General features: G+C 51.8%; 3 protein-coding genes across 10 annotated transcripts; 1 reads left to right on the forward strand and 2 right to left on the reverse strand.

The window, feature by feature from the left end:
- Positions 1-20,872: 20,872 nt before the first annotated feature.
- Positions 20,873-80,347, forward strand: TNRC18 (trinucleotide repeat containing 18). 6 transcript variants are annotated; one of them, XM_075058739.1, is made up of 29 exons: positions 20,873-21,609; positions 22,966-23,360; positions 40,646-40,771; positions 41,225-43,030; positions 46,268-46,370; positions 46,796-47,001; positions 47,214-47,360; positions 47,879-48,063; positions 48,835-49,258; positions 49,768-50,715; positions 51,343-51,518; positions 52,268-52,404; positions 52,861-52,989; positions 54,888-55,062; positions 56,139-56,502; positions 59,168-59,443; positions 66,396-66,635; positions 69,025-69,467; positions 70,292-70,453; positions 71,314-71,455; positions 71,927-72,044; positions 72,330-72,405; positions 72,767-72,875; positions 73,818-73,934; positions 74,214-74,378; positions 74,931-76,225; positions 76,573-76,809; positions 77,283-77,357; positions 77,921-80,347. In XM_075058739.1, exons 2-29 carry the CDS (start codon positions 23,159-23,161, stop codon positions 78,125-78,127), a joined length of 8,790 nt encoding a protein of 2,929 aa, XP_074914840.1. In that variant the 5' UTR covers positions 20,873-21,609; positions 22,966-23,158; the 3' UTR covers positions 78,128-80,347. The 6 variants fall into 6 exon arrangements, with proteins under 6 accessions (XP_074914840.1, XP_074914841.1, XP_074914835.1 ...); XM_075058734.1 differs by having other exon boundaries at positions 20,874-21,609; positions 56,136-56,502; positions 70,289-70,453; XM_075058736.1 differs by having other exon boundaries at positions 20,874-21,609; positions 56,136-56,502.
- On the reverse strand, positions 80,329-86,889 carry SLC29A4 (solute carrier family 29 member 4). Of its 2 annotated transcripts, XM_075058741.1 has the most exons (11): positions 86,867-86,889; positions 85,869-86,038; positions 85,062-85,193; positions 84,835-84,948; positions 84,625-84,753; positions 84,034-84,108; positions 83,363-83,628; positions 83,139-83,274; positions 82,725-82,912; positions 82,234-82,474; positions 80,329-82,159 (listed from the first exon to the last, which is right to left on the reverse strand). In XM_075058741.1, exons 2-11 carry the CDS (start codon positions 86,026-86,028, stop codon positions 82,017-82,019), a joined length of 1,584 nt encoding a protein of 527 aa, XP_074914842.1. In that variant the 5' UTR covers positions 86,029-86,038; positions 86,867-86,889; the 3' UTR covers positions 80,329-82,016. The 2 variants fall into 2 exon arrangements, with proteins under 2 accessions (XP_074914842.1, XP_074914843.1); XM_075058742.1 differs by lacking the exon at positions 86,867-86,889 and having other exon boundaries at positions 84,034-84,103; positions 84,625-84,716; positions 85,869-86,028.
- Positions 86,890-104,254: 17,365 nt separating this feature from the next.
- Positions 104,255-127,925, reverse strand: WIPI2 (WD repeat domain, phosphoinositide interacting 2). Of its 2 annotated transcripts, none has more exons than XM_075058830.1 (12): positions 127,658-127,925; positions 118,462-118,544; positions 113,648-113,817; positions 112,281-112,377; positions 111,576-111,673; positions 111,025-111,117; positions 110,159-110,229; positions 109,122-109,229; positions 108,199-108,363; positions 107,103-107,210; positions 105,802-105,899; positions 104,255-104,957 (listed from the first exon to the last, which is right to left on the reverse strand). In XM_075058830.1, the coding sequence occupies exons 1-12, from the start codon at positions 127,729-127,731 to the stop codon at positions 104,845-104,847; spliced, it is 1,278 nt and encodes a 425-aa protein (XP_074914931.1). In that variant the 5' UTR covers positions 127,732-127,925; the 3' UTR covers positions 104,255-104,844. The 2 variants fall into 2 exon arrangements, with proteins under 2 accessions (XP_074914931.1, XP_074914930.1); XM_075058829.1 differs by having other exon boundaries at positions 105,769-105,899.
- Positions 127,926-129,926: the final 2,001 nt, after the last annotated feature.

A 129,926-nucleotide genomic window follows, 5' to 3' on the forward strand; every position in this document is an offset into this window, starting at 1 on the left:
TGATGGGGTCTTGCACCCTGAGCAGGCAGGACTCCCTCTGAAGCAGCTTGCCTGCAGGATCGGTGTTCCCGTTACACTCCCTGCCTGCAGGCTTTGCCTCGCCTTAGGGAGAAGGTCTGGAAGTTATCAAGTCCTTGGGGAAAAAGGCAGCTCGGCTCCAGAGCGCTGCAGCCCACGGCTGAGCTGGACCCCTCCGGTGGTAGCATCAAGGAGGTGCTCACCTCTGTGTCTGGGGTCACATACGGTGCCACTGAGTGTTTTCGGCACGTGGAGAAGCTCTGAGCAAGCTTCTCTCTTTCGGGGGGCAATTTGGGGGTACCCCAAGGCAGCTCCAGCCACGCTGCTGGGTGCCTGGGTGTCTCCTAAAGCTCCGGGTCACACTTGCATCCTTCAGGGCAGGTACGAGGGTTGTACTCCCAAACCCCCAAACCATCCTCTGGCCGCTGAAATACATCTCTCCACGGCAATCACACGCTGCCTTCCGATGGGAGCCTGAGTGGCTCTAGCTGGGGGAGATGGAAAGGGCTCCCTGGGGGCTCTTCCCACCTATGAGCCCTGGAAAGAGCAGCCGGTGCGGGGATGGAGTCGGGGATGGAGTCAGAACAGGGATGCGGGCTGGAGGTTTCCTGCAGGATGCTCGCTCGCTGAAATGCGGTAACACTGTGAAACAGTCCGTGGTGATTTCTCTCAGCCTGCTCTGGAGCAAGTGCCTCCGGGCCGAATCAGGTGCCTGGGAGCTCTCTCCTGGCCATGGGTGATGGGCTCTGTGGAACAGGACTCACGGGCATCCTGCTCATTCCTTCCTCTGGGAACACAGCTAGAAATTGCCCTCAGAGGTGAGAAGCTGCCCACCTGGGCTCATCAATCTCCATTTGCATCCAAAAGAAGAAAAAAAAAGATTTAGGAGAAAGATCAATATTCAAAGAGCCTTTTTTTTTTTTTTTTTTCTACATGCTCCTCTGGGGTTGGGAAACTGGAGGCAGGTACTAGGAATAAATCCTCCCAGCTACCTTGATGTAAATCAGGGGGAAGATGATGGATTTATGGGAGTCGTGTCTGATTTACGCTCCTGTGTCTGGTCCCTGCAGGTCGGTGCGTGCCCCTGGGGAGGCGAAGAGCAGGATGGGGACCGGAGCTGCCGCCGCTCCTTCCGCCACCGGTCCCCCGCACCAGCATCCTGCTACAGCCGAGGTGGGACTGGGACTGGTGTGGTGTGTCCGGGTGAATTTTCTTTGCTTTTTAAGCCCAGTTCAGGGAATGTAGGTATTTTTGCTTTGCCTCTTTCTGCTGGTCTTCAGCAAAGCACGTCCGCTCGGGCATCAGTCCCAAAGCGTAGCGATGCCCTGCTGGGGGCTGACTTTCTGACTTGGTGGAGAAAAAGGCTTTCCAGTCGCTCCCAGCGATGCTCTCCCTCTCCATCCCTCCTTCTCTCCCATCCCAAGAGCCGGTGAGGACTTATGCCAGCAGAGTTGGTGTCTCCATGGAAGAAGGGGAGACTCTTCCTTGGGAAAGTTCTTCTCCGAGGACTTTGAAAGGCCCCGGGGGGGGTGGCGATGGGGGGACTTTATCCAACTCTGGGGCTCCCCTTACCAAACCATCCCGGGTTCCCGGCCGTGGCGGGGCTGGGGAGCTGTTGTTATTCCTCTCATGTAGCAGGAAGGATTTCTGCGAGTGCCATAAACCTGTCACGTGGGCAGAGCCTGGGTGAGCTCTAATTGCTTCTATTTGCATAATGAGGCGAGGCTCAGCATCCTGCTGATATTTGAAAGAAGAAAATCAAAATCAGCTCTAGATAAACAACTCCCCCCCCATCCCTACCCCCACTCCTAATTTGCACATTTTCTCCCTTAATGCAGGTTTTTCAGCTCTTTGGTCTTCTCGGGAGCACCGGGACCCCCCCGGGACCCCTCCCCAGAGAGCATGGGTGCTGGGTGCTGGGATGTGTGTATGTGGGGTGCTGCCCCTTTCCTCTGGCTGCAGTGGTCTGGGGGCTTTGCCCACGGCTGGCAGTGCGGGACGTGGTATGGAGGTGTCTGAATGGGAGCTGGAGAGGATTTGGGTGCTTTTGGGGCTGGAAATGTGGAGCCCCGGCCAGAGCTGGGAGCCCCCGGGGTCTGTGCGGGAGTGGGGCTTGCTCATGGTGTGGGGCTGTCTTGCGCCGGAGGGTCTGTGGCCATCCCAGGGCTGGAGGGTTTCCCCGAGTGGGAGCCCAGCAGATGTCACTGCATCCCAGTGTCACTGTGTCCCAGTGTCACTGCGTCCTGGCGTCACTGCATCCCGGCATCACTTCATCCCAGTGTCACTCCATCCCAGTGTCACTGCATCCCGGCATCACTCCATCCCAGTATCACTGCATCCCAGTGTCACTGCATCCCGGCATCACTCCATCCCAGTGTCACTGCATCCCGGTGTCACTGCATCCTGGCGTCACTGCATCCCGGCATCACTTCATCCCACTGTCACTGCATCCCGGCATCACTCCATCCCAGTGTCACTCCATCCCAGTGTCACTGCATCCCGGCGTCACAGCATCCCGGTGTCACTGCAGCCCCTGCGGGGACCGTCCCACCTGGGGGACACAGACCAGCTGGGGTGCAGCCCTGCTCACACACCCTGTGCTGGCCCCAAGTGTCCTGCTGGCTTCTGGGGACCTGTCAGGGATGGGATGGGATGGGATGGGATGAGACAGGACCCTTCCTCACCTGCGAGCCCCCCGGGGTGGCAGGAGGGGCTTCGCTTGCACCCCAGGTGTTGCTGGCTGGGGGGATGCTCCTGCCCTGGGGCCCTCGGAGGACCTGGAAGAAGATCCAGAAGGACTTTGAAGAAGGGATGATGACCCCGGCTGGGCTGTGACACCAGTCTGTGTCCCCAGATGTGCTGCCCCTCTGTAAACCCTTTTCCCCACTCACCCACAGCCCAGGGGACCAGGAGCATCCCTGCTCCTCCTGTCCCCAGGGTCTTTCCCAGCAGCCAAACCTGGGTGTCCCCTTGGCGCTGGGGGAACCTCAGGCATCGCCAAGACCTGCTTGGTGCCCACGGCTTCTGGGACCTGGAGGGGCTGTTCTCCTGGTCGGGGTGCCGGGGGGATTTGCACCCTTCGCCCCAGGAGGGACAGCACCTCGCTCGCTTGAGGCCAGGTAGCAGACACTGCACAGGAACACGCCGTGTCCCTTCGCTGGGGGACGGGGTGAATCGGCTCCTTCCTCCTCCTCTTCCTCCCCGGCACATGGGCTGGTATCCTCTGAACCCTTTGCTGCCCTTCAGGGGAGAAGTGCTGACTCCAGATGTTTCCCTAAATGAGAACCTTCTGCAAACAGTGCCGGTTTATTTTCATACCGAAAGAAAATGAAAGGGCTGTTATGATGACGATTATTAATGTTTTTGCAGCCCATGTTTGTAGCGGGGGCTGCTGTGCCGATGGGACAGTGGATGGACAGACAGACAGATATGTCGGGAAGCCGTGTCCCCCCTCCATCCTCAGGTCTCCGGGTGCATCGTTGGGCTGGTTCGCTCTCGCCAACTCCATCTTATCCCAGCTCTCCGGATTGGGGATGGGCAGTGAGCCCCGTGCCTGTGGTCTCCGCTCCCTTCCCCAGCCCTCGTGGTCCAAGGATGAGTTGGGGGGGGGAGGACCAGGACCCCCGGGAGCGGGGACTTCATCTCGGTGGCAGCAGGAGCACGAAGTGCCCATGCTCAGAGATGTCCAAGGGTAAAAGGACAGAGGTCAGAGAAGAAATCTCTGGATATGAGTGTTACCAAGAGTGAGCCCTTATCTGAATGCCCTCCAGGGCTCGGCCACTCGCTCCAGGCGTGACCGAGGATCCCCGAATCACTGCCGTGGCCCAGGACCCTGCCTGGTGTGGAAGGTCGGCACCAGCCCCCTCCTCATCCAGCTGCTGTTTGTGTCTAAGCCCAGTCTCTGGCTGGGATGCTTTTGCTGCTCCCACGGTCCCCTCCAACATGAGCCGTTACCTCCCCCCGACACCCATTTTACTTGGGCTGCTGATAGCCCACGGCTCAGACAAAATCAGCCGGAGCCGATTGAACATTTGCTCTGCTCCTCCAAAGCCACCAGCATCCCACCTGCTGAGCCCAGCCCATGGACCAGCGCCTGCTCTCATCCTTTTTGCTTTCTCGGCCCGTCGGTCTTCGGTGACCTTCAGCCCGCCGCAGGGCTCGAAGGACAGGGGAGATCCGGCTGCCAGCGCTCGCTGCTCCCTCTGCTCTCCTGCCCGTGCCAAACCCACGGCCGGGGCTGCTGCCAGCATCCCCCTCCTGGATCGTGGAGATCCCCCCATTCCCTTGGCCCTCATGGTATGCGAAAGTCCCTCCTCGGGTTGGTGTGCCAAACGGGAAAGGAGCAGCAATGCTTCCCCCTCATCCCCTCTCCCCATCCCCTCCTCATCCTCTGGCCCCTGGTGAAGCCGAGCGGGGCAGGACGGAGAAAAGGAGGAATACCCTCAAAGGTGGAAAGAAATCCTCCCCGGCAGCTCTTAACAGGGGGGAAGAGAGGGAACAAGACGGGAGGAGAGGTTGCAAGCGCGACATAGCCCATGCTTGCAGCAAGCGAGCGTCTGTGTGCGTGTGTGTGTGTGTATGCACGCCGGCTTTCCATCAGGCTGATAAAAGAACTGGGAGCTCTTGAAGCCGAAGCCAAGGTGAGTAACCTGTGGCTGTCCTGGGGGAGATGGGCGGGGGGGAAGGCTTGTTTACTCAGGAGCAGCAGGGATGCTCTGCCAGGAGCCGGGGCCGTCGGTTCTGCGGTGGTAACGGCTTGCTGAGGAGAGGTTGGGTTTCTGCATCCCAGCCCGTGCTGTGAAGAGGGACGCCGGCTGGGCAGCTTGGCTGTCACCCCCCAAATCGGTGGTCCGGGGGGATGCATTGGCTGGAAGCGCAGGATGGATGGGGGTCTGCCTCCTCCCCGGGTCCCCGCGGCTGAGCAGGGGGTGCTGGGGCTGGTCCCCGCCGTGGTGGGGGTCCCCGCGGCTTCGGTGGAGCAAACACAGCCCAGACACCAGCTGGGAAGCGGTGGCTTCATGCTGACCTGGGTGAGGGGTCTCTACCCCAGGTGAGGGGTCTTTGGTCCCTCTTGCCCTACCAGCAAGCGGGTTTTTTCCTCCTCCCGTGCAGACAAGAAGCATCCATTGCCATTGCACAGCTCTTTTTGCCCTGCCTAGGGTCTCGCTTGCACCCTGCCTGCAAATTTCCAAGGGTTTCCTGGGCTCCCTCATCACCCCCATGTTACATTTGGGATTTGTATTTAATTCTTATTTATTTCTTCATAGGTTTGTTCCTGTCATTGCTGCTGTTCCTGGCCCGGCTTTCCAGCAGGTTTGCTCTGCAGAGAGCTGCAGGTTGGCTATGAAATATGACAAAGCGTTCATTTAAATGCACACCATGATGTCGGCGAGTCCATTAGGGGAATTAATTTGAATGGTTGGCATTTAATAAACAGCCTCGTCCCTCCTCTCCGCACCCCCCCCCCCCGTCGCCATCTCAGAAGGGTTAAAAAGAAACCACATGTGGATATTGGAGGAGGGGGGGAGCAGGTATCTGGGTCTGGGGAGGTGGGGAATAATAAAAGAGAGCTGGTGTTATAAGAGGAATTGCAGTTTGTTTTGCTCACGGTAAAAAAAAGCACATGTGGAAGGGGGCCGAGCCGAGCAGTTTGGGTTCATGGGGGGTTTGGTGCGTGGAGAAAATTGGGGGATGAAACAGCGATGGGAGCCGGGGAGGACACGCTCTGGCCGGAGGGTCCCAGTCTGCCTCCAAACAGGCTGGGCTGGGGGAAGGCGAGGGGCTTCGAAGGACGTTTCTCCCCATATGGTGTGTATTACAAGCTCCTTTCTAGTTGTAAAGATTAATTTAAAGCCTTTCTCACCTCCCCCCCATCCCTCTTTCATTGACAAATGAACATCTGGGTTGAATGCTGCCCAGATCCTAATCAAAGCATTTTTTCAGGGCCGTTGTCTGCCTTTATGGCTATCTGCTTTTCGGATTCTTTGCAGTTTCAATGCACTTGGCAATTCAGCCTGTAAATACCCCTCTCCGGGATTTATGATTCGGGCTAATGTGATTTTTCTCTTTGCCTCTTGATTCGTTTGTTTGGTTTAGTTTAACGACATTTTCTTGTCTGTGCATAAGTTAGGGCACGAAGGGATTTTTTTTCCCCCTCCCCTCTTTGCAGTGGGTTATTAACAATTAGCAAAAATGGCTTTTTTTAGGGGGGGCTACGCTGGCTGATGGGGGTACCGGGGGGCCAAAGGCAGCCCTGAATTCCTGACGAGCATCCCCCGGTCATCTCAAACCATCTATTTTTCTTACAGAAAGCTTGTTTTTTGAGGTTTTGCCGAGAAAGCAGCTTTCCGTCAAAGCGAAGCCGAGCCCTTTCCACGATGCTCAAGGGCTTCTCCGGCGGGGAGAGGCAGCGCGAGCCACAGCCCAATATGGAAAAGCCATTCGCTCCCCGAAACGATGCTCGAGATGCCTGAAAAATAGGGAGTGTTGTGGCTGGGATCCCATTCCCATCAAACTTGATTTTTCCCCTGCAAGCTCCAGTTTGGGAGTTAAAGGATTAATATTTAAAACCTAGCTGGGATGTTGAGTAATGTTCGTTGTGTCCCAGGTGCTATAGGAAAGGATAGTGCTTGAGCCAGGGCAAAAAGGCAGAAAATTCCCTTTAAGGCAAATACAGGGACTCGCAGGGGACGTGGCATTGGGTGCCCTGTGTTGGTCCCCGTCCCTGAATGAGAAGAGAGCTGGGAAACAAAAAGACAATGTTTTTTGGGCTATATTCAGAGCATATTCATTCCTGCAGCAAACCTTCCTCCTCGCCCTGGGCTTCCCCTTCCCTGGCAGAATGGCGAGGCCAGTTATTTACCCTGACGGACGCCTTAATTAAGGTGTATGATTTCAGGCCATTTAAACCATCAAGGAGAGATCTTGTTTATACAGCAAGTGCATGGGGTAATGGCAAAATTAATTAAAAATGTTCTCCTAAGTGAGATAAAAAATCACCATGGTGGAAAGCGCTTTGCTGCTCTTCTTTGGCTTTCCAGGACGAGGGGTAACCCAAATCCCGGAGCCTCCTCCGGTGCTGCAGGGATGGGTACCATCCATCACCCTGTCCCTCTCCACCCGAGGATGTCGCTGGGGAAGCCGAGCTTTGGCTGGGAAACTGGAGCGGGTTAGGAATGGTGGTGGTTTACACCGATTTCCAGCTTGAAGCTGGTGTGGCTGTTCCCACGCACGGCCAAAACCGCATCTTGGTTATTGCAGGGAGAGCTGCGGCTGCGGAGAGCATCCTCGCTCAGGGTGAGGAGAGGTTTTGAGCAGATACAGGTAATCCCCCATCACAGGCACTGGGCCTGTTTTTCCCAAGAAACTCTGAATTTCCCACAAATACAACGAGCCAGGATGCAGCAGGCAGGTCCCTGGCAGTGGATTTGGGGGCATGAAGAGCCAGAGCCGCACTCCTGATAGGTATGGGGCTGAGGTGCTGCCCGTGCAGAGCTCCGGAGGTAGGGAAATGCCTTCCTGAGCACCCAGAGGAGGCTCTGGGGTGATTTTTAATTCCTTTGCATTTTTGCTCCTCATTTTTAGAGCGCTCGGCACCTCCTGCCTCTTTTTCATCCCTCTCCTCCTCGACGCTCGCCAAATGAGCAGCAAGCCCGGCCATCGACCGTGGGTCTTCCCAGCAGTGCCATCGCCGCCCCGTCAATCTCAAGGTCAGGGTGAAGCCTGACGTCGGTCCGCAGCTGAGCCAGCACATCCGTGGGGCGAGAGCGGCCACCGGCAGCCCCGGGGCGAAGGTGAGGTGGATTTATGGGGTTTCATATCAGCACTATCGATCGGTGGGGCCGTCTCGGTGGAGGGAGGTGGGATGGAGGGGTTGGATGCTGAGGTGCGTCGTGGCCGAGGAGGCTTTTTGGGGAGGGGGAGGAGGGAGGCGGTGGTGTTTGGGGATGCTGGGGAGCCCTCCTCGATGTCCCCCCCATGGAGGAGGACACGGTACCCGGCAGCCGCGTCTCCAACCTCATCCCTAACCCCGTGCGTCGGGAGGAGCGGGAGAGGGCGGCCGCGGCCCCGCTCTGAGCTGCCGCCGAGCAGAGATTTGCAGCTGAACTCTGCTCGGAAAGTTGCTCTCAGCCTTTTCTCATTTCTTTCTGGATTTAAGGAGGCTTCCAAATTCCTGCACAGCCAAATCCTGGCTGGGGCTTGCCAGGAAACCCGGCCAGCAACAAGTACGTGCCGTTTCTGTACCCACAACACAGCCAGTATTGCTGTTATTCTGCGGGTGACGATGACGGGACGGAGCTCCAGCCCTCCCAAGGATGTGATCCCATCCCCTCCGGGGCTTCGGCCGGCACCCTGCCCTGGGTGCTGCCCTGGGGAGGGCGGTCAGGGCTGCGGCATTGCCTCCCCTTCATCGCCGCCTTTTTATAAACAAACAAACAAAAAAAAACCCCACCCCACCCCAGATTCCCTAAACTTTACCCGCCCACCCTCCCCGTAACCTCCCGCTTTCCCAGCGCATGGAAGCACATCGGCTTTATCCATTCCCGACGGGATTTACGATCCCCGGGACTTCCTGCGCTGCCTTTCAACGCGCTCGCCTCCTTCCCGCCACCGATAAATCAAACCTGTTTGTTTCGGGTTGCTCCTTCCCTGTTTCTTTATTTATTTTTATTTCTTCCCCTACCACCGCCTCCCTCAGTCCCCGAGGGTTTTGGGGGACACCGGCAGAGCAGTGAAGCAGCCCTGAGGCCACGGTGAGGGCACACGTTGGATCTCCAGGTGAAATGTTGGTGGCCGGGAAAAGGGGGATTGGGAAAATCCTGCACCGCTGGTACAGACTAAACATCGCTCCCCATGTCTAAACACCACCAGGATGCGGCCCCATGCCCGGAGGTCCTCAAAGCTTGGGGTTTTCCATTGAATCCATCCCAGCGTGATCCCAAAGCAATTTTACCGGTAGTCTCGGGAAAGCCCCCCAGCAGGATCAGGCATCCCGAGCCGGCGCAGCGAAGGTGCACGGGGCTGCACGCGCAGCATCCCCCCAGCCGAGCATCCTCCCGGCCGTGGCGGGGACGGGGAACCGACTCCGGCCGAGCCCACCCGCGGGATGCCTGATCTGGTCTTTCCACTGGTGACTCACGGAAAAATACTTGTTTTGCAGCGACCGCTCGGCATGATGGGTGTTTCTGCCTTTGTGCCTCGCTCTCCCCTTTTTTTTTTTTTTTTTTTGAAAGATCTTTGGTATGAAAACATCTGGGATCCTGACCTTCCTGCGGAGCTTGCCTCACCTGAAGGCATTTTTTCCCCCCCTGCACGTGTGCAGGGCTGGCTGTGCAAACCACGCTCCGGTGGCTGCCTGGGAAGCAGCCCGGTCGCGCTCCCAGGTTTCAATTTCTGGGGGTTTATTATTTTTGAGCGGCTCTTATACAACAGCGGAGAAAGCTTGGAGGGTTTCCACCGCCCCGCGCCAGTTCCTTGCGTGCTGGTTTCGGCACGCCTGCCAGTGCCGCCGGCTGCACCGGGAACCCCCCCAAGGGTCTCCGCAAGGTTTGAGGCACAACCTGGGGTGATGGGGCTGGGGGCTCAGCCCAGCTCTTTCCGGGTGTCCCCACTGTCCCCAAGGCCAGGCAGGACGGGGTGAAGTGGGACCTCGCTGCGTGGCTCGGCACCTTGCTGCCTTGTAGGGAGCAAGGAGGATCCGCCAGTAGAATTGGGTTAAAACACTCAAAATGGTGAATGATGCTGATTTACGCTTCGGGTTTCCAGCACTGCGCTGCTTCCCAAATACTTGCCTTTCACCTCTTTCCCCCCCCCATCCTTTGGAGGGCAGGGATGGAGCACAGCCCCTTCCCAGTGGGACCAGCCCATCCCAGCCCCGGCCAGTTGCAGAGGGAGCCCGGGGCAGCTCTATATTTAACAGAATTGGCTTTTGTAAATGTTTTTTCTTGGAAACGGGAGTGGAGAGGGATGCTCCTCAGTGCTCGCCGCCGCGAGCTTTCCCGCCTGACTTACCACATCTTCACCCTTTTCTCACAGAGCACCGACCCTGCCGCTGCTCTCTGGAAAGCAGATTAGTATTTTTTTTTTTTTTGGGGGGGGGTAGTTTGGAAACTGGGATGGAAAATTATTTCCAACCCCCAAATTAGAAACAGAATAATAATAAAGCGCCTTGTTTTGGAGGGGACGGTGTGTGTCATCCCGCAGCAATGAGAAGCTCGTGCTGAAGAGGAGCAAAGAGCTGTCATTTATTTTTTTAATGCTACCCAAAGGACTGACTTGGCTCCGGGATGTTGCTCTCGCTCCCTGGTACCCGTCGACGGGGATGGCCGAGCTGCCGTGGGCAGGGGACACCCACAGGTGGGTACCCTTCCAGTGTGGGGGGGACACCTATCACCCCATTTAGTTGTCCTTACACTTGTTTTTGTGGAGAAAAGGGGAATGTGCCGTGCGGTTTTCTGCCCTGCTCTTCCAGAGGGGGTTCAGATGGAGAGCTGATGTGAAGTGATGGGACAGGAGCCAATATTTTGCCGTGCTGGGCTGGAGGGAGGCGTGAGCAGGCGATGGTTTCTCCTTGGGATTTTTTTTTTTCAATGCAGTGGATTAGAACGATTTCACTGTGGGTTGCTCTCTCTATGGTCCCTATTGCCCCAAAACCATCAGGTCCTATGAAAACTGGGTCGGAGTCTTGGAAAAAGAAGTCATGCTGGGACAATGGCTGGTTCTGCCTGGGATGGGCTCATCCCTGTGATCACCAGCCACCACAGCATTGCCAGAAAACCCTTAAAAATAATATATATTTTAAAATTGCAAGGGATTCTCCCCATGTGTGGGAGTGGTGGCTGCTCAGGGGCTCAGAGACCCAGTTTAAAGTCTGAATTCCTGCTGCAGAGGAGCCTTCACCCCACTATATTTCTCTCCCCATCAGGTATAACACGTTGTGCACCCAAAAGCGATGCCCAAGCCGGGGTGCCCCGTCTGCCTTTGGGGTGCCCCCAGAGTGGGTTTGGGGGGGAGCAGTCTGCGTGGAGCCAGTCGCTGCGATTTAATAAGACACTTATTGTATGTTAAATATCAACAGCTGATAGGAAACATGTGTCCTGAGGATTAACAGCCATGTAAAAGATAAAGCAGTGAGTTAAACCTCCAAACAGCATGTTTCGAATAACCGACCACTGGTGCAATGTGCAATAACGGGGGTAATAAGGCTTGGGACGGGGAAGGTAAAACGTGAATCGCAGATCACCATGTCCCGATAACCTTGGGACGGGGCTGAGGCCGGTTTTTCTCCCAGCGAGGTGATGCCCAGGGAAGCCGGATGGCACAGGAGCGACGTCAGCTCCTTCTTCCCCCATTTCTTCCTCCCTTTCCACCTCTCCCCCTTCTTATTATTTTTTTTTTTTCCCAGGCCCCAATTTCTCCCCTGTCGAGGCAAATGCTTTGGCTAATTAGCAAAACGTGTCAAAGAAAATGATTAATGTCCCGCGAGGAGGTTTAGCTGCCTTTGTGCCGGCATTGCCTGACTTCTGCTCTTAAAGGTTTTATTAAAAGATAAGGGAGCTTGTGACGGGCGAGAGAAGCATGTGCTCTCCTGGGTGTTAAAGGGTCGGAGAAGGGGGGGATGCGGGGCGGATTGGGGTCACCCTCGGAGGGAGAGGTGAGGGCTCGTGTTTCTCTGCCTCTGTGAGCGACCGTCACCGTGGTGTCTGGCCTTGGCAGGGGAAAAGACATTTAAAAAAATGACTGAATGCCTCCTTTATTCTTCCAGGGGCAGGTAATTTAATCTCATCAGCCAGGTTATGAACGTTTCTGTGTTACGGGGTTTTGCATGGGTGCGTGCTCCGGGAGCGATGCTTTAGGGGGTCTCGGGAAGGGGATGCTCGGCGTGGGCGCCCCAGGTCGGTGCCGAATTCTGTCGGCTCCTGTCCCGTTTGCCAAGGGCAGCGGTGGCAGCAGGGACAGAGGAGCTCGGGCACGGGTTTGCTGGACGCTGTGGGCACAGGGGTGCCTGTGGTCGGGCTTGAGCCCTGTGGGACATCCCTGATGCTGTTTGCTGCGGGCTGAAACCCTCCATCCCAGCTCCATCCTGAGGGCTCCCAGGGCTGGGTGGGCAGCAGAGGCGCAGGCAGGGAAACTGAGGCACGGTCCCACTAGGCTCCTGCCAGGACGACCGTACGCAGCATCTGACTGTCCTCATCTCTCATGGGTTCGGGCATGTTTTCAGCAACCCCCAAAGCACGACCAATTCAGCAATCCCCGAAACGCATACTCCCTGCAACCCAAACCCCTGCAAAACCCCCAAACCAACAGCCTTTGCCGCGGGGTCTTGCAAAAAGCAAAAGTTACGTGGCAGCTGCCCCTGCGGGAACACACGAACCGGAGCTGGCAGTGCCACGGCATCCCCGTGCCGTGCCGAAATCCCAGCCAGGACATCGGCCCTGGGAGCCCAGAGAGGATGAGGGTGGTGGGAATGCCGTCACCAGCACACTTGTTATTTTTTTAAATAGCGAGCGATTCCAAAACCTGTCAGACACCAATGTCTGCAACTGCAGAGGCCTGAGCCACTCGATGCATGTCAGAGGGGTCGGTGGGGGTTGGGGCTGGCTGGCAGGAGCCTCAGTGGGGGCTGCGGGGGCTGCTCCGCAAGGTTCTCCTCCAGCAAACAGACCTCTGGGCTTAATAAGCTATTTGTAAAACTCACTCTGGATAAACAAGAGGCCGTGTGTCAGGCTGAAGGCGGCCTCGCAGGGCTCCGCCGTGCGGGGTGGGACCTCAGCGCAGAAATATTTTCAAGATAAACAGAGGAAAATGAGTCCTGGAGGAGGCCGGAGCCACTGGCAGCGGCACGCCGCTCCTCTCGGAGATATTTCGGGGCAGGAACTTGGCTTTCTGCGTGCTGCGGCTGAAAGATGCTTTTTTTCTTTTGCCTCCAAAGGGAACCTCGCGTGCTTCTGACTCAAAAATAAACCCGAGGAGCGGTTGGCATTGAAGCCAGTGGTGGGGAGAGGCGCAAAGCCTGGAGCTTGCGGGGGAGTTTTGGGGTGAGGGCGAGGGACGCAGCCGGGATGCGCGGCTGCTGGTGCAGGTCCCCCTCGGGCAGAACTGCCCTCCCTGGGGAACCCCCATGGGGGACCACCCGAGGCCGAGGTGGCAATATCGGTAATATCGGCAATACGAGCAGCAGAGCCGCCTTGCCTGGCTGCTGGTGCCTCCTGCCCTCCGTCGACTCCTCCGTTCCCCCACACAGGTAGAGGCAATGTGGTGGTGCGCAGGGTGGGATACGGGCATCCCCCTGCCCTCTGCCTGGCCTTGGCCAGAGCTCGAGAAATGGGCTGGGGTCCGTCCTTCCACCTCCTCCATCTCTCCATCCCCTCCATCCCCTCCATCCCCTCCATCCCTCCCTGTCCATCCGGAGCCGCAGCAGAGGTGATGCTCTGGCAAGGTGGGACAGGGCGAGCGCCCCGGGAGCCCGATGGGCTCTCGCCGCAGCATCCCTGCATCTCGATGGGGATGGCCGAAACGCAGCATCCGTGCTCGAGGCCGGGGACGGCCCAGCGGCGGCTGGGGCAGCGCGGTCCTGTCTGGATGGTGGCAATCTGGCCCCCTGGGAATGCTAAAGTGGGCAAACTGGGGTGGGGGGGGAAGCTGTCCCTTCTCCTTGTCCTGCAAACCTCCCTTTGGCCACGGGGCTCGGTGACGGTTTCTTTCTTTCCTGTTATGGTCTGGAGACTCTGCAACCGTGGGGCGATGCTCGGCTTGGGGCACCACGGCTGGGACCCGCCGGCAGCCCCGGCAGCTGAGATCTCCCAGCGTGTCTCTCCTTCTCTTCCCCACCCCCAGCAAATTTAATTAAAAGTCATTCAGATTCCTTTGAAAGAAAATGTCATCCGTCGACACAATTACACTTTAACTAACCAAAGCTGTTACAGTTCCTATATATATTGGAATCAGCCTGTCGTTATTAGTTCTAAGTAAGTAATTTATTCCCATTATTGTGTTCAAATTACAGGATATTACCCCCTGGGGAAATAATCCTGTTATTTGAAATGTAAAAAAGAATTCACATGGACAACAATGGATTCCTAAATGAACCCAACAACAGTCCCCAATCCAAGTGCGGCATCACTTGCCTTGGATAGAAAAATATAAAGTTGCTTTTAAAAACGCTCTTTTCTCCTCTCTTTCCTCCTCCTACCCCAATGGAGGTAAATAGGGCTCCTCCTCTTCTTCAAAAGCCTCTTATTTATTGAGGGAATCCTGGATGTGCAGGAATTTGATGGGGAGCATGGGGGGGGGGGCGGACGACAGATGTATTCGTGTGTCCCCCCTTATTGTGGCAGTGGGAGGGGAACCCTGGGATGGTGGGATGCGAGTGCCCGGCACAGCCCGGCGGGTTTCTGCCGGAGCTGGGAACCATCGTTTTTCTCTCGCAAAGAGCTGCTGAGCCTCTTTGGAAACACTGTTCCCTTGATCAAGATCTTCAGCGAAGCCAAATAACAGCTTGTCTCTGCAACACCCAAACATAAGCAACTAATTTGGACCACCGAAAGGAAAAGGGGGAGGGAAAAAAAAAAAAAAGAAAAGAAAGAGAAAGAGGAGGAAGAGGGAGGGGAGGGAAGAAAATCAGATACACTTGTAACCTGATTACAACAGCCAGCTATGTGTGCAAAATCACAATGCAGCTCTATAATTAAATCTCTCTTTCCCCCTCCTGCCGAGCTCTTTCCTCTAACAGGCACGGTACAAAAACAGTCGTTAGGACATCAAATTCCAGCTCCGACAAGAGGGGACTTTTTTTGTCTATAGCTGCTCGGCTCGTCTTTAAGGAAATAGTAATTATAAGCCCAGTGCTGCCGGCTGACGAGCTTTGTGGAGCAGAAAGGGCTCGTCTCGTCCAACCGCTCCTTCCCCCTTGGCTTCACTTGGGGCCGTGCAGAGGACTGGGGTGATGGGAAAAGCGAGGGGATAGCCCCGGGAGCCAGCCATGGACACCCCCCCTCCTTGGGTTGGTGTTTGGGGTGAGAGGAAACACTGGGGTCTAATAAGATGCTCGAGGGCTTGGAACCACAGGTATTTCTTCCCCTCTTGCATCGCTGAATCCATCTCACGTGTTTAGCATCAGCAGTTTGGTACCCGGCGTAGGCTGTGGCAGGGGACTGCCAGGCGGGTGCGATCGTTGATGGATGGATGTATAAAATACCCACGAGGGATGCGAGGAGCCAGCGCCTTCGTGGACACGGGGAAAACTCCTGCAGCACGGTTTTCCCAAGGGTTTCTTCCCTGCCCGGTGCTCGGTTTCTCCATATGGCGATGGCGGATCCCGGGCCATGAGGTGATGGAGGGATGCTGCGGACGGGGCCGGCTTGATGGACCCCAAAGGGAGCAGGGAAAGGAGCCTCCGGCACAGTGGCTGCAGGGAGGGCAGGACTGGCAGCCTTCCCCCCCAGCCCTGCCTGTTAATGACTTTGATTTACTCCACATTCGTCACAGCAGGCTATTCCCATCCCTGTGACACCCAGCACGTGCTTTTGCTGGCAGCTGCAGGCCGGATTCAGCCTTAGGGACCCGTTTCCTCGCGGGCAGGTTCCTGCTTGCTTCTTCGGGGTATTTTTGGGAACAGGTTTTGCATCCCGTCTTTTTTTCTGGTAGCAAGGCCGGGGGGCAGTTGAGCTTCTTGCAATGATGGCACGTCTGGTGCAACGACTTGCAGCATGGTGGGGAGGGCGAAGGAAAAAGCCTGGCGGCAGGGGACCCAAAAATGGGTCCCAGTATGGAAGATAACTACCACCGAGGTAGGATTTAGCGATCGCACCTCGTCGTGGCAGGCTGGCACGTGCAAGAAAGCAAGACCAAGCACACACGCAGGCTCTGCAACGCGCGGCGTGCGACATGGAAATTCAGATGCTGTTCCAATAAAGCTGTGGATGTTTGGTTTTAATGGCAATTAACAGCTGTTAAAAGGCGAAAGATCTATTCTAATAATACCTAGGGCTTCTGGTGCCTTTCATGAAGGGATTTGAAAATACATTTGTGAGTGTTAATTTTAAGCCACTATAACGTACCCCGGGGAGGTGGATGGGTTTACCTTGTTTTCAGGCAGGGAAGCCGAAGCAGGCCAGGGCACGGAGTGGGGACGAGCACTTAATGCCGGCAGCGGTGGTGAAATCCCTGCCTGGCTCTGGAAGAGGGACAGGACCAAGCCAGGGCCCAGCTGGCAACATCGAGGCAGTTTTCAGCGGCATTTCCCTGGTCTTTTATTTTTGGGGGGGAGATTAACTTGGTGCAAAAGCAGAGGCACTTGCGAGTTTAACCTTCAGCAGGACCCTCGTGCTGGGGGGGCACGTAGGAAAACGTCTTTCCCTGGGAGATGCTGCAAATCTGGATTTTCCAGTTCCTGGAGGGCTCTGCTTGTTTAAATTAGAAGCAGATAGGAGAGGTGAATTTTAAGAAGGACAGAGCAAAGGCACACAAGTATGCAGTTAACTTCTAAACTTCTTTCTCTGGATCTCCCGCTGAGTAAATGCTTTAGGAGCTTCAAACCACAGCTTTTAATATCTCCTTAACATGCCCCGCGATTCCTTTCCCCCCTGTCAAAACGGCAAGAGCAGCTGTGAATATTTTCCATTTTAAAATGTTTTGTATGCATACGAAAGTACCTGCAGCTCCTGTGGGCCGGGCTACGGAGAAATGCTGAAGCCAAGGGTATCTATTTTATATCAAACCTCAAAATAGCACATGCTACTGCCTCTCGCTCGCTCGTGTCCTGCATCCAGGAGGGTATTTTTGATTTAGCTGACAGATCAAGGGAAAAATCCCTATTTCACTCTGTTGATGTAGAAGATCTTGTCATTCGGAGCTCAGTATTCCTGTTCACCTGGACGTGGGATTGTTTTAAACTCACAAATGCAGAATCTATAATACTGGGGTGTTATATAGGGATTGCAGATTTGGGGAGGTTTCCCATGCACGTTTCTCTGCTAAACCACATTTTTTCCGCTGAAAGGTGTAACTGCCGTTTCCGCGCCTTACAACCAATTTAGCAGCCGGTCCGTAGCCGAAAAACGCAGGCAGTAATTACAGCTTTGGGATTCGTGCTCCTCTCAAAGCTCTCTATGGGTTGTGCATGTCAGCCCTCCTCCCTGCCTATTTTTTCCTGATCTTGGAAAAAAGCTTATTATTGGGTAAAAGGGAAGAAAAAAAAAAAAAAAAGAAAAGAAACCACCCCGATCTATCAAAGATCCAGTCTAGCTGTGACAAATCCCAGTACTAGGGGCTTCGTGGAGGGTGTGAGAAGCACGGGGCACCCAGCATGGGGCAGATCCTGACATGGGGGGGTCCCAGCTCGGGGTTTGGCGGGGGGGCAAGCGAGCGCACAGGTGGCAGAGCGGGAAAGCAGGGAGGATTTGTGCATACGCACTCGCCGTCCTGTGCCGGGCAGGGAAAAAAACCCAGCAGGCTTTATTTGGACTTGAAAACCAGACTGCGGTTTGGGAGACGTTTGGCTTTCCAAACCCTGGAGCTGCGGGATCGGAACTGCTGTGAATGGGGCGGCGGGGGGGCACCACCCGTGTTCCTGTGTGTCCCCCCCCCAGCTCCTTCTCCCACGCCGGGGGGGCGGTGGGTCAGCGGGGCTGGGATGGTACAAGGATGCTGCAGCCTTCAGCTGGTGCCGGGCATTGGGTACGGCCCCTGGGGGGGACAGGGGGGTGGATTTCTCGGGTACCCCCCTGTCCCATGCAAAGCCCACAGCCAGGCTGAGCGCAGGGTTTATAATCAGCCAGGATTTATGGAGAAAAACGAAATCCCGAGCTGTTCTGGTCATTAATCAGGAATTCTTTGCTGGGTTCCCAAGCTGTTTCCCTGGGGATCTCCTCATGGGGACCCCCCCAACCCGCAGCCCCCTCCCCATGGACGGCAGCTCTTTCCTTGCAGGCAAGGGGGCTGGGGGGGGGGGACGGCGACCCCGGGCTTTTGAATTAACCAACCCCCCCCATTGATGAATAAGTCCCTCAGGATTCATCGAAATAAATCCCAGCAGGGACTCCCTTGCCTTCAAATACCCACCTCTGGTTTTATTTGGGGGGGACGGGACCCCGCTGTCGGTCTCGGTTCTGCTTTTAAGATTGGGAGGGGGGGCAATGAAATCAGGGCAAAGCTTTGCCGACGCGTTGGGATCGTCGCCGTCCGTGTTTTAATGTGATTTATGCCTGGTTTTCTAAATCCAGCCACTGACTGCACGCTTTAAATATAGCTCCAAAACCAGCCTGAAAACGTGTAGTAAGCACGTTAAAAACGGAGATCACCGGGGGGGGGAGTTATTGGGGGGGGATTGGGGGGGGTCCCAGCAGATGGCTGGGGATGGGATGGGGTTCCAGTGGGGCCTGCTCCCAGCCCGCCGGCGCAAAGTCGAGCACTGGGTTTGCAATGAACGGGTGAGTCGTCGTGTCCCCCCCCCCCCAAAAAAAACCTTGGCAGCCCCCCAAACCTTGGCAGCCCCCCAAAATGGGGGAAGATGCATTGGGGGGGGGAGGCATCAGTTTGCTTTGCCTCCCATGTCTCCAGACAGGTCCCCCTCCCCAAATCCAAGCCCACCCCACCCCCCCCACCTTCCAGTCCTACCTGTATCCCTGGGATTGGGGGGGGGGGGGGGTGTGCGTGGGGGGGTGGGCTGTGAGCTCCGGCCCGCTCCAACGCCTGGGACCGGCCCGGAGACAATTTCGTGTTCGACCGGGGGTGCGGGGTGGGGGGGAAAAAAAAAGGGGGAGGGGAAGGGAAAAAAAAGAAAAAAGGGGGAAAAAAGGAAAAATGGGAGAAAAAGGGAGAAAAAAGAAAAAGAAGGGAAAAGAACGTAAGGGGAGAGGTGGAGGGCGAGGACGCGGGCGAGCAGGGGGGGCGGGGGTGCCCCCTCCCCGGGGCGGGGGGCGGCCCGGGGGCGGGCGGCACCGTGGGAACCTGCCGGGAGCCCGGGGCACCGGCGCGGGGGGGGGGGGGGGGGGGGCAACGCGGTGCTGAGCAAGGGGCTGCTGGCGGCCCCCCCCCCCCGAGTAATTTTTTTAATAAAAAATGGGTATTTTTAGAGACAGCGGTGTTTGCGGTAAAGCTTTGCGGGGAAAATGTTGAGAGCGGCCGCCACCCCCCCCCCAATTTCACCGGGATCTTCGCGGCCCCCCCATCGCGGTGTGTGCCCCCCCCCCCGGGGGGGTCCCCTATTCGGGAAAATAACCGGGAGAAAAGAAGGAGAGAGGCGTTAATGTGGAAAATAATGGGAACATGGTGCCCGCCCCCCCCCAGGGCAGAACCACCACCGCGCCTCGGAGGGAAAAATAATGATAATAATATAAATGTGTATATCTAGATTTAAGGGGGGGCAGGGTTTTTTTTTTGGGGGGGGGGGGGGCTCGGTGCTTTGCAGCAGCGTTGCCCCAGCCCGGAGCTGCTGCTACAAGATGGCTCCCGGCCGGGGGAGGGGGAGGAGGAGGAGGAGGAGGAAGGGCCGGAGCCGCGGGGGAAAGGGGGGGGGGACGACACGGCCCCCCCCGCCACGCCCGGGCCGGGGTTTTTATTAGCATTTTCCTGATTTATGGCATGCCAACCCCCCGTCCCGGGGACAGCGGCGGGGAGGTCCGGGCGTGAAGGCATTAAACATTTATAAAATATGCTTTTAAAGCCACATAAAAGCGATCAAGCCATTAATATCTCTCTCCCCCCCCCTCCCCAATTCCCCCCTTTTTGGTTTACTAAAAGAAAAAAATAAAAAAAGCCCTCCCCCTGGCAGCATCGGGGTTTGAGCCCTCGCCTCTGACGCAGCCGGGTTTTGCTCTTGGATATAAATAAAAACATGTATTTTTATTTTTATTTTTTTTTTCTCTCGCCTTAAACACAGCGCCTTTCGGAGCGTGAGAGCTTTTCGAGGAACGCAGCTCCGCTTTTCTTAAAACGATTAAAAATAAGCAGGAAAGTGCCGGGGGGGTGGTGGTGGGTGTCGCGGCGGGGAATGGGGGGGTCCGGGGGGGGGGGGGGGCGCTCCTCTCCCGCCTCCGCTTTTGGGGCCGTTTCTCCCGTTTTCTGGCCACTGCCCCGGCGGGCGCCTCGAAACTCTCCTTCCCCGGGCGTGCGGGGGGGCGGCTTTATTATTATTATTTTTGTTATTATTATTATTAATATATACCGGGATTAAATTAGATTTTCCCCTCCCCCCTTTTTCATTATAAAAGCCGATTTTAAAAAAATTTTAATTAAATAAAGAAGCGGGGCGGTGGATCGGGCTCTATGGGGGGGGGAGCGTTGGCACCGATGGGGTGTCCGCTCCCCCCCCCCGGGGGGGGGGCGCTCGGTGTTGCACAGGGCTGGGCGGAGAAGGGAAAAATAAAAAAAAGAAAAGTAAAAGTTGGGCTGGACGGCGGGGAAGAACCAAAACCCGGGCGGGCAGCGGAGCGGGGGGGGGGGGGGGGGGTGACGACGACGGGGACGGTCCCCGTCCCCCCCCCCGCGGGCAGCGCGGCTTCTCCCGCCCGTTTCTCGCGCTAAACGCAGCTGGAAAAAAACGGAGTTTTGGTGAAATCGGAGCGAGGCGGGGGGGGGGTGTCTCCTCCCCCGGCCTTCCTTTTCACCCTATTTTTAAATTTTGGGGGGGGGGCGGGGCCCGCAGGGAGGGAAGGAGACCCTCTCCCCCCCCCCCCAGCCTCTCCCGCTCTCCCTCAAAGGCCGCTTTGTCCGCGGCGGGGCCGTGGGAGAGGGCCCGGCGGCACTTCCCCCTCAGACCTTACCGGGGGGGGGGCGGCTCTCACGTCCCTCAGCCGACGCTTGGTGGAGGGGGGGGGGACGGAACGATTTATACCCCACAGATAATAAAGGGTAGGGGGGTCGTGGGGCGGGACCCCCACCTCGCCGGCAGCTTCCTCAGAGCTGGGGGGGGGCACAAACGGGGACCCGAGGCCGCTTCCCCCGCCAACCGCCGCCAGCCCCGAGCGGGAGAGTGAGGGGAGGGGGAGCCTGGAAACGGCGGCGGGAGCGCCTCACCGTGAGGGGCGGGGGGGGGGGGGAGCGGGGAGCCTGGAAACTGCCGCCTGTTTACCCGGCGGTGAGTGACAAGCCGGCCGACCAATGCGACGGCGCGAACGGGCGGCGGGCCCGCCCCGGTCGCGCCGAGAACAATGCGTGTTTCATGGGCCCCGGCGCCGCCGTTTTCCACCCCCCCCCCGCCTTTTTTTTTTTTTTTTTTTTTCTTCTCCTCTCTTCTTCTTTCCCCTCCCTCCCGCCCCGCGCTCGCGCTCTCCCTTTTTTAATTTTTTTTTTAAATTTTTTTTAACCTCTTTTTTTTTTTTTTAAGCGCCGCCGAGCCGCGCGCGGGCCCGGTCAGGAGCGGGGGGGGGGGGGGCTGTGTGTGTGTGAGGGGGTGGGTGTGTGTGTGAGGCGATGCTGCAGCTCGGCGGGGCCCCGCCGCTCCATGGCGCGGCCACCGCGTCGCTCCCGCGTTAACCCTGAGGAGCGGAACGGAGCGGAGCCGGGCGGCGGGCAGGGCGGCGAGCCGGCACCCCCCGCCCCAGCCCCGCACCGCCGCCATGCCCCGCGACCAGGCGGCCTGACCGCGCCGAGGTAGGACCCGCTTCCCTCCCCCGGAGCGGAGCGGGGGGCGTCCCCTGTCCCGTCCCCGTCCTCCCCCCCCCCCCCCCATCCCGCCTCGCTTTTTTGCCCCTCTTTAGCCTTTTAAAATTTTTTTTTTCCCCCTTGGTTTTAGTAGTTACAAGCCGGGATCCGGCCGCTCCCGCAGCCCCGGGGTGAGACTCGCCCCGCTCAGCCACGCAGGCAGGATTTAATTTAATTTTTTTAATTTCACCCAAATAAAAAAAAAAAACCCAAAAACAAACCCAACCAACAACCAAAAATCAAGGCGGTGGGATTTTTCTTATTATTTTGCATTTTTTCTCCTTTTTTTTCCTTCTTTTTTTTTTGTTTTTTTTTGGTTTTTTTGTTAATCATTTCTTGGCCCGGCACCCCCCCCTCCCCCGCGCTGGCAGCGGCCGGCGAGGAGCCGGGAAGGGCGGCGGAGCCGGGGCGGAGCGGAGCGGCGGCTCCCGGGGCTCCGGGAGCGCTGGGGAAGGGGGGGGGGGGACGGGGGACAGAGAAAAACCCACTTTATTCCCCGCAGTGTTTATTATTTCTCGCTATCCCGGTGCAAAACCCGACGGGCGGGGGGATCGTTTCATCAGGCTGCAAGTACAAATATATATATTTTTAATAGATATATATTTTTTTTCACTCTGTCGGGAAATAATAAGACGTGTTTTGTTTTCCCGAGCGGGAGCGGCGCTGGGAAAAAACGGGAGGGGGGGAAAAAAAACCACCCAAAACCCACCCAAGCGGCGGTTTGGAGCTTTGGGAATGGGGGAAAAGAAGCGAGAAATGGAGCTGGGGAAGCGATGCTGCCGCCGGAGCCCCTTCCCCGGCGGGAGCTGCCTCCCGCTGCCCGGGGCGGCTTTCGGCGGGGTAACGCAGCCCCACGGAAAAAAAAAACAAACCAAAAACAAAACAAAAAAAAAAAGAATTTTTTTGTTGTTTTGAGATTTGTTTTGGTTTGGGTTTTTTTTTTTTTGGTGTTTGTTTTCTTGCCCTCCGCGGAGAGAAATGCCATGCCGATTCCCCGCCGGGTCGGTCCCGCCGGAGCCGGGCTGCGGGCGCTGCGGCGGGGCGCTCCCCGGCTTTGGGGGTGACAAATTTAACACTTTTTTTGAAAAAAATTAAATGCTTAAGTGTTTTTTTTTTTTCCCGCCCTTTGCCACAAGTTTTCCTTGGATTATTATTCCCTCTCCACTCTCCCACCCCCCCCAACTCCCCCCCCCCCCCCCCGGTCGGGAAGATGAGGGTGGGTTTTTGGGGGGGGTATTTATTGGGGGTGGCTGGGATCGGGGTTTGGGGCAGGTTGGCTCACCGCACCCCCCTTCTCTCTTGCAGGCAGCGCCGAGACCGCCGCGCCGGGGCTGGCTCCCTGCACCGCGCCATGGGACGCTTGGACGCCTTATTTTTGAAAACCATCTGATTTTTTGGGGGAGGAGGAGGAGGAGGAGGGGGGTGGGGGGCGGGGGGGGGGGAAGGCGGTGGCGGGCACCGACAGCGATCCGGGAGACTCCTTGAAGCCGGCGAGTGGATGATGGATGGCCGAGATTTCGGGCCCCCCCGCTCGGTACACGGCCCCCCTCCGCTGCTCTCCGGGCTGGCCATGGAGAGCCACCGCCTGGGAGCCACCGGCCGCCTGGCCCCCGCCGCCGGTCCCATGGCCGCCGGGCTCCCCGCCGCCCTCCAGCCCGGCAAGTTCCTCGCATCGGGCATCAGCCTCCACTCCCACCCGGGTAAGGCTCCGCGGATTCCCCCCCCACCCACCCCACCTTCCACCGGCAGACCCCCCCATCTTCCCATCTCTGCGGGCAGCGGACGGTGCTGCGGACCCCCGGGGCCGGCAGCCGGCGGGGCTTTAAGGGCAGAAAAATATAGTAATACAGAGATGTATGCTTGCAGCTTTTTCGCATGTTTTCCCTTAGGTTTTTTTTTGCTTCGCCTGGCTTTGGTTTGGAAAAAAAATAGGGGAATGGGGGGAAAAAAAAATAGGGGAATGGGGAAAAAAAAAAGGGAATGGGGAAAAAAAATAAGGGAATGGGGACAAAAATCGCTCCTAACCGATAAAAATATTCCCTCCCCCCCCGCCCAGCGCACGGTTTTGTTGGCACCGAGGAAAATCCCCGCCGAGGCGGCTGCGGGTGTTTTGTGGAATAAATCCGAGGAATAAAGCCGATTTTCGGGAAGGCTGGGAGAGAAGCTGATCGGGGTGCGGAGGGGACGAGGCTGCGCTGCCCCGCCGGCTGCTTCACGGTTAGGCAAAAAACCATCCTCGGGCTGGAAAAAGGGGCAAAACGGCGCAGTTTTGGTAATTTCCCTCCGTGCCGACGCTCGGGAAGGGCGGGCGGTGCAGCCCGAGCCTAGCCGCGGTCCCTGCCTCCTCTGGGCAGCGCTGCCGGCAGTGCGGGTTTTGGTGGTTTTTTTGTGTTTTCTTTTTTTTTTTTCCTTGGTAATTATTATTTTTTAAACCTGCAAACAAAACTTCCATCCAGGGGCTGCTCCCTCCTTGTATTTTTTCCCTTCTCGACCCGCTCCATCCCCGGGCAGCCCCGCGACTGCCTCTGCATTAAAAAAAAAAAAAGAAGCAGACGTTGAAATGTACGGGCTTTATTTTTTTTTCCCCAGTCAGCTTGTTATTTATTTGCTTAAATTCCTTTTTTTTTTTTTTGGAGGGATTTTTATTTTTTCCCCCATTGCGAGCTCCCTTTCCCAGCGACTCGCAGGGGGGGATAACGCGGGGTCCGGCAGCCGCCGGGAGGACGCTGCCTGCACCCTCCTGCCCGCACTGCTGCCCGTTGTTTAGCCGAGCTGCCGCCGAGCTTGCCCTGGGAGGACGCGAGGGATTTCTGACCGTTTGATTTCCGTCTCTGGCTCTATTTTTTTTTTTTTTTTTTCCCCTTTCTTTCCCCTGGGCGTGGAGAGGTGACTCGGAGTTTACTTTAGGCGTTGGGAGGGTGACAGGTTTTGCAATAATAAACCTGCTTTTCTCCCAGCCGCCCGGGATGAATGACTTTGAAATTTGCAAACCTGATTGCCAACATCTGCAGAGAAGGAAGCAGCCCGAATCGAGGGAAAAAGATTTATTGGTTTTAGACTAGGTGGCAGTGCCAATTTCCCAGGTGCTAAGAGGAGAGGTGTAAAGCGAAGGCTATGAAGCCAAGCACATGGGCAAACACCTTTTTTCCTTCCCTTTTGTCTGTTTTTTTTTTTCCCTCCCTTTTTTTGTTCTCGGTATTCCCCCCACACCCCCGCCTCCACCTCCTGGTAAAGCAGAATACAATCTCTGCAAAAATTTGTCTGGACAATCTCAAGCCAAACTGAGTGCGGGTTGTTTCTTTTTTTTGTTGTTGTTTGGTGTTTTTTTTATTGGGTGATTTTTTCTTTTTTCTTTTTTCTTTTTTTTTTGTTTTCTTTTATTTCCCCTCCCAAAGTTTCCTTTTCTGGTGCTTCCCTGAAATCCAGGCAGCCCGGGAGGGAGGTGCTGAGGTCCGGCTGAGCCGACAAAGCATTGCTCCCTGCCGCCGTCCACAAGCTTTCCCACTGCGCCGCAAGCCCTTGGGCTGGGAGCGAGCCTTGGATTTGGGGCCCCTCACAGAGGGAATGAGTTTTGTGATCCCTCCAATGTTTTGCTTTTTTTTTTAATGTATTCTTAGTATTTTTATTTTCCTTTCTCTGAATTATTTGAAAATCTCTCCCATTCCCACCTGCACCTCCGTGGTGCCCAGCTCTCCCCCGTGCGCTCCCCGGGATGATTGCTCGCAAAGCTTGCTCTGTGAGATTGGCTTCTCCTCGGCACAGCAATTCACAACCAGGCTAAACTGCTAAAAAGATACGTACAATTAACAGTTGAAACTTCCATTATACCACAGCAGTGGGATAGGCAGGGATTATTTTTTTTTTTTTTACGGCTTTAACAATATCGTTTGAAATGATGATTGCTTCCTGCTACGGAGGGGCCCTTTGTAGGTTTGTGTTTGCAGTGTTGATGTTGGTGTGTGTGTTTTTTTTTGTTGTTGTGGTTTTTTTTTTTTTGGTTTGTTTTGTTTTTAGGAGGGGTTTGGAAGGGCGGAAAGCAAAGGCTTGTGCAAGGGGTTAAGAAAAGTAGGCAGGAGGCAAAGCCTTTAAATAGAGCCAGTTCAAACCGATCTTTAAATACTGCCAGGCTGAAGAAAGAGACTGTTGAATCCGTCCCAGCGTCCTCCTAAAATAAATACGCCCCTGTAAAAATAGCGCGATTGGCCATATTTGAGAATCCAGTTATCGCCGGCACCGACTCCTTATTTTTTCTCGTACCCTCTGCTCGTTACGGCAGTCCGGGCTCTGCCCCAGCGCCAAAATATGGGCGCCTGGACTGTGCGCAGTGACCCCTGGACCCTTGGCTCTTTCCCTAGGGGGTTTCTCTTCCATGGTAGCATTTCGGCCGCTGCCGTGCAGGCAGGGGGGACGGGGACAGAAGCCCCTTTGTTGGAAGCACACGGAGGGAGCAGTGAGCTGGAGGCTGAGGCGGGAGGTGAGCCAGCCTTCGGCTGCGGGGCTGCCGTCCCGTGTTCCCCCTTACGCTCTTGGGCATCGCCATCTCCCCATCCCCGAGGAGGGCAGGGGCAGTTATGGGGGCCGAAGAGCAGCGGGGTGCTCCCGACGGGCCCTGCCGAGGGCTGGGGGAGGAAGGTGACTGTTTGCAATGGAATTTTATCCCTGGCAGCGGCCGAGCTTGTCGGGAAGACCTTGCATAAAAAGAGGCTGCAATCGATGGAGCCAGGCGGCTGAGTCCATTAAAGCAGTAGCTCGCTGTGCTCTGCAGCCCGCGGCTCAAAACGTGGAGGGGTTTATAGGTTTGCTCCTTCCCTACCCCACCATCTTCGGGTCGAAGCGAGGGTCCTGGTCTCAGCTCCATCCCATGGTGGGCGCGTTGTCCTTGGCAGCTTCTGTGTTTTGGGGGAGGTGGAAAAGGCTCCCTTGGACTCGATTGTGAAGGGCTGCTCTGGGACTGCGTCCCTGCCGAGCAGCAGGTCTGTGTGCGAGCAAATATCATGCACATGCAAAAAAGACTCTCTGAGTTTAAAATAATAAAAATCTGCTTTTTGCCATGTACTCGGGTATCCTTTCTTGGGTGGGATGCGTATGTGGGGGGCTACCGGAGCAGATCTGTGTTTGTATAAAAGGATGCCCAGCCTCTTCCATTAAAATATGCTTCAGAAACACTTTCCAGTGCCTGGGAAAAGGGACACACCTGTATGAGCAGAGCTGACTTTGTGCTAAATCCAGCTCGAAAGCAATGGCTGAAAGGAAGGTGGTCAGGTGAGGGGAGAGATTTTGGTTTGCTTGCTTTCCTACTTCCACATTAGCATATGCATTCAAATGCAGGGATTTAAGGTGGATTGGAGACCATCCCTGCTTCCAGGCCTGTTGTGCCCAGGGAGAAGTTTTCCAGACAGCTGGGCCAGGTTGGACCATGGGGGAAAAAAAAAAATACCCTCCCCCCCCAGGATAGCTTTGCTGTGCCAGCAAAATCCCACTGTAGCCATCCTTATAATGGCAAAATTGTGCTTCTGCTGAGCCCGCAGATTTTGCAGAGGAGGCCTTGCCGTCGGCGGTGCCAGCAGAAGCACAATTTGCTCATCTAAACTGCATCCATGCTAAAATCGCTTCACTGATAGGAGACACTGGGATAGCACTGATGCGGTGCTGGACCGAGCTGTGCCCACCTCCTCCCTGTAGCTGGGCTGGGAAGGAGCGGGCTCCCGGACCAGCGGTGGAATTTTTTTGGTTTTGATGCTCCAAGGAAAATACTATCGGTGTTTAATGGCCCTTGAAATCGCGGTTCCCCCTCCCTGCCCGCCCAGGGGGTGGTGCGAGGGGCTGACCGTGGGGGGCTCCTTGGGACAGGGCCTTGTGGTGTAACACTGGGAGGAATGTGGACTGGCTGGAGACCTGCCTGGGGAGATGTTTCTCCTCCCTTGGGGCCCCGGTGAAATTAGATGCTTTGTGATATGTGTTTTCAGGCAGAGCAGTGAGCTTGTCCCAGTAGGGTTCGGGGAGGTGATGCTGGCCTGCGCGGGGCAGAGATGTTGTGCTCAGACCCGTCGCACTTTCCCATTTACACCTGGCATCCCCGGGGGCGGAGGAAGGGCTCGGCCATTAAATGATGCCCCTGCAGCTCCCTTGGGCCCGCGGCCAACTCGTAGGCTGTGAGCAAGGCAGGAGCGGTCTCCGGTTTTGCAGTGGGGATGAAATGGGAGGAAAAAAGGGGACTTCTGCATTTTTGCAGTCTCCCACCATGCGTTCCTGGGGTGCTGGGGGTGCGTTTCTCTGATGTCCCCGTGGTTTCCCCGAGGTCCTGGTGGTTGGGTGCGTTGTGGGGTGGCATCTCCGTCCTTCAGGAAGGGTGGGAAGGACTGTCCACCCTGTCCTCCAGCCCCAGCTGAAGTTCCCATCCCAAGTGGCAGTAGCTGGTGGTAGGGACGTTGGGCTTGGACCACGGACGAAAGCCCAAGAGCCAATGTGGTGACGTAAACTTGCTCAGAGCGAGGTCCTGCGGGATCCTCCGCTGTGTTAGGGTTTCTAATACCTTCCCCAGCTGAATGGGCAGGAGCCTGGCCCTGTCTCTGATACAGGGTGCTGGTGAAGATGTGCTTTATTAGTGTGGTTTCTAGCAGCCCTTCTCCCACACCCAGCGAGCCTTGCCCCCCACCCAGCACCGAGTCTCCTTGGCGGGTTTGGACAACCACTGGTCCCAGCCCCAGCTGTTGGTGTGCCAGTGAAAATGTGATCCGGAGGATGTGCCGGTGTTAGAAATCCTAGCTGGGGATGGCATGGGGCACCAGGCAGGTCCCTGGCATTGGGGACAGGCTCCTGCTCTTTCCCAGCACAGCAGCTGTTGGAGAAATGGAAATCACCGGGAATTAATTTCGCTGCAGACATGGTTAGCAGAGCAGGGCTTTCGTAAGGGAAATTTTAGATCTCTTTCCTAGGATAACCCAGGGTAAAGCTGAAATTAGTTTATAATTATATAGTAAATAACCCCCCATCTTGTCATTTCACCATCTTCTGATGAATATGGAAATGAACATTGTTAAGGGGAATTAACATCGTTACGGCAGCCTTCCAGGTGAGCGCCTTGCGGCTCAGCCGCGGCTGCGACCGGCGGGAGGCTGTCGGATCACCTCCTTTAGCTGGGGTTAGTGCCCGACGAGTTGAAACAAGGCCCCGTGTGTTTTCGGCGTGTACTAAACTGGTCCAGTTAAAGTTTCGGGCAGGAGGTGGTGCAGGGAATCGGGGCCAGCCTGGCATGTGCCGACACGAAAGCTGCCTTGCCGGGACGGGGAGATGTTGGTCTGGGTTAGGTAATGTGATCCAGCATCGCCTGCTTGAGGTGCTGAGGACAAGGGAGTGCTTTGTTCTGCCTCGCTGCTGAAAACGGAGAGCACGGTGGGGCCTGAACCGACCCAAAAATGCAGGCGGGGTTGGGGAAGGCGGGGGGAGCCGAGGGCAGCCCCGAGCTCCCTGCCTGCAGGGCCGGGGCGAGGGAGCAGCACCGCATCCAGCTGCGGCAGCCCCTCGCTGGCTTTTCCAGCTGGGGATGCTCTTTAAAAAGGAAAGTTTGGGAGGGGAGCACTCTGGCCCGGCTGCCCTGCAGGGTGCTGCCTCTCCTTGGCCATGAGGATTTGGGGTTTTTCTTCTCCCCGCGTTTCTGGCTGGCTTCACTCTGGGATGGCAAAACTGGATGTCTGCAGGCATCGCGACGCACCCACCGGCTGGGGAAAACCACCATCTCTCTCTGCTATTTTTTTGCGTTGCTTATCATTCGCTTCTCTCCAGCTTTTTAACACCAAGGGGATGGCAACCGCACAAACTCTTTATACCCATCCCCGTCCACGCTGGCTGGGGAGGACGGTGTGGCAGGAGCCCTGCCGTACGGCAGCGCTGCGGCAGTGACAGTTGGGCTCTCTCCCCACGCCGTGAGGATCAGCTGTTGGGTGCACAATATGCTCCGGTTTTCCTCTCCAGCTGTTCTCGCTGACGGTTATGGGAAGCGAAAGGTAGTTGAGAGTTTGGTATCTCTAAATCAGGGAGGTGATGGGCAGAAAGGAGGGGGTGAGGGAGGGCTCGGTATATCTGAGGCTGTTTTTTGTTTAAATCCAGCGAGACTTGAAATAGTGGCAAAAGGATTGAAGTGACCTTGGGAATAAATTTTATTGCCAGCGTAGCAGTGGCCAAAGAGCCATTTTGAAGGAGCTGGATGCAGGCAGGCAAGCTGAACATGGTGGGCTCGGAGCAACGGAAGGAGTGATGCGGTATGTTTGGGAGAGAACATGCCTTTTTAGGGGAATAACGGAGATTCCAAGGCACTCGGCCCTGTCTCTCTGGATCTGTATCCCCAGCAACTTCTGCAAAGGTTGCTCTTGCTTCTGCTATCATCCATCTTACTGTGCCGCGTTACTGCGAGCAAAGATCCCTTTTTATGTTTGGTGGTTAGATACATTGCCCGTGCTTCCCTTTCTGCCCTTGATCCCTTCTCAGCAGAATTCCCTGTGGCTTGAACATGCCTTTAATACATTTGGTTTAATTGCTTTTAATTAAAAAAAAATAAAAATAATAATTGAAATGGCCAGCGTGTTTGGGAGTAAGGGTTTTGAAGGGATTTGGCTCTTTGCTGCTTGCAGGCAGTGCCCATAGCAGCGTGTGAATGAAATAGCCCCCGTATTACCACCACGCAGAGTGTGTAAGTCTGGTGTTCTGTGTCATCATCTGCCAGGTGGGGAGGCATCCTACATGCCACGTCGCATGCAAGCCAAGCAGGTAATACTCCGGCAAGTAAAGATCCAGGCAGGCGAGTAAAGGTGGGTGCAGGCAGCTTTCCGGGGTGCCGGTGAAAGCCCAGCACGCCTTTGCCCTGGCTGTGGTTTGCCGGGCAGGCACACCGCGCCGGGCTCCAGGCGTGCGCAGCGTGCCGGGGTTTCCCTTTGCAATCCCAGCGCTACAGCGGGGCTTTCTCCCTAATGAGATTAGCGACACAAAGCGGCGATTCTTCTGCTGCTTTTAATGGGTGTTCGGGGTTTGTGTGGGATCGGAAATTCCTACTTTCATCAGATGAGCCCTCTCTGTGACTATTTTGTGGACAGTTCTTCCTTTCCTTGGCTTCAGGGCTGACATTCACATTGGCGCAAGCTTTTTAGGCTTTCCCGTCCTGCCCGCCTCTGCCTCCCCTCCTTCCCAGCCCCAGCCACGGTGAATTTTATCTTCTTTCCTGCTTTGAATCTCACCGTCAACCCAAGCCGCTTCCATCTTGTGGAGGACACGAAAGCTCGGTGGCCTTTCCTGGCCAGGCTAAACGCAGCTGGAAGAAAGGAGAAATGCAAAAGTCACTCTTGAATCGTTCTTGCAGGTGCTCCTTGGTCTCCCTGGTTGAGATGTGCAAACACATATGCGCGAGTATATATAGATATATAGGACATCCATCTAGTGCTTCACCTGACGGAGGGCTGGCTGTCCCTGCCTTGTGACATCAGGGCCAGTTTGGCAATTTGTCAAGAGCCCAAGGGCTGTGCTTCAATTTGAATATGGATTTGCATAATTCATCGGGAATTAAACCGCACCACCATAATATTTGCCTCTGCGTTTATCTCCCATTATCAGTGACGGGGAGGTGTGCGGTGTTGGGCATTTGCCGGCCGCAAAGACCCCTTTGCTTCACGGTTCAGCGCTTTTTCAGTGCAGAAAAGGTGGTGTGGGCTGATGTTCAGGAGGATGTGGGGGAGGGCAGGAGCCTCTGGAAGGAAAAAGGGCTGAATGTGGGGCCAGGAGGAGAGGCTGGGAGACGCTGGAGAGCCTGAGCTTTTGAGCCTGGTTTCCTAAGGAAAAGAGGCTTATGGGATTGTGCTCCATCTGTGGATCTTCTTCTACCCCCAGATGTCTGCAGCCCGTTGCTGAATTTCTCCCGGGGTGGTTTTGGTCCCTGCAGATGCCGTGGAGGTCAGTGCTGGGCTCTGGGAGAGGGATGAGTTCACCCCCGTGGCACACGGAGCAGTACATGCGGGCGTCTCTGGCTTCACCTTGCGCTTATCCCGTCCTGGCCATGCCGTATCCAAGCAGGAGTCATGAAGCCGGAGCTGACTGAACACGGCTGGCTCATTGGCGATGTCCTTGTTCCAGCCCTGGGATGTTTCTTGGAGCCGGTCCCCTCTTGCTGCTGGGACCCCCATGTCATGCGGTGGTTGCTGGCTGTTTGCTGAGCGCTCCCACGTTGGTGTTGCGGTGTTCAGGTCTGGTCGGGCTGCTGTGCCGCTCTGTGCCTCAGTTTACCCTTGCAGTGCCACCCCCCTTTGCCAGGCACTGAGCCACGGCAGCCGCTTTGCAAACAAAAAGGTTTAAAATAAGCAGCGACGGAGGCTGCATCTCCCAGGGCTTTGAGTCATCCCGGCTCGTGCTGACTGCGCCTGGCAGGGGCCTGGGAGGCAAAACAAACCCACATCCAGCTGCTGCCTCCCCGCCAGATGTTAGCGGCGGGGTGGCTGGTTGGGTTTTGGTGGTGGTCCTCCCGGCAAAGTGGATTGAGCTGCCGTGAGGAGATGCCACCTCTCTGGTGGCCCTGGTGAAACCTTGGTGAAACCAGTGGCTTGGGGCAGTCCCCAGCTTGGGGACTTGTGGTCAGGCCACCTGATTCCTGGAGGAAAGGGTGAGATGAGCAGCCCCGGTCTTGGCACCGTGCGGGCTTAGGTTTGCAGAATGGGGGGTGCTGAGGCTCCTTCCAGCACGTCTGGGCTTGGGCATGGTGGGGACCATCCTGGCCGTGAGCCCTCACCGTGCTGGACAGGAGGACAGGCAGGGACGAACCCAGGGGTGGTCCCACTGTGGCCCCCTACCCACCAGCCCCACACAGGGAAGGCAGCCAGAGCAGCGGGTGGCCACGGCCGGCAATGGGAAGCCAAGGGGTGGAGAGGGCAGGTGGCATTTACCTTTCGGTGGGCACCCCGGCGTGCGTCCACAGGGCTGGCTGCTGCCCATCACGCAGCAGTGTTTAATTTCTCAATGGGAGAGCAGGGAGATAATGCTGCACAGTCCCATTTAACCTGCTGGTGACCTGGTCTTAAGTCATTGTGGCTGAAAATAGACCATGTTCCCTCCAGGGCACAGCTAATGGTGCTGGGAAAGCTGGGATCTCTCTTTGAAGGCTGATTTAATTGCTGCTGGCAGGCACTCGGTGCAGGTGATGCGGGGACCGGCACCCGTGCCATCCCACAATAACCTCCCCCCACCGAGCTTCTGTAGCTCTCCCGGCTCTGGCAGTGAAGGGTAACGAGCTCTTTTCTAACGAAGGCACGGGACAGCGGCTCAGCCAGCACATGGGTGTTGCTGGGTTAATTGCGCAGGCAGGGCTTGGCTTACCGGGAGCGGGGGGCTCACTTGTTTGCATCGCATCTTCTGCACTGAGTTTGGGTGATATAAAAAAAAAATTAAAAAAATGGAGTGGGTTAAATTTCTGTGCTTAGGAAGGAAGGGGAGTACCTGCAACGAAGGTGTGCGCCCGGTGCTGGGAGCAGAATCAGCCCTAGGGCCCCTGTGCCACCCACCAGTGTCTGGAGGGTCTTCACCGTGATGAGGGATGGACTAGAGCAAAGACATTTTGATGCTGTTCTAGAAAATCAGGAGAGGAAGACGAGACTACAATCTAGCAGCCAGGTTCTGCATTCCTGGGGATTCTGCTAATCAGTTTGAGCGTTAAAATTACTATTTTTTAATTTCCATACAGCATCTTAGTAAGTGCGGAGCTGAAGACCCCACTGAGTCGCTGCTTCCTATTTGAGGAAAGCTGTGTGGTTGCATACTGAGAACCTGGAGGTTTTGGTCACCCCCGTTGGGGTGTCAGGTTTAATTATGCCAGCGGAAAAGGAGACACATGCAACGTGGTGGGGGATTTCAGGCTGGGGGCGCAGAGAAGAAGCTTCTGCTGTAGCAGCCAGCAGTGACCCAGGAGTGTTGACACTGGTTCGAGTGTTTGTGTGTCAGGACTAATGTGGGACCAGGTCAGTGCTCCCCACACCACGTGTTTCAGGCTCTGCAGACCGGCTGCATGTCATGTCAAGGGTCCCAGGGGGTGGTTTCCGTCCTGGCCCCTCCAGCAGGAGGAAAAGCCACCTTCCCCTGCCAGAGGGATTTGGGTCCCCACCAGGGTGGCTTCTTGCTGCCCCCCATGAAGACGCTGTCAGCAGGGAGCTGGTGGGTGACCTTGTGGGAGATCTTCAGGGCATCTCGTCGGTGTCCTTCTCTTGCGGCCCCAAGCCCTGAAGCGCCCGGTATACCTCGGATTGCATTTGCTTTGTTGCACGGTGGAAACTGAGTCTGCAGGATGCCGGGGGCAGACCTGGGGTGTGAGCACCGAGCCTTTGAGCCCTTGCAGCCACTTCTTCCCATATTCTCCTCCTCCGCCGTCTCCGAGGCGTTGGGGCTGTTCCAGCTCCTGGGTGAGGAGGAGGTGAGCAGTAGGGCTCAGCCTGATGATATTTATTTCCACGGAGGCAGGGAACCCCCTCCATGCCCTGTGCACGCACCCTGCCCTTTGGTGTGCCTTGGCTGCGGGAGGCCCGGCAGTGCGGTGATTCACCATGAGGGTAGCACGGCACTAAAATCGTGGCATGGCATCGGCACGGGGTAATGGCTGCAGGAGGGCTCCTCGGAAACCCGGCAGGAGTGCGTGGTGTTCCTGTGCTGACGCAGCTGCAAGCAATAGTAAATATTGAGCAAGAGCCACTTAAAAATAAAGCAGCCTGGACACAGATTACCATGTGGAATAAAATAAAATTAAAAGAAACAATAGAGAGTTGTGCTGAGCTGGGGGGAAACTCGCCTTGGCTTTTAAGGTAGTGATTTTTGCAGCTGAAGGAAAGTGGCGCAGCGGTGTTCAAGCCGGCAAAGGCCAGGAGCACGGACCCCCCACCGGAGGATGCTGTCTCTGAGCTTGCCAGGGCCCTTAGAAGATTAAACGGGGAGTTAAATTGATCTGGCTGTTCTGGATCCGGGGGATGAGATCGAAGGCGTTCAGGGGATGCAAAGAATTGAGGCTGTAAATTAAGGCTTTGAAGCAGCTGCCAGCCCTGTGGCATGGGGTGTAAATATGGCAGGGTCGGGTTTTGGGGCAGAGGGTGGTGGGTTGTGATGGCGGCTGCGGGGACGGGGACCGGCTGCCGCTGCAGTCCATGTGCATCTGATCTGGGGGCTTCGGTTTCAGCCCGGTGTGTTCGGGCGCTTGTATCGCCGGTGTCTCGTGCGTGGCACAGAGTCAAGGCGGCTCCGGTGCCTCGGGTGTCACTGGAGCTGCCCTGGCAGACAGGGGAGGAGGCGGCAAAGATTTACACTGTCAGCACTCCCGGCTCTCAGCTGTTTGCAGCCATAAATGTGTGCATGAGAAATAGCTGCGGCCGTGCCTCGCCGCGCTGTGTGCCGCTGTGTCGTGGAGCAGAGATGGGGAAGTGTGTGCTGGAGGGGGGGGTCCTTAAGAAAGTCACCCCCGTGAAGCTGCTGCTTCTGCAGGGAGAGGATCGAGGATGCACTGATGATGGTGAGCGCGGGCAGCTGGTGCTGGTACGGCAGCCGTCCTGCTGGCGGTGGGAAGGGGCCCCGTGTGGTCTGGCAGCCAGCGGGTACTCGCTGTGCTTGGACTTCTCCTGGTTCCCCTCCCTCCCTGCGGGGGAAAGGGGATTCATGAGGACGTAAGTGTTTATCCAGCTGTTTGTGGCGTGGACTGGTGTCCCAGTTGGCTGCTTGTGAGGCGCCGCGAGCCGGACTGGGGAAGAGGTGACCGTGCTCCCGGCCAAGGGCGGCTGTGGCTTCTGCTCCGTGCCAGAGCCCAGCAGCCAGCTGAGACCCCGGCTGCAAATCTCCCTCGGGTGCCCAGAGTTGAAAACATCCCATGGTAATAAACCCAAAGCCTTGCTGCTGTGTTTCCCAGCCCCTCTGGGCTTGGACCAGAGGGACCGCGGGACCAGGCTTTTCGGCTTGGGCTCCTCTGTGGTCACAGCCCCTTGCGCAGCGCTGTGTGGTGCCAGCCTGCTTCCTGGCAGTGTGTCTGTCCATCATGGCCCAGGAGGATGGGGCAAGATGCCGGCGGTTGGAAATATTTCATAAGTGGCAGACACCCGTAACGGGCAGATGGGGCCGATGGGAGAGAGTTACTTCACTTCTCCCGGGGTACTGGAGGCCACTGGCTTTCCGGTGACAGGGCTGTGGCTTTTTGGGTAAAGATGGCTTGTGCCTGGCTCTTGGCTTTGGGGTACGCTTTGCAACCTGCATCACGTGTGGCTGCCTGCTTGCCTGTCCAGGCCACCGGGGCTGTCACACAGTTGCGTCCTGTTGCGTGATTCCCTTTGAGGCGACAGGAGGGTCGGGAGAGCCGTTCCTGGGCACTAGCAGAGGCGTCGCAGATGCTACTTCTCCCTGGTGCATCGGTGCTGCCAGCTGGTTTGGAAAACTGGACCAGGGGAGTGAATTCCCCATTGAGTGGTGTTTCTGTGTCACTCCTGTTTGCTCTCCGTGACCCTTCGTGGGTGCCTGAGTGAGCCGTCACCTCTGTGCTGGGTCAGCAGCCAGCGTGGAGGGCAGCGCGGGGATGCTGTGGAGGTGCTGTCCGGTTGCTTGTAGCCAGACTGGGATGGAGCAGCTTTCCCAGCACTGGTGCACACATGTCACATCAGGCATATAGCCTGGCTCGTCGGCCGGAGCTGTGTCCATGGGGGAGATGCGTTCAGCTCCAGTGTGTCCCCACCAGCATATCCCCATCCTGCCTGGCTCTTTCACAACCCAGGCTTGGCCAGCTAGGGATGAATTTCAGGCCTGGGGACTGGCGGGGCCAAGGTGGAGAGAGCCTGCAGGTTAAAAACTCCGGGCGACCCGTGGCATGCGGCAGCCCGCTCTGCTGCGGGCACGTCCACCTGCCTGCCTGCATTCGCCACCGCTGCCAGATGATGTTTTCTGGCGGCTCTCTCCTCCCGGGGAGCTTTGGGCAAACCCCAAGCAGGCTGAGCACGTGGGGCCCATTTCCCTCCCGCTTCCCCCGGCACGACCTCCGGCCTCCAGACGTTTGGTGTGCGGTTTGTGCGGTTGCTGGTATCTCATCTCTCCATCAGTCACATCCCCTCTTGGTGGTGAGTCACCCGGCCATGCCTCTTCCCCCTGCTCCCCATGCCGTTTTGGAGAGCTGAGCAAAGATGAAGAAGATGAACTGGGCTGACACATCTGCACCCGCCAAGTTCCTCTACTAACAGCCCTTAGTGATTTATGTCTCAGTCATGCAAAGCAGGTATGTTTTATCATCTTGGAGCTGGGAAGGAGGGGCAAGGGTGTGCATCCCCCCTCCATGCCCATCCACTACACCCACTGGAGCATGACAGGGGGAGCTCAGCAGGGACGTGCATTTTGGCTGCTGGCTGTCGCCTTCCTGCAGGGTTAAGGTGGCTTGAGGACAATCTCTGTGCCCCTTAAACCCTTTTACCCTCTGAGCCAGGCTGCTTTGGATCGTGCATGCCCACACTGGCAAAGCACCCGTGTGGGATTCTTGTTGGTGGTGCCTTTCCCAGGCGGCCAGAGGCTGTGCTGATGGGCATGCACGTTTGGCTTGGCATGGCGTGGCAGGGGAAGGGAAGGGGGGCACAGCCAGTCTGGTGCTGGCAGCGCTGCCGACTCTCACCTCCCTGCCTGTGCTGTGGTGCCAGCCCGCCTCTGGGCGAGCAGTTGGCTGGAGGAGCGTGGCTTAGCCTGCTGAGACCTGTCGGCGTGTCCCTGGGCGAAGCGGATCTTGCGCTGGTTCAGCAAACGCTCTGGCCGCAGGCAGATGGAGATGGTTGTGGTTTCCCCCTTTCCCCTCCCTTTCTCCTGGCAGAAGCCCATGGTTGGGGTGAGCTGTGCGTTGCTCACTGCGGTAGAGTTTCTCCCCTTGGCATCACTTTCTGGCGCGGAGATCCAAGGAGGGAGCGACTTGCCCGCGGCCGCCTCCTGCAAATGCAGCTACTTAGCACATGGAGGAGCAGCTTCACCTCCAGGTCCTGCCCGGGGGAGTGGGGCAGCAAGTTTCGGGCTGTGTGCGAGTCTTACGCCAGCCCGTCAGCATTGCTGCTGGCGGGCTGTACGGAGGAAGGGATGCTCTGGCAGTGCCTTGAGGTTGGATTTGCATTGGGTTCATCCCCAGGAAGGCTGTGGCTCGGATCCCTCTTCCCTGCCCTGGCTGTTGGCAGGGAACAGGCCAGGTAAATACAGCCTGGGCAGCTTCTCCTCTGGGCGCTTAGCAAGGGAAAACAGTGTTGCTGGTAAACCCGAGGCTGGGGTTCAGGTGGCTCTCTGGTTTTGCTACGTGTCAGCTGGGTGATGCAGGCAAGTCTTTGCACCTACCCGTGCCTCAGTTTCTGCACCTGCAAAGCTTTGGGATGTGCTTTGAGCCCCTGTGCTGGGCTTACACGTCTCCTAGGAGCAGCGCTGCTCCCATGGTTTGCAGGAGGTGCTGGGAAGGGCTGCCCAGTACAAGGTGGCTTTGGGGCTTGGCTGGTGGCATCAGCTCAGTTCTGCTGCTGCTTCCCAAGCTGGGGTGGTGAGACTGCCTTGCAGGGTCCCCAGCCTGTCCACCTGAACCAGTCCCCAGCTCGGACTGCACGTGAAGCCACTTGTTACCACTCGTGCTCCCTGCTTCAGCACAGTGGCTAGAGAACCTCTGTGACAGCTCATCTTATGCTGGGCAGGTGGAAGGGATTTCATCTGTCCTTCAGCCACTGCCATCCCAGTTTCTCATCCCCTCATTCTTTCAGCTGACCTTTCCACTACTGCTCCTCCTCCTGCAACCCCGGGCCGAGGCTGGGTCCCTGTGGTGTGATGTGATAATGCTGGTTGTGGAGGAAGCCCCAGAGCATCTAGGGCTGGGGCTGACCCTTATCCCTGGGTAGGATAAGATGCCGCAGGCAGGGAGCTGCCCCAGTAGGACCAGGAATGTAACTGGTACCAAAATGCCTCTTTGGGTACCAGTATCTTAAGCTGTGTGCAAGTGTCCCTGTGCTGGATGGCAGGGATGGATCATATCCACTTCCTGGAGCTCTGCAGGTGGCTTCATGTCCTTGCACTATGTGCAAGTGGGGCTGTGCCATAGGCATCTGTGCATGGCGGTGTCTGCAGCATAGGATGCGTCTCACCACAATCTCTGTGCCGGTGCTCTTGGTTGCTGGAGTGGCTGCAGCCGGGATCGAGGTCTGGCTGCAAGAAGGGGCTCATGTGGGGATGTCTGGGGCCGGGGCTGCTGGGCTGGTGTGGCATGGGGTGCTCCAGGGGGTTTGCTGTGCTGCAGCCATGTGCTCTGCCAGATGGGACTCGCGTTCCCTCGGAAATGTGTTGCTCCTGCTCCAGACGCTGGCTTGTCGCCAGCCCAGCCGTGCCGGAGCGGTGCGGTGGAGGTGGCGCGGCGGAGGCAAACATGCTGCGGAGTGGAGCTGCTCACAGCTAAGCTGGGGTAGGCGCTCCTGGGTGCTACCCAGTGATCTCCAGCCCTGGAATAAGAAAAGGTGTTTGGAAATGCTCCAATGCGAAGGTTTTAGGGTTACCAAGGAGAGGCGTGAATGTGTGTGCATGCTCAGTGCCTTTACAGCACCCAGCACAAGATTAAACAGCAAGTTTTACCTGCTGGGAATGGGCTCTGTGTTGAACTTTGTGGGCACAGCAGGTCCCCTGGTCCTGCCACTGGAGGGTTGGCATGTGCGGGTGATGCCGCTGGGAGCTGTCGGGCGATGGATCTGGGCCAGGAGCTGTGCGGAGCACCGTGTCGGTGAAGCACATATGCCGGGATGCAAACATGTATGCGAAAGAGATCCTGGCTGTCTAAATAATGTGAAATATTGACTAGCTCTCGCAGATGGTGCTCCACGTGCAGCTTCGGGGACTGAACTTCTCTGTCTCCTCTTGGGTTTCAGTGTGATGTTGTTTTGATCCAGTTGGATGCTGGACTCTTGACAAACTTGTTGCCTTGTTGCTTTCAGTAAGATCGTTGAATTTTGGGGAAGTTGGTTGCTAATGGGGTCTGAGGGGAAGGGAGGAGGCTTGCAGAGGGCTTGACTGGCTCCTTCAGACTCTCCTGATGGCTTTTTTTTGTTTTTTAAATGATTGCACCAACTGCCATGCTGGTTTTAGCAGAGCGTTGGGGTTTGTAGTATTGCGCAGATGCCATTTGGTGGCAGTGTTGTAGAGGAATTGCTGCCTGTAGCCAAGAGCTTGTGTTATTACCACTGTTATGGTGATTGTATTCATTGATGAAATGCTGATGATGATTATTTGCGTGAGGATGTTGCTGGGGGGCCCACTCTTGGAGGAGGCCCCAGTGTCCAGGACATAATCCAGACTGCTGGCAGCAGGGCCTTGGGGACATGCTGCTTTCATATCAGCTCGTGGATGTGTGGCAGCTTTTCTGCTCTGTTTTGTCTTCCTCTGGGATAAGATGCTGGTTTTGGATACATGAAACTATGCTTTGTGTGAGCTGCTGTGGAGGATGCTCTTGCGTTTTCCCAAAGCCTGTACTTGGTGCTGGGCAGCTGCAGTGGGGATGGGCTGTGTTGGCAAAGCTGCGCTGGCAAGAGGGTCTTATCGCTGCTCAGGAAGCGTGTTGTGGAGTGCCCTCACCCACAGGTCGCAGTACTTGTGATAAAACAGCTTATTGGCCAGGCAGCTTGGTCGTTCAGCCTGCAGATTTAAGGCTCTGCTCAGAAAGCAGCACGCTCCATTTGCAGCTCACCGGTGGCAAAGTTAGAGCCTTGCAGAGGTGCAAGGGGTGAGCTGGGGGACCCGCAATGGGGGGTTGGTACCTGAAATGGGGGCCCCGAGCAGCGCTCCCCACCATGGGCTGTGCGCGGTGTGCGTTGCCGCATGTGTCCTCGCAGCCGCCGCTCCTGGCGCGCGAGGGACCGACAGCCACAACAGTCTGTGCTCCTGCGGGGCTCGTTCCAAGGCAGCGTGCCGCTTGGGCTGAAACATGTTTCCCTCTTCTGTTTCCCATTTTCTGCAGGCTTTTCCCATCTGCCTAACGGGCTCTACCCGTCGTACATTCCCCTGAGCCACCTCGAGCCCCCCAGCGCCGGCAGTCCTCTCCTGGCCCAGCTGGGTCAGCACAGCCTCTTCGAGTCGCAGAAAGGTGAGTCTGGGTCCCCGTGTGCCATTCCCCTCGGTCACCGCTGGGTGCTCACCCTGTCCTTTGGGCTGTCTTGGCTGCTGGAGCTGCTGGTGCTGGGGTGTTAAAGGTGAAGAGCAGGAGTCCCCCGGGGTTATCATCCAGGGGTGTTTCCTGGTCTTAGCAGTAGCAAGGTCTTGGATGTGGCTGTGTTGTAGGGAACCCAGCCAGGTCCCTCCGTGAAGCCCCCACCTGCTGCTGCATCGCAAGGCTCAGCATGCATCGGAGACAGGGCTGCTCTGCATCCCATCTGGGCCACGTGGAGGTACCTGCCTGGTCTCTGCTCTGGTCCTTCCTGGCCATGTCTGAAACATCCTTGAAACCCATTCCCTCCTGGTTTGCCACCTCTCGCCTGTCTCTGAGTAGGACTGAAGGGGCTGGAGGCCCGTGGTAATTTTGTTTGCTTCTTCTCTGCAGATGGGTTCTACCTGTCCAGCCATGCGGGCCAGTCTGCTTTGCACCCACAGCCTCCCCTCTCGAGGACCGCAGGCAACCACACGTCGAGCACTTTGCTCCGGGAGAAGGACCTTGGGCAGCTGCACAAGAGCTCGAAAGAAGGCCTTAAAGACCCTGGTGGGAAGGAGCGGGCATGCCGGAGCGATCTGTCCCTGCCGTTTGCCAAGAAGGAGGGTAAGCCGAAGGAGGAACCCCGGCCCCGCAGCGTGGTAGACCTTACGCAGGACACCAAGCCCGACAGCGACCGGAAAGTGAGCGTGGTGGAGAAGGTAGTGAAGGTCGGTGAGCGTCTTTCGCCGTTCCTGGCTGAGCACATGCCAAATCGGGGTGCCGGCGGCGGGGAACCCAAGTCCAAGAACCCGCTGCAGAGCTCTTCCCTCAGCAACTGCAACGGCGGTGGGGACCCCATGCTGAAGGTCCTGGGTGCTGAGCAGGACCGCTGTGCCAAGGATCCCGCTCGGCACGATGAGAACATGAGGCCTTCTGCGCACGCCCACGCTGAGCGGCTGAAGCGGGGGGAGCCCCTCCTGCCCTCCGTGGGCGCTTTGCACGTCTCCTGCAGCTGCCCGTCCCCACACCCCTCGCAGCCGGGGAAGATGACGCCAGCCACGACATTCCCTCCGCAGCCCGTCCATTCCAGCATGTACACCATCTTCCCGCCGGCCAAGGAGCTGGGGAGGGAGCACAAAGTCATCGCCCCCACCTTCGTGCCTTCGGTCGAAGCCTACGATGAGAGGAGCGGGCCCATCCAAATCGCCTCGCAGGCCCGTGACAACAAGGCGAAGGACAAGGACCTCGGGAAGGTGGGGGTGTTGCAGTCGCCCACGGAGCGGTGCCTCGCGGACGCCTCCCGCACGCTCTTGTCCCAGGACTTCTCTTGCCACGGTGATGCCAAAAGGATGGAGGCTCTGAGGGAGAAGGGCTCGGTGATCAGGGCAAACTCCATGGCGCTGAAGAGACAGGTCACTTCTGAGCCCTTCCTCAACCGGCCAGGGCTGGGCTCTCCGGAGAGCAGGGAGTTCCTGACCTCCAAGGACTTGCTGAAGCCGAGTCCGGAGGCAGAGCATCGCCCCTGCGACCGGGATCGCTTCCAGAGATCCAGCTCCAAAGAAGCGGCAAAGGTCTACGGCACTTTGGACTCCTCCCGGCAGCACCTGGACCATGGTCAGCTGAAACCGCCTGAGCAGAAGTGGAAACCCTTTGAGATGGGCAACTTTGCCACCACGCAGATGGCAGTGCTGGCCGCGCAGCACAACCACGTCACCCGGGCGGAGGAGGAAGCCAAGAAGGTCTACCTTGACCCCAGCGGCTTGCCACGGTCCTCAGTGGTGGGCTCACGGGGTGCTGCGGACGTCCTCCACCCCGCCTCGCATGGCGAAGGGTCGGCCATGCAGAGCCTCATCAAGTACAGCGGCAGCTTTGCCAAGGAGACCGCGTCCCGGCAGAGCTGCGGCAAGAAGAGCCCCTTTGGCGGCTTGGGCAATGTGAAGTTGGACTCTTCGCAGCTGGGCGCCTCCAAAGTGCAGCAGCTGCTGCTGCAGCAGCCAGCGAAGCAGCTGAAGAGGGACCCCGAGAGACCCGAGAGTGCCAAATCCTTTGGTCGTGAGAGCATCGGCTCCCAGGGTGAGGTGGAGGTGAGGCACTTGCCTGTTGGCATCGCCGTGGCTGTGGCCCGGCAGAAGGACAACAGCAGCAGCAGCAGCAGCAGCAAACTGGGACCCAGCTTGGCAGACCGGGATCGCTCGCTGTCTCTCAGCAGCATCAAAGGTAGGTTGCCCAGACCTGTCTCAGGATTTCCTTGTAGGATCTGTTCCCTGGGGAGAGCAGCCACCCAGTGCAGGCTGTGTGGCATAAGCTGAGTTTGGCATCCTCAGCTCCCTTTGCCTCCCCTTCCCAGCCACGAGCATGTTGTAAACCACAGCAGGGAGGGAGTCCCCTTTCCCCCCTTCCATCCCCTCAGCCCATATCCAAGGACAACCCCTCTCCATGTGTTTGATCCCTGTTAGCAAAGGGAGTGACAGAGAAACCCCTTAACGCACTTTTGTGCTGGTGTTTTAATCTCATGGTTTTGATTTAAGCCATGGTGCTGGCAGGAGGGTGATGGCTCCAGCAAGCTTTTTGGTGCTCTGTTTGGCTTGTGTAGCAAGATAACGCCTGGGGGCTGCCCAGCATGGGGAGAGCTTGATTCTGGCGTGCCAAGGAGCGATGCCAAAGCAAGTGGCCGGCGAGCAATGGTTGGCTTTCCATTTTTAGCCTTCGCCTTTCCCAGTTTTCTGCCTTTGCGCCCCTCTCCTGAACCTCAGTGGTGAGAGGCAGTTTCTCCCAGTCAGCAGCCCCTCTCCCCATTCCCATCGCCTCCTGTCACCCTCCCCATGGCCAGGCGGGAGCCGACCGAGGACCTCGTGGGCAGCACAGGGAGCTGTTTGTTCAGCCGTTCAATCGTCGCAGACCCTCCCAGCTTGCGTTAAATGTAATTTACTGAGCCGAACTAAAAGGCTGCAAACAAGGGTTGAATTCTGGCAGGCCTCCGGGCTCGTTGCTAAGTGATGCAGTTGGCTTTCAGACAGAAAACAAGACTGCTTTTCTCCTCCTCTCGCCCCCCAAATGCTGCCCCCCCTTTGTGTGCCAGGAGATATTCGTCTAATAACATTAGCTTGCTTGCACTGAGTGGACGGTGCTTGAATGTTTAGACCTTTTAAGAAGGAGAAAGCAGGCTTTAGTTGGCTAATCTGTAGTATTTGGCAAGTAAAATGCAAGTATTTAGTGCTGGGCATGGGTTGTCAAGGAAACGGACCTAAGCCTTTCCTCCATGCATAACTGATTGAATTTTTCTATGCGGTCTGTGCGTCATGTTCATATATATAGACAAAATGATCATTCACTGTCCGGACAATCATCGGTCTGTACAGAAAAGGGACCGTCCTGTTGGCAGGGTGGGGGCTAGGAGGGAATTAGAGGAATAAGAAAGTGTGTGTGTTTGGATGGAGGATGAGAAAAAGATGATAAACCCGTCTATAAATAACAGAGTGCAAGTAATGTGGATGGGAGAGGGAGGAGCAGAGATAAAATAACAAAATAATGTGTTTCTAATAAAAGGCTGGGGGCGGGTGTCAGCTCACCTTGTGCCAAGGAATGGAGGGAGGCTGCGAGTTAACCAAGGGCTTGCTCCATATTGCTGACACTGAACAGGCAGTTGGGCATCGATTGGGGAAAATAAATAGGAAAAGGGGCTTCTAGGGGGGAAAACCTGGGCTAGGAGGTGGAAGGGGATTTGTGTGCAAGTGGGGATGCTGGCAGAGAGACAGGGAGGGATGCTGGGACTCCAGAGGGATTCACGAGCCCCTGTGCCTCATGCCGTGGAGGCTGGGTAGTAAAACTGAGCAACAGAGACTGCATGGGGCATCGTTCAGTGAGTCGAGGAGGGGCTGGTTGGGGACAGCCACTGCACGCAGCGTCCTGGCAGGCTGCAAGGGCAATGTGGTGGCCTTGGAAAGTCCTTTGGGAGGGAGAGGTGTGTGCCTGGTTTTAAAGCATCTTTGCTTTCTGCCTGAAGCCCATGGAAGGAGCCATGGGGAGAGGAGCTGGGAGAGATGTTGTCTTGTTCCTGGATTCCTTCTGACAGTAAAAGCTGAGGGAATTGGAGACTTGACAGCAAAAAAACCATGGGCTGTCCAGGTTTGTGGAAATACACAGCGGAGCCCTCCTTGAAAAGACTGCCTGTCAGCAGAATAGACTTGATGTTCAGAAATGTTTTCCCGTGTGCCAAACCTTATCCAGACAGGAGAGCGAGGACCCTGGAAAGGGCTGCCGGGGAGCCAGGGTGCAGCCGTGCAAGGCTGTGCTGCACCGCTGAGCCCTGCGGGGTGCAGAGCATCGCTCGGGCGGAGGATGTTTTGGCAGGGAGCACTGGGAGCTGGGGGGAAGCAAACACCTTCCTCCTGGCCCTGTTAGACTGGCTGGCTGCTCACTGAAAGCAAGGCTGGGATTTAGGAGTGTATGGTATCACCAAAGCATAATACAGAGAGGGGCAACAGGGAATTGTGGAAAAAATGCATGTGCAAGAAAGAAGCTAGGGAAAAAAAAATGGGGAAAAGCAAGCCTAAGATCAGGCGGCTGGGGTGAAGACCTTGGGTAACGTGAGAGAAGGGTGGTCCCAATACCTGGTCCTGGCAAGGCCAAGCGAGGCACTGCTTTTTGCTCCTGTGAAGGTGCTTCCTAACTTCTTGCAGATGCAGCTGCTACCATGCCAGGCTGTATTTGCAAGAGCTGTTCTGATTCTGGACAAGCTATTTCTCCAGCCAAACAGCCAGCCCCCCTTTTTGGACTCTTACCCTCATCTGCCATATGTGTCCCTGCCTTGCCAGACCCTTTCTTGTTGCATGGCTTGGGGAGGATGCAGATTCCTGTTAATGGGTTGAATTGCAGAGCAGAACACACTGGTTTTGTGAGGGTCCATAGTGTTGGTTCTGCCTGTTGCAGAAGGACACGGATTCGGAGCATACTCTGTGCTCCCAGGCTGGTTTACAGGAGCAGAAGATGCTTCAGAAGGTGCAGAGATAAAATCCCCTCCCCCCCGCAAGATGTGCTGAGCAGGACTGTGTCGTTTGATGCAGGGATTTATCTGGGCCTCATCTCCTTCTGAGATGGGAAATCTGCCACTGTCCTTCAGCGAAAACGGTCCCGTTGGTCCTGTTGCTCTCAGGCTGGTGGCTGTCCTGTCCTGGGAGACTGGCCTGGCCTGGTGAGTGCGTCCCTTGATGGCTTGGAGACGCAAACCTCAAACCACATGCACCTCGCTGCTCTCAGGAGCCACCTTAGTGAGAATATCCTGATCACATAGATAGCCTTGCCCAGTCCTTTAGGACTTGAACCTGATGTAGTCTTGGGGACAGTGGCATTTGGGTGTGCTGGCTCCCAGGGTACTGCCTCTCCGTGTCCAGAGGAGCGGGGACAGCTTTCCCCAGACTGTTTCTTGTGTCTGATGGTGCCGGGTTGTCTCTTAAGGGCATGGACGCTCAGAAGATGACTGTGGGGATGAGAGGAGCCGCCACCGGGACAGCCACCTCCTGGCGGGGCGCTTGGAGCGGGATCAGGAGAAGCTGCTCAGGTGAGGGTTGAAGGGAGATGGGGTCTCTTGCTGCAGTGCCACATGCCATGCTTGGGGACAGCCTGTCCGGAGAGGGGACAGGGTGCATCCATTCTGGTGAGGCCGCTGGCACTAGCCTTGCTGGTGCTGAGAGTAGTGCTGAGTGAGGTACCATGGGGTTATAGGCAGATCCTAAATACGCAGCAGAGCAATCCTAATAGACTGCTGCAAATCCATGCCTGCTCCAAAGGGATGGAGACATGGGATGTTTTATTCTGGATGTGATGTTAACCACCTCCATCACAGCTCTCCTTGGGTGTCTGTCCCTGGTTTGCAAACACACTTGTTCTGCAGACTGGTCCATACCCCTGGGCTCCTCCAGCCAGACAGTAACCTGCAGCACTTGGGCACTCTCTCACTCTCTCTCTTGCCTCCTCCAACACCAGAGAGAGCAAGGAGCTGGCAGATTTTGCCCGGATACACCCCTCCGGCTGTGCCACGAACGGTTTGAACTCCAACCTCATGGTGACGGGAGGCCCAGCCTTGACGGGCTCCGGGCGCTGGTCTGCAGACCCGGCTTCGCACTTGGCAGCCCACCCCTGGCTCCCCAGGACAGGGAGCCCCTCCATGTGGCTGGCCGGCCATCCCTACGGTGAGTGCTCTGGGAGGGAGCAACGTGTCCATGGGGTGTTCACACCGATGCAGTTCAGAGAGAGGTGTTGCTAAGTGCCCGGTGAAGCTGCTGTCTGATCACAGGGGAAAGGGAAGAAGGTGTTTTTGAGCAATCAAATGGTAAATGACTTCTCGCATGGGTAGGAGCTGCCTGCATCCCCTGAGTTGTGACTGTGGTGTTTCGTCTTCCAGGACTCGGTCACCCTTCCCTGCACCAGGGCATGACTCCAGGCTTCCCCCCTGCCATGGGGGGAGCTCTCCCTTCTGCCTACCAGTTTGCCAGAGACCCACAGTCGGGACAGCTTGTTGTGATCCCCAGCGAGCACTTGCCACACTTTGGTAAGGATGTGAGCGCGTCGCTGAGGACCATGCTGTGACAGCTGTGGAGGAAACGGGCTTTGGAGAGGGCTAGATAGGACCATGGGGACCAGCAGCCACAGCTCTAGGTTGGGCATGAGCTGGCCTCTTCTTAGGTGTGTTTTGGAGATGGAAATCTGTAATCTTCAGCAGTGGCTCCTCATCATCTGCAGGACCCCACAGAGTTTGAATCCTTGGTTAGGAGAATGTACTCATGGGCTCAGCCAGGGAACGTCAAAGCAAGGGTGCCTGGAGACCAAAGCAAGTCAGATGGCGCCAGGACCCATGGGGTGGTGGGAGTGGGACTGCCATGGGGAAGTCAGCAAGCTTTCCCTTCTGCATTTCTGGTTGTGTTTCTGCATAGCCCAATGTTTGGCAGCCCAATGTTTGGCATCCCTCACACCCTGGGATTGCGGTAGAAATTTGTCCTGAGCTATCCTGAACCCTCTAGTCATCCCCATCCTCCTGCCTCCCTGACTGCATCTCTGCTTATTCCCCAGCGGAGCTGATGGACCGGGCACCTCCACTGTGGCCCGCCATGTACCCCCCGACCAGGAGCTCCCTCCAGCATGCTCACCAGCTCCAGCTCCTCTCTCATCAGCAGCTGCTGCGGCAGCACGAGCTGTACATCCTGCAGCAGCAAGCGGCCCACGCCATGGAGCTACAGAGGAGTGCCCAGCTCGTGGTATGTTTTCAAGAGCTTCTTGCTTGAGCGTGAAACAAGCCTGAAGTTGGAGTGTCTGAGGGGAAAAAGCCGCTGTGCCTGTGTTGCAAGTGTGTCTCAAGGGTATGGATGCATTGAGTGATCCTGCCCTGGTCCCTGGGATATGAGGCATTCAGTGCATCCTGCACAGTTAGGGTGGGTTTTGGAGGGGTTTGGTGTAGAGCCATTGAGCAGTGCTGTCAGGAGGGCTGCCCAGCAGCAGGGCGGCCTTGACTCCTTCCCTAGGGATGTCTCTGTTTAGTTGAGTGGTTTCATCCCTGGTCACCTCCAAACAAACCTCCTGAGCGGCTCCGAGAAGCAGCTGCAATACTGACAGCAATCACACTGGGTCCTGGAGCCAGCTCCCATTCACCAAATGATTTTGGAAGTCATGAGCTTTCATTTGGGTGTTTTATACCCATTTAATTTTTGTAGCAGTCATCTGGTTTTCAGCCTTCATTTTACATGTGTGCTTGCTAGGCTGGAGGCTTAGAAGTGGTTTGCTTTGGTTGCAAGTGAAAACTAAGACACCCTTCATACGGCTCCCAGAGCTGGGAAATTGTAAAGCTGTCCCAGATCAGTGTCACCCTCCATCAGGTTGGTCTTAAAATGGTGCTGCACTGGGGAACGTGTGTTTTATTCCAGTGCATGTTTGATAAGACCATGTTTTGGTCTGGCTTGGTGGTAGGTCTGTGCCGCTTTCCAGAAGCAGGTAGAGATGTCTTGCTGAGTTCTGCTCTGTTCTTGTCGCAGGAGAGGTTGAAGGCGAATGAGCAGCGTGCGGATATGGAAGAGAAGGTGACGAAGCGGAGCCTGGACAGTGCCAAATCAGGCCTTTCCTCCTCTGCCCCGGGACTGGTGCACCGAAAACCACCCGTGCTGTCTCCCAGCGCCTCCACGTCCTACAGCAAGGCTGTGAGTCCACCTCCCCTCTCTCCCAGGGCCTCACCTGTGTCTGTGCTCAAAGCTGAGGTGATCCAAAAGATGGAGGAGCCACCTTCGCAGCCAGCCTACTCCTACCCCGCCACCCCCAGCTCCCATCCTTCCAGCCCGCCCCCCGCCTCTCCACCCCCTGCCCCTGCCATCCCTCCAAAGGAAGAGGCGCCCGAGACCGTGGAGAAGAAAGACCTGGAGCTGGAAAAAGAGGCTGCTGGTCCATATCAGGCCTTGTTCCCAGGTAAGAGAGCCCTGCTTTGGCAGAGTCCCATTGTGTTTGTGCCTGCTTCCCTTTTTCTCCTTGGCTCTTTCCTGCTTCCATCCCTTCCCCTAGAGAAAACCATGTAGCTCCTCTACAAGGCAGGGGAGAGGCAAGGACCAGGGGTGGTGTGATGGACTGAGATCAATGCCTGGGTCGTAAGGGCACCTGGGGCTGTAGGCTGTCTTCTTCCCTTGGGTTGAGCCTGGGTTGATTTCCCCAGGGATGAAGTCTCAGTGGGAGAAGGATGCAAGAGGCAGATCTCTCTCCAGTTGCAGGAGAGTGCTGGGAAGGTGCAGAAGGGACCTTTGGGGTGCTGCTGCCTGTGGCACCTTGGCCAGGAGAGAGGTGCCCAAAGCAGCTACTGCTTGAGAACAGCAGGAGACAAGAGATGATGAAAGCAAAGGGAACCCATCTCTATGCCTTAGTGAGAGAGAAGGTGCTTTGGAGACCCAGCCATTACACAGCCTGTTGCTTCTGATATCTTGCAGAGATCCCCCCAGGATATCCATTCCAGTCCCTGCCTCCCTCCTTTGGAAGACACTATCCCTACCTCCTCCAGCCCACCGCAGCATCTGATGCAGATGGCCTGGCTCCTGATGTCCCGCTGCCTGCTGAAGGCTCTGAGCACATGGAGCTTTCCCCAGAGGTCAAGCCCATCCACCTGTCTCCGTCCAAAATGCTAGAGCCCATCCAAGCAGCAGCAGAAGAGGAGTCCTTGGAAGAGAGGGTGAAATCAGAGGTGCAGATGGAGGAAAGCCAAGAAAGCATCTGTGAGCAGGACATGGGGACTCTGAACATCACCACCTCTGCAGCTGTCCCAGTGCAGAATGTGGACAATTGCAATCTCTTGCTGCATCAAGGTGAAGCCCTGGGTGCTATGGAGCAGGACCAGGAAGACCTCCAGAGCTGCCCACCTCCTTACCAGGTTGTGGCCTGCCCTGCAGAAGCAGAGGCTCAGGCAGAGACCGGGAGCGGAGCAGAAACCTGCTCCATGCACATGGACTATGACGGTTCGCTCGTGCACGCGGAGAACGAGCCACCTGAGATGGACTTGACACCCCAGCGGGAGGAGGCCTCCGTAGCCATGGAACTGCAGAGTGCCGATGTGCCCCGGGGGAGAGAGTTTCCCAACCTGCCCCCTGAGGAGGGGGAGCAGGGGCCAGAGATCCCTTCCTACACGGAAGAGGCAATCTCTTGTCAAATCCCAGCTCTGGACATCAAGCCAGGCGACCCGCTGGCTGGGATGAACGCTTTGGTAGCTGCCACAGAAATGCCTCAGGCTTGTTCCTTGTTGACTACCACCAGTGTCACTCCATCCCAGATGAAGGTGGAGGTGTTACCTGACCAGGCCTTGGAGCACTCCTTCCTGCAAGGGATCACTTTGCTGAGTGAAATTGCAGAGATGGAGCTGGAGAAACGGAAGCAAGAAATGCAGAGTAAGTCATGAGTGTGGAGTCTGGCCAGCCTTGGGCTAGGTTGGGTTTCTCTGCATATGGTCTTCGTGCTCTCTATGCGAGCAGAAGAGCAGAGGCACAGGTGGGATCTCTTGCAACCTCAGCCAGGCAGCAAGCGGCTGGTACTTTGGATGGGGTTGGAGCAGGGTTTTGTTGCAGTAGGCTGAGCTACGTGTGTGTGGCTTTTGTACTGCTCTCCCCTTCCAAAGGCCCTCGCCATGTCTAGACAGTTTGTGGTATGTGTAGCAGAAACAGAGCCCCACTTGCCGAGAGCTGCCAGGGTAACACCCTTCTGGCAGGCACTGAGTCTACAGTCTGTCGGGGTTTGGCACAAGAGGCCCCAGTAGCTCCAGATGATGCTTTCCAAGAGTTTGGCAGGTCCTGAAAAGATCTCACCTTCCAGTAACTTCCTGAGGTGAGACGTGATGGGAACTGCCAGTTGTGCCATGGCTGGGTACGACAGGAGATCTCAAGTGGGGGCCAAGGGTGGCTGGGAGGCTCCTTGGGAGCTGCCATGGTCCAGGAAAGGACATAAGCCTCTCCTTGTGCCTGGTGGAGGAGCAATCTTGGAATGTGAACCTCTATAGCTTTTTTTTCTGTCCTTCCTAGCAGGTCCAGAGAGTTTCCCTGTCCGGCCAACACTGGAGAGTTTGCTGGCTGCCAGCACCCACATGCTCATGGAAGTACTTTCCACCCCCTTTATGGAAAGTCTGAAAACCATCCGGCTGCCTCGAGAACTGAATCCCAACAAAAAGTACAGCTGGATGCAGAAGAAAGATGAACCCGTAAGTAGCTCTTAGTGTGGCTGAGCCTGAAAAGCCACAGTGCATCCACTCACTGCAGCTTGCTCTTCCAGCCACAGTTTGCCACCTGGCTTGTGCTGCCCTTCTGCATTGAAAAAGCGACTCGGCGCTTCCCTCGCATCACGTTTGTAGCTGCACAGGAGTCGATGTGGTGCGATTTAGCTTCCTCCCTTGTTTGTGAATCAACACCATTGAATTCAGCAGGACCCTCGGCAGCCCTGGAAAGGGTGTTTGTAATACAAAGCCAGCAGGAACTTGTATGTTACTGCTTTGGCAGGAGGGGATAAAAATAGTGTCAGGAGGGTTCTTTCTTGTTTTTTTCTTTGCTGACTCTTCCCCATGGGAGAGACTGACAAATTATTTTGTACCCAGCAAGTAAATGTTCCAAGACAGGGAATATTTTGATCGGTCTTTTTAAATAAGGGAAAAGAGACTCCATTTGTGTATTTTATCCTGCAGGTTCTTTTCCAGGGATGCTCTCCCTCAAAGCTGATACCATCCCATGCACAAGCCATAGAACATCTTCGTTCGGCTGGTTTTGCTTGGGTACTGCTCTAGGGCTGTGCTTGTTGTGGGCAAGGGTGCTTCGCTCCACTGTAAGCATGGAGGGCTTCCCTGCCAGGCTGCGGATCTCGGCCATTGCAAGGGCACCCCAGCGTGCACCACCCCAGTCTGGGTGAGGGCCTGGAAGTGTCCTGACCTTTTCGCCCCCTCTTGCCTCCCCACCCTAGATGTACTCCATCAAATCAGCCATCGAGAACATGGACGCGATGGAGCTGGACTACAGGATGAGGCTGGCGGAGCTGCAGCGGCGGTACAAGGAGAAGCAGCGGGAGCTGGTGAAGCTGCAGCGCCGCAGGGACTCTGAGTAAGTTGCAGGCTGCTCACTCGGTCTTTTTTTTTCCAGCTGGGCACTTTCACTGCCTCTCGGTCCGGGAGAGAAAACAGCCCTCCGTCCCTCCCTGTCTTCTCTCCTCTCCTCCTGGTATGGCCCGCCAGAGCTTTGCACAACACACTCCTAGGTTATGTGACACGACAACCTGATCACTGGTGAATGCAGCTGGGAGACCGTATTAGAGACAACCTTGGCTTCAGCAGCTCAGTTTAGCAGTTTGGTGGCAGGCGAAGGTTCTGGGTTGGCTCCCATTCTTGCTTGCTTTCTTTTAATTTTTTTCCCTTTTTCTTCTTTTTGGATTTATTTGCTTTGGTTTTTTTTCCCTGTTTGTTTTGCTTTTTGGTTGCAAAATTTGATTTTGCTTTTTTTTTCTTTGCTTTTTTTTTTTTGTTGCCTTGGTTAACAGTGAAGCGTATGGTTTTTTTAAAGGGAAAAGCATGACGAGAAAAGTAGAAGCTTGGCGAGAAGAGGCCCTGGAAGGCCCAGGAAGAGGAAACTTGGATCAAGCGCTCTGTCACCCATTAAGGAGAGAGGGAAGAGTGACAGCAAGAGTGGAAAGTAAGGCTGGAATTCGGGGAAGACGGGAAAATGACAGGGTCGCTGCACCAGGGTCTTACTTGGGGAGAGCATCTCGGATGCAGCGGGGGCTTGCTGTGGCGTTGTGTTGGCAGGCTGGTCTCTGGCAGCAGTGGTGTTGTGGAAGCGTGTGCATTTAATGTGAGTGTGTCCTTACAGTGGGAATACGGTGCCAGCGTCCTCCCTCCCCGCTGGTAGAGCACGTGTCTGTGGTGCTGGCTGCAAGTAGGGCAGGCTGAGTTGAGCAGCAGTGAGGTGATATGGAGCAGCTGGCTGGGCAGGGACCTGGAGGTGAGCTCTTGGTGTTGGGGAGCGTGTCCTCGTGTGTTTTCAGGAGAGCGGACGGTGCAAGCGGGTGCCATAGAGCTAAGTACAGGGATGTCAATGTGAAAAACTGCAAGGACAGGGCTCTTACAGGTTATCTACTTTGTAGGGCCTTTCTGCTGTGTTTCTGCTGTCTTCATCTCTGTTCGCTTTATCAGTGGGAGTTGGTTTTACCTGACCTCTCTCTTTCAAGTGTCTGGATCATTCTCTCTTCTGCTTTTTCCTCTTTTGCAAGTCCAGCTGCTCTTGTTTGGATGCCTGGATCTCGCCACCGTTGGCCATCTAGCCATCCATAGATGGCCACGTCTCTGCAATGGGAAGGCACTTCCAAGCTGCCTTCCTGCATGCTACGTATTTTTGCAAATGTCCTTTCAAGACTACAAATTAGATTCAGGTCCCCAGCTCCCACTGATCATGCACTTCTGAAAATCTGTCCTCTTGGTGGCTCTGTGTTTTGCTTTTCGTGTTTGGGTGGCTGGACAGGCTGGAGGCATCCAGAGGTGTCTGGAGTTGTGCATGTGTGCGTGTGTGATCGTGCTGCGTATGCATGTCCCCGCATCGCAGGAATGCTTGAGCAGCCTGGCGTGGGAGACGGAGATGCACCCTCAGCCAATGTCCAGGGCCTGAGGTGTTGGTTTAGCTGTCTGCGGAGGTCAGCAGAGAGGACGGAGGGGAGGGGAAATGCCTGGAAGCTGAGGAGGCTGCCCTGTGTCAGTGGCTTTGTGGTGATGGTATGACCTGGGCCAGCAGGCTTAGCGTGAAGGAGGTGGCGTATGAGAGCTTTTAGTGGAGGCTTGGTACAGGTCTTGAGGTGTTGACTGATCATCCATCAGGTAGTTACTGGAGACAGCTGGGGAGCAGTGAAAGTTGTGCTTATAGTCTCACCTACTTTATTTTTTGGTTTTTTTAATGATTTATTTACCCTCTCCTTTCCCCCCAAATCCCAAAGCAAGACCAAAGACGTAGATCACAAATGCCTCTTGTAGAGGGGCCAGGCTTGTAAAGCAGATTGCCTGTCCTTTGAGCAAGCCAGTCCCTGCGGTGCCCTTGTCCCTCCATGTCACCTTGTGTGGCATATCCTTACCACCTCCTTGCTCATAGCCAAGCAACCAGAGCAAGTGTCTGGGCAGTGAGGCACTTCCCTGGGCCTTGGGAATCTCTCTCTGCACCTACAGAGTCCATGAAAGTAGAGGTGGGAAGAGACTGACAGGGCCAGCTCAGCTGCCTATCCTTCCCTCTGCTACTCTGTACAAAATCAGGCACTTTTCGGTGGCTGTTACTCAAGACACCAAATGCTTCATTTCAGAGACCACCTTGCAGGTCTCTGATTTCAGGCACTCTCATCTGTGCTGGTGGCCAAGAGTGTGCAAGAAGGGCTCCTTGGCTCTCCTGTTTGGTGGAAAACCTTGTCCAAACTGCTGTCACTTCACAGTGGACTTGGCTCCCGCTGAGGATCCCCACTGTCCTAGGAGGCATTTAACCTCACTTTTGAGCTTGGTGAGGATCACAGGGAGGAAAGCCCCCCGACCTTGACCCATCCTGTGCTTGGCTTGCAGACTGAGCAAGTCCTTGCTGCTCTCCGAAGACTCTGAGACTGGCGAGGGCATGAAGAAGAGGCACAAAGGGGCCCTCCCGGAGGAGGACGAGGATGTGGAGAGCGGCAGTGGCAAGATGAAAGGGAGGAACCAGAGCTGGGAAGAGCATGATGTGGCTCCCAGCTTCTCAAATGAGGTCAGTGCCCTCATGGGGAATATAGAGCCACCGGCCAAAAGCAGATCTCTTTCCTGCTTTGCTAGTGTTGGCTTGCAGTGGATAACTCCTCCTGATCTTAGAACGTCTGTTCTCAGTTCACGTGGGTCTAGAAGCTCTCCATGAGAGGACTGTGCAGTGGAGGGGTGTTAGCAAAGGCTAACATTGGCTTGTGGAGTTTGGACCTCTTTGGTAGGCAGCAGAGAGGCAAGCGCCTTCAAGCCAGCCAGAGCATCGCAGTGTTGCACTAGCCCTGAATCCAGAGCAGTGCTTGTCTCACCCCTTTGCCTGTCGAGATAGTGGAGGGGAATGGACTTCCTGAAACGAGGGAGCAAAGGGAGCACAACCTTGCTATTTTAAATGCAGGGTTTTCTTCTGCTCCTGTTGAGGCAGTGAGATGTTTACTGGAGCTTTAAGCTGCTGATGAAATCCAAAATGCATACAGGCGAAGTACTGAGTTACAGCTGCTGTTATCTAGCTGTAGCACATGTAAAGTATATTTACTTTTTTCAAGAAGCAAGAAAATACTGAAGAGGATGTGACAGCACTGGCTGTAATGCAGTGGTGCTGATGCTCTTGCTCAGAGGTATTTGGGTCTTTTTGGCATCCCAGCCTCTGGAGCTGGTTGATTATGTGGAAATCCATATTTATTTGGCTGGGGTTTTGGGTAAAGAAGATTTTTAATCCTCGTGATACGGAGAAAAGCTTGTAAAACCAACCCAAACATATCCTAAAAACCAGGAGGTGTTGAGAAAAAAGAACTCCAAAACATGTTGTTCTGTCAACATACTTCTTTTGGAAGAAAATTCAATTTCTCTAAGTTAATCTTGCAATTTTGTAGTGCTTGATAACGGTAAAGCTTTGCTGTTTGCTGACATCTTCCTCTTCTTCCTCCTTAGCACCATGGTGGGTTTTGGCAACTGGGGCTTAAGACCATCATTTTGAGGCCTTATTAACTAGCGTGCATGAGAGACTGTTATGAGGGCTAGTAAAATCCCTCAGGCCTGTCATGATATCTGTTCTGTATTCACCTGTGTCTCTTCCTTTCACCTCAGCAGTTAAAGCTCAAAAAGAAGAAGGTGCCATCGGATCAGGAGCAGCTGGCCAGCAAGCTTGACAAGGCCCTGTCGCTCACCAAACAAGACAAGCTCAAATCCCCCTTCAAGTTTGCTGACAGCTCTGGGGGAAAGCCGAAAACTAGTGGAGGTGGCAGCAGGTACCTCCCACCCCACGAGGCTCTGCCAAGCAAGGAGGAGAAGAAGAGCCTGGCCAAGAACCTGGGCCTGTCACTGAAAACCACCAAGGAAGGTAAAAACAAAGTGGCTGCCAAAATGAAGAAGATGGAGGTGGGGTTAAAAGTCAAAAATCAGCTCAAGGTTTCCCATTCACCAGCAATATCTGAAGTTAGCAGCTACTCCTATAGTAAGTAACCCCTCATTTATCTCTTCTTACAGTGTAATCTTTTGTGGGGGCTTGCGGTGGGCGTTTCTGGCCTCTTGGAAGGGGTCTTGGAGGTGGGTCTGGTTTTGCTCACGATTGAAAGGTGACCTCCTCCTTGGCTAATCAATGCTGCTGCATCTTTGGGGTCAGCATGCATTGTCCGCCCAACTTGCTGTCCAAGAGGTAGCCAATATCAGTGTGTCTCTTCCTGGCCTGTGTTGTACTGATGGTCAATAGGGAAAAATGCTTTAAAAAAGAAGTTGACCTACATTCTTCCTTTCGGTGGGAGTAGACACTCTCCTTCTACCTGTCAGATGAGTACTCATACCCTCTGCTCCAGGAGGTGGTTAACGGTTGACTTCTGAAGTCTTGTTGAGTTGGGTGGGATTGGCTTTAGGATTATGCCATGGAGTCAGTTGGAGAAGGCAAAGTTTGCCAGGGGGCTCTGATGTTCGTGAGCATCCTCCTGCCCTTCAATGTCGTGGCTTGGTTCCTGGCTGACTGTGCTCAGCCTTCCCATCTGTCTCATCAGTGTTCGTCTCCACCCCAGCATCCTGTGTGCAGATTGCTATTTCTGAACCCAAAGTGCACCTGAGGCAAAGGTTCCTGCAACTGAGCAGAGCTAGGGACCCCAGTTACAGAAGGAAAAATCTGAATTGCAGATAGTGTTGGGAAGACAGTAGAACCAGAGGTAGACGAGTCTTTAATGGTTCAGGCAGACAATGGGGCAGAGAGCATGTGAGGGACTTGGAGTTTATGGTCTGAGGCCTGGTTGTGTAATTGTCTTAGCTCACTTGCGTACACATCTTTTCCTTTGCTTGCAGCTATTTAAGTCCCATGTTAAAACCCTTATGGGGTGTTTGTATGCATAACAAATATATCTCTCAGTGCAACACCAGTTTAGAAATTTCACTAATGGGGAAGATGATGAGCTAGTGATTCTCCAACGGAACAAATGTTTGGCATGAAATTAGCCATTTACATGGCAAAATACGAGCCATTGTGTCCAGTGGACTTGAACGCAGCCTTTGGCTGATTGTGCTGTACACACCACCCAATAGTTCTGTTCTTGAATGTGCTTCACTCCCAAGGACAGACACATGGTTCCTAAGCTGGGAGCTCTGGAGCTAATGGGGAGAGGAGACATGGGCTGTTGCTGGAGCTAAAAGCCTTGGCTTGTGGCAGAGCGAGCTTTTGCTGTGCCTTCGCACTTGGTACTGCGGTTTCATGAACAAAAACTCTCTCCCGGACCTAAGGGAGCTTCTGTCTAACCCCTCCCCTCTCCAGCAAGTCTGCTGGTGTAGGAGTGTGCCCCTTCGCTACACAAATCTCAGCTCAGGAGGATTTTTGTCACTGAGGAACCGACTCTGAAATGGCTCAGCTTTGTTGTGTGGTTTTTCATCTGTGTGCAGGTTCAAGGAAAGGGCTTTAGCCTGTCATTTGGTCACTCAAGCGTGATGGATTTGGGGAGGCAGGTCGAGCATATGGCAGCACCTCCCATGACTGGTGGGCTGCTCTTGTGGAGGAGGAGAAGTGGGACTGGCGCCAAGTCCTTCTGCCTCCTAACCTCATGATTTTCTAGCTGGAGTCCTGAAAACCTTGGGCATAGATCCAAAGGGCGAGCTGAGCATCCAATTCCCACAGATTTTAACAGAAGTCAGATGCCCAAAATCATTTGCATATTTGGGCTTTGGGCCTCCTAAACTTGCTATCCCTCGTTTCTTCCTCTCCACAACCAATGCAGTGGAGGTGGGGAGCGATGCCTGACCTGGGCTGATGCTGGAGAGCATCTGCTGCTGCTCACAGGCTGGAACGGTCCTCGCCGCAATGTCTGTAACGTTGTGGAGCCGATGGTGCGTTCACAAGCGGGGAGGTGACAATTTATACCCACTTTTATTGCATCCAGGGGTACCGTATGCTTTTTGTTCCACTCATCAGATGCCAGAGGGGACTGCTGGATAACTTCTCACCGCCCACGGGGCTTGGCAGCTTTGTAAAGCTGTGGTTCATGGACCGAGGAGCGGCTTGGTCCCTGCTCTGTTTCGGCTTACTTAATATTGCACGCCGCAGAGCGTCTGCGGTGGCGTGTTCAGAGTTAGACATTTGGAGTTAGACGTGTTGCCCATTTGGCAGCTGGGCTTCTCCGGCTGCCCATGTCGAAAACCCTCTGGGAGAGTTGGTTCATGTAGAAAAGTAGATTTAGGTCAGAGTGTTGAACATAACCATGGTTAAGACTAATTCAGATCGATGGCCCGGTTGTTGGCGTTGCTGTGCGGTGGACATCTTCATAGCGGAAATTTCTACCTCAGTTTTCTGCTCCTGAGCTAAAAATACTCCTTGGATCTTGTCTTAAGGGAGGACAGGAGTCATTTGGCCTAGGTGGAGAGTGTCTATTTCTGACCGAAAGAAGGAAATATGTATTTCTGTGTTATTCAGCTCCCGCTTGCTGAGCCTGAGACTTAGGATGGAGGGACCTGGCAGGGGTGGAAAATGGTGGCACACGGCCCCTCCTGCAGCCACTTTCCCCTCCTGGTCTACAGCCTCTTCACAAAGAAACGCACCAAAGCACCCCCCAAAAAACCCCACCCCAAAACCCTCAAACCCCCATTCTCTGATGTAACGCTCTTCCCACCCGCTTTGACCACAGATACGGACTCGGAGGAGGAGGGATCCCTGAGGGACGAGTGGCCGGCGCAGCCCCCATCTGCCCCCAAGCCGCGGCCGCCCGGTCTCTACAGCGCGGCGGCCAGGAAGGGTGGCCGGGCGGCCGGTGGCCCCAAGGTGGCCCCCCGCAGCGCGGCGGCCGGGCGGCCGCTGAAGCCAAAGGCAGTGGCGGGCCGGAAGCAGCCATTCTGCCTGCTGCTGCGGGAGGCCGAGGCGGGATCTTCCTTCAGCGACTCCTCGGAGGACTCGTTCGATCAAGGTTACTAGCTTATAGCAAACACAACCCCAAACGCACCCCTCTGCCATGTCTGTGTGGGAGCGGGCGGGGCGGGGGGCGAGGGCGAGCGAGGGGCCTGGCGGGCCGGGGTCAGCCATTTTGATGGTCGGAGCCAGGGCGGCCATCTTTGTTCTTGGCAGCGTAGCCTGCTTTATCAGCCCGACGTTTATTTTTTATCCTTTTTGTACCTGTATCATTGTGATATTATTACTGGCTGGCTCTTTTAGAGCTTTTATATCAACTGGGTTTTAGTGTCCACCTCTCCCTGCTTTCCTGTTCCCTTCCTCCCTTCAGTTTTTCCCTCACTTTCTTCCTTGCTGCCACCACCACCATTATATTATTATTATTATTATTATTACTATTATTATTATTTTATTTCTTATTATTTTATTTTGGCATGAGCCTTGTGGAGGTTTGGAAGGAGCTTTCTTTTTTTTTTTTAAATTACTTTCCTTTTTGTTTTTTCCTTTTTTCTTTTTCCTTTTTTTTTTTTTAATACCGGGATACTGTTGTGTGGCCGTGTGACTTGATGTTTGTACTGCAATTTGGTATACCAAGCTTTATTAAACATATCGAGTTCATTTTTAACTAAACCTGTGTACCTTGTCTCTCTTGCTGTGTCTCTTATCAGGCGATTAGGTTGCCGCTTCACTTCATCCTGCTCTGCATCCCCCTCCTGCTCCCACTCCCCATGAGTAGAACTGGAATTAACCTAGTCTGGGGTACTCTCTATTATTCAAATATCCCTGCTGCCTTTGTCCAGATAAAGCCTAGGCCTTTACCCCCCCCAACCCCTTTAATTTAATTTTTATTTTGTTCACTGAGTTTTGTTTTTTTCTTTTTCAGTTTGTTTCCTCTGTTGATAGACTCTCTCGAGGCAGGCAGTTAAAATGTGGAGGAGCTTGGTCCTTGTTGCTGCTGCAGGAGGGTGCTGGGTGTAAGGTCCCCATTATTTAACAGCCAGAAATTTATCTTTTTCACTTTTTAAAATGTATACGGCAAGTTTTTGCCTCTCTTTTTGGGTGGTAATTTTTTTCAGATGCCCAGACGTAACCCACGGTGTTCAAGGATATGGCAATTACTGCATTAAATTTGACTCTGCAGTTTCCCTCCCTCACCCTCACCCCAATTTTTTTCTTGCAGCTTTTTTTTGTCAGCCTGTCATTAGTACTTCAGTGGGAAAAGAGATTACTTGAGGCTTTTCCTCCAGAGACACAAGGGGTTTCTGTTTTAGAGCGCACTCATTAAATAATAATCATGGGGAAAGGTCATTTTAATGAGCCCTCAGCTCCCAAAAGAAAATAGCTCGTCTGGGCTGAATGCTAAGCAAGAGCATCCCCAGTTGTTATCATCTAAGTTACATGGCAGATCTGGATGTAGTGCAGCAAAAACCTTTTAGTATTTCACACTGCTCAGACGGCTGTTAATTGAAAACGGTGCTAGATAGTTTTGCTTTTGTTTTGTTTTTTCTTAGTTTTTTGATGTTAATTTCCTCCATGCACCTGTTTGTTTTTTCTTCCCTCCAAACCCAACCTCCAAAGAAAGATAATTTAAGCTAAAAAAAATTATCAAACACAGCAGAAAGATACAGAACGCTGATTTGGTTTGATGTGGCGCTGGGCTGGACCCACCAATGCGTTTCAAAGAAAACCCAAAAAGAGAAATACATGTTTCAGAAAAAAAATAATATTCTTTAGAGAACCCCAAGAGTTCTGGGGATAGTGGATTTTATGTAAGGGTGAGATTGCCACATTTCCATGAAGCGTCTGCGTTAACTTCCATTCCTCCCTTCCCTGTTCCTTCCTGCATCTTTTCTTTGTTTATTTTGCTGCTGTTGGAAATTTTGAGGATATCAATCCCTTTTAGGTGCCAAGTTCTTGAGGGTTTTTTGGGTTTGCTTTTTGGTTTTGCTCCAGGTAAGCAGATAGGTAACTTGTCCCTAATTGGCTTTGTCTATTTTTCAAGTAACCTGTCTGCTTTAAAAGAAAAAAAAAAAAATTAAAAAAAATCCCAGTTTTATGGGATAAAATCCGGGGAGGGGAGGGGATATGGGAGGAGGTTGGGGAATCTGGAACAAATGGGGAAAGGCATTGTAAATCCCTCTGGGGTGTCATTTAATGGTGGGGAAACCAAAGATGCAAAACCTCCTGGGGTGGGAGGTGGGCATGGACGGGGAGGTGGGGAGGGATTATTGGTTACAGTTTTGTTTCTTTCTGCAAATGATTTTTTTTTGGTTGTTCTTTCTCAGAAGCATTACTTGAAGGGATATTTGGGTAATAGGGTTTCTAATGGCTTTCCCTGATACTAAACCGATTAATAACCTCAGCTTTTCTAGAAGTGCTCGCTTTCTCCTTGCAGCTGCTTGACCAACCCTTTCACCCCTGCCCCTATCCATGATGCTTTGAATGTCTGTGTCGGTCTCTTGCATTTGCTCTCACGCTGCACTAAAGAAGCAAAGTGGTTGGCTGGTTGTAGGGCAGACACTTCTCAGCGAGGGTCACTAGCCATGAACCCGAACCTTGACCATTGTTATGTAGGTAGGCAAAATAACTTTTCTTTATGTCATCTGTCAGCCTCAGATGTTTCGATGTTGCCTCCATGAATAATGACACTAGCTCTTTGCATTCTCTTGGTTATTTTAATTTTTAAGATGATTGCTGTCCACTTTTGACTTTCCTCTGTCCACGAAGAGTCTTGCATGGAAGGTTTGCTTATGTGTATGTGTTTGAGGACTCCAGAAATGCTTTACTGTTTGCAGGCCTTCTTTTGGAGAAGCCCTTAACCCAGCAAAGGGAAGGATTTGCAGATGGGTCCTAGATGAGAAGCCATGGCTGCTGCCTGCAAAGGCTCTACCACTGTCCTTAAAGGTTTCTGGGCCACGATGCAGACTGTTCTAGTATCAGGGTAATTGCCTGGCCATGGCCCTGCCAACATCTATGTCAGAGGTAGGAGTGGCTGCAGGAAGACCTGTTTGCGTCTGGTTTGAGGTAGAAGAGGTAGGGACACACTGCTTTCTTACAGACCAACCACCACGTTGCCATTCTGATAACAGGCAAAGCTTGTGGTTTTTCACCCAGTGACCTTGGAGAGGAAACTGCTAATGTGGGCTAAAGCCACGTGGGACTTTTGAAAACCATCAGGATAGGTAATACTTGAGCTTTCTGAGACCAAAGACCCGTACTTGCTCCTCCTCCATACTCTGTTTTCCTTAAGAAATTAGTACCTTCCCTGCTCTCCTTTCCCTGACTGGGAGGAAGATTTTATGCCTGATGAAAAAAAAAACCCAGTGAGAGATAACCGGTTCCCTCTACAGTCATTCCCATGTGATAGTTGTAATATTTTTAATTTTTTATAAGTACTTCTGGAGTCAGCAGCACAGCACATGGGGGGGGAAATATCTTCCAATTATGAGAATTGGCTTGTTTGGAAAAAAAAAAAAAAGGTACAGTCTTAAATTGGACGTTCCAAAATAACTAACTTCCAGAATTTGGACAGATCACACAAATCAGATGTCAATGACCCAGTAGCTGTCTAAAGTCTGCCTGTACTTAGCCTGCTTTGTATGCTGTAGGCCTGCTTGGTGTTATGAGAAAATCATGCTATTTTTTTTACAATGTGAAATGACTCTTTTAAGTGTGTGTTTTTACTCCCCCCTTCCCAAGCCTTTCCTCTCCACACCCCCTTCAATCTGTCTTGTTACATCAGTCTTTAAAAACCAAATTGCTTAACCAATTTCTGTTCATCATTAACAAATCTTCGTTTATTGCTCTCCAACAGTAAAATACCACAGCAGCTTAGCCGTTAAAAGCAATGAGAAAATGTAGTATTTTTAATTGGGTTTGGTTTTTAATTTAATGCAGGTAAAAATTTTAGAAAAAAATAATCTTCTGCAGCTTCAGTTTATCTGGCATCAGTAGCATTTAAATATGAATTTATTGTTTGTTTTGACTGTGGAGTTGTATGTACACGTGTGGTTGCGTGTGTGGGTATATACACACATATACATGCTCTTAAAAATGTCAGTTAGAAAAGATATTTTTAGCTTGGAATATTTTTTCCCTTGCCCTTGCCCAGTGTTAACAGAATTACCGTTGAGGGAAAAAATGATTTTTTCAATGTCTTTTTCCCCATTGTTAACTAAAAATCACCTTTTCAGGAGAAAAAATTGAGGTTTCGATTGTGTAAAGGCATCTGTGCATGCTTCATTTTAAGCCCACACATAGTTTGGGTACAGTAGGAGTAAAACTCCTGCTTCACATTAAATACAGGCACCATGAGTCTCTCCAAGAAGCCATGCAGATGGCCATAGAGCACCAGCAGCTTATTTTCACCGTGACCATAAATTTGGGGACTTAGTTTAGAAGCATGTGGGTTTGGAGCAGAGCCCCAAATGTGTTCTTTTTATTTCATTTGTTAGGTTTTGTACCTTGGAAAATCAGGAGGAAGAGGGGCAGGGATTGTGCTGTGCGTGTAGAGTGGAGTTAGCAAGATCTGCCCTCGCCATGAGAAGTGGAGGAGGATAGATCTGTGCTGTGAATGTGTTAAAATGTGTTTATTTTCAGGCTGAAAATTGTATCTCATGCAGATAAAAATATAAGTGTTATGGTAAAAATGCTGACAAGAGACTATCTTCAGTTGTCTTTCCATAGTGTGACACTCTATATTTGAAAGAGGTTAGAATAACTGCCAGGTACGCTATTGTATCGTATGTTTTCTGTAGCGTGAGTAATAGCCACTTTCATCCTGGCTTTTAAATCTGTTTTACCTAGGTGCATTTGAAATACTGTAGCTGCTGGGCACCCTTATGCCCTCGCACGTGCAGAGTCTTTAAGTGCTGAAGAGGTGGTGCTGCCTGTGCTCGGCACAGCTCCTGGGCAGTCGGTGCAGCAGAGCCAAGGGTGCTGCAGGGGATTCCCGTGGGACAGGTCATGGAGGGATTTTCCTGCAAACTTTCCCCTTTTTTTGCCTGTTTTCCTCCCCACTGTCGGCTCAGCTGACTGTCTGACAGGCGGGGCTGTACAGGTTGATTTGTTTCAATTTTTTTCTGGTTTTGCTGAGAACTGCTGAATTGCGGAGCCAAATGGGATGTGTGGAGGGGGTCTCAATACCCCATCGTGTGTCACTGAACTCGGGCATGGTTTTGCTGCTTTTCAGGCAGGTGGTTTCCACGTCTCAGAATAGCCGAGTTCATCTGGATTTGTTTTCTTTTTGGCAAAACGTGCTAGAAAAACAGCAGTTGTGCCCCCTTTTCTGGTAGGGGAAGGAATCTGATCCTAATTTGCTGTGGACTTGTTTTTTTGCATGTGGTTTTTATGCAAGGAGTGAGCAGGGCTGTGGATTTCTCGGTATTTACTGCAGAACTGTAGGTATATCACAAGGAACCAGCCAAAGCAACTGAAATGGGGAAGGGATTTTTATGCAGTTAAAAATTAGTATTCTGTGACCATCTGATGTATGTTATGGAAATAAGCTCTCCTTGTTAAAAAAAAAATAAAAAATAGCTGGCCATTACTTCAGTTGATAAAAGGCAAGGATGAGAATACTGTTTTCTGACACTCCTGTTGCATGGAAGAATAATCCAAAGTGGAAAAATAACACTTGTGTTACTGTATTTTTTTTTTTTTGAACAACCAAGTGTTGAGGACGTTTTTATCTATCCCAGAGGGCGTACGTGAAAAGAAAAGGATTTTCATGTTCATTCCAGCTCATTTTGAAGGGATCTGGTTTCTCATTTGGCTGGCTTTCAGATGCAGGGATAGTGGCTGGCGGGGAGCTGGTGAGTGGGCTCAGGCAGGGAGAGCAGGGCTCCTGCTAGTGGTGGAAATTTTCCAGCAACCTTGATGATCCTACTTAAGCCCTCAATTTCAAGAGAAATGAAATCACTTTTCCAGACCCACTTTTTGCAGTTAAATATATATATTTATAGGTATATCTGCTCATATATGTGTGTGTATATGTATGTGTGTGGTATACGTGCATTTATGTAGTGACTTTTGCTCACCAGCACTAAATGGATGAGATGCTGTTAAAATTAATTGCCTTTGAGCTGATGACAGACTCTTGGGAAGTGCTGTGGGAAGGGAGAGGTGCCACTCTCAGAGCATCTGCCCCCAAAATACCTGCTGTATATACACCGTAAAGGAAAACCCCAGCCCACTGCTCTCTGCGGGTGTCAGCCGAGGCAGGCAGCAAGGCTGATTTCTTTGCCAGAATTAGATTTTGGCTGTGGGCAGCTCTTCCTGCCTGTGCTGAGCTGGGCTTCCCTAGCCTGAGCTGTAGAGAGGGAAATGAAAGGCATGGAGAGTTTTGAGGCAGAGTGTTTAGACACTCCTCCTTGTCTCCAACACTACCTACACTTTTCCCCCTTATGCATTCCAAATCCATTGCTTTCAAATTATTATTTCCCTCCCTCCCTTTGCATTTTTGCCTCCTGCCCCTTCTCCTCTCTGTGTCCTCCTTGCCTCCTGCCGTGGTGCAGGCTGATCTCTGGTATTCCCCTTCCCTGCTGATATCTGATTCTGATTACGCTAATGGATTTCGTTATGGAGGAAGAGGTGGTGGGTGGGAGGGGAATACCACAGCTCCGAGGTTGGGATTTTCAAAGGAATTAAGCTTTTAATTCCTCCTGAAAGCTGCAGGGAAGGGGTGCATGGCATCCTTTTCAAATCTCTTCCAACACCCTGAATAGGTCCTCTTTGCCGTACCCTGTATTGCTGTGTCCTTCAAGGGTGGTGGTAGGCAGGGTGATACCGGCTGTATGGCTGCAAAGACACGTGTGTGTCTGTGGCCAACGTCTTCTGGCTCAGCTCATGGGTGGCTCAGTGCTACTTAGGTGAGCACAGAGCAGCATGAGAGTTATCGGTTCGGGGTGGAAATGTGGCTGATGCACAACTCCATGAGATTTGTAATGGACTCCCTCTTTTCTGCGTGCTAGATTCTAGCTCAGAGGAGGAGGAAGAGGAGGACGAAGAGGAAGAGGAGGAAGCAGAGGACTATGGGACAGATGGCACCGACAGGCTTTCATCGCCTGCCCTTGACGAGAGCGGCCTGGGCCTTCTAGCGAGGTTTGCCGCCAGTGCAATGCCCAGCCCCATTGTTCCCCCTCCACTTTCCATCATCCAGCTGGAGGCCAAGCAGAAGGCGAAGAAGAAGGAGGAGCGGCAGAGCCTGATGGGTGAGTTGCATGGTTAGGGTTGGTGCCATGGGGGCAAGGTGGAAGGTTCAGGAGGTCCCAGCTGTGCTGCAAGAGAGCAGGTTGTTACCCAGACACTGTCTTGCCCTTTCTTTGCTTTTGGCTGCTTGGTGCTGATGCTGAAGGCAGGGGGAATCGCCTGGCAAGAACACAAGAACCAGTCATGGGTATGGCAGGTTTAGCAGCTGCAGCCATGGCTTCTGTAGGGGCAGTTGCCTGTGGCTTTCTCAAAGTTTTCTCTTTTCCTACCTGGCAAATCCTTAACAGTCATGCTGCAAAGGCAAGCGATGGGATACTGTGTCCCCTTGGACAGAGTGCTGGAGGCAGTGAAGTGCTGTTACATTTTAGGGAAGGAAGCATGTGCTAAATGCAGCTGATGTTAGATACGCAAGAGAAGCGGAGACACCCAAGCAGAAGAAAAACCTCTTCAGTCAGCCCATCCCATCAGCTTCCTCATAGAAACTGGCCAGTGAGACTTGAAACAAGCATTTCTTCCTCTGCTCATGTGTTTGCATTGCCAGACCCCATGTTTCTGTCCCTGTCTCTGTCTCAGTTTCAGTGTGTTACACATAATTGGGAGTTTAATTTCTTCCCCTCCCCATGCCCTGCTGCACAAGTGCCCATTGGTGACATCGTTCCCAGTCAGACAGATCTACATGGGCTCCATTTATAAATTCTCTATTAATATTTATTAAGTGATAATGGAATTTATAGCATGCTTCAGAATGGAAAATGATGTCTTCCTTGGGAGCCTGGCTTGTTTTAGCACTGTTTCCATGCTATATTAGGCTTTTGCCAACTTGTTCCAACAGCCTCTGTTAAGAATTCATTGTCTTGTAACCTGTCCTCCTTGAAGCTGGAAGCATCTAGAAATTGCCTCATTCGGCAGTGAGAGAGGAGAAGGAGTGTTGTAATTTCCAATGGGTTTTTCATTTTGAGCCTTGCCAGCTTTAATTTTGACAGACTTGCTCTTTTCCTGTTCATGCTGGGGCTGTCTCAGGGGATGAGGTTTGGATAGAAGATGAGAGCAGGTTCCTGCAGACTGAATTTGCCCAGGAAACTAAGCATATTTGAGAGAGAAGGACTGAGAGAAGATGCTCTGCATGCCTGAGCCTCGTACGTTTTCATTTTCCCACATGAATGTTGTTCAGTCCCTTGTGTCCTTTCTCAAGGGTCTCCTGCATGCAGTGGTTATCACAGCAGGGGATGTTCGCTGTTGGGCTTGAGAACAGTTTCTGCCAACCTCCCTGGCATGAAGCGAGGCCTGATTTCAGACCTCCCTGGTGTGAAGGCGAAGTCATGCAGATTTGTGTGCAGAGAGGGGAGACCCACAGCAGGTTGGAGGAGGATACAAGAGAGACCTTTGGCTGATGCTCTTTTTTTGGAGAGGGAGAACAGGTTCTGCTGATGTTTGTACACATCTTCCACATCTTCAGAGGTGCTGTGCCAACCCATGAGGTCCAGTGTCCTGGGAAATAAATGGATTTGGAAAATCTGGGCTCAGTCTCTTGTTCTAACATAGACTTACGGCATGATCTTGGGCAAGTTTCTTCCTGGCTGTTTATATCCCTCTGACGGTACAGTGCCTGTGCAGCCACAGTGCTTTGCCTACCTCCTGCTCATGTTGCTGGGTGTGTAGGTGCTGCCTCAGTTTCCCTTCTGCCCCTGGAAACATAGGATCTTGCTCTCCTTTATGAAGTTCTGGGGAACACACTGAGGTGGTGAACATCTTGGCATTACTACAGTATTTCAGGCATCTGGGTACTGCTGTGCCCGTGATGCTGAACAGAGGCCAATGTGAGGGGATTTCCATTTGCCACAGACAAAAGATCATTTACCTCTCTTGACTTTAAGGCGATAACCTGAGCCAATAGAAAGATCTGTGGTGTCTGTTGGCCAATGGCAAAAAATAAGCTTGAAATATGGGTTTATTCAATTTGTTAAAGAGATTGTTCTCCTGAAATGAAGGTGAGACTGGAGAGGACTCCCACCGGGTGGGGAGAAAGGCTCAGCTTGTGGCGTTCGTGCTTGGCTTCAGCTGAGCAACTCATTTTTGTAGAGGGGCAAATGTTAGAGTATCTTTTCTCTTATGAACTTCCTGCAGGGTTTTGGCTGTGGGAGAAGGGAGAAAATGGAGGCAAGGAACATACTGAACCACACTGCCTGAATGGGTGGGCTCTGGTTTGGGGCAGGGGAGACTTATTTTCAGGGAAATCAGTGTTTTATGGGGCAGAAATGCAGATCTGAGGGATGTGGGTTGGAAAGGGGAACAAGCACGTCATCTCTCATGGAGCCCAAAAGCTTCAAGCGGGATGTGGCCCCTCTTGGCTCAGCTGGGGCTTTGACTGATGGTTAAATCCTTTGCATCTAGGGACAGAGTTTGAATACACCGACTCGGAGAGTGAGATCAAGATCAGGAAGAAGTCGCCTTCAGGGCTGCTGCGGGGAAAAAAGGGGCCACTGGAGGCAAGCAGCATCCCGCCCAGCCAGGCCCCCAGCAGCCTTGACTCTGGATCTGGGAGTGCTGACAAGGCCAAGCTTGGGTCTGAGAAAGGCCGCAAGCTGAAGAAATTCAAGTCCCCCAAGGACTTGAGCTTTGAATTTGGACTGGAGGCCAGTGACGATGACCTGTGGAACCGGCGCCGGAGTGAGCGGATCTTCCTCCACGACGCCACTATGTCCTCGGCCATGCTGACCCCCGCGGCGCCTGCCAGCTCCACTCCTGTCTCCAAGCCTGGGCGCTGTGGCAAAGGGGCACCCCTGAGCCCCAAAAAGGAGGGCAGCAAGGGGAAGGAGAGGAAGGAGCTAAGCAAGGTGAGGAGTGCGCTGGCAGAATTGGTGTGGCACCCTTGGGAGCTGAGGGCGAGGGGAGAGCAATTAACTCCACTGGGGCAGAGGAGAGTTGAATCCTGTCGCAGCAGTTGCCCCAGTGCTGTTTGGCTGCCCCTTGTCACCTCTGCCAGCCCCACATACGCCCGGAGGAGCTGTCAGGCTTGGATCTGACTCGCAGGGAGTAAAAAGCCTGTTGTGTTTAAACAGGGCAGGTTACTTGTGTCACCCTCCCTGTCCCAAATCCATCCTGCTTGGATTGGCCAGAGTGGACAATCCTGCATTAAAACATTTGTGAAATCTCTCTCCCACTCTCTGCACGATCTTAACTCGCTTGCTGAGCTGTGGCCCCCATGCTGGCCTTTAAGGCTCTTCAGCTTTTATACAGTATCTTCTGAGGGCTGTCCCTGGCTGGTGGTGGCAGCGATCTCTGGGTTGCTGGCTCTTCATCTTGGCTGAAAGCTCGGGTCTCTCTGGCTCCAGTTCAGTTCACAGCAGTGTTATGGAGGAGCACTGATTGTGAGGACAGTTAAAGTTAGTTGTGACATGAGGCCAGTTAGGATCTTCTTGGAGCTCTTTGGTGGGCAGGACTTGCTCTCCAGGGTGATGAAAAGCTCTTCCCAAAATGTGTGAAGCCTGAAAGCTGAGCTGGGAGATGTAGGACATGGTGCAGTCAGTGAACTAGCTGCTGGCTGAACGTCATCCTACTTGTGCACAGCCTGCTTTGCCTTACCTTTCCACTCTCCCTGGGCCCAGATCTTTACCAATCCTCTCTTTACTGATGGGAGTGTCTTCTTTATTTCTAGCAGCGGAAGAAGGGTAAAGAAACACCCTGCTGCTCCTCTTCCTCGTCCATGTCTCCTCCTGGGATCCCTAGCTCCCCATCTGATGTTCGTGTCACCCTGGCGAATGCCCTGAGCTCCACCAAGAAGAGCAAAGCCAAGGTGAAAGCCAAGGAGGTGAAAAAAGAGGTGAGGGGCTGGTTCTAGTCTGGGTGAACTGGAGGGTGGCTGGCAGAGCCTTGCTCTTTTCCTGGACTGTTGCAGTGTGAAGGAGGGAAAACAGACATGCAGGTTTTGCTGGGTGTGTTACAGGCAAAATGCTGGTTTGAGAAGCCTAAAATCCAAGAAAGACTATCAGGTAGAACCTGCTGCTACCATCTGGCGTTCATTTGCCTTCACCCCCCCAAATTAGTGAGCAGGCAGGATTTTCTCTAAGGCCACCACAGGGTGGAGGGAGAGCCTTCATGAGTAGTGAGGACCAAGGAGATGGTGATGGAGTTGCCTTGCTCAGCACTGGGTGAGCCGGGTCACAACTGGTTTGTTCTCCATTGTTGTAGCCTGTCTTCTCTCATTACGCACATTACTGCATCTTCTCATGTGATTTCTGAGTGTAATGCTTATGGTCTGTGTGTAACGGATCGTGGGGCTTTGAGAAGAAATAGGAACAGTGCCTGCTGCCTGCTTAGTGAAGACAGGGTCTCAGGAGCGCTGTGCAGAGAGAGATATGGTGAATGGAGAACAAAGCTACAGCTGTCTTTTCCACAGCATCTCTCCTAACCTTCAGGAGTGAGATGTGGCTAGGATGTGTGAAATAGCTTTTGGTCAACTGTCAATGATGCTTGGGGATAAACCCAGAAAAGCAAAGGTCTTTGTTCAACCAAAAAGCAAGTTGGGGTACATCCACTTAACTCTCTGTGCGATTAACATTTCTGAGGATGGAGACAAGTTGGTCCCAGTATCTTGAGGTTATTTGTTGCTGGAGAAAGGTGAGATGGGATCAGACCATTGCCTGTTGTCATCCAGCTGATGTGCTGCTTGCTCTCGTGCAGAACCGAGGGAAAGGAGGAGCTGTCAGCAAGCTCATGGAGAGCATGGCAGCAGAGGAGGATTTTGAACCCAACCAAGACAGCAGCTTCTCAGAGGATGAGAACATCCCACTAAGCATGCTGGTTGAGCGACCTCCCACACCAGGTGAGGGCAGGAGGGGCTGGGGACCTAATTGTACAGGTAGAGGAGCTGGGCGAGTTTCCTAGGGCTGCTCAGAAGAGGACTGTGCTGCTTTCACATGTTCCTCATCCGAAGCCATGAGTCCTTGGGGTGGAGATACCACTTTTCCAGTCCGTTTGGCTTGCCAAAGCCAAGCATTATCAGAGTGGCCCACTGTGACATCTCAATGAAGCCCACTCTCTGAGCTTCCCTATTTTCATTTACTGGTATATTATTATTATTATTACCAAGAGGGAGGACTTTTTTATTATTGCCAACAGGGCAAAATGTTTCTGTGCCAGGAGCTAGCCAGAGAGAGAGCCCTTTCTGCAAAGGGCTTACTGGCCTTTTCCTAGGGGAGGGTGATGCTGGGAGTATGAGCTTTCCTTCTCCCCTTGCTGTTGCTTTTTCATTTATGGTGCTCTCTAATCCCCACCTTGCTCCAACACCTCACAGCTCCCCGCTCCTGCATAATTGACAAGGATGAGCTGAAAGATGGTCTGCGTGTCCTCATCCCCATGGATGACAAGCTGCTCTATGCCGGGCATGTCAAGACAGTGCATTCACCAGACATGTGAGTTGAGAGGCTACTGTATCCACCTAGGCTCTGGTGGTGAATGGGGATGTAGCTGATGCAGGGGTCAATTTGGGGGTTGTGTAGAGCTGGCTGGAGAGAGACTGACAGAGTCTGGCAGGGAGGGAAGGAGAGTTCACTCTGGTTTATCAGTGCTGAGGAAAATCCAATTACCTCTCATTAAATGCTCTCAAATATACTGGTGGTACGACTCAGAGGGAGGTGTTAACCTGGTTGGGGTGATGTCTTCCATGTGCCGTGTCTGACCTGGCCTTTGTGTTTCAGATACCGTGTAGTGGTGGAAGGCGAGAGGGGAAACCGTCCCCACATTTACTGCCTGGAGCAGCTCTTGCAGGAAGCGGTATGTGAGGCCAAAGGGTGCCTGTTCTTGGTGCCTGAGCCCTGTTTTGGAGTGGAGGACACTTCCAGCTAGCCTCCTCCTCCCCCAGCTGGGGCTGCAGGGATGCCCTGGTCTCTCCTCTGTGGCCAGCCTGGGCAGAGCTCCTCTTGGTGTGGGTCGCTGCCCCATGGCTGAGCTCCGCCACTGGCAGTGGGCACTAGACCTGTATGCCAGCAGGGATAGTCCTTCATGCTGCCCTGTGAGCAGCAAAGAAGCTGTCCCTTGCCTTCTCCAGAGCTGCTTTGCTACACACCAAGTGTGGTGGGATGGTCTGTGCTGGTTCCAGGAACATCAGTAATTGCCTTCCTCTTGCCCCGAGCAGATCATCGATGTGAAACCACCTTCAGTGCGATTCCTGCCCGAGGGCACGAGGATTGCAGCCTACTGGAGCCAGCAGTACCGCTGCCTCTACCCAGGGACAGTTGTCCGAGGTAAGGACACCCTGGCTGCTCTGTGCTGTGAACAAGGGATGTCTCAGTCCTACGTGTCCTGAGGGATGTCAGGCTTGTCTGGGGAAGCACCTGAAGGGTGCTGTGAGTATCCTGGAGGTCAGAGCCTGGCCCATTCCTCTTCTCCAGGTCATGCCCAACTCAGTCATGATGCTGGTTTAGTAACATCCTGTTAGTCCAGGAGGTGTGCTCTCATAGGAAGAGGTCTGAGCAATTTAGGAGCTTAAAATATCAGAGAAATTTAACACGCATCAAAAAGTCACAATTAACTCCAGGCACCAAAGATATCTGAGGTTGTGGAGGTTTCTAAATCACCTGCACTCTCATAGCTTTGCTTCTGATCACCTCTCCCATCTGGTCCCGTTAAAAAGCCAGTGAAGAGCCCTGGACAATTCTACCATGACTGGTCTTGCTTTTGGGCTCTTGGTCACACTACATGTGTATAAGGGAAGAATTACTTACGAGTTATAGACCAGTGATGCTGATGCAAGAAGAGAGGGTGGGAACACGGCTTACTTCTCTTGGAGAGAAGGTGAAAAGCACCAGCTTGTGATTGCTAAGAGTAGTTACAAAATGCAGGTCAAAAAAAAAAACATATTGCAGTGAAAACAGAGAGATTAATTTCTGCAAGAATAGAGGAAAATAGGGGAAAGAGGTGGGAAGTCAAACTGGAATGGTTGTTATGTTCTGGAGCAGTGCTGCGGACTGGGAAATTTTACACTGGGTGGGCTGGTTTAGTATTATCAGGGACTTTCTGTTGCAGACTGAGTCTTCTGTGCTCTCCCTGCACAGCCTAGGAAAGGTGAGGACGGGATACTTTGGAGCTGGTGCAGGATCCCTGTCTTCCCCCACGTCCCCACTTCCTTGACAAGGGGGTTGTACTCTGATGTTTGTCCCTAATCCCATCTTCTGCTCCCCCAATAGGAGCCCTGGATCTGGAGGAAGATGGTGATCTCATCACAGTAGAGTTTGATGATGGGGACACAGGACGTATCCCGCTGTCTCACATTCGGCTTCTCCCACCTGACTACAAGATCCAGTGTGAGTCTTGCTGTTCAGTTTTTTTGCATGACACTTCCCACTGTGAAAAGTAGGGAGTTTTGGTCCACCTGCCTCTGAGATTTTGGGATGAGTTCACAGACTTGCAATCACAAAGATTGCACCATCAATTATGGGCATGCAGAGCTGGTGTGGGATATAACCCACAGGGAAAAAAGGCCCGGTCCTTATTGCAGAATTGGTAGAGATATGTTCCCTGTATTGCATCTCTGTTTCATGTGTTATCTGACTGCATTTGACTGTGTCTTTGACCTATTCCAGGTGCTGAGCCTTCCCCAGCCCTTTTGGTACCCAGCACCAAGCGCCGTAGCCGTAAATCCAGCAAAGACACTGGAGAAGGAAAAGAGGGAGCTACACTGGGGTCAGAGGAGCCTGTCTCAAAGGGCAAAGGGCGAGGAAGAAAACCAAGTGTCAAGGCGAAAGCTGGTAGGTTATCACCCCTGCCAGACCTGGAGTTGAGAGAGTCCTTGCACAGTTTCCCACTGCTCTCCCCACATTAGAGCTGTTGTTTGGCACAAGATTTGGAGGGGAATGGATGCACTGCTTGAGTGCAGAGCCTCCATGCATCAGCTCGCTCTGCTGTGGCTAGTTTGCAGGAGGCTGGCTCAGAAGCTGGCTTGTGCTGTGAGAGCTTCCTCCTGTCAGTCAAGGCTGCAGAGCAGGGTCCCTTTTTTAGCTGAGCATCTCAGCAGCCATCAGTAGGGCCAGAGATGTGGGAGGTCTGCAGTTTGATTCCCCTGCAGTTGAAGCAGCATCGCTGGGCATTGCTCATCAGCTACTCACAGGTGATGGCATCAGGCCAGGCTGCTTAGTAAGGCTGTTCAGTGAGGACCTGTGCCTCTTTGGGGATACTTAAGCAGTCAGGAACAAGCCACCCTTGGCCAGAGACTGGTCAGCACTGGTGTCTGGTTGTGTCTGAGTTAGTAAAGCCTATCTGGATGGATACCATCATGCCTTTGTGTTTCCTCCCCTATGCAGAAGAGGCTGCCTTGCCAGAAGAGAAGGATCAGGTTGAGTCTTCACCTGTTACCTCTTCAGTCCCAGAGAAGCCAGCTTGCTTGGGCAAGCCAAGCATGAAGGGGTCACGAAAATCACAACCGCTGCCAACTGGAGGCTCTCCTGCCCCCACAGAGGAAAAGAGGTCTAAAGCCAGCAAAATGAAGATCTCCACTAAGCTGCATAGTCCCCCGCAACCCACTTACCAGCCCGCTGTGTTCGGCAGCATCCTTGGCACGGAACCCTACAGCGACCTCCCAGGGACACTGGCGGCCTTCGGCTCTAGCGATGCTTCGGCGTCAAAAACCAAGGCCAAGAAAGGGCGGCCCACAGAAGAGACACAGGAGTTTGGTACCATGGTCAAGGCTCAGAGGAAGCATGACAACGAAATCCTGATCAAGCTGGACCATGAGGGCGTGATGTCTCCAAAGACAAAGAAGATGAAGGAGGCGATGAGGATGCTGGAGGACTCGAACCTGGCCAGTCGCAGAGACAGCAAGAGTCTCTTGGGGCTGGGCTATCCCCCTGCAGTGGGTGCGGAGGGCAAGCAGAAATCTTCCCGAGCCAAAGCAGCTGAGGGAGACCCTTCCCCTACCAGCTTCGGAGGAAAGTTTGATGGCTCAGCGGAGAGCCTCACTGCTTCGAAGGACCAGGAAGAAAAGGCAGCAGCTCCAGCAGCCGTGGAGGAGTCTGAGAGCAACAGCAGCGACAGCAGCTCGGAGTCAGAGGGAGAAGAGGAGGCTGAGAAGAACCGAGGGGAGGCCCAGGACAGCAGCTCAGCCAGCTCGAGAGCATCCACCCCTCTGTCTTCCTCCAATTCCTCCTCCTCTTCCTCTTCTAGCAGCAGCTCGTCTTCATCCTCCTCTTCCTCTTCTTCCTCGGCCTCATCGACTTCTTCTTCATCGAGCTCCAGCTCTTCTTCCTCCTCCACTACGGATGAAGACTCCTCCTGTAGCTCTGATGACGAAGTAGCTGAGGCCCAGCCAAGTTCCTCAGTGCAGCAAACCCTCCCACCCAAGCAAACCAAACAGGCAGGGAAATCCCGCGCATCCTCCCACCCCCAGAGCCAGAAACAGCCGGCGCAGCAGCCGGTGCAACAGCCGGCACCGCAGCAGAGCGGCAACAAGAGCAGGCCCAAAAAGCGCGAGGGCATCCACCTGCCCACCACCAAGGAGCTGGCCAAGCGCCAGCGGCTGCCGTCAGTGGAGAACAGGCCCAAGATTGCTGCTTTCCTCCCTGCACGACAGCTGTGGAAGTGGTTTGGGAAACCCACACAGGTAAACAGAGCCTCTCCCACCACTCCGTAGTGCTTGGCACTGGCATTTGCCTCGTGGTGCCTTTTACCCATGCCCTTTGCCTTCTCCTGGGGTGGTGAAACTCTGGTGGCATGGTGTGTCCCCAGCCAAGGTCTCCAGTTTGCAAGGAGATTGGGGTTGGCATTTGCTGTGTCTGGGGGAGCCATCCTGCATGGCGTGTCACTCTGCCCTGTTTTCTGTGGGAATGCCTGTGGATGCTGTGGCTCTGCCGACAGCGAAGGGTGGGATGTGGGACAAGGTAAGCAGTGGTGGGTGGGGAAAACCTGGGTGATCCCTGGCTGCTCACCTGCGCGATCCTCTCTTGGCAGAGACGAGGAATGAAAGGGAAGGCCAGGAAGCTCTTCTACAAGGCCATCGTCCGGGGCAAGGAGATAATCCGCATCGGAGACTGTGCAGTCTTCCTCTCAGCTGGCCGCCCCAACCTGCCCTACATTGGCCGGATCCAGAGCATGTGGGAGTCATGGGGGAACAACATGGTGGTCCGAGTCAAATGGTTTTATCACCCAGAAGAAACCAACCCTGGGAAGAAACTCAACGAAGGCAAGGTAGGCTGGTCTCCTTTGCCAAGAGGGCTGCAAAGCTTCTTGTTTCCTTTTGTTTCCCAGGATGAGGAAAACACCCATGGCCCAGTTTGTTACTGGTACCGTAATGGGGGTGGCCTCATCGTTTCACGTTTTGGGGTCTGCCTGTGGTGTGGAGAAGCCTGGTGTTTAACCCTTGAGCAGGGGAAGGGTGGGTTTTATCGTAGTAGGAAATAAAAGACTTTTGTGTCAGTCCAAAGAGTGTCAAGAGCCAGATCAAGTTTTACGTGTAAGAATGACTGGCCTGGTGCTCAGAAACACTGAATTCTGCACATGTGTGCAGTGTGGTTTACAGTAGGCTCTTAGTATTTATTACCAGTGGCTGTGGACAGGGGTTGAGGTTGTAAAGGCACGTGTGGTGGGCAGGAGGTGATAGCATGGAAAAACAACTAATTCACGTGCTTTTCCTTTCTGTTTTTTCTTCCTCTTGGGCACAGCGCTGGGATCAGAAATCGGGCAGGAGTCTGTCCACAGCTTTGCAGGCATCCAACCAGAGGAAGGACTTTATGGAGGTTGGTGAGGCTGGGGGAGGGCTGGAAGGGGATGTGGGGGACTCTGTAACAAATGCTGCTGGGGAAATGCCCCATGAGCTTCTCTGGCTCTTGCTTTTTGCCTCAGCTGCTGAGTCCGCAGCACCCAGGACTTTGGATGGGTGTTTCTGGGAGGGTGGGAGTAGCTGCTGGTGTTGGGAGGAAAAGAGGGCTGGTATCCAGCACCCGTCTTTGCATTTGCATCTTTGAAGTGAGGATGACAACCTCCTGGCCTCCGTATTCGCCTGTCTGTGCACTTGACAGTCACAGCATTCCCATCAGTGGGAGCTGAGTGAAAGTGAGGGCTCGGGTTTAGTGCACTGGATGGATTGTGTCCGCGCTGCCCAGGGGCCTGTGCAGATTCCCAGTGTCCGTCCCCTGAGCTGACAGTGGAGATGAGTGGGGTGTTCTGCTCGAGTGTGAGCACAAGCCCTGGCCAGTTGTGGTGGACGTTTTTCCTGCCTATTGAAGATGATGCTGTAAATGCTGTGAGATCTAATTGCTCCTTTTCTTTCTGTCTCCCTCCTTCTGTTCCTGTAATGCAGCGAGCCCTCTACCAGTCCTCTCACGTGGATGAAAACGATGTCCAGACCATCTCACACAAGTGTCTTGTTGTTGGTCTGGATCAATATGAGCAGATGCTAAAGACGAAGAAATATCAAGACAGTGAGGACCTCTACTACCTTGCAGGGACCTACGAGCCCACTACGGGCATGATCTTCAACACCGACGGGGTCCCTGTCATCTGCTGACCGCCCAGGGGACACGTGCCACCCCCTGGGAAGGGACGGGACAAACCTGAGGACGTGCCTGTTCAGACGACATGATTGTTTCTTTCAATGCTCATGACTTCTGTGTCACACTACAGACAGGAGAGCGCGAGAGACACGAGGAGGAAGGAGAGGGCTGAAGAAAGGGGTTGGGGAAACAGTTACAGGACTTGAGGAAGATGCCATTGGGGGGTGGTGGTGGTGGTGCTTGAACCCCAAGGCTCTTCTGGAAGTGGCTTTAAGTAAGGTGACACTGACCAACTTCTCCCTTCCTCCTTTTGGTCCAGGAAAGCACATGGGTCTCGTGATCATTTCACCAGCGGGACCCCCCGGCAGGAGGGATCCCTTTTGTGTCATTTGCCCCCATCAGTAACTCGGCAGCCGCACGTACGTGGAAGGACAGCCGCTAGCCTTCTGCGTACGCTCCTCTCCGTCCTTATATTCCCTTTCCTGCTTAGTTTCGCATGACCCTTTAGGAAGGACAGGGTGAAAGAGAAAGGAGATGAGTCTCTCTCAGCGTCTCGTCTCGATCCTCTCAGCGCCTTTTTGCGGTTCCCTTTCCCTGGAGGCCCCTGGCCAGCAGCGTGGAGCACAAAGGGGCAGAGCTGGCCCCAGCACGGAGATGGCAGCAGAAGTCCTCTGGGCTGGGAGGAGTCGTGTGGAAGACGAGCCAACATCCAGTCTGGGATGCTGCCTTCCCACTGCCTCGAACAAACAGTCTGAACCCACTTTCCCTGTTGCTCTGTGTCCCTTCTGCCCAGGAAAGGTGCCGGGGGGAGCAAGCGCAGGGTGAGGGGGTGACACTTGGCGAACAAAGAACTCGTCTTGGAGTGTGCAGTGAAAGGGGGCAGGAGATGACTGGGAAAAGCTGCTGCTCGGTGCTTGGAGCAGAGGAGACCACAGGCCGTTGGATTTTGGCATCCCTCGCCCGGTTTTACCCCCCATGCCTTGCCTGAGCAGAGACGTGGAGCTGCTGGAAAGCCCTTGCCCATCATTTGAAGGGAATGGGGATAGAGTGTGAAGCCCGGCCATGCCCGCCTGCGGCATTTCCACAGCCAGAGCCCCACTGCCACCTTGGGCTCAGGGAGGGGACCGTTCATCTTGCTCCATCCAGCCGGCCAAACTCCCCACGGCTCCCAGAGAGCCGCCACCATTGCCTCCTCACTCCCTCTGCGGAGCTGACCCACTGTCTCGTGGGCACACGCCGGAGCCGTGGCATCACCGCTGCCGCACCAGGGATGCACCTGGCCAGAGGGGACGCCGGAGGAGAACCACGCAACGATGCAACATCCTTGCACTTAAAAAAAAAAAACCTCCAAGAGACGCACTGATCTTTGCAACTACCGACTCGCACTACAGATTGCTAGGACACGGAGCGGGGCCCGGCTCGGCCGGGAGTGACGGCCCAGGCTCCGGTGGGGAGACGCTTAAGACAAGGACAGATTGGAAACTATCCGCCCTGGTACCGGCTGCGTACCAGAGACTGGAGGCCGGGGCTCAGGGGAGAGGGACGCCCCTGCAAAGTTACCCCTCGTCCTTTAATGAACCACATGGTGCTGAGCTCGTACCATCTCCAACCCAGGCCACCAGTGCCTCGGCGCAGCGGATAGTGACGGTTCTAGCCTGTACAGTTTTAATGTACCAAAAGACTCTTTAGCCCTCCTGTATTATAAGTCTTTAAATGGATTCAACTTTTTAATTATAAATATAAATATAAATATATATATATAAATATAAACTTTTTAAAACTGTGAAAAAAATTATGAAATTATAAAAAAAAGAAAAAAAACAACGACAGAAATGAACACAGTCTGACGTTTAGAATATTATTTTTTATTTCCTGTTGGATTGTGATTGTAAATGATCTGGGAACAGGCACACCCCCCACGCTCAAAGTGTACTGTACTTCTAGAAGCAAATTGTGTGAGCATATTTTAAAGAGCGAGAGAGAGAGAGCGCGCGAGAGAGATTTTATGCTAATGTTAAATAGAAAGCACTTAAAACCCACTGCCTTCTATGGAACACAAGGATATTTCAGACAATCGAGAGGAAAGGAGAGCCAGGTTTTTGTCTTTTTTTTTGTTTTGTTTTGTTTATGTTTTGTTTAAAAATTTTTTTGGCATTCTGTTTGTTGGAGAACTCCGTGTGATCTTTTTTCATAAAAAAAAAAAAAAATTAATTGAAAAAAAGCAACCCAACGAAGCATCTTTCTTTGTCTCGCTTGTCCTGACTGCGGGGTTTCTCTCCACCTTGGTGGCAATGATGGCTTTTTGGCTCAGCCCCTGCCTTGTGGTTGGGGAAAGACCCAACCCAGGCGTCGCGTGGCTTTTCAGGGAGACCCCGTCCGTCTTACAGTTCCCCTGTGGGGTGGCACCGATGGACAGGATCGGACCCCAGAGCAGTCGTCTCTGCTCACAGGGACCTGTGGGGCAGGAGGTGCGAGTCCTTCCCCTGCGACCACGCTCACGGCAGCTCCCGTACCCCCGAGCCCTGCAGGGACGATGTGTTGAGGATGAAACGCTGGATTTGCTCGTTTTGGTGTGAGCTGCACTTCCACCAGCCGAGGACTTGGCATGGCGAGACCCTCTGGTGCTGGTGGGGCTGGGTTGAGGGTCCCAAGCCTGGTGCTCTCTTCCTCCTGCTCCTGCTGCTTCCAGCCCTTGGGCTTTGCTTCCTTGGGAGGTGCCACCCCCTGACTCCTGGCACAGCGAGGTGCCTCTGGTCCCAAAAAGCGGTAGCCTCTGCTGTTTGCTCCTTCTCTAGATGGTTTCTGCTCCGCTCAGCCCATTCTCTCTCCCTCTTGCTGCCCGTAAAGGTGTTGCACTTCAGCAGCAGGTTGCAGGCTGGCACGGGTTCGATGGGACCCGGTGACAGGTCCAGCCACCCCAGGCGACAGAGGGGACCCTGGAGATGGGGAGCAGCACGAGGGGCACCCCGAGACCCCACAGGACAGGCAGCAGGCATCACCCTGTGTGTGTTTGCCAGCCCAGCCCGTCACCAGCAGCCAAGTGCCTGCAGTGCCAGGGCCGTGCCAGTGCCAGTGGCACGGCTAACGACCAGGTATCGGTGCAAAGACATTTAATTTGGCGTCGGCTTCATTTATGTCCCTTGCACTAAATCTTGAAGCTCAGCGGTGGCAGTGCTGGGGCCTCGAGAGACACCCCCCCCTTTCTGCCCCATTGTGACGGGGCAGCATGGGGTAGGGGGAGGCAAGACCCTGCGTCTCGCAATTAGGGGGACAAAACCAAGACACAACCAAAAAAAAAAAAATTTTTTTTTTTCCAACCAGCAGAAGTGAATTTGGTCTTTTACACAGCGATTGGTGTATGAGGGGAGGGATCATGATTTCAAGCCATTCTTGGTGGAAACCTGCAGCACCCTCAATAAAAGCCAAGACCCACCTTCCCAAAGCCACCAGGGACTGAAGGAGCATTCCTTCCTCTCTTGTTCCTCCTCTTCCTCACCAGCCCTCCATCACCCTCCTCCCCAGTGCTGGTCCTATTCCCTTTGGGATTTGGCAGTATTTTCTTCCTCCTGGCAAGGGCTTGGCTCAAACAGAAGACACCCTCCCCACACCTCCACCGGAGAGCTGCACATCGCTGGTGGGGAGCCCCCCAAGAGCAATGGGACCGTCCCCCAGGCTGGGGGGAATGTCACCCCAAGAAGTGGCCCTGCGTGGCGCCTGGCTGGGCAGCACGGGCCGTTTCGGGATGCCACAACCCCATGCCAACGGGATGCCGGTCCCTGTCCGCCCTGGGGCAGCTTTCTGGCTCCAGGCTCCCTCCCCGAGGAGGGACACGGACCAAGCGGGGCGGTGGGGACCACTGTGGGAAGCAGGTCCCATCTTGTCCCCATCGCCCCACCCCGGGGCTCAGTACCCCGACGTAAAGGAGCCGTTGGAGGTTTCGGTGTAGAAACAGGTACTGTGGGACGTACTGGTGAGGCTGTAGGCAAAATACGCCACAGCCGAGCCCAGCGTCAAGCCTGTCATGTAGGACACGGTCATGGTGTTCCCTGTGGAAAGGGACACAGGGTGTCAAGGCGCTCTGGCCACCCTGCATGGGATTCCCAGGAGGGTTCGGTCTTACCTGCCAGCTCCCGCTGCTCGGGGCTCACTTTGCCGGCAGCCAGGATCATGGGGACGCTGCCGAAGTAGCCGTTGGTGATGCCCATGAGGAGGGAGAAGATGCAGGGCCAGGCGGGGTGGCTGAAGGTGGGCTTCCCGTTGGGGTAGACGCACATGATGAAGAGGGGGATGAAGACCACACGGAGGCAGGAGTAGACGAGGAGGTGGGTCCCTCTCCAGTCGTAGGGCAGGGCAGCCAGGATCTGCAGCGAGGGGCAGAGATCGTGCTGGGGGGGGCAACACGGTGCCCAAAATGGGGCATCGAGGAGGAGACGAGATGGTGGAAAGACCAACTGCTGCAGGAGCTCAACCTCGGCCATGCCAGTGAGCTACCTCGCGCTGGTTAGCTACCCATGGGGTGGAGATGACCCTTGGTGGAGCCAAGCGGCTTTGAAAGAGGACACAAAAAGGAGGCAGGCCCCCCCACCGCGCTGGTGTTGGCCTCTCTCCTACCTTGCCGACGAAGTCGGAGAGGTTGAAGATGGCCATGATGAGGATGGGGAGCCATTCCCCCAGCGTGCAGTTGTGGATCTCCGACTCCAGCCCGGGAAAGAGGCACAGCGTGATGAAGTAGGTCATGGCAATGGAGAGCATGTAGGCCCAGATGAGCCGGGACACGACGTAGCGGTGGAGCAGCATGTCTGGCAAGGACAGGCAGCACAGCTCAGCCAAAACTCGCAGCCCTCCCCTTGCAGAGCCTGGAAGTCTTGCCTGCACCCCAAGGGTAGCTTCCAAAGATGAGATTGCCCCGTGGTTTTGGGCACACTGAGAAAGGGGTGACCCATCCCCAAAGCCCCGGGCCACCGGTCGCTCGTTCTGCCCCACAAAATGCTGCGAAACCACCCGGTTGGCTTGTCCACCACCCACCTCTGAAGCTGGGCCAGCTCCTCTTGATTTTGGGCCGAGGGACATCAAAGCGCATGTAGGTGCCGCTGCCAGCCAGCTCAGCTTCGGGGCCAGGGCTGCCCCGGGGGGAGCTCGACTGCCCCCGCTGCCGGTTCTCCTGGGTGGGGGGAAGAGGGGACGCCAGTCCTGAGCGCCGGCGGCGAGAGGGACCCAGGGGCCAGCGGGGAAACCCACCCTTGGCTTACAAATCGGACATCCTCAGCGGTGACGTCGTGGTGGACGCGGTAGCCTGTCCCGCGGTCGCCGGCCCCCCGCGTCTCGGGGAGACCCTTGTGGGAGCAGGCTGTGTAGTAGCGGACGAAGCGGGTGCGCTTCACCAGGAGGTGGAGGATGAAGCACGTCAGCTCCATGCCAATGGAGATGAAGAAGAAGATGACCGTGTTCTCCTTCTCATCTGACAGCAGCAGCTTGGTGAAGATGCGGCTGAGCGAGATGATGACCCCAGCGGTGCCTGGTGGCATGGGAGAGCTATCGGCACCGGGTCCCACTGAACCTCGCGGCTCAGGGACCCCCGTCAGCCCCCCCACCGTGTGGATGTGATGCCTCCAGGTGTGGAGGAGCTACCAGCGGTGATTTTGGGGTGATGAAGCCAGCTCCTGGCAGACATCCCCAACCCCAGCTTGGCATGGCACTGCAGTGGGTCTTGCAAGTGACTTTTAGAAACCATTAAACGTCCCGGTTTGCTGGGGAGCACCCTGGGGCGTCCGTGATCTGCTGGCAACCCGGCTGGGCTGCGCTGGGGAGAGTGGGGCCCCGGGTGTGACTCACTGGGACCCCAGGAGAAGGCGCAGGAGGGTCCCCCCGAGCAAGCCCATGCGGCCGGAGGTGGACGCGGGGCAGCAGAGCGGGTACTTACTCTCGCCCGTCATCACTCCCTGCGTGTAGCGCTTGGGCAGGAGCCCCGTGTAGCCGTAGAAGCTGGATTGCTGCACTTCAGGAGAGATGCGCCGAGGGGAGAAGGAGGGATTATTGCTGCAGCCGAAATGCCGGGTAGGGGAAAGAAACCCAGGTGGGAGCCCATCTGCTGTGCCATCCGGGAGCCGCATCCTTCCTGAATAGCCGCCGCAGTGCCCGAAGCCTCCTTGCCCCAAAAGCGGGGCGGGGGGGGGGGGGGGTTTACCCTCCCTGGATGCCCCACCATGGCTGTTCCCACCAAGAGTGGCCACGGGTGCAGGGGCTTGGGAAGCCACCGTGGGGGCTCAGAGAGCAAAACCGTGACAGTAGCCCACATTGGTGGTGTCGGGGACCAATGCACGACTTGGTGCTGGTGCCCCTGGCCAGTTCTGCGGTGCCTGAACAGAGGTGGAGGGGATGGAGCAGGGACACGAGGGTCAGCTTATAGCAATCGGAGCGAGAGGTTTGTCCCAGGAGACCACGGCTCTTGGGGATGGGGCCGTTTTCCCACCCCATCTGAAGGGCTGTGCTTGCCAGCCGCTGGCCCGCATACCTGTGCAGCCGAAGGCCACCACCCCGACAGCGACCAGGTTGATGGCGTAGGCTTGCCTGCGGGTGAAGAGCTCCAGCCAGACGTCGCAGATGCTGACAAAGAGCAGGGGCCCCAGGGCGAAGAGATAGCCTGCGGGTGGGAGACGGAGGCGGGTGGGGGGGGGACAGCACAGGGCCGGCACCGCCGAGGGGCGCGGGGACCCCCACTCACCCACAGAGATCCGGGTGTGCAAGCTCAGCAGCTCCACCAGCGCGTTGTTGAGGATGACGGCCACCAAGGCCACCAGGATGTAGGTGAGGCTCATGTCGAAGACGATGGAGGTCCCTGCAGAGAGGCGGGGGATGGGGGATGGCAGCGGTCCAGCTCCCCTGGAAGCGGGGCCAAGCTCTCCCCACGTTTGGGGGAGCCAGGAATTGCTGCAGCTGCTGGAGACCTACCTGGGTATTTATGGTGCAGGTAGTCCACATCGGTGATAAAGCTGTTGTACGGCAGGAGAAATCCCACCCCGGCCAGCAGCATGGCAAAGTAAATCCCGTGGTATCGATCCTGGGGCTCGGGATCCTCAGAAGCTGCCCCAGAAGGGGAAAGAAAGAGAAAAAGACATGACGGTGGCACTGCTGCACCCATGGGACCTGCAGCAGACCCCTGCACAGAGGCAACGAACGGCGCTTTCACATCCTTTATGGCAAATGAGGGGATGTCCCACCCACAGCAAGCAACCCAGCGCCCCACAAATCTTACAAACAAACAGCCCCAGCCCTGAGAAACTCCTTCCTAAACAGAGGCATTTCAACGAGAGACCCAGGAGGCAGGAAAACACCCGGGCTTTGGGGGCTGATGAGTTTTAATTGCAGTCTAATAACGTGAGAGCCAGGCAGTGGAGGTAACAGCCAAAATCAAGGTGCAGGAGGGGTTGAGGGGGGGTGTGGAGGCGGATGTGGAGCAGGGCTGGGGTAAATCCCGGGAGCATCCCTGAGCCCTACACTGGGAAGGGTGAAGCTGCAGGCTGAGGGAGAGCCAGGGTGTGAACCCTCAACTCCCTGCCAACCTGCAGAGCCCACTGCCACGGCGTGCTGTGGTGGCTCACGTGGGTACAAACGGGTCCGAAAAAAGGCGTTAGGCAATTTTACGGCATTTCAGGCCGTTTGTGGCTATTAAACCTGTCCCGGGAAGTTCGGAAATGGGTGGGAATCCAGCAGAGAACCCTGCTCCTGGCTGCGGGTCGGGGCCGTGCCTGCCCTCACCCGGCTCCATGAAGGTGAGGATGCCCTTGGCCTGGCTGCCCCGCTGCAGCTCGTCCTCCTCCAGCTGGTAACTGTCGAAGCTGAAGCTCATCACCACGTTGCCCTCCGGCGTTCCCGCCGGGCTCAGCTCCTTGAAGCGCTCGGCTCCCACCGAGCCCATCGTGGCCGACCTGGGGAGGGGTAGAGAGCAGTGACACCCCCGGGTTAGGTTGTGGCTCCTGTGTGTCCCCATGGGATCATCGTCCGGGTGATGCCAGGGGTCTGTAAGGGATGGATGGCATGTGGGTGGCCCTGAGCCTTCCCTGCCCACTGTATTGCTGTGGATCCTATGTTTTTTCCACCTGGAAAGATGTTTTCCTGGAGGAGAGCGGGGTCCCTCGACCCACTGGGCAGGACTTTAGATTTGGGATGGTGAGCGGTAATCGGGGGCGATCCACATGAGCCACCCCCGAGGCACAGCGCTCGCCCCAGCACCTCACTGGGATGCTACCAATGCCAAACACTGCTGTGATTTCCAAAAGCAATTAGAGAAATTAATGAGTGAAAACCACTCATGGAGGGTGGCAGCCAGGGAAGATCCTGGCTGCCTCGGGAAGCCCTTGCTCTCTGCAGGCAGCACACGCTTACTCTGCTTTAAGCTCTTTTTCACCATCTCTGCTGCCCGGGGCTGGGGCAGAGCCACCGACCTGGGCAGACACACTCCTGCAGCCTTTTCAGGGAGAGGATAGGATGCGACCCGGCTTTTAAGGCCAGCATTTCGGATCTGCTTCTCCGAGGGACCATGGCAGAGCAGGGAGACGCTCAGAAAGCTGCCGGCGAGCCCCCAGCAGCATGTCCGAGACGGTCTGCACCAAATGCATCCCCAAACGAGCTCCCAAAACCCCTGGGCATCCTCCAGCGACCCTACCAGAGCCATCCAAAATATGGTTCATCCTTCTGGGGCCAGCCCAGGCCTTGGGGAGCAGCCCAGGGCAGCGAGGGGGGCTGCTCTGTATTACCGACGCCAGTCGCTAGATGCCAGCCTGCCTCCGCGCCCGCCGCCCGCAGACCACCCAGCTGGCTTGGGGGGGGGGTGGGAAAAAAAAATAATAATCTCCTCCAAGACAGCAGGTTGAGGCAGGCAAGGGAGGAAAAAAAAAAAAAAAAATCAATGAGTGATTTCTCTGGTCTCCCTGGCAGATGTGGCGTTTGCAGGAGCAGAGAGGATTTCCAGCGTCTCCCGGCTGCCAGGATGGGTCAGGTGCTGGGGGGGGGGCCCTGGGGTGGGTGGCAAATGTGGTACCCACAGACCCCGTGAGCGCAATCCTAGAGCCTCCAGCGCATCTGCTCGCCGCAGGGACTGGTGGCACAGAGCAGCGCTGCCACGGCCCCGAGGCCGTGCGGAGGCCTGGATGGGGCCAGGCTGGGGTCCCCACACCCTGCACCACACCAGGGTGGGCCCAAGACCCCCCCATCCAGGAGCCCCGCGGGCAGGACAACCCAGCGGGGCACGTTTCGGCTGGGGACACGGCTCTGTCCCATTGCTCACCCAGGAGCTGGCTGTGATCCCCTTCACTGAGCATCCTCCTACGCCTGCTGCTACTCCAGGCAATAAAGCCCAGTGGGAAGCATCTCCCGGGATGCCGGGAAAGCCTGTTGCAGGTTTTTTCCATAGCAGAGCTCCCAGCTGGAGAACACGTTGACTGGAAACGCCCCGTACCTACTGTGGCCCAAACTTCTTGGAGCTGGGAGCGGAGTGGGATGCGCTGCACAGCCACGGTGCTGGACCGGCCCTCCAGCACCCGTCCGCCTCGCTTCCTCTGAGCATCCCTGCGCCGCGATAAATGGGATTTTCCCCTCCCTTTGGATTTCCACCCGTGTCCACGGGAGGGGACTTGGGCCCTGCCGTCCCTCTGGACCCAAGGTGGGAGGGCAGGGGGTCCTCCATCACCACCCAGGGGTGCGTGTGGGGGGTCTCACCGGGGGACAGGGCACCCATAGGACCAGGCTGAGCAGGGGACCCCTACCGCACTACACCCCAGTGCTGGGTGACCCCCCCAGCTACCACAGCCCCCCCCTTGTCCCATCAGGGCAGAGAAACGATTTTTTACTCTGGCAAAAGGGTCCCCCCCCAGCGAAAGCATCCCCCCCCCCCCAGTGACATCTTGCAAGCAGCAAAGTTGGAATAAACAGAGGGAATTCAATAACCGCCCCCCCACACACACTGGTCCTCGGGCTGAAGGAGATGCTCCTTGCTGGAGAGAGGAGGAGGAGGAGGAGGAGGAGAAGGAGGAGGAAGAGGAGGAGGAGAAGGAAGAGAAGAAGGAGAAGGAAGAGAAGAAGGAGAAGGAAGAGAAGAAGGAGAAGGAAGAGAAGGGAGAGAAGGAAGAGAAGGGAGAGAAGGGAGAGAAGGGAGAGAAGGAAGAGAAGGAAGAGAAGGAGGGGAAGGAGAAGGAGGAGGAGGAGGAGAAGGAGAAGGAAGAGAAGAAGGAGAAGGAAGAGAAGGAGGAGAAGGAAGAGAAGGAGGAGAAGGAAGAGAAGAAGGAGAAGAGAAGAAAGAGAAGGAAGAGAAGAAGGAGAAGGAGGAGGAGGAGAAGGAAGAGAAGAAGGGGAAGGAAAAGAAGAAGGAGAAGGGAGAGAAGGAGGAGCAGGAGAAGGAGAAGGGAGAGAAGGAAGGGAAGGAGGGGAAGGAGAAGGAGGAGGAGGAGGAAGAGAAAAAGGAGAAGGAAGAGAAGAAGGAGAAGAGAGAGAAGGAGAAGAAGGAGAAGGAAGAGAAGGAAGAGAAGGAAGGGGAGGAGGAGGAGGAGGAGGAGGAGGAAGAATCCCGTCCCCGGCCGCGCCCGGGGGAAGGATGCTCGGGAGCCGGGGAGGGCAGGGGGGTTCGGGGGCAGGCGGGGGGGGTCAGGGGAGACCCGTGCCCGTCCCTCAGCCCCTCTCTCCTCCCGCAGGCGGTCCCGGCCGTCCCCAACAGGTCGGCGGCGGCTCTTACCTCCCTCCTCCGCGGCGGCTCTGCGGCATCCGCGCCGCTCCCGCCCCGCTCAGCACCGGCGGCCGCCGGGCCCCGGCCCCGCCATACCGGAGCCTCCTCGGGGGGGGGGAGCGTGTGTGTGTGGATGGGGGGGGGTCACCAGGACGAATGCGGTGGCTGCGAGCGAAAAGCAGAGGCGGCCCAGGCCCTGCCTCCCGCCTCCCTTCACTCCTCCTCCGCTCCCCCCCCCCCCGGTTTTTCCCCCCCACCCTCCCCCGGGGTGCGCACCGGGAGCTGGGGGTGCCCCCCAGTATCGACACCCCCCCCCCCCCCCCCGCTGGGATAGCCCCTAGGGGCCACAGGAAAGGTTTGGTTTTTTTTTTTAACCCCGTAGATATCGCCTATAGGTGCTTTAAAGGGGGATTTTGGAGGTAATTGGGAAGAGAGGTTAATTAAGAAGAAAGGCGTGGTGGTTTCGTTTAGGACCTGAGCTTTGCAGGGGCAGGGTTCTTCCTCACCCTGCGAATGGTTTTGGCATGAGAGGGGCCGAGAGAGTCAGCGTGAGCTGTCCCATGGATGATAGGATGGACGGATGGACGGACAGACAGAAGAGTAGATGGATGGACAGAAGGACAGACAGATGGATGGATAGATGGACGGAAGGACAGATGGGTGGATAGATGGACAGAAGGACAGACAAAAGAGTAGATGGACAGACAGAAGAGTAGATGGACAGACAGAAGGACAGACAGATAGATGGACAGACAGAAGAGTAGATGGATGGACAGGAGGACAGACAGATGGATGGATAGATGGACAGAAGGACAGACGGATGGATAGATGGACAGACAAAAGAGTAGATGGACAGACAAAAGGACAGACAGAAGAGTAGATGGATGGACAGGAGGACAGACGGATGGATGGATAGATGCACAGACAGAAGAGTAGATGGATGGACAGAAGGACAGACAGATGGATGGATGGATTGCAGCTCTGACTAGCAGAACAGAGCAATCCCCCAGCTTTTTGGGGAAGCAAGTAGGGAGGGTCTCTTCTCCCCAGCATAACCAGTGGGTGGAAGCAGAGAAGGAAGGGAACCAACCGCGTGGGGTGGTGGGGACATCTGTCCGGGGAGAAGACACGTGTCCCCAAGGAGGGTGCTCCAGGCAGGGACGCGGCGATGTCCCCACCCCTCCTGAGCTGGGTGAGCCGGCCAAGGCTGCAGGCACCATCACGGGGATTTGATGCTATCGGGTTTTCTCGCAGGAGCAGCAAGGCACGGGGTGGGGGACACAGCAGGTGCCCCCTCCCACCGAGCTGGGTGAGAGCCCTGGGGGACCGGCCCTCGCCGCGTTCTCCCCACCCGGAGCGTGGGAGGATGGCGGCAGCGGGAAGGAGAAGTACCACCATCCCTGCTCACGCGCCATGGCTGCAACGCGCCGGGCTGTGAATTACAATCTTCTCACAGTCAATAAATGCTGCGTTGTATAAATCAGCGTGCGGGGCCGGCGGGATGCGCTGCTGCCACTCACGCCGGTGGAAATTAGAGGCAAAAGCGGCTGTGCCTCCTCAGCCGCCCTTCGGCCGGGAGCAGGGCTGAGCAAAGGGGCTCCTGCAAATTCATCACATGGAGGAAAACAGGCCAGGTGGAAATTTCCATCTTTTCTCCTTGGCTGAAATAGCCGGAGTTTGGCTCATACCAAACCAGACTGCTGCGCCACGCTCTGCCTGGAGCCAGGGGCTCAGCTTTCCCTGCTCTCACCTTGGCTGAGCACCCGCACAGCTCAGTCCACGAGTGCAAGGGGGGGATTTTTCAGGCTGCTTGTTCCGGATGGGTTTGTTCAGCTCTGATTTGATAGAGCCATTGTAAAACACCAAAGAACCTCACTCCTCTTGGGGTTTGTCCCCTTGCCCTACACCAGACCCCATCACTCCCTGCCAGGTACCCTGGAAATTTAAGAAAAGGGGGGGACTGGGGCGGTGGGGGGCCCCTGGCCACGCCTGCCACTGGTTGGCACCCAGATGGTGTGAGTACTCTACAAAAAGAGCAGGATGAGCTGAAGCATATGTGCGCTCGCCTTTTCACGGCACTCGCCAAGCAGAATTACTCACCGCCTTCCGCAGGGATTCTCTCCACGAGCTGGTTTTCCCCATCCCGAAGCCCCAGGTATGGGGCTGGGGAGGGGGGGTCCTATAAAAGCCACCGAGCTCAGGGGAGCATCTCAGCTCCCCAAACCGCTTGGTGTTCTCTGAGCCGTGGGGAGATGCTGCGACCAAACACCTCATGGCAAATAACAAGCCCCTGACTTTTACTGTCCTGTCTAAAATCACGCGACCTCTTGATCCCCATTTTGGGGGACAAAGGGGTTCCCTTTCTGCTTTTTCTACTATGGGCGCAATGGGGCCGTGCTGGAGTACGCAAAGCTACAGCTTGGAGGGTTATGGGGAACCCCAGGGAGATGAATCCATCAGGGTGAACTTCTCCGAGTGCTTTCTCTCTGCTCTTCCCACCCTCAAGGGCAGCGTTAGACCCAAACAACACTGTCCACCCTCCCAAAATGCCCAAGCTGCCCCTGAGCATGGGCAGGCTGAGCCACCTCTGCCCGCCGGGGGCATGGAGGGGGGTTGAGCCTGTGAGCTGGGCTCTCCCTGAGTTTTACTGGGCTCTTCAATTTTTTAAGCTGGCCCTGAATAATTCAGCTTTGATGTAGTTGGCTTGAGGTTGGTGAGCTCGGATGCTCCTTGGGTTTCTGCTTGACCCACTTTAACAGCCAGGAAAACCTGCCAGGTTCTGAGTACGATGGGGCAAAGCTGGCGCAGACACCCCAATCCCCGTGGCAGGAGGGACATTCCCCACCTCCAGCCCCATCCTGGATTCTCCCCTGCACCCCCACATCCAACAACATGAGCCACGGAGCATTCCTCACCCGCACCACAGCTTTTTAGAGGAATTTTTGCCTTGTCCCCTTTTCCTGCCTCTCCCCGCTGTCCCACAGCTCCCGGCACGAGCGGGTGCATCTCGGTGGCGTTTGCTGGATTACGAGGAGGGATTTGCTCGGCTCCGTGAACCAGCTAACACCCTGCAGCCACCTCGCCACAGGTCCGTGCTATTCAGAGCCTCACCTCGCTTTCCTGGAGCCTGGTCGAACACCGATTAATCCCGCCGGGTGGAATAAGACGCTGCTGATTCATTTGGCTTGGAGAGGTCGGATTAGGATGGTCTCCAGAAATCCCCTATATTGCAGGTTTTTTCTTGCCCTTCCAGCGGAGTCAGAATTTTAATCATTGCTGTTGCGGAGGTGAGAGCAAGGAGAGACCTTTCAGGTGTCTGCATCCCACCGCACTGCCAAAAACACGAAGCCACAGCTTTAAACCCTTGGGAAGCGCGGGAAGTGGCTGTCCCTCCTGTCCCCATCCCCGTGGGCGCAGCCACGAGCCGTCCTTTGGTTAAGGAGCAGCAAAAACCTGACCCCTAAAACAAACCGTGCTCACCCTGCCAGGGTGCCCTGGGCGTTCTGTGCCCAGCGCCGTGTCCCCTCTGCACCCGCCGGGGTGGGTGACACCGTATCTGTGATTGCTGAGAGGGGGGAAACCAGGCAAAGGGATGAAACATCTGAGCCCCCCACCCTGCTCCAACACCCCCACGCTCAGTGCTCCCTGGAGCACTGCACATCTATTCCACTTCACGGGAAGGGGAGGCCGTTCCCAAGCCCGCAATCCCTTCTTGGAAAAAACTCCTTTAAATAGCATCGCAGCCTTCACATCCTTCCCTGGGGTCTGCTCCCAACGCCAGCCGAGCGTGCCGCGCCGGCACTGGGAACATCCTTGGCAGCGCCGGCTTTGCACGGAGACGGTGGAGATTAATCAGGGATGTTGTCTCTTGGCCAGAGTCACACTTGGGGGATTATCGGGGCCTGCGAGAAGCGGGGAGTAGCCAGGGAATTTGTTCAATGCAAGTGGAGGGGTTTGTTGCAATCCGATTGTAGGCGAATAGAAATCCCCGGTGCTGGCGGGAGCTCGGCACTGGAGGCTGCGGGGATTAACTGGGTTTTCTCCAAGCTTTGCAACAGGACTGGGGTGGGAGGAGGACTTGCTCTAAGCCCAAAGGACTAGGTTTAAACGCTCCAGGGAGATGCAGGGGCTGACCTGAGCATCAGCTTTTGGGCACCCAGCCCTCCTCCCAAGGCCAAGGACCAACTTCTTCCACGCGGATGCTCCAATTCTCCTGCAAGGCGTTAGTTACTCTGTGCATCCCTCCCGGCCCCAAGTCAGCTACACCAGCCTGGGAGAGCTGGAGAAACCCGGAGAGGATACCCACAGCTTTTGCATTCCCACCCCCCCTTCTTTGTTGAAAGAGATTTGCATCCATCACTAATTAATCCAAGATGAGCTGCTAATTCAGCTCCTTGATTGCAACTTTGCATAATTGCAGCACGCACAGGCAGAGCAGCAGGACGGGATAAAAAAGGAGACAATCAGTGGTGGGTGCAGAGGAAAGAAGGGCCGAGAAGGGCCGGTTCAGCTCGCTCCCACTCACCGGGCTATTTAAAGACTCAGGTTGAGAGAAGAGATTTTTTCTCTGGAAGGAGAAAATGGTGACAGCCATCCTTGGATGGATTTTTTTTCCCCCGTGCCAGGCTCACAAAGAGCCTCGCCAGCAGCCACAAAGCCTGAGCCCCTCTGGCGATGGGGAAACCACGAGTTACAGGCAGTACAGTCCCTTTGGCTATTCCTATCGTGCTAGCACATGCTGCCCTCCTCCCCATGCTTCCCTTTTTCCAGTGTCCAAGCGGTTGTCCGTAGGTTTCAGAGTGAACGTTCCACCAAGGTGAGCAGGGCAAATGGATCCCCCGGAGCCAGTGCTCCAGGCTTCTCCCCCCACACTGGGTACCTTAGACCCCTGTGGCCACGAGGGCTGTTAAACCCCCTCCCAAAACAAGACCCAGACGAGAGCGAGCTGGGGCTGCCAGCAAGGTGCCACCTCCTCAGAAAGCAAACCAGCGGCACAAGAGAGGCCGGGCAGCACTGCCCAGCACCACGGCAATGGGCACAGCCACCAGCTGAGCCGACCTAAGCCCTCGGCAGCACAATTAGCAGCAAAAAAATCTGCTTTTCCTGCCAGTGATACGCAAAGCTGTTCCCACAGGGCTCCGGGGCACGGGTGGGCACCCAAGGGGGATGCACCCTGTGCGCCCGCTGCCGTGCGGGCAGGCGATATGCAAGCAAACCGATGCTGATATTGGCTCGTGGGTTATTTTGCCACCCGCCTCTTCCTCCTGCGCTCACGTCTCACCCGCAGACATTTCCCCCCCACCACCAGTTTAACACCTCCACGCACCCCTTCAGCACCCCGAAAGCTGAGCGACAGGGCAGCAAACAGCGGCAGACAGGTCAGCCCCACGCTCCCTATTCACGTTTCGCCCTGCAAAAGAAAAGAGCTACTTTCAGCTCCAGCCTTTTCTCTAGAAAAATGCAGCTCCCAGCCCAGGGGCCCCTTCCCTGGCCCCATGGCGAAGGCTGAAAGGGGGCTTGGGCAGCCAGGCTGGCCCCACCGCCCCTCTTAATCAGCCAGGGCATGCATGAAGCCTAATGCCGTCGCGAAGATTTCGGCACTATTGACACACACGGCGCGTTAAACGCCTTACGGGGGATTTGCATAAGCTTGGGGAGGGAGGAAGAGCGCGGAGAAAAGTGTCGACAATGGGAAAGTAAATGCATTAAAGTGCTTAGGAAAAAAAAAATCTGATAAAGGAATAAACCAGTTAAGGGAATATATTACTCGTAGCCCGGTTATTCAAATCCTGCCTTATAGGAAATCCTCTTAAAGCGATCACCTGATTGTGTGTTAAATTCCTAATTGAATAATAAAAGAATTATGTATTTCTTCCATAAAGGCACAAAGATGGGAGCCCACGTGGATGTTCGCTTTGCGGGGGGAGCTGGTGGTAGAGGAGATGAGGGGAGAGGGGTCCTGGGGGCAGCAGCACCATCCAGGAGGGATGTGGTGGGAGAGCTGGGGACGAGGAAGGATACGGGGTAGGGAGGAATGCCTGGGGAAGGGGAAGGCTGCAGCACCGAGCGCCTTTGAGGGCAGCAGAGGAAAGCTTTACTAGGATGGGTTGAGGAGTGATGGTGCCCAGGGGGAGGAGAAGGACCCGATGGATCTCCAGGGCTGCAGCAGCGTGGGGCTCCCAAAAAGATGAAAACGCACCAAATGTGCTCCCTGCGACTCCGGGGCAGGAGTCACAGCAACCGCAACCACCCAGGATCCAGGCGAAGGGAACTTTGCGGGGGTTACAGCAGCCCCTGAAGCTGCTAAGGAGCAAATGGGGGGCTATGGCCAGCTCTGGGGTAACCCCACTGGTGACACAGGTCCTGCAGCAGAGACACGGTCCCCGCCGCCCACAGTTTTCCCAACCAGGGCTGAGGGCGATGCCTGCACGGCCTCTCCTGCTTCTCTTCCCCCTGCCTCCACACTATAAATAAGATGCAATAAAAAAAAAAAAACCAACCAAACACAAACCCAAAAAAGGCATCACCTGACACTCAAGAGGTGAGGGAGAACAGCGGGACTAACATGCACCAAACCCACGGCCTGCATGGGGTGGGGAGGGGGCGGGGGGGTGAGAAAAAGAAACAAAAGGGCTAAAAATAGCCCTGGGAGCTGCTTTCTTCCCGGAGATCATTTTTCTACCCGCTGTTTCATTTCATAAACAGAATTATTTATTTATTTCCCCCTCTCTTTACTCCACTTTTTTTTTTTTAAATTCAATACCACCACTTTACCCATCCCCACATCTCTTTTAAAAGCAAGTTAAAAAAAACCCCCAACACCCAAAACCAAGAAAAAAAAAAAACCACCCAACCCTCTTGATCACTCCAGCAAAGGCTTGCGTTGCTACAGCTCTTTATAGGTAATTGAATATCCCAGAGTGCATCTGCTAATGCAAACTCCAATATAAATAAGTGGCAGCGGTGAGCTCGGGGAGGGCAGAGGCAGCAGCTGAGAAAACAAAGCGAGCAGCGCCCAGAAAACCCCAGCCAAGCTCGGTGCTGCCAGAGGCTTTTTATTAGGCAGAATTGAATTGCCAGGGCCAGGCTGAGGTCCCACTCCTGGGTGAGCGCAGGAGCTGGCAGCAAGCGGGGAGGCAGGGTTTGCAGAGAAATGGTTATTGAGTTATCCTCGCCGCAGCGCCCTTTCTAGAGCCAAGCTTGTGCACGGCTCCGGGGTGCAAAGCCCCCCGATTCCCAGGGGAGACCCCCCCTGTCCCCCTTAGCCCAGCAGGTCCCCCCCAGCATGAGCAGCTCCAGCTCATGGTTTTGCACCATTTGCATCTCCGGCAGTGCCTGTACCTCCTCGATTCAGCATCCTCCAGCAGCACAGGGAAATCAGGGATGACAGGAGCAGTTAATTTGAGCCTGCAGAGGCCATCTTTCTGTGCGTGCGTTGTTTTGTTTCCAAATAGACTTTTCATAACTAATTTCAGATGGTAAAAAGCAATAGCTACGTCTTGACCTCTTGAAATGCAAATTGCCTTTTGCCCTAGAAGAGATGAAAGGCTGTTTCCTATCTGAAATGGTAAAAAGGAGTGAGATAACGTCTCTTAGCTCTGCCTCCCTGCTTTCATTTTCAAAATTGTTTTCGGGTGAGGAGAGAGGAGATATTCTCTGCGATTGCCCTGTGCTTGTTGCCCATGCAGAGCAAGCACGGGGTCCTGAAGGGCCGGGGGGCACCTGGAGCAGAGCCCCCTGTACCCCAACGGTGCGTAGGGAAGGGTCGCGGCGCAGGGTTTGTATTTCCCTACAAACCAGACCTACTCCAGACTTCAGACAACAGCCACGGTTGTGGGACAAGGTGAAGCCCAGAGCTTTGCCCCCTCCTGCCAGGGCTCAATTTTTTGGGATCCCATTTCAACAGCCGCAATACAATTCGTTCAGGGAAACACGGCAGAGTAGTAGTACAGTCACTGGCTTAAAGACACAGCTAAACCCACCACCGCTCTGCTATAGCCTGGCCCCACCACAGTCCTCCCAGCCCAGCCCAGGCACAAATAAGCTCCTTTTCCATCCTCCCAGCAGTTTTCCCACGCAGGACGCTTGTGGCACACGCAGCAGCCAAGAGCTCTCTGCCTCCTGGAGCAGCTTAAGCTTAATGGGTGAGGGCAGACACAGACCTTTAGGGTTTGATTTTTTTTTTTTTTTCTGTCTTGTTCTGCTCCGAGTCATGGAGCACCAGTGCAGAGAAGGTGCCCTGAGCACGCACTGAAGGTTGTCTGCTCTGAGAAGGAACAAGGGAAGGAGCAGGGATGCAGCAGGGAGTAAAGGCTGGGATGCTGCTGGGGGAAGGAGCAGGGATCTGCCAGGCAGAGAAGGCTAGGATGCTCCCAGGGAAGGGAGAAAAGAGCAGGGATGCTCCGGAGGGTGGAAAAGGCTGGGATGGTACCAGGGAAGGAGCAGGGATGCTCCTGGCCGGGGTGGGGGGGGAGGAAAGGCTGGGATGCTGCCGGGGAAGGAGCAGGGATGCCCCGGAGGCAGAAAGCCGGGACGTTCCCAGGGAAGGGAGGAAAGGACATGGATGTTCTCGGGGAATAAGGCTGGGATGCTGCCGGGGAAGGAGCAGGGATGCTCCTAGGGGTGTGGGGGGGAAGTTTGGGATGCTGCCAGGGAAGGAGCAGGGATGCTCCTGGGGGGGAAAAGGCTGCGGTGCTGCCGGGGAAAGAGCAGGGAAGCCCCGGGGGGGGCAGAAGGCTGGGATGTTCCCAGGGAAGGGAGAAAAAGCCATGGATGTTCCCGGGGAAGAAGGCTGGGATGCTGCCGGGGAAGGAGCAGGGACGCCCCGCACCACCATCTAGCGGCTGCGCAGCGGCAGAGCGCGGCCCCCCCCGCCCCAGCCCCGTCGCCTTCACAATCAGAAGGCCCAGGCTTCCGACTGCCCTCCCCAGATAAAATATCAGTCCTGAGCCGGAGCTGCCGAGAAACCAGCTGGTGAAGTGCCAAGAAGGGTTTTGGAAGCACAGCTTGCCTGCCTGGGGGGGGGGGGGGGTAGGAGGGGAAGGCAGCAACAAGGGGGCTGCCCGCAGGTGGGGCACCCAGGAGGAGACCCTACGCAGGTACGTGCCGTGCTGGCACCCAAAGGTGACAGTCCGTACCCACCGTGTGGACAAGGTGGGTCCGTTGCCCTGCGTCACTCGATGCTCCCCGGCATAGCCCCCCACCCGGACCCCTGCAAACACAAGCCTCCCTCTCCCAGGGCCTTCCTCATCCCTGCAAAAGGGTTTCCAGAATATCAAAATACTGTCAAAAGCCTCTAGCCTATTTTAGAGACTTACCTGGACTTAGAGATCTCCGAATCCTTTATTGCAACCTGTAAGTTATAGAACTCGCTGCTAAAAAACCAAAACATAACAAGGTGCTTGGAACAGCAGGCATCAGATTTCCTCAACTGCAGCAGGTTGGGCAGAAAGGCCTCATTAGCTCACATTGCACCATTAATTAGCTGAAGAAGTCTCTGCCAAGGGCCTGGCCGAGTCTTGTCTGGGGTTAGGTTAGACGCGGTACGCCAAAGGTGCGTGCTCGGGGACGGGCGAGCGCGCAGCCAGGAGCGGGTGCCGCGGAGGGACAAGCTGCTCGCAGACACGGGCAGGATCAGAGCAGCGCTGGTGCTCGCCTCTGCCTGCCGCTCCCCCAGCACCACCCCAGCATCTGCTTTCTACCCGCTTGCTCTAAAACACAGCGACGCTGCATCAAATGTTTACTGCAAACCAGCACGGCTGAGGTCGGTGTGAGCCTGCCAGGGCCATTCTGCCTGGTACCTCTGCTCCCAGCAGCACGCTCAGCACAGCCACAGCCCATGAAGTTAGGCTGTTTATACCGAAATTGTGCTCTTGCTCAGAGTTCTTTCATCTTGGAGTCGAGTCCTCTGTAGCAAAGGGTCTCAGTGCCTCATCACGCGGTAGACCACAGCAGCACAGCTAAACCCAAAAGCCTACTCGCTACCAAGAGAAAGCGTGCTGGGAAGGAACACAGGCACGAGTCCATGTCTACCCTTGTAATAAGATAAATAATTGGAGATGAGATTTCTTAGTCCCTTCCCTGGGAATTCATGCTTAATGGGCCAGACTCAGTAACAGCAGACAGACAAGAGACTGCCAATCTGAACGCAACCACGGCTGCCTAGTTCAGGGCTGGGTTTTGACCCATTATTTATGGTTTTTCCCATGCTTACTGGAGAATATTCTGCTTTGCTCTCCTACGGTAGGAGCAGAGGGGCAGTCAGACCTCCCAAAACATCAGTGGGTCTGGATGACCACATCCATGCGGGGCGTGGGGGACAGAGGAGCTGTGGGTATCACCACTGTGGCTGGAAGTTGCTGCCTCTTACTGAATCCACCAGCAGCTTCTCTCAGATCTTCAGTTTGCTCCAGGCAGAAGACGGGAAACGTCACCAACAGCCGAATGAACAGTTTAGAAACACTCATCTAAGCTAACATAGCCTATTTTGCCCGAAGCAAAAGGAGGCACACAAACAGCACTGACAGGACAGCATTGCCCTCCAGAGCTAGATCAGGAGAGGAGACATCTGCAGCTTCACAGCTGAGGCCTCGCTATGAAACAGTCATGCAGGAGAACAAGGAGAATCTCATCATTGCATGCTCCACCATTGCTAGGGAGAGCAGAAAGGCTTTTTCTCCTTTTGTCGACCCTGATCAAAGCGTTTGTTGTGGCTCTGCAAAAGGAAGGATACATACAGAAGCAGGAGATGCCTCCTCACCCATCTGCACGGGCTCGCTCCAGATCTTCCTCCTGGGCTTGAAGGCGAGAAGCAACAAACTTGGAGTGACAGCACAGTGAGCAGGGTGCATATTTGAAAGCACTGCTTCAGATGCAACCCATAAAAGAAAGAATAAAGGAAGTTATCTAAACTCACCTGAGGAACGTGAGAAAAACACAAGTGCAAGTCCCAAGAAGAGCAGCTTTAAGGAGGAATAAGAGGGAAAATTACATTTGCAAGCAAAATGTGCCAGGAGAAACTCAGATTGCCCTTTCCCAGTCACTGCAAAACCCGAGCTGACGGTGTCTTTCGAGAGCAGCTACAAAGCACAGCTAGGTCTGAGGGCTTATTACTGCTGGTGTTTTGGTTTGGGCCACAGAGTACAGAACACACGTAGCGTCACCCTGTTCTTATCTGGCCCCATCTCCAAGCAGCAAACAAAAGGAAGAAGACACAGAATACTTATCACAACACAGATTTAATTTCTTAGGCAGTTATAAAATTACAAAGAGCGATGGGCTAGCAGTGAGAGCCAGACACTTGGTGAGGCGGAATGTTAGACAGATTTTTCCACTTATCGACACAGATACTGAACAGATTAAGTGAGCACTGCAGGATGCAGGGTTTTTTCCAGGTGAGGAAGCAAACGCAAGAGCAAATAGATCCAAGTAGACGAAGGGTTGAGTCAACACCCCATAGAAACCCAGAGCTACAGGTTCAGGAATAACTCCCCACTCCTGAGAAATGAGTCAGACACATGCAAAGGCAGCGCAAGGGGAGTCAGCGTACAGATCGCTGCAGCTGCATGGTCAAGCCACAGCACTGGGACATCTGTAACGAGCACAACTGCAGCTATTTGCAAGCCAGAATAAAAACTTCTTGTCTGTTATTTTCAAGGCAGTGTAAGATGAGATTTGCCAATTTGAAGAGTGTTAAAATGAAGGCATGTCACAGTTAGAAAAATAGGAATTTGCTGAATTCCTTTGGTTGTGCAACTGGAATCTGAAAGGATTTATTTACAGTCAGAGCCATGCTTCCTTCATTGCAAGCCTTTCACAGTGCAGCACAGATTCCAGAAAAAGAAAGGCCTGCTCTGCACATGTGGAAAAGGCACTCTGCCTTGCTCTCAGATGTTAACAGATTAAATCAAGGTGACTGTTAGCCAGGACAGCTGGAGCACAGAATAAAACTCTCCAAACCTCTGCAGTGATCAATCCCCACCAATGCTTCGGACAAAGACTCCTGTCACTCTGCAAACAGCAGCAGAGCATCTGCACACGCAAGTGGTATACCGAATAGCTCGGCAACCTACAAAGAAAGAAATTCTACCCTCTTGCTGCATGTTGCTTTGGTGCTAATGCCATTATTAGAGCCAGGAAAGCACAGCATGGGATGTAACAAAGATTGCTCTGCTGATCGGCTTCTCAGGGCTCTAAGCTAACCTACTCACCGAGCTGGTGGCTGTTCAGTTCACTCCTCCATTTTCACTATTACGCATAGGTCAGATGCGAGTTTCCTCTGTGGAGACACCTGTTACTGTATTAAGAGTCTTCTCAGATATTTATTTGCGTTCAGGCAGACTTGAAAAGCCACCACCTCTACCCCCACCCTCTGTAGAAAGAGGCCCAAGAAACTCACTTGCGTAGGACCTGAAGCAGCAAGGTACACGCACACATCTGATACCAGAGGGAGCACTCGCACAAACGTCTTGCTGAACAGGGCCGCAGAAGAAACAGCTTTTACTAAGCTCTTTATGCTTTTTACTTCCTCCTCCTCTGCCAGGCCCAGCCTTTCAACTGCTAGATTTGTATCTATCACTTGTATTTTGGAAACAGTGACGTAAGAAGAGACCAGAGCAGATAAAAGCTTTCTGCCTCAGAACTTGAAATACTAAGTAGGGTAAACAGACAGATGTCGAGGCAGCAGCAGAGTATGTACACTCGCTACCTATTTGCACATCAAGAGAAACAGCTCCTTCCCTATGGTACTCACTGGGAACAGATCCCACTGCAATCTAAGACCTGAGTTTAGGATTCCAAGTTTGTAAGTGTTCCCCCCTCCCCAGCTTTGGTTGTTTCAGTTGTCTCTCTCTGCCCCCAATCCTCTACTGACTTAAAAAGCTATCAGGAAGTGCAGTCTGTATCTAGAGAGTGACACAGAACACACACCTTCCAAGGAAGGTCAGTCTAAAACGAGAGGGGCTGTACAGGTGTTCCCATATGGCATGGCTAGAAGCCCATGGCCACAGCACAGGGGTAGAGCCTCCTTGGCTTACCCTGGGGGACCCAGGGCTGTTAGACCATCAGAACAGAAATGTTTAGACACCACCTGATCCACAGAGCGTAACGTGCAATCATATGCTCCATACTCAGGTGAGGATGCAGCTGCAAACAGCATTTCTAGTATGTTTAAGAAAAAAAGCCCCATACATCTTTGTGTCATTGGGATAAAACCCCAACCTGAAAGGCTTCTAACTTTGGTAGCATACCACAACAGGGTGGTTACTGACGGCCAAAGGCCATCAGAGGGAAATGATATTAGTCATATTTTATCTGAGAAAAAGTTTATATCCTTATAAAATAAAGACAAACTACTGTCACCACTCAAATACACTGTCAGTGGGGACCAGAAATCACCTACTCCACCCTACTAGCTCCATGCTGGCTGATCACTAACCCCAGAATATTAATACTTTTGCTCTCTAAAAAGATTTTCCCAGTTACAACAACAACAAAAAAGACAGCTACTTTAACTGGCTTCCAGCTTCTACTTAAGAATGAACCAAGCAGGGCATAGCGATTCAACAGTCAGTGTGTGGCTCAGGAGCAGGAGCATACTACAGCATATGGAAGACACAAATACAGTGAATACGGGATCTCCAACTCACCTGCGGAAGATAAGGTGTGAAAGTTAAGAAGAGGGTAAAATTAGTACAATAAATGTTCTCATTTTTTAGCAGTAAAAGTTAGTAAATACATTAAGGGGTATCTTACTATGTAACATGGCCTTTGTTACACTCAAGAGTTGTAAAACTTGTGTGCTTAGGAGACCTGTGTTGCTTATGCCTGTTTACTGCTAACTCTAGTTGTGGAGTCTACGCCACGCCTCCAAGTATGTTATCAGGAATGTTACCAGCTTTAGTCTGGAACGAGAAGACATCTGACAGTTCCTGGGCGGTTCAGTTTGCCAGCAAATCTCACTGAGCTTATTTATATTTACTCCAAGACTTGTATTTTACTCTGCAGTTATGAGCTCCACAGCAAAACTGATAGCACTTGCAGGAAAAAAAAAAAAAGAAAAAAAAATCCAGACCATGGAATTTAGTTGCCAGCCAAAGCTTAAAGTCAAAAGAATAAGTGAGATTTCAGCATGGCTCAGTGGTTTGCTTTGAACATGCTGGGTTCTGGAGAGGACACCACAAGCCACGCCAGCCAACTACTTAGGACAGTCAAGGGTTTTCAGTGACTAAACAAGCCTGATCCCTTCTCTCCCACACGTGCTCATATAAGAACATCTTCCACTCACACAGACTAACAGTAGCCTCACTGATACAGGCAGCTCTCTTGGTAGGGGCTACCATCATCTTATGCACTTTTAGAGGAAGGGAAAGCCCACCTGCCCACACAGGGCTTTGGGGACAAAGACCACTGCCTGCTATTGCTTGAGAGAAGACTTGTTAACAGTACCAAATCCTAAAAGCACACCACTATCTAGTTGTGGTAGGGAGTTCACCCATAGCTGGAGTACTCAGCTTCTCTCCTTCCGTCAAGATCTGCAACTTCCCTGTCTTATTTCTTTGCAAGCAGGTAGAGGAAAAGGAAGCAACCCACACTGCTACACAAAAGGCAAAGCAGGCTCATTTTGGCAAAGGAAAGTAACACTCACCAAGTACTTTGCTAATCACTTGCTCACTAACTGTTATCCAAGACTTAAGAGAAGGCACATTACAACCCTAAAAATAGTCTGCAGCACTGCTCAGCCTTGGAAAGCCCTAGCCAGGGTCAGGGCAGTTAAGGATTTATTCCAAAACTGCCAAAGAGACAACCAGTCCTTGGAGTGTATCACAAAAGGTACTCTGATGAAAGGGGGGGGAAGGGAAAAAAAAAAAAAAAAAAAAAAGAGAGCAGCACTGTTATCTAGCAGAAGAAAATAAATCTTTCAAAATCATTTATATTTACATTAGTATCTGGAAAAAAATCATGAACCTTCAACTATTGGAGCCGTACACTCAGCCCCAGACTGAAGAGAAGCAAGAATTGAGAGCTATGCCTTCCAGCTGAAAACCTTAAGGCTGTTTAAAGAGCAGGGCTGCCATGCTCTGCAGGGACTTCCCTCCAGCCTGACAGATTCCTTGCTTTGGATAATTTAAAAAAAGTATAAAAAAAGGTTATTGCTACTCTGCCAAGGAAATAAGACAATCTACAGGAGAGAAAGAAAGTGCATTCCAAGACTTCTCTAAAAAAATCCACAAGCTTATCAGCCACTACGGGCTGTAGACACCCCAGTACTAAAGGTGTACAAACAAGAGTCTCTAGCAATTCCTGCATTCTAGCTTTCTTCCTGCAGCAATTCCTTTTCTTCCCTGTAAAGGCACTTTCTATATTCTATATCCTTACGCAGGGAAACACTTCCAGTTTTCCAGCCCAACAAACAGAACAGTCCCACAAATACACAACATTCAGAAGGAATTTTAATTAACAAAATGGTCCAGGAAAGGGGAGGGAGAACCCAAAAAACCAGGCCATTGCATTTGAAAGGTTGCATGTCAGTCACTAGGTATGCCTGCAAGCCCATGCACAGGAAACCATTTGGACCTTTGTCAGTGCAGAACTAGTCTCAGCTTCCAGAACCACTTCTCTACTCCTTCCTTATATAAGCTAAATATTATATACATATATAAAAAAAATACAAACTTGAGTTTGTTATAAAGTGGCTTCTCTCTCTCCCCCTCCTATGCTTGCTTGGCACATGAACGCATGCAAAGCTAGTAGGCTCTGAGGGCTGCACAAACAGCAGGTTTTGGCAACAAAAAAATAAACACAGCTAAAATAGATAAGCAAGATTAAAAGCCACTGAATTGAAAACCATATATTTTTCCAATTGTATAGAATTAGAACTACAGCTACGACTTAAAACTGTAAGAGTCTGTCATCCTCTCTCCCAACTCATGTCAAAGTTCATAGCAGCATAACACGAGATTCCTCAAGAAACATCAAGCCAGTGTTCTCTGCTTCAGGAGTGAGTTCACAGGTCAAAGTTTAGTCCGTCCGAAGGATCATGGGAGGATGCTCACTGTCTTCATCCAATCTAAGTGAGTTGGTTTCATCTTCCAGGCAAACTCCACCCACAGCACCCAGGTCATCCGTATAGGCTGGAGAGAAAGGAACAAATAGTTGGGGGATCAGCAGCACAAACTAAGGCTTGGATCTAAAGTGAATTACTGGAGCTGAAATACCAGACATTACTTGCAACAGTTTCACTGCTACCCTATGTTTGCTTTCATCATGATCGTGTTCCTCCAAGCCAAGAGCAGTTTATAATAAAAATTAAATTACTCTGCGTGTGTGCAACACATACTTGTGCTTTGGGCAGGCTAATGTTCTTAATCTCCGCCCATGCATTACAGCTGCAACTGCAGTCTTGAGGCTACACATGCAGACAGTCCTTCCTCTGCAGCTGAAGCACTGACCTGAGTGCCATACAAAGATGGTAGAAGCTCCACTTGAGCTGCAGCATTAAGCAAATTCTCATTCTCTCAATATAACAGAGCAGCAAATCAGGCTAAAAGGTCACTGTTCCCATAAAGGAACGGTAAGTACTCCTATCAACCTTGTTAACAAAAAAAAGGGGGGGGCTATAGTTCAGATACTTTGCATGAGGTCTGGATGCAGGACTCCTGTACGAAATAGTTATATTAGGGCATTTCTAGAACCATTTGGCAAGTGCTGCAACTATCACTAATCATTCACAATTCAAGACAAAGTTCTACTCAAAGTAGCAAAGATGACTGATCCATCTATAGGAGGCTACTGTACAAGTGCTCTTTTCCTACTGCTCACCAATGCTCCACATCACACCCACAGTTATGAAAAGCTCAGTGTCGAAGTAGACGAGCTCACAGCCATCTAGAGAGAAGCAATACGCAGAGGGGCTCTCTGCTCCATTTCCAGCCTTCTCCTTACCATGCCTTGTGGGTGAGGAAGGCACATATGTACCTTTAGTCACAGCAGCACTGTACGTCTGCGCTACCAACGGCCGGTCATGGGATGCAGACTCTAGAATTTCGTTGGCTGGCTCCATACTGCCATCGAGCCTACCAAGCAGAGAGAGATTAGCTGGAGAGGTGATCTACCTGGGCATAATACAGCTTTAGTTGACAGCTACAGAAGAATATCTCATTAGATATGCAAGAACAATACATATACATATGTAACAGGAAGAAATTGGTCCCTCCATTCCAGAGGACTGTCAAGATGGCATTTGACAACATTTCATATTTAACACTGAAGACGCATCAATGACACGCTTGCCTCTGACATGGCATCAGAATCTAAATCCTAGTAGTTGATGCTGTGAAAAAAGACTCAAAACAAGAGCGCATGATTTAAAAAAAAAAAAAAAACCAAAACAAAAACATTCTAATCAGCAATATTACAGATTGTCTTTTGAGCTCTGTCCACAACATAAGCGGTTGCTTCATACACATATACTAGAAAACCCTATAGTGAAGGTATTAAAGTATTTCAGAGATTAAGAACGTGATAAAAACTTCCCTCTCAGACATCATTTCATCTACAAGTGAAACCAGAGGTCATACCTTAAAATGATCAGATAAAGGTATGATTTTTGACCAGTATTATAGATTGGCCAAAGCTGCAAACCTGAATTATCTTCGTGAGTTATCGGCGGCTTTAATCCTATGGTTGATCATGTAACTAATCCAACTATATTACCCTAGCTTTTCATGCCAAACATTATTAAAAAGTAACAATGCTGGGTCGTATTTTCCTTAAGTGTTCTACAGTACCGCTGCCGAACATTAGTTGGCTGGCCTACATGCAAGGAAGTCTAATAAGGACACTGGTAAAGAGAGAATAAAGAAAAATTCATAGGCCAGATTCCCCTCTGTGAAGTCAGAGCAACATCTCTTTCTCATCTCTGTAACCGCTTCATTTATTGACGAAAAGGATTCTGTCAGACGTTTCAAGTTCTTGTTTAAGTAACTCAAACTGCCAAGAGGAAACAGGATCATACAGCTAACAGCGATTGATCCTTCACTGCGATCGGACAGTGTTAAGTTTCTGCTGGTAAAGCGGTGCTTAATGTAGTAGATACTAGGAAGGAAGGTGCAGGGGGATTCTGAAGTTACTCATTCATGTCAGAGGTCTGGAAAAAGATTAGTTTAAAGAAATGAGCTGTTTCAAGTTAGACTTTTGTACAACAGAACTAAGTTTAAGAACAAACTGGATTTTGTGAACAAATAAAATACAACAGTCCTCAGCTAATGTGGACTTACTTGTGCTGCTTCATTAGTGTGCACTCTCCTCCTTCTTGAGGGTCTAGGTTGTACATGTAGAGATACCCATCAGCAGCTCCCACCAATAAACGAGGGATCTTCTGGATTCTAGAAAGGTTTAGGGGAGAGCAACAAATTAATAAGAACTTAAGAAAGCACACTCTCCTCCCCTCCCATGATTTTATGCCATTACTTCCCACACTCTTACTCGTAGACAGAGAACACTAAGTTAGACAGAGCACCTAGGAAAAAACTGTGCGTAAAAAAAGGTAAGGCATAACCACACTTCGGGGCTAATGGGATGCCACAGAAATTGAGCAACTCCTATATAACCCAGTAAAACAGATTCAGAAGTTACCACCCTGTTACCAAGCTTTGTGCAACTCCAGAGACAAATATTCTAACGGGAAGTATTTAGTTATTTCAGAAATGTTACAAGGCTTAACTATTCCTTAAAGGGTGCTTTGAGATCAGAGGAGTGGGAGTACAGATGTGAAGTCAATTTAGCATAAAGACTATAAAACCCCCACAAAATAAGCTTACTACCGCTCAGCTTATTGCTTTGGTAGCTGTGCCAAATGGCACCTGCCTTTGGTGAAGACAGATTAAAGATTCTATTTACTCCTCAAAATTAACTTTAATGAATGCTATGCTGTTTCAGAGACAAGAACAACATGAACTTGCTTTCAAAGACATCTTTAATGGTTAGTCTGGACTGCCTAATTTTGCAATTCACTAACACAACACACAGTATCACTCCCCCTAGCACTAACGGAAGCAAATGGCATAAGCCCATGGGTCTGTTCTCAACACTCTTCCTTCAAAATTAAAAGACATCTTTAAACAACACTTAGAAATAGTCTATTCTCATCCAAATATTATGCCTTTTCCTCCTCCTCTCATAGGACTGTGAAGTGTTAGCTCTAACACATTGCTCTTGAACGGGAAGAGGATTTGAAATGATTACAGGCGATCCATTGCTGTGTGTACTACCCGCCCTGCTGGAGAGGAGGTTATGACCTACAGTGTCAGCCTCTCCATAGCCCAACGTGGCAATCCAGTGGGTGATGAATGCAGGCTCAATTTCTTTACTCACGTGGCAAGTGCACAGATGTTTTTGTGCCCACAGAACGGCAGGCGGACTGTAGCAAAGGCTCTACCCTGGTTGAACATTTCTGTTACTTGAGAGGGCAGATAGCTTGTTGAGGCCATCAGCACTTTTCCAAAGTAACCTGTCCAGGTTGTAGGCTCTTCCTGAGGTCTACAAATCAGAAGAGAAAAGTGACTGACTTCACTTTCACATTAGAAAGAAAGGTGTGTAAACACTTTGAAACATTTTTCTAAGATGTTAAGCAGCTATTTGCTTCTCTTCAGAAATAACTAACACCCTTGAGAACTCTAATGCACTCCATTTATGCTACAGGGCACAATATATCCTACAGTACCCTCAACCTGTTATTTAAGCATGTTTGACTGTAACCTGATACTTCTGCTTATAAAACTGCATTTCATAAGGTTCATTATACAAAAGCAAGATCTACCAAAAAGTGCTACACCTCAAGATTTTATTCAACTGTCTATCACTAAGCAAATCATTGTTTCCAACAACTTCCGCAGAAATGCAAGTTAAGACTGTCCACTAAAATCACAAATAGGAACATTTTACAAGCTGATGCTTTTTAAAGCCCTATAGGCAGTTACAAGGCATTGCTGAGATAGCTCTTCCCATATGGATGTGAGAAGAGGTGAAATGCAAATGTAACTGAAAATATTACAGCTGCTCCACATTCCTCTGCCAAAGATGGCCAATTTCTCTTCGGCAGAAATACCTTTTCTGTTCACCAGGAGAACAGCACAGAGCTCAGCCACAGTTCCTGATTCGTAACTGACTTCTTAAGCCCTTTACTTAACAGAAGTGTTCAAAAGAAGTCTGTCCACACTTTGGAGAACTCATCCTGTTGAGTATAGTTTATTTTAAGGCCTTTTCCTTGAAAAATCTAAGGCAACTCTGAAACATACTTTTCTTTCACAGTCTCAAGTTTGAAGATATGCACTGTCTCTGTGTTACTGGATGCAGACAGAAACATGCCATCCATGCTGAAAGCCAACGAACAGATGCTCACACACCTAGGGGGCAAAAAAAAAGAAAAAACAATGAAGCATTATTTTTGACATTCAGTACTGTACCAAATGGTGTAAGAAGCAAGCTAGTGTTAACTCATGGGAATTGACTTAAATGAGAATATTACTTCTGCATTTTGGTAGGTAGGAGTCTTTCTGCACATTCACCACTAAGGAGCTCCATAATGTTCACACAAGCTGTACTGCGAGAGCTTGGAGGAACTGTGGCTGCATGGTAGACTCACCTGCTCTTCCTCTCCTGTCAGAGATTGCAGGTGACTCGCAATTAAGCTGAAGTATTTGGCTTAATTAATAATTAAGCAGATTTCTCAAGTCACCACTGCTTTGCAAATAAGAAAAAAAAGAACATTTCCATAGTAAGTATTCTGAACGCTCTGATACCTTCTTAAAGCCCTTCAAGAGCAAGATCCCCATTAATGATGTTCAACTCTGATGTACACCAGATATGGGGCGTTAATTAGTAACAATCTGAACTCAGTCTTACCTCTGTATAAAGTACAGTAGAACTAGAGTTGCTAGTTACCACAAATCATAGTACCATTTCACAATGGCTATCAATGATCACAGCACTAGCAGGATTTAGAAGAGAGAGAGAATATTAGATGTACTGCCTCCAATCGCCATTAAGAATACAATTTATCTTACAAAAGGTGACCCACTTTAAACAAGTTCCCTCACCAATAAATTTTTAAAAGGCAAGAGGGAGTACAGTTCTGACAGGATTGATTTATGGATAGCCAAGTCCAAAGGAGTGAAACTGGAAGACATTCAAGCTGAAACTGTTGTAAGTGTACATGCAGGGATGAATAAGAGATGAAAATACGCAAAAATCAGGATGCCAGCTCAATTGCAGAACATACTGGAGATCTACCATACGGAATGAGCTTCAGATAATTAGCCCAGTTGAACTTTACCTCTTCACTCCCCTTCGGAATTCAAAGAGTTTCTGTCCCTCTGGAATGGAAAACACTCTTATTACCGTCCCCTGTAAAGAAAAAAAAATTTATTTGTTTCACGTTCGTTCATTGTGTATTAGCTCTAGTGAGCAGAGTACAACCACAAGCAGCAAACCATTTTGCTGTTAACTTATTGCCGTTGATGCGCACCACATACTAGCATGAAATATTTATGGAGCTTGTTCGTAGGATGTGTTTGAAGAGCAGAGAAACAACAAGAGGTGGGAGCTACTAATGTAGAGAACAAGCTATGCATCAAGAACAGCCCTTCTTATCATATTTGATCATGAAAATGACCACACTAGATGAGTACCACAAGCACAGTCACCTGGATGTCTTTGTGTCTTTATCAGATGCAATCAGTTACACTTTTATATTCTAAGCTTATTACCCAAAAAGCAGAGGCTTCAGACTTTCTAATTTATACAATTTAGATGGACAATTTGTCATTGTGTGCCGAAGACTGGCAAGATACTTCTCTCTGTTCTGACTTTAGCTGTCTTGTTTTCATTAGGAAGACAGCATCAAGACAACTAATTTCTAGTAAGTATCCTGCACTAAAGGGAGAAACACTTAGAGGATTGCCCTGATTATAGCCAGATTAAAATGTATTTATTTAAATAACCTTATTATCCAACATTTCACAGCATGGAAATTGTGTCAAATATCATTAACAGTTCTTAACTTAGATTTGCCATTATAACTGTAAGCCTTCTTTTTTTGGCACTCGCGCATGGAATTCTGCATGCTTAAACTTATTTAAAATGCTTAGAAACAAATTTCATTTTTATCACAGTTGGCAAGTCAATAAAAAGTCACATTACCTTTTCTGATGCAGTGGCAAGTTTAGTACCACTTGCGTCAAATGCCAAAGCAGCCAAGGGACTATCATGAGCTGGGATCATATTAGCAGCTCTCTGCAGAAGTGAATCAATAAAGTATAACCTTAGTACAGTACAGGTTAAAAGCTACATGTTTGCAGCTTAAGACTGCATATTTAAGAGCATTCAAGGCAAATATGGGTCTTAAATATTGAAGCTGTTGTCCATAAAGTGTTTCAGTAATTGCTAAGTAAAAGTACATAAAATTATCACTGAAGCATGTGCATAGAGAGTACAAGCAGTAGGATACTTAAAAGACAACTAAAACAGAAATTACTTCACTTCGCTCCGCCCATTTGCCCAACTCTACTCAAATCTAATATTAGCGTCTGTGTTTTCTTTGCTGACGTTCTGCGAAGCCTAGCTATGAGAGATACTTCAAACTGATGTAGGGGAACCTAACTGAGTGTCTAGCAATTCCTCTCTGAGTGAGTTAAATCGTTTCCCAAAACTGCATCTTTAGAAGTGGAAACAGCATTCACAAAGATCCTTACCAGATTGATGGTGTCAAAGACTTGTACTTCTCCAATAGTTGCACTTCCTGGATAGGCCAGGTAGCAGTTATCATTATTTATTGATAAAGCACACAACCCTAAAAGGGATGCAGAAACAGAATTAGAAAGAGGCAAATTCCAAGACTTATGTAGCAAAACTTTCTGATTCTGCATTTGAATATTACAAAGATAAATCAACTTATCCTCACAAGGTATCAACAGAAACAGAACAAGGATGAGTAATCTCAGAGTCAGCCTGCAACATACTTAACTATTTAACGTAAGTTAAAATTTAATATAAAGTAGAAAAGGAAGAATACCAACAGAGCTACAGTAACTGATTAAGCAGTAGAATTTTCCACGTCTGCCATGACACCTAAAGGATTAACCTGATAAAGCCTTTAACCATACCAAGTGCTGGCAAAATCCAGTTTGCATCTCTACTACTTCTTTCTAACATTTCAACACATCCACTCTAGGAGACTAAAATACTGGGAAGATGCAGTTTAAGGCAGAGTCTGCTATTTGTTCTCAAAAAGCTCACCTGGATTAAACGTGTAGGCTTTAAGACAACACTCATGTATTTAATTTGTTACTTTTATTTGGAAGTGGAATTAACAATGCTACAGTTCCCTCTAGGAAACGTCGTACGTTGACACAGAATGCACCTTTCAGAGTTATGCTATCTTCTAACAACATACTTACCGGCAGGATTGGGAGGTGTCTCCCTGATTGTATGTAATACCTTCATGTCTCGTATGTTGTGTATATAAAGAGACTCTTCCAGACATACTATCAGCCTCTAGACAGGGGAAAGATGAAATGCTGATATCAAACTAGAGTTTACATTAATTTATCAATCCTAAAAAATTGTATCCAAAAAAGCAGTAGGTACCTTTCAACAGAGAAAAGGTTGTACCCACCTGATGGGAAGAAATAAGAGTCTGATAGAAGATACACAAGTTACACCTCTTGACAAGGCTTCAACAGCTCAATACTACACTCGGACACTTGAACTGACCAGTGCACTTGACTTTCCTCAACCACGCTAGTGCAAATTGATTTAAATTAAAATTATTTACATTACTAGTTTAAGTCAGCAAGCCAGAAACCTTCATTTAAAGCTATTTTAATTCTTATTCTGTACGTGCCCTTATGTATTCCGCCCCCTCAAGAGGCCAATTCACATGTGGAAATAATTTTCTGCTTTGGCTAAACAGAAAAAACAGAGAAGACTTTTTTTAACCATTTATAGAGCCTATTACTTATAACCATTTGTGAGGGGCTTTTTTTTTTTAAACTTTGATTAAATTCTTCAACATCTCATTTACACTTTCATAGACTACATCTGGATGACTAACAAGATGTTACTCATTTAACACTACCTCACTACACCAAAAAATCAAATTAACCAGTGTTTCCCCTTACGGTTTTAAACAGGAATCCCATCCTCCCACACCTGATCTTTGGGGGCAGGAACGGACACTAAGAAAACTTTCTCCTTCCAATGCCATTCTCTCTAGTTTGAATGAACTGGTCGAAGACGGAGAAGTCTGTCTTTGCAGAAGAGCCTACTAATGATTTAGCAATACAGCAAACTATGGTTCCAGGTACTTAAGTCAAAAACTTCACCAGTTCAGTTGGTTGGGTTTTTTTTTTATTTTTTAAAAGAATGCAGCAAACTATATTTAAAAACATAAAAAGTGAATAGATAACAATTTTAAGTTTAGGCCTGAACAGAAATTGTCAGTTTCACATACTTCCACATTTAGGATCACAAGATGATTCACACTGGGAGGGATCTCAGGAGGTCTCTAGTCCAACCTCCTACTCAAAGCACACCCAGCTTACTCAGGGCATTTTCCTAAGCAAATACATAAACATAGAACCAAAAATACTTAACGAAATATGAGTACTGAGATGCCATACAGAAGCTACAGTTGGAAAAGTGCAAGTTAATTTCAAATAGCAGTTCTGTCACCAAAGGAAGAGACGTCAAGCAGCAGAGGAAGTGCCAGAATAAGATCCACAACCCCTTCCCATATTTTCACCTAGTCAAAATTACTACTCACCTGTCTATTGAGTTTGACAGCCAAGATGGTGTTGGAGTAACTGTAGTTGCAAATCTCTGTCCCCTTCTTAAAGTGACAAACTTTCAGCTTGCGTGGAGCTTTAAGGCTAACTATGGCCACCAGACTACTGGAGAACAGCCTCTCCACAATGCACACATCTTCTGTGTCAGCTAAGGAATCGCAATAATGAGGGAAAAATACAGAGGGAGATTTCAGGGAAGAATGATGCACATCAACAGGAAATACCGTCTAAGAAAATACTGTTTAACACCACAAACATTCTGCCACAACAGCTCAGAGTCAAGATGGGATGCAGGACAGGCTTTTAAAGAAGAAAATCTACATGGTGAATGCCGATTTACACAGATTTCCTCCCTGCTCCCCACCCTGAGGTGTCATACAAGTTTATGTTTCAGAGCAGAGTATCTACTCCCCCCCGCCCAAAAATGCGAAATACAAAAAATGGCAAATTGTCAAATTCTGGAATTCTACAATCTTCTCTTATCTCTGTAGAAACCTAGGCAAGCAAAGGTTTTTGTTCGGGTTTTTTTGGTGTGCTTTTTGTTTTGTTTTCAGAGCTGTATTATGCATGGAAGGGTTTTTGAGGACCAAAAACATGGGAGTTTCTGCACACCTCTCCATGAGGAAAGAAAGGTTATTGTACTCAAAGAAACTAGTAAACTCATTTGTTATAAGACTGCTTCAGCCTCTGATTAGTATTTTTACCTATACCATCTTTTACGTGACAGTCCCTAAAAACAATTGGTACAGGAATCACCAAAGCCCAGCATGTATGCATAGCCATAAAACAGCATTACTTATGTCAAGCGTTCTACTATGGAAGCACTGGAGGCAAAGGAGGAACACAAGCCACCAATCAAAATATGGGGAAGTCAGCAGAAGGGAAGAGAGTCCAGGATCTCCGGCAAAGAAGCCCTTTCAGAGCATTCGGTTATAGTACAGTATTGGACCAAGCTGGTTAGGAGTACAAGTCCCACCACCGGTTACCCTGGCATGTGTGCTTCCCCCTCCCATCCCCTGAAGCTCCCCTCCAAAAGCCCCAGAGACACAGCAGACATAGTTTTCACAGCAAGAGAAAACTGGAGAGAGTTTTACCACTCTGCAGCTCTCCCACAGCTACCAGCCGCTACTGGCTACACCTGCCCTTCCAGTGCAGAACTGAATCAAGACAAGCAACTTGAGCCTTTAGCCTTGATTCATCAAAACAACCAAATTTTTCAGAAGTCAGTATCTGGATTAGCTCAATGTTTAACACATTCCAAACTGTAAAACTGCCAGTAGAAAAAAAATAAAATCAAAAAACAAAAAAGCTTTTTTTCTGTAGGCGTCTGTTTTGGCCAAGAGACACATTAAATAATTAATTGGCACTGTTCTCACCACCAATGACAGAAATTCCCTGAAAAACGTTCCGTCCAACATTCTCAGCATATGACAATGTCATCACTGTGTGACATGTCTGCTTTGAAAGTGCTTTTTCTGGGCAGTTATTTCAAGAAAAAGAACAGAAAATATTTAATGCTCTACATTCTTTCGAAGGACAGAGAGAAGTAGCCTCCTTATGGAAAAGGAGCAGGTTTATGCTAAGCATTTTCAGTATTCTTTGCAACATAATTGACTTTTATCTAAATCTCATATTTAATATGGTACTTTTCCAGAGAAGAGAAAACAGCTCACAGAGGCTTTGAAAATTCAATTTCCTCAAGCAACAGGGGATAATGCACTTTAGCAACGACTTTGTTTTCAAGGAATTGTTGCCCATTTTCCTGATGCCACACACAACACATGAAAAAGATATACAAAAATCTGCTTCAATAAATTTACACATAGACTTTCAAATGCAGAGGTCCATGTTCCTTGAATCAGACTAGTAACAGAAAAGATTCTCAAATATTTTACAGCATAGGTTTTCAGGTTTCTATCTAAGCCTGGAGTCCTTCATGATGATGGCATCCTTTTACAAGAGTCAGAAGACCAGCACCCAGGTGACCCAAACCCCACAATCTGACTGCTCCCTGCTCCTGGGCAAGCACAGCTTCTTTCCCCATTCAGGGGCAACTGTGTTAAGACACAGCTTCTGGGATTTATTACTCTCCCAGGCAGGCAGAACTGGTATTTCAGAGGAGGAACAGCAGCACAGATTCAGATGGAAAAAGTGCTGTCCTATGCTGCACTGGTGGGAAGTGTAGGCAGCAGGGAAGGCACACAGGGAAGAGCACGATCAAGAACTAAGCAGTCACAGACAGAATAAAAAACTTTCAACAAGGAAAACGCTTCAAAGGTATAGACAATCCATCAGTCTCACCGTAAAAAGATTTGCTATAATACAGATAGTTACCTTTAGAGAAAAGCTTTGTGATGGGCTTTTAATTAAATTCACTTTAAAAATACAGGATGCACCTCTGTTCCTTTGTCTTCTCCTAACAGGAAGAAGTGATAAAATCTCTTCACAGCTGCCAAGTCATGTATGCTTCCTAACGAGCAACCACTCAAGTAGAGTACCAGGCTATACTGCGCATCCTACATTCAGCTGACCTGAATTAATCATATGTTTAGAAGCACTAGTTAAGTCCTATAGCAATGCTGTTAATGACAGGGTTTTTTTATTTTTTTATACACTACACAAGTGAGCATTGCCAGGAACTCAGATTCAAAATACAGTACGAACATAAAGAACTGCAAGATGGTTTAAGTATCAGCAGTGAGGGGAGAACAAGCAAATACATAACAAGAGCAAATACATAACAAGATTACAGTTTCATAAACACAAGCATGTAGCATCACAGACAAGAGCTGGTTAGAACCAGCTAGATTATGATCAGCTGTGCTTTTATTCCATTTTTAATCCAAGAACATGAAGCATGTTATAAGCATTCATTAAGCCTTAAAGCACCCTTCAATCTAATACTTATTTTTACAGGGGGTCAACTGAGCAGGGAGTTAGGCGATTTGTACAGAATCACAGTAGAAGTCAGTGATGGGAGCAGACAAAGAAACCTCCCATTCCTTTCAGTTGTTCTCTCAAACACAAGACAGCTGGGGCACATTCTGTAGTTTACTTTAGACACCTACACAAGAACTGGCAGATCAAATATTACAGAAGAAAGGGAGGGGTCCTTCAAAGTGCTCACTCAAAACAACACAATTGGGAGGCAGGAGGCACATGTCTGGGAGGCCTCAAGCTACCTTTCCCTGCAGAAAGGAGGCACCCAATACACCAGAAGCCCTCCACCCAGTTATCAAGTTTTAAACAGGCATGGTTTGTAAGCCCAAGACTGAAAATTAATTAACTGCATACAAAAAATTAAGATCTCAAATATTTCAATCTGCTGCAGACATTGCATGCCCTACAAGCAAAGGTCAGGACAGGCTGGCTTACACAGCTCAAACCTTCACATTTTCTACTAAATGTTACCTCACACTCTGTGCTCTGTATTTACAGACTTAACACTCATGGAAGAAAACTTACAATATCAAAGAGGTTAAGCCAATGCAGGCATCCCAGAACAGTCTGAAGACAAGACTGGAATCAGCAGGTTTAAATTCCAATCCCAGCTTCCTTATCAGTTTATTGCAATACTGTGAGCAAGGCACTTTATCCAATTTGTAATTTTTCTTTCAAGGACTACCTTGAAGAAGCAGTCCTGCAAAGTTCAGCTCAGTCTCTCTCAGTGTGTTTATTCAGTGTCTCGTGTAACAGGAGTCATCTTCACTGAGTCTCCTGGGTTGATATCAGTCCAGATACTGTAAGTGCCTAACATACTATTGAGGTCAGGTATGTAAACTCAACAGTATAAAATGGAATTCAAGCCACCGATTAACCAGTACAACCAGACCATGACTCAAACAGGCAGGTGTAGCTCCAACACAGTTTAACCTGACCACAGGTGCCTAATTTGAACCTCACAATTACTTCTCTCCATTGACTGTATACAGAATCAGGCTGTCACCACAGATAATAGGTGATCTGAATCACACACCATTTTCAAACTTAAGATGCCACAGGGTCAGTTCACTTAGGGTATGGAGTCTGAAGACAAGTCTGTTGTGTAGCATGGTACATCAGGATCCTAGTATAAATGCTGACATCATAGTCACTGGTACCATCTGTTCACATGGAATTTACAAGAAAGCAAGGATACTCATGCATAGCATTCATATTTTACTTATTAGCACCTCAAAAAGGGAAGTCTATGAACTGCTGGTAAAACAGGGGTTACCGCTTCTCTCCCACGCCTCCCTCCATTTCGTCTCATATCCTACTCAACTGTGACCAGTATTGAGAAGTTATGGGAATCTGGATTATTCACCCTTTTGGACGAGTAAACCCACAGCTATCACGTTAAAAATTATTTTTCCAACAGCAAATATTAGGATTAAAGAAAAAGATAATCAAGGCTTTGTTTTCTTATTTGATAAAGGTATATTAGTGGTTGCCTGCCTCAATAGCCAGCATAAAGACCCAAAAGACACTCTCCCACACCAGTAAATTCTCTTTTTTTTAATGCCCAGCTGCTACACAACCTGGCTATTGGACATAAAATTAGAAAAGCAAAGAGTTCTCCTCATAGCTATTACCAAGTTTCACAAAATACCAGCTAAATTTAAATACAGAACACTGATATATGGTTTTACCCTGCCAGCAATCAATTGTTTTGTATTTGTGTGATATTTCATCAGATACTTAAGGTTCCTCTTATGTCAATTTCAAACAACCTGTGAAAAAATGAAACATGTCTTATTCTTCCTAAATTCAGCCGAGGGGATAAAAAAAGAGAAAAAAAGAAGATACTCACTGCATTCATAGATCTGCTCTAATTTGTCCACAGAAGAAAGAGAGAAGAATTTGTAGCCTGATTTACTGCCAACTGCAAGGGATCTGAAAAAGAAACAAGCCAGTTAGGAACATAAACTAAATCAGCTGTGATTACCCTTGGACAGATTCTTACCCTATTCTAAAACTCCAGTTGGGTTAGCTCAGTACAAAGAGCAATAAAAAGCTTGACTGAAAAAGCCACGATAGACACAGATGCTTCCTCAACTCTGAAAAGGCCAGATAGCTTCAGAATTACCCCAGGTGTGGAATTCTGCTTCACATTTTATGGAATGAGAGTTCACAGCTTAATGTAAGCCTACTGTCCAATTCATATTGGTGATTTCTCCACACAAACTAAAAGCTTTAGTGTGGAAGAAAGATGATGACTTGAATAATGTAATGCAAACCAATTACATCATTGCCTCATCATTAGAGGTGACCTCCAAGACGTTTTAAACTGAGCTGTCTGGGGATTTTTTGCTTTTGATACTGTTACCTTCCCCAACCACCCCAAAAGAGCTTTCATATTAAAAAAAAAATAAAAAGGAATTAAAGACTGCCAACTCTAATTTTCTCTGGTTTTATTTGATGACATTCTAGCACCTCCAAAGAACATTGTTAGGTCTCAGTCTTACAAATACTCATGCCGAATCTTTGATCAGAGGAGCCCTCTTAAAAATGCTAGTCACTGATGTTAAACAGATTTTAACAATAGAAGAACATTAAAAAACTGACTACAAACCCTTCTTTCCTCCATTAGTCAATTTTCACACTTAGCTCACAGACCATTTAATTGCTTTTCCAGTCAGAGTCAAGGACAGGTCTTAAATTTTAAGCTAGAAAAACCTTTAGGCTTGTCTTGCAGGTGTTTACACATCAGGGCAGCAGACAATGGCACATTCTTATTTTCCCCTCCCCATGCAGAGGATGATTTTATGCCACAGAATAAGAAAATTAACAGTCAATATAGTTGTGCAGAAATGTATTAGTATGCTTATAGTTCATATATTTCTTACTGCCAGGACACATGGAGAAAGACTAATTAAATTCCAATAAAATGTATTTTGATATGCCAAACTGTGGCAAGTCATTCAATACAAGGCTCAAACCCCAACGCTGCCAGTCAGCCTGTCAAAATGCCCTTCTGAACTCAGCAAGAGGATTCTCTGTAATTCAGATGCACTAACAATTAGCTCTGCATCTAGGAATCTGTATTGTATTCTTGCTCTTTCCACATTTTCCTCTCATGGCTCCAAAGTGAGCACTTTTTAAATTTCAAGGTATTCAGAAGATTAAAAATTGTTCCTCAAATGGTTTGCCCTCTGAAATTAAGATCCCAAGCTATAAAATCAACTTCTGTATGATGGTATGACCTTCTGTTCGAGAAAAAAGTACAACTGGCACAGTCTGGCTAAGAAATTATATTTGAGAAGGTTTAAACCTTCAAATTAAAATATGCACCATCCAGGTAAGAGAAGTAAGCCTCCTCAGATTCAATAACCAAGATATGAAAAAAGCATATTAGGCTTAGAGACAAAGAAGCAACCATAAAACAAAATTTTGTTGCTGCTCCTCTAAGTCACCTTAGAAATAGTGAATTTAATTTTACTTCAGACAAAATCGGTATGTTCAGCAGACTATATCTGATAAGTTGCCAAAGACGCTTCAGTGTTTTTCCTCAACTACTTTTGTACAACTCAATGAAAATCCAAATTCTGTGAAAAAAATATAAAACTGTAATTTGGGGGGGAAAAAAAAGTAATGAGTTAGCTTTTCTTAGATCATCTACTGCTTCCCTCAAAAGAAAGTTTAACAAAAGAATGATATTAAAACTGTCACTTCACAAAGGTAAACAAGCACTCAGTTGAGTTAAAAATAAATGGAGTCACAAGATTCCTTGCAATATAATCGATCTACAAAAGACATAGGATGATTTCCTTACAAAGAATTCCACAAAGCAGCTATTTGTGAGTGTATTACTAGGCAGAATTGATTCCTGTATTGTACTTGCAGCTTTAAATACAGAATATTGCTGTATATATGTCTTACTGACAGTATCACTGAAACCAGTAAGGAAGCCCATTTTTCTTGTCCTACCAACTACCTATACCTCATTTAAATAAGCTTTAGACAATAGCGAAAGCAAGCTGCATACACAATTAAAATCATTAGACTGAGTAGAAGCCAAAATGAAGATGCACAGAACGGACCTTGCCATCCATGGCAACTGCTTTTTGTTATTTCTTTCGGGATCAAGGTGATGAAGTCACAAATCATTTGTTTACACAGAACAGTTCGAGTCAGTATAATTAAACCTGTTTCAGTATACAAGTGTAACTGCAAAACAACCCATTTTTCTTCTAGAACGGCATTCTTGGTTTTGGAGGGATTGAGTTTGTTTTGGTTTTCTTTTTTTTTTTTTTTAATGTACTCTCAAATTACTTCTTATGAAACTATTGGAAAAAGGCTTTTTATATGTAATAAGAGAACTCACTAGGCCGTTATACCAGCATAATCATAATGATTTAAATCCCCCATCTTCCCCCGCACTGATATTACACTTAAGCCCTTAAGACACCTGATAGCTATCTAAATGACCAAATCCACAAAACAAGTATCAAGCCAAAATTACCTCGCCTCCAAAAAAACGCGCAACCATATGGGGAAGAAATATGATCAATAAGCCATTCAGCTATTGCTCAAATAGACAGTGGCCAACAAGAAGCTACTGTAGTTTATCAGAAGCTCTTTTTACAACATGGGTGTTATGCTTTATTATCACCAATTTTCAGAAGCTGATGAGACTGAAATTGAAAATAAAATCAATAAAAAAAAATTGCCTTTTTTCTTCTAACATTATGCTACACACAGGTGGTTTTTTAGCTTTATTATGTGTAGCCTCTATTACACACCTTAGACTGTAGACTTTGAGCTATTCTATCATCAAGGTTGTCTACTCAGTACAAAATTACCAATATAGCCATGATTTATGAAACTGTGTTTATCCACTTTTTTCAAAGATAATACTGTAGTCTGATTCAAGACTACATAAATCTTGAGAGTATTTTCAAGAGCGGCTGTCATAAATAATTAAAACTAACCTCATCAAGCAAACAGTGTTATGAGATCTTTCACACACTCATTTCAAGATGCTGACATTCTCTCTAAGTGCACTCACCTAGAGTGGGAAATCAGCTGGTTCAATCTCTCTGGCTCTTTAGAAACAAGTTTTTCAGATGGGTTAGAATCACATAGGTTTTCTCTTACTTCTTTAATATACATGCAGAAGGAAGAAAACCAGTTTTTCCCTTTCCGTATCATAGAGGACCTTAACTATTAATCAGAAATATTCTACGTTAATCAGAAAGATCCTACTAAGGGCAGCTCTCTCAAAGATTAAAATCAATTGCAGCTGCAGTATAAACACGACTCCATAAGTCATTACTATTTTAAAAAACTGGTTAATTAAACCTACTTTCATTATGATACAGTCACATTATATTAATGCTCCACCTCATTTCAAAACCAATGTAAATTTCCAAAGACAAAACATTTTGTGAACAAAGGCTTATGATGAAAAGGGGGAAAATAATAATAATAACAACAACAATAATAAAACAAAAATCAGTGAAACGACATAAGAAAAGAATTACTAAAGAAACTTACTTTGCTTTATTTCCCCCTCCCAAATGTCTGCTGAAACCAAAGTCGTAACATCTCACAAACATGTCTTAATAGAAGGGTCAAGAATGTCATTATTTTGGACAAGAGCTAGATATAGAAACTCATACGTTCAACAGATTTGTCAGCAACATTCTGACAACCCACAGGAGATTTTCCCATTGTTCTTCCATTAAAAGAAAACCAACACAAACTTAAATCTGCTACAGCAAAAGGAGACCAGACTTGCTCATCATTTAACATGCAGCAATAGGCTGGGACAGCAGAAAGTTCATAATCCAAGTAAACATCACGACTCTCAGGCCAGATTCCCATCCAGATTGTCACACACTGAGGAACAGTTCGTCTGGCAAGCCCACCTCAGCTGCTATCTCCACTGCAACAACAGCAAGTAACACAACATACGATTGCTTCTCTCAGCTATCTTCCCTGAGCATGAGAGCTACGTGACTGCTCTTTCCTTCCTTTTTTAATTTACTTTAAAGCATCCTTGGAATAAAGAGCTCTCCTGTCCTCAAGGATCATGGGTGAATGACACTGGAACCTAGGAGAAACAAAGGCAGAGGAGTGAATGCTCACAGCACCTAACCCTTGTTCCTCTCACCACAAGCAGTTTACTACAGAGATCCAAACATCACATAGTAAGGGAACTAGAATACAACTTCTGCAACAAGAGGCATGCTATACAATTTTAGAGCTACAAGCATTTGCTCAGAACATAGAATGAAACTGATTTATTTGGGAAAAAAAGGGCAGAATTAAATCAGAAAGAACAGATATATGGACTGATACCTGTCACATGCTCCAAACATAAATGAAAGCAGAGACTAAGGAAGACCTTGCAAATAAGGCATACACCAGTGTTTTCATTAGAAGTTCAAACGAAAGGCTTCCTTTTGTCCTTTCATCAGGAGTCTATTTTCAAAACTACAGCAACTATTTTGTTTCCAAGTGCTGCCACGTGACTACTTATTTTTAAAAAAGGCAACTAAAACTTCTCTACAGTCTGTTGACTTACATTATTTCACAAGCAGGTTCTTTGTTTTTTTCCTTCTTTGGTGTTTTGTTGTTTGGGTTTGTTTTTGTTTTTTTTTTTTTTTTTTGTAAATTGAGTCTGAACACCATATAAGTTAATTTTTAAGCTCTTCCAAAGGCATTTCTCTGGGAATATTTGTGTTACAACTTAAAGACTGAAACTTTTACCTATTTTATAGATACATATAAGCTTTGAGATCTTGAAGTTACACTTTGCTTAAAAAGTTATGAACTTCTATTACATTACCCATTTCCCTTGTGAGTTTTAAAGCTTGTATGAGTTTGTGAGGCGAGTTTAATTTTTCATAAATGCATCCATGCTCAGTTTTAGTTGTTATCCCAGAAGCAATACAAACAGCAGTCGGGTTTAAATGGTACTTCTTACCAAATATATATCATTAAAGATCTCCAGCTGCTAAAACATACCTAGCACTGAGATCACCCACGAGCTTCTACTGCATGGTTTTGCTAGGATACCTGAATTCTGATCGGTTACTTCACTTTCATCTGCAAGCTGGAGCTTCTACCTCTCAGAGAATGCCAGTCATGCTGAGTTGTGCAATGATTGATTCACTGGGGAAAAGGGCTAGGTCCAAAACAAGCACACTAACATCTTCTGAAAATGACCTTCAGCATGTTTTTACTTAATGAAAACATATTATATCAAAGAGAAGCCACAAAACCAACTGCTTCTGCTGCATTACAGGTGGAGTGTTTTCAGGCAGAGTTCCAGTCCCAGCCAATAATTCAAAACTCTCATGTAAGTAAAGCTTAGGGCAATATGGAATAAAGAGCCAAGACAACACTTGCAATAACATAGATACTATTCCAAGAGACAATGTTACTACATACAGGACCCATGAATGAACGCTAAAAAAAGTTAAGTGTGGGAAAAATAAACAACTAAAAGCAAGACAGAGGATACCTGCTTCAGTCACCACGGGCTACAAGAAGTGGGAAAAGCAACAGCAACTTTTATGTTGACAACATTCTTCTAACTACCAGCAATCCAATTTCCCACGACTAAAAGCCACCATGAAGCTCATCTCCTTCCTACAGGAGACAACAATTAGTTACCAACCCTTCATAAAGCCTAGGAGAAGTTAGCCTGACACCTATTTTTACCAGCAACAAGTACCATCTCTTTCCTAATACAAGGCAATTGACTCTGCTGTCTAGGTAAGCAAGACATATTTGAGCATGAGTGGAACTGACACCTTGTTCAGTTGAAGGTAAAAGCTTTAATTCTAATAACAACAATGCACCCATGTCATTTATTTTCCAGCTTTGTCTGTCAGCGATTTTTCTAATTACTGAAGCACACCTTAAAACATGATGCGAGCTCTACTGACTGCAAAGATGTAAACAAAGCTTGTCTTTCATATACTGGCTGAAAGAATATGCATTTGTTTACCTTGCTCGTCTGGAGAAGGACTCCAGTTACTTGTAATATAAGTTGAAAATAAGTAAGCTTTGCAAGGCCCAGCATGAAAAAGTGTAATTCATTCCTACTAAGTTTTTTTCAGCTCTTCTCACCTGGTAAGTGGTGATCTTCCACATATATAGAATAGCATACTAAGAAACCCAGAGAATTGACTTCTTGTTTCTCTATTCAAACAAGAAACTAAGAGAAATCACAAGTAGAGAACAAACAAACAAAAAACAACCAAAAAAACCTCCAAACACTTCAGTTTAAAGAACTTATACAACCACTAAATTCTACTCAGTTTAAGAACTAGAATGTAACTTGGTTATTTGGGTCACTTACCACATCATACAAGTGTTTTACTAAGAAGCTGCGCGGCTCGCAAAGACATCTGCAAGACTTGTTTTATACTTACTACTTTTCTTAGAGAGATGTCTTTGAGACATTATTAGAAAGAAGGGATACTTACTCAACATCATCCAGCCATCTCATTTGTCTCAAAGTAAGTGGCCTTTTAAATTATTCTCATGATTTTGAGACAAGAATATGAAACAGGAGCCTTTTTATATTTATGTCATTTCTATAGTAGCCATGGCACTTCGGGACATGGTTGAGTGGTGGACTTGGCAGTGTTAGGTTTACGCTGGACTCGATCTTAAGAGTCTTTTCCAACCTAAACAATTCTGTGATTGTATAATGGATATCTGAAAATGCAAAAATATTCAAAAATGACGCAAAAGACCTAGTAATCCAATACTTTGAATTGCAAAGATATATGGGCCAGGTCTGGATCACATAAAAAGATACATCACCAAAATTCTCATCAGCTAATCTCTAGGTGCTTTACACATATTAATAATATTTTAAAAAAATTAATCTACCTGCACAATGGACATTAGAGTGCTGAATACCAAAAAAAAATCAGCTACAGCACAGAAATTGAAGAATACTTTTTGGATATTTAGAAAAACAAAATGGGAAAAGTAGTGCAGTAGCATACACAGTTGAGGAAAGAAATCATTAGACAGTTGTCATGTGTCTGTCCCCCCCAAACTCAAAGTTAAAAAGGAATCACACTTTACTCTTCCTTGAAGAAAGATTCCAAGGTGTACAAGCCAAAGAAGACCTAGATAAGCTTATATTACGTTTGCTTTCTTTTTACTTCTGTCTTGGGTTTGTTCTCAAGTCAAGCCTGCAGCTCTCTTGTTCAAAAGAAGTTTTTTGACACAACTCAGTGATCTTTAAATATATACAGCTCTCCACAAAGCTAAGCTGCAACTGAAAACAGGCAGTTGCTTTAAGGAAGGACAAATACTAATGCTTTTAGATCACCAACGTTGGACAGCACAGTTTAACTTTAAAAACTTACATAATGATCTTTATAAACTGTGAAAGAAAGAGGTGACAGATTTCCTAGTTATTATGACTTGTTTTATCCAGTAATAGGTTAAAAATGGATGGTATCAGAGCAAAACATGGGCATGTTTTATATGCACAATGACAGAGCGAGCTCTGTATGGTACTTGATGAAAAAACGTGAAAAGTAAGAGCAGAAGTCTTTGGCTTGAATCAATATACAGATAATGATTTACTTACTAATACATAGAAGACTACTGCTCCCCCCCCCCCTTCATTTATCATAAGTTATTTACTGTTAAAGTCTCTTGTCTCAAGTCTATCCAACTCCACTTGTTCACCTCTTCACTCCCAACAAAACCTACAAAAGCAAACAGGGTATTTCCTTCTGTCATGTGACCTTTCTCCTCAATCTTGGCAGTCACCATTAAAAAAAAAAAAAAAATCTTCTCGCCTTCACAATTCCCATATGCTACAGTACATGCTGAAGACAGTCAGAGATCTCTCATGTAAGGACCAGATATCATTGCTTGTAAAACAAACAAATAAACTGTTAAAAGAAAAAAACACCACTGCACACGTGGATTATGCTCTGTGATGCCAACCTGAGATCATTTCCTCTTACTCACTTCCTAAAACAAAACTCCTCCTTTCTCAAGCACAAGTTCTTTCGGTTATTGCTTCCCAGGTTCATCTCTTAGGTATTTCAGACAGTCGAATCCTTCTTTAAAGGATCTTTAGTGCTCCAATTCCAACTACTAGGGATTTCTTAAATTGAAAAATACTGCTTTTTAATACCCCATATAAAAATTATTAGGCATTAATCCAAATATGCTGCAGCAGTTAAATAATTTGCAAGATGTGCAGCATGAACCACCTGACCGTTTCTAGAATTGAAACACGAATAAGTACAACTTCAAGGACTACATGAGAAAGGCCTCTTCTCCAAAATCAAAACCAAAAGAAGCATGGGCTCATAAAAATACTTTTAAGCCTAAGGCATACTGCTTCAACACAGACAGCAAGTGAAAGTAAAAAAGCTGTATGAAAAGATAGCTATAACAAGCTTTCGGATAAAGTCTTTGCACCTCCTGGAAGACTTGGGTCTTCACGTTATCTCAGGCCCTCCTGAAAGCTGGACATCAGGAAGCAGAAGCAGCCCTCCCTCCCTTTCCCAATGCAACAGCGAGCAATGCCTCACAAGTACCAGAAAGAAAACCTCCCCAAGGCATCAACCTGGGGGAGGGAGAAGGCAATATGCTGCAACCACAGCTCAAGCAGCCCATTAGCCCTCCACTGCTTGTCCCTACGAGGGCAGCCTCACACCCTGCAGCTCCACGCACAAGCCGGGGGGGGTGGGGGGTGGCGGTGGTGGTGGGGTTGTTTCCACCCCTCCTCGCTGCACGGAGGAGGGAGACCTCGGCCCCACTCTGTGACAAAGAGACCAGAGGCTGCAGCGGGGCTCCCTGCCATGGGAAGGGGGGGCACCAGGGCAGGGGGGGCACCAGGGAAGAGGGGACCCCGCCACGCCCCCCCCCCCTCCAACAGCCAGGCCTCCTCAGCGTCCCCCGGCCGCAGCCCTCCCTCAGGAGCCCCCTCCCCACGCCCAGCCGTATTCCCCCCCCAAGTTCAGGCCGGGCTCCCCACCACCACCTCAGGCCGGGCGCCGCCCCCTTACGTGTTGTCCTGGTTGAAGTTGGCGAAGAGCAGATGGCCGCTGCCGGCGTCGCCGCTCTGACTGGCCAAGTTCATGGCGGGATGACCCTCGCCACCCCCGTCCGGCGGGGGCTGGGGGAGGGGCGGGTAAACGCCTACCAGCAGGCAGAACACCTCAACCCCGGCGACCCCGGCCCCCACCGCGGACCCGCGGCCTCCTCATCCCCGCCGGCCCCTTGTTTACGCTGCGGGCGGCGGAGCGGCCCCGCGCCTGCGCCGACCCGCCCCCGCCGCCCGCCAGCCCGCCTCTCCTCCCGGCCACCGTACTGCCGCCGCGCATGCGCCCGCGCCGCGGGGCGAGGAGGAGGAGGAGGGGCGGGCGGGAGGAGCCGCGCATGCGCTCGGGTGGTGGCGCCGAACTTGGTTGGGGAAAGGGCTGGGGCGGGGGGGGGGGTAGTGGGCGGGCAGCGGCGTTCTAAAGCTAAGCAGGGCCCGCCGGGGTCGGCGGCTGGATGGGAGACGCATTACGCAGTCGGGGGTCCCCCAACTCCGGCGTGTCCCCGCTGTCCCCCAGCCTTGAGCGCGGCCGCCACGTTACTGTCACGGTCCTGCGGGGTCAAACCCTCTGCAGTTCTGCTTCGTGCCACCGGAGGTCCCCAAGGCTCAGCAGATGGGACGGGGGCTCTGCTCCTGGGCGCAGCCCCTTCTCTGGGTGCGATGGCCTTGTCCTGGCCAGGGGTGCATCTGGTTTTGGGGGTCCCCAGCTTGCAGGGCAGCCCGGGGTGGGCAGGAGGCAATTTCAGAGCAAGGGGAAGTCGGGGGCTGCTGGATGCAGGGAGCAGCTTGTCAGGAGATAATAGAAATTGCAGGCAAAAAAAAAAAAAAAAAGGCAACTGAACTATAGGAATGTCTGGAAACTGGATTGAAATCAAGGGCTTGGTCCTGAAAAGAGCTATCTCGGGGAAATGAGCCACACTGGGGAGTGCAGGGTGTTGGGGTTCGTGCCTCTGGGGCCGGCTTATCCGGGAGGGTCCGTGAGTGATGCTGTGCAGCGGCGAGGGGTGACGGACCCATCTCCTCCACCAGTCCGGCCAGTCCCTGATGTGTAAGGGACCCTCCAGGCTCCCCACATTCAACCACCCTCCAGATGCTGATGAGGAGACTCCTCCAAACGGCTTAAACCCAAGCGACCCTGTCCCGGCACCCCGCTGCCCTGTGCCACAGCCACCCCCCGAGCGGGTCCTGCCCCCCCCATCACCCCCCACGCTCGCCTCTGCCTCCGCTACAGCTGCTGCCAACCCATCCATGTTGGTCCCGTAATTCCTTCTACCCATCCAAAGTTTCTTCTCCTGCGGGGAGGCTTTTCCTGTGAAGAGATGGCAGATTTTAATCTCAATTTGTCTTTTTTCTTACCTGCTGGTTCCAGCAGCTTAATGCGCAGGAAAACCTTCCTCCCTGGGGAAATGCGATTATAGCGTGCACTGCCAGGAGAGCCCAATGCCACCGTGGTAGCACCCAAAGGTGCAGATATTCACAACATTCACACCTGGGACCCAGCATCAGGAGCAAGGGACAACACACAGAGGTGTCTCCAGCTATGAAACTCCTGCAGCGTTTGGGATTTTGCATATTTTGGGAAGCAAGCAACCCTGGTCTTCATGAACCATTCCTTCTCTAAAGGAAAACTATGCAAGACCCCTCCCCTGTTTTGGTGACATTACAAAAATGTCACTGCATTCAGGTGTACCTGAATCTTGGAAACTCTCCTTAACATCATGACAATTACTCAGATCCTTGCAGCAGGGATGGAGCGAAAAAGAAAAGCAAGGCGGTCTCGTGGCCAGCCAATACATGAGGGGAGCTGCCATACAGGGAGTGGACGCGTCCCAACGGGGTATAGGTGGTGTGAGCGTGGACATCTCCGCATCCCACCATCGAGCTGCTCCTGGCTGCCTGCGATCCTCCAGCCGCCAGGTTTGGAGGCAGCACTGGGGCTGGAGCCATTCCCCAGCATGATGCGTGAGGCTTTGGTTGCCATAACAACTGGATTCAGGCTTCAAAAATAGTAACTTATTTTTCATTCAATTTGCCTTTTGCCCTCTGAGACAGATCTATTTCGGGACTGATGGTTCACTTCAGGTGTCCCTTGCCAGCACCCCGGCTGCGGGCTGGGGGCTTTGGGGATGGGGGTTATTCTGTTAAACGTGATTTATCACCGTTTTCTCTCCCTCCCCTATTCAGGCCCAGAGAAAAGGTAGAACAGGGCACAGGCATCATGAAATAGCCTTTGC

Source organism: Buteo buteo, chromosome 27 (genome assembly GCF_964188355.1).
Source record: "Buteo buteo chromosome 27, bButBut1.hap1.1, whole genome shotgun sequence".
In the NCBI taxonomy this organism is placed as follows: domain Eukaryota; kingdom Metazoa; phylum Chordata; class Aves; order Accipitriformes; family Accipitridae; genus Buteo; species Buteo buteo.

Coding starts and splice junctions, on each gene's coding strand:
- TNRC18 (XM_075058734.1), top strand. CDS start 23,159: ATGATGGATGGCCGAGATTTCGGGCCCCCCCGCTCGGTACACGGCCCC. Junction 66,636..69,024: donor GGAGCGGCAGAGCCTGATGG/GTGAGTTGCATG, acceptor CTTTGCATCTAG/GGACAGAGTTTGAATACACC. Junction 76,810..77,282: donor AGAAACTCAACGAAGGCAAG/GTAGGCTGGTCT, acceptor TCTTGGGCACAG/CGCTGGGATCAGAAATCGGG.
- SLC29A4 (XM_075058741.1), bottom strand. CDS start 86,028: ATGGGCTCGGTGGGAGCCGAGCGCTTCAAGGAGCTGAGCCCGGCGGGA. Junction 85,194..85,868: donor CCTCACCTTCATGGAGCCGG/GTGAGGGCAGGC, acceptor CTTCTGGGGCAG/CTTCTGAGGATCCCGAGCCC. Junction 84,754..84,834: donor GCACACCCGGATCTCTGTGG/GTGAGTGGGGGT, acceptor TCCCACCCGCAG/GCTATCTCTTCGCCCTGGGG.
- WIPI2 (XM_075058829.1), bottom strand. CDS start 127,731: ATGAACTTGGCCAGTCAGAGCGGCGACGCCGGCAGCGGCCATCTGCTC. Junction 111,118..111,575: donor TCTTTGACACCATCAATCTG/GTAAGGATCTTT, acceptor TCACTTCTGCAG/AGAGCTGCTAATATGATCCC. Junction 107,211..108,198: donor AACATCTGTGCACTTGCCAC/GTGAGTAAAGAA, acceptor AAACCTTTCTAG/AATCCAGAAGATCCCTCGTT.